The 132,041-nt window shown below is 46.3% G+C and overlaps 1 long non-coding RNA gene across 1 annotated transcript; it reads right to left on the bottom strand.

Annotated features, from left to right (window-relative positions):
* Positions 1-10,358: 10,358 nt before the first annotated feature.
* On the bottom strand, positions 10,359-116,481 carry LOC143976265 (uncharacterized). Its single transcript, XR_013272581.1, has 3 exons — positions 116,335-116,481; positions 30,812-30,900; positions 10,359-10,545 (listed from the first exon to the last, which is right to left on the bottom strand). It is a non-coding gene; the product is annotated as an uncharacterized LOC143976265 (long non-coding RNA).
* Positions 116,482-132,041: the final 15,560 nt, after the last annotated feature.

The raw sequence follows: 132,041 nt of genomic DNA, 5'->3' as shown, positions 1-132,041 counted from the left end.
GCGCATCTTATGACACTAGATAACTTCTCTCCTTAGCATTCGAAGCCCCACTGCCATATTCCCGTTCTATAAGTGAATCCAACTGTAGTTTGTAATCACTAGTGGGGTCAGACGGTGGTCTTTTGTAGGTAACGGAGTCCCGCAAAAGACCCACCAACTGATCATGATAGAAACCCCTATCTAAAATAACACCACCACCCCCTTTATCTGCTGGGCGTGTTATGATGTTCTTTTCCTCTTCCAAAGACTTTATCCCATCCTTAATATAATTTGGATTGACCTGTTTTTTCAAGGGCAATTGTTCCAAATAATTTAGTACTGAATTTTTAAATACCTCCACAAAATGATTGAGAGTTTTGAAGGTTAAACACAGACCTATTTTTCAATCCGCTATCTAGACGGGTCTCCGTCCTAGAGTTCGTAGGTCTTGGGATCACTGGATGACTTAAAAAATGCTTCTTAATGTTTAGAGTTCGGATAAATTTATGAACATCCAAATAAACATCAAATTTATTCATAGATTTTCTTGGAGCACATTTCAGGCCCATGTTCAGCATGTTCATCTCTTTATCATCCAACTCCACGTTACTTAGATTATAAATCCCATCACTTACGTGTCCCTCATTCTCTTTTTTGGATTGTTTACGTCGCCCTGCTCGACAACCCCTAGTTCTCTTTGATGGGGTGCCTGACGCTTGCCTATATTTTGTGGAGGCCCATTTTTTAACCCTCTATTTGTTGGCCGAAACTCTCCCCTTGGGGTTCCCCCACCCCTCCCTCCCCTCCCCCAGGAGGTGGGCCCTGGGGTTGATTGGCAAAACTATTATACTGTCTATTAGGATCATCCTCCATCAAAGGCGTGTACCTATTGTATACTGGAATAGGGCTTGATGGTAATAGCAGACAATGCCAACTCACTGTGGCAATATGCAGTGAAAGACACGACATAGTTGATATCCTCAGGGCAACTACAAGGGTATAAAGACGTAAACCTGAGGAAAGTCTTCCAGCCCGTCTTATAGGCTTTCAGCGTATTCCTGGATAAAGACCTATTGGCCAGATCTATCGCCTGAGTCCAGAATGTGTTTAATCCATGACTAATAGCGAGTAAAGGGGAACTGGCTTGCCCGTCCATTCTGCTACTGGATGCTGTAAGAAAAATTGAGGCATATTGAGATGGGATAAAGCATCAGCCGCACCGTTGAGATCCCCACTGATGAACTCACCCTGGAAAAGAAACGTATACGTCAAGCCCAGCCATGTCAACCTACGCATAAAAGACATGATCAGAAGGGACCCCGATCTACCTTTATTGACAATTTTGGCTGTGGCTAAATTATCCGTAAAGAAGATGACCGAATTGCCTGACCAAACTGGACCCCACGTGACTGCTGCTGCTAGAATCAGATAGATTTCGAACAAAGCTGAAGTAAGAGCAAACTTTGGCAGATGGAAAACCTCTGGGGGCCAATGGCTGGCCCGACCATTCATGGCCAAAAATGGCTGCGAAGCGGCGGCGGCTGAAAACATTCTGGGAGAACTATCTGTTGGCTGCGGGATAAACATAGAAATGCCATTCCAGTTACACAGGAACCGATCCCACATGATTAGATTGGCTTGGGCATCTGCTAGTAGCTTAACAGCCGAGACAGAATCCTGATATTGGGGAAGAAGGGCCAGCAATCTGGACACAAATGCCCTAGCCCGAGGGATGATTCTCATTGCGTGATTTAGCATCCCCAAAAGAGACTGCAATTCCTTCTTGGAACAGACTGGGGATCAGACAAACAGATGAATGGTCTAGCGCAGCCTTTCTCAACCTTTTCAACACAGAGGAACCCTTGAAATAGTTTGTCGGTCGCGGGGGAACCCCCTGCTAAAAATTAGAAATCTATAACTCATGATACAATTGTGTGATGGTCAGTGGGAAGAATGGTCCTTAGCCCCTGTACACACGGTAGGAAATTCAGACAGAAAATGTCTGTTCGGACCGTGTTGTCGGATAATCCGACCCTGTGTGGGCTCCATTGGACTTTTTCCGTCGGAATGTCCGACCAACAAAGTTTGAGAGCTGGATATAAAATTTTCCGACAACATGATCCGCGCTGACTTTTTCCGATCATTTGTAGAGAATTGCGATCGGTCAAAAGGGCCACGCATGCTCAGATCAAATTACGAGACCAAAGCTATTGGCTACTAGCCTGAATGTAGTCCCATCGTAACGAACGAACGTCATCACGTTCTGAACGATTGGATTTTCCGACAACTTTGTCCGACCGTGTGTATGCAACACCAGTTTCGGACAAAATCCGTGTGAAAAAATCCAACGGATTTTGGTGTCAGAATGTCCGACTGTGTACACAAGGGCTAACACTTGCGGTCATTGGGAAGAGTTACCTCTTTATAGATAGCTAAAAAGATCAATGTTGTCAGTGGGAACTTATCTGAGAGGCAGAAATTGCCCAATGCCCTAGCAACCTTTGGAGGAACCCTGGTTGAAAATCACTGGTCTAGCGTATCCTAACCAACTTCTCCAAGGACAGACTAGCAACCATGAGATCGGAATCAAGCGTGATCCCCAAAAAAATGTATGACTTTGGTCAGACCTTCCATCTTATGCGCAGCTAAAGGGACGTTTATCTCTGAAAACAGTCTCATAAGTGCATGCAGATCCCTGGGCGGGTCACCAGGGTCTTCCAAAAGTAAAAAAAAATCATCAAGATAATGAATTATCCTCTGCCCAGGTTCTTCATTGGATTTTGGGTAATTGTAGAGGTTTGTCAAAGGTGTCAAACAAGCAAGGACTGCTTTTTGACCCAAAAGTCCACCTAGTAGCGAAATAATACTGACCGTGCCATTTGATGCCGTGCCATTGACAGAGAGCAGGACTAATAGGAAGCAGCTTAAAAGCATCAGTAATATCAGCTTTGGACAGCCTAACGGTACAATATGCTGGATCGCCAAAGCCAATGATGAATACTTCAGTCGGAGTCAGTCTGACACACCGCTACCCAGATCCGATGGAGGCTCTTTACCACGTGATCAGCCGTGTCCAATCATGGCTGATCACAATGTAAACAGGAAGAGCCATTGATTGGCTTTTCCTCACTCGTGTCTGATAGACGCAAGTAGAGGAGAGCTGATCGGCTGCTCTCCTGACAGGGGGGGAGGCGTCTGTGCTGATTGTTTATCAGCCTAGCCCCCCCTCAGCTCCCCACCTAGGACCACCAGTATGCCGCCAGGACCACCTGGATGGTCATCCACACTGGACCACCAGGTATGCCCTACCTAGACCACCAGGGAAATGCAAATCTGTTCCCAGGCAGCTGCCAATCAGTGCCCACTCACAATGTCTACCACTGCCAGTGCCACCAGGGATGCCTATTAGTGCCACATATCAGTGCCATGTATCAATGCCCATCAGTGCCCAGCAACGCCACCTATCAGTGCCACCCATAAGTACCCATCTTTGCAGCCTTTCAGTGCCCATGAGTGCTCATCAGTGCCGCATATTGGTGCCCTTCAGTGCCCACTCATTGATGCCCGTCAGTGCCCACTCATTGATGCCACCTCATCGGTGCCGCCTGATCAGTGCCTGTCAGCGCTGCATTATCAGTGCCCATCAGTGAAGGAGAAACCTCACTTATTTACTTATTTACAAAATTTTATAACAGAAACAAAAGCAATTTTTTTTTTTTACAAAATGTTCGTGTATAGCAAAAAATAAAAACCCCAGAAGTGATCAAATACCACCAAAAGAAATCTCTATTTGTGGGAACAAAATGATAAAAATTCTGTTTGGGTACAGCGTAGCATGACCGCGCAACTGTCATTTAAACAGCGACAGCGCTGAAAGCTGAAAATTGGCCTGGGCGGGAAGGGGGGTAAGTGCCCGGTATTATTGAAGTGGTTAATGACGGTGAGCTGCCATGCTCCGAACCCCTACGATGGGTAGGTGAGTTGAAGGCGAACTCGTCGCTCTCCAACGCGTGTGACATAACGATATCTAAAGGAAAAAGACAATAAGAACAAAACAACCGTACTACCAAGAACGCCCCTACATGCCTTACTAAGCACCAATGTGTGTGAAATGGTGACAGACCAACAGCGCGTGGAATTAGACAAGTGGTAAATCCATGCCAAAGATGTATGGAAGGAGTGAGCCCGAGAAACCTGGCATGGCCAACCCCCTGCTACTGATATTTGGCATGCTGCACCGCAAACTATCTCCAACGCTGCCCCCTCTCCCTCATGCCTGTGATATGCCTAAACATGCCCCACGGACTGACCAGTGTGGCAAAAACACCCCCCCACCCCCTACAGGCCTACTCCCACAAGACAGCCCCCCTCATGCCTGTGATATGCCCAACGTGCCCCACGGACTGACCAGTGTGGCAGAAACACCCCCCCACCCCCTACAGGCCTACTCCCACAAGACAGCCCCCCCCCATGCCTGTGACATGCCTAATGTGCCCCACAGACTGACCAGTGTGGCAGAAACACCCCCCCCCCTGCAAGCCTACTCCTGCAAGACAGTCCCCCCCTTGCCCAGCTATACTCCTCTCCCCCGGCCATGGCAATACATAACAATACGTCCGTAAGCTTCCCCCCATCTGATCGAGGCTCATGAGGGCTCCCCCACAGTTACCTGGAGTACTGCAATAAGTGCCAACTCCCCCTCCCCCCCAGAAATACCTGAAACCAACGAGGCGAGCAGGAGAAGCGAAGCCTCCCGACAGGCGATTCTCCCTGCTGCACGAAAACCAGAAATGACTTTTGGTCGCACCGAAAATTACGCTCATCGGCCTTTGCCACCAAACCAGGAAGATGAGGGACCTGCAAGAAGAATAGGAGGGATATATACCCCCCTCCCCCCAGACTTCTCCTACAAACCCAGGCTGGCCACCCTTCTAACGTGCATGTAAAGGCAGGTGTCCCAATACTTTTGACAATATCGTGCATATTTTGAAAGCACTCTTACTTTACAGCATTCCTTCCCACCTGCCTAAAACTTGGGGGGTAGCATTCTTTACAACAGCATAATATTAGAAAAAGCAAATCAAAATATATACATACGATACAAAGCATAGCAGTCACCCCGTCGGGGTTTACATCTATTTAATGACTCTTCAGATTGTATGTAACGGTGGATCTGTGTGTGTGTGTTGACAGACCTGTGAAGGGTCCCGAGGACGTTCGATGTGGTTCCCCTTTAGGTGTGCGTCCTTCCAATATCTCGTGTCTGGATTTCTCTTCTCCCCCTCATCGCTTGTATGGTCAGGATACGGGTCCCATCTACCTTTGATCCAATATAGTAAATGATTAAGGGATCCGATTGTTGGCAGTGCCAGCTCATTGGTCACGCTGGGTGGTTTCATGAAAAAAAAAAAATAATATGCCCGCTCCCTGAGATAAGGAGGGAATATAAGAGAGCCTTGTAAAGTGAACCTCCTAAGATCCGAGAAAAGTGCAGGCTGCCGACCTCCTTCTAAAAATGCTTCATATCTGGCTGTTGCAACCTCACAATAAATGTTACAAATTAGTATCTATGCGCTGTGCCAAGTACACAGGGTAAGGAAAGCCAGGGAAGAGTTCTGACCCACCATATATGTTTCAGGCCTGCGACTCCCTAAGTCAGGGATGTGATGGACGCAGCAGCAAATGACCACCTCCCCCCCACGCTGTTGGTGGGGTCACCCGCACCCAACATGGTCGGTCATCCAGCCCTGCACTTACCTCATCTAGGCTGGCAGCTCTCCTACAGGTGGTGGCTTCCATTGCGTCTCCTCCTCCTCCTCCGCATCATGGTGGCTTCCGCCATGCGGCACCTCCCTCCTCCTCCTAGGTGTCCAATAGGATTGCCTGCCCTTTCAGCCAATTAGGTGACCGGTCTCGGGACTCGCTTCCTTGAATGGCCGGGAGGAGAATCAGTGTGACGGTCGCAAATATTATGTTTGCTATTGTCACACGACTGGGCACGGCTGTCTTTAACTGCTTGCCACCTGCCCACCATCAAATGATGGCGGGCCGGTGCGGCTCTCGTTCCGGGTGGATGGCGGGGTGGTGAGGCTCTCTTTCTGGGTGGATGTCAAATGACGGCGGGGCGGTGCAGCTCTCGTTCTGGGTGGACGTCAAATGACGGTGGGGCGGAGCGGCTCTCGTTCTGGGTGGACGTCAAATGCCGGCGAGGGAGGTGCGGCTCTTGTTCTGGGTGGACGTCAAATTCCAGTGGGGCATTGCGGCTCTCGTTTTGGATGGGTGTCAAATGACGGCGGGGCGGTGCGGCTCTCGTTCCGGGTGGATGTCAAATAACGGCGGCGCGGTGCGACTCTGGTTCTGGGTGGACGTCAAATGATGGCGGTTGGCTTTCGTTCTGGGTGGATGTCAAATGACGGTGGGGCAGTTCCACAGACCACAGACAGGAATGGTCACAGATTTACACTATAGCAGAACTCTTCTAGGGACGGTGATTTCTCTAGTTTGCATCGCACAAGCTGAACACTTTTCAAAATAAGGTTTAATAATGAAAAGGTCACAGTTGGGCGCACATTTAATGTTACAGGAAAAAAGGGGCGTCTGAAAGAAATAGACATAATACACCATCAGAGGAAGTACACTTGCCGCTGTCCTGGGTGTGATCAGAGTTCAGTCCATGAGCTGTTATCGGTTCTCAAACTTGACCGATGTTCCTGATTGGATGGTAAGATTAGAACTGTCCTGGTATCTCCCTTTTCTTCGGGATCAGGAGGGTGTGGACAGAGACCATCTGACCAATCTGACCAATCTGGTCTATGGGGTGGTTGCCGGGAGGTCACGAATAGAGCATTGTGAGCCAATCCTCAGATGACGTCCTCTTGTGACGAAACACTGCGTAGGTAGGCGCTCTGACGTCGTCACGTTTGCCTCGTTGGAGGTGTAGCTTTGCGGAGGACACCGAGCAAGGAGAGCGCTATTGGATACCGATAGTTTCATACTGCGCTTTATTGCGACTTTCTTGCAAGTGCAATTTATTTAAATGTATTCTTTTTTTTTTTAATTTAAATACTACACAATGGGAGTTTTCATTGTTTGCATTCTCTGAGTGTTACCGATCCAGGATCAGTATTTTATTTTCAGTCACTTCAAATATTTTCGGAATATATGTTGTTTATTTTATATACTGAATTTTTATGTGTAAATCTGGAATATTCGCGCTGGATTTGTGCCATCGATTGAACATATTTTTGTGGTTTAATTGCATGTCGTTATTTAATGTAAATTTACTTTTCATTAGGATTGTATCTCTTATGCCGCGTACACACGATTAAACAAGCGGGTGGAAAAGTCTGGCAAACTGAAGTCCGCCGGACAATCCCCCAGCGTGTAGCCTCCGGCATATTTTTTGACCCGAAGGTACGGCGGACTTAGAAAGTAGTTTTACACTCCAATCTTCCCGCCGGACTCGCATTTCGGCGGACAATCCGGCCGTGTGTGTGTGCCAGTCCGCCGTACTTTTGAAATGAGCGGACTTTTCCCGTCTGGAGAAAAGTCCGCTCATTTTGAGCGGGTCTCCAGGTAGGCGGGGCCCGCGAAGGAGACGTCGCTGGCCCCACCACCTGGTATGGACTTAAAGGAGAACCCCGACACCGGAAAAAATCGGCGTGGGGGTCCCCCCTGGTCCACATCAGACCCTTGTCCGAGCACGCTACCCGGCCGGCCAGGAAATGGGGGGACGACGTGGGTCTGATGTGGACCTGGGGGGAACCCCACGCCAATATTTTTCGGCGTTGGGGTTCCCCTTTAAGTCCATACCAGGTGGTGGGGCCAGCGACGTCTCCTACGAGGGCCCCGCCTACCTGGAGACCCGCTCGAAATGAGCGGACTTTCCTCCGCGTGCGCGGGCGAGTCTCCTCATTTTAAAAGTAGGGCAGATTGTCCGGTGGACTTAGTACGCTGTATTAGTCCGCTGAAAAAGTGCAGTGTGTGGGCAAGTAGCCCGTTCGGAAAGTCCGACGGACAGTCTGGCGGGAAGTCCGCTAGACTAAGTCCGTCGGATAGTCGGCTACGTGTGTACGCGGCATTAGCGCTCATTTGTATGTTTTGTTTTACTGATTTAGGGATTTGTGGATTCTAAACTCAAAGTGCTGGCTGCTCCATTGATTATTGTTCTTGGATATTCATATCCCTTCTCGAGCGCAGCGTTTGGCTGTTTTACTATTTGTGGTTCTCCAACTTGACCGATGTTCCTGATTGGATGGAAGGTGAGAACTGTCCTGGCACCTCCCTTTTCTTCAGGATCAGAAGGGTGTGGACAGAGACCATCTGACCAATCATCTGGTCTATGGGCTGGTTGCCGGGAGGTCACAAATAGAGATTTCTTTTGTTGGTATTTGATCACCTCTGCGCTTTTGATTTTTTGCTAAATAAATGAAAAAAGCCTGAAAATTTTGAAAAAATATGTATATTTTTTCATAGTTTGTTATAACATTTTGACTGCACTGATAGGCGACACTGGGCACTGAGAGGTGGCACTGATGGGCACTGGGAGGTGGCACTGATGAACACCGATAGGTTGCACTGATAGGTGACACTGATGGGCACTGAGAGGTGACATTGATGGGCACTTGGAGGTGGCACTGATGAACACTGATAGTTGGCACTGAACACTGATAGGTTACACTGATAGGCACTGAGAGGTGGCACTGATGGGTACTGGAAGGTTGCACTGATGAACACTGATAGACCACACTTATAGGCGATACTAATGGGCACTGAGAGGCGACATTGATGGGCACTCAGAGGTGACACTGATGAACGCTGATAGGTGGCACTGATAGACAACACTGATGGACTCTGAGAAGTGACATTAATGGGCACTTGGGGGTGGCACTGATGAACACTGATAGGTGGCACTGATGAACACTGATAGGCCTCACTGATGGGCACTGACAAACACTGATAGGCCGCACTGATGGGCACTGATAGGCAACACTGATAGGCCACACTGGGCACTGATAGGCCACACTGATGGGCACTGATAGGCAACACGGATGAACACTGATAGGCAACACTGATAGGCCACACCGATGGGCACTTTGTGGCGACATTGATGGGCACGGGGAGGTGGCACTGATGAACACTGATAGGCCGCATTGATAGCTGGCACTAAACACTGATAGGCTGCAGTGATAAGCACTGATAGGCAACACTGAACACTGATAGGTGGCACTGATGGGCACTGAGAGGCGGGACTGATGAACACTGATAGGTGGCACTGATTTTGGAAAGAGATGCCCTTAAAAGATTGTATGGGTAGGAGTGTAAGTAGGGGATGAATGCAAAGGTACCTTTGCATTTATTGCCTACTTACACTCCTACCCGTACAATCTTTTAAGGGCATTTCTTTCCAAAAGTGTTGTAATATGGGATGTGGTAGGAGTTCTTTGGGAATGAACTCTTAGGTGATTGCTCTTCAACTGTTTACAGTATCACTGACAGGGGGCACTGATGAACACTGATAGGTGGCACTGATGGGCACTGCTAAGTGGCAATGATGGGCACTGGCCGGCGGCAATGAATGATAGGTGATACTGATGAAGAGGCACTGATGGGCACTAATTGGCAGCACTGGTGGGCACTGTTGGGACTGCCCTGATAATCAGGACACTCAGCGTAGATGTCCCTTTCACAGAAGCTGGTTATCGTCTCTCTTCCTCACGCTGTCAGCATGAGGAAAGGAATGCTCCCGTTTACTTTGTGATCAGCTGTGATTGGATACAGCTGATCACATGGTAAAGAGCCGCTGATTGGCCCTTTACCTCAATCTGTGATCAGAAGCATCCGGAGAACATTGTGATCAGAGATCATGCCACCCGCCCCGACCGCGATCACAGGAAGATGTTACATGACGCCTATAGCACGGTTAACAAAGTGATTAAACTTCAATGTCAAATTTAGCAGCGTCAGCATGTCGGTTACTATAACGGTAACTTTTAGTCATTTACATACATATATTTAAGGTTTTTATTTGGTACAGTTTTATAAAACTCATATAGTTTTTATATATATAGGCTGACCAAGGCACAAAAATGTGAAAAAATACATTTTTACGTTTTTTATTTATTTTTTGATGAGTTTAATCTTTTTTTATTATTACTTTTAGAGGGGAATTAAACTTTGCTATTCTATTTTTCCTATTAAATATGTCCTCAGGTGCTGGTAGTCATAATTTTCCGGTATTCACCGTATATTGCATTTACGTATTTGAACCCTTCAGGTGGGATATTTTAAGACAACCATTCAACATTTTTTTTTTTTTTTTAATAATTCATCAAATTATATATCTTTAAAGTGAATGTTTATTTTCACCGTATATTAGCACATTATGGCAAGCTTAGAGGGGTGCCAAAAATCTCATCTGAGTTGCTCATGATGCCGATAGACCGGGAGAAGCTTTTATAACAGAGGAGACCGTTGGGTGCAACATCAGGTTCCCGGAGGAGAAAGGAATGAGGGTCTCTGGGTCCCCAATATCCTTTTGTACCATAGACTGAGGAAATCAGGAGTCTGTAAATAAGAAAAATAAATAAATTCATTGTAATTAAAAGTTACATCTGAATGTAGTACCCATTTTGTGACACCAGGTGGAGACCTTCATGCTATTTTAGACTCAGATTGGTGAGTTAACAGTCATTCTCTGAAATTACCACAAGATGTCACTGTTGCTGCAAGAATAGGTGTTTTCATCTCCCCATAGCGGAGAATAAGACCCCAAATGTGGGACATAGATACAGGATCATCTCTCTTCTGGGTGGACAGTCTTACTTTTTGTACATCGCTCTTTCCTCCAAAGCTCTTGATCTGATTTAAAACAGCAGAAACAAGTTCACATTGGTGGGATAACTAAAAAAAAAAAGTAAGAGGAAACTAAATGTATGCTTTGCTGTCCATATTGATGACTAGGGATGAGCTTCCAGTTTGACTCGAACATTGCCTGTTCAGCGAACAGTGAACAATTTGAGGTGTTCGCGGCAAATTCGAAAAGCTGCGGAACACCCTGTACAAGTCTATGGGAGAAATCTAAAGTGTTAATTTTAAAGGCTAATATGCAAGTTACTGTCATAAAAAGTGTTTGAGGACCCAAAGGATGAGCTGAACACCCCCCTGTTCGGTTCGCACCAGAACCTGCGAACAGACCTAAACTTCGTGTGAACTTTAGAACCCTATTAAAGTCTATGGGACTCGAACGTTCAAAATCTAAAGGCTAATATGCAAGTTACTGTCCTAAACAGTGTTTGGGGACAGTGGCGTAACTAGAAACCTCAGGGCCCCGGTGCAAGAAATCAGGAAGGGCCCCCCCCCCCAAAAAAAAGCATGATTTTGACCAGTGCGGCCAGTGTCCCCAGTGCGGTCAGTGTCCCCAGTGAGGCCTATGTCCCCAGTGCAGCCGGTCTCACCAATGCAGCCGGTCTCACCAATGCAGCCGGTCTGAGCACTGCAAGCTGTGTCCCCAGTGCGGCCAGTGTCCCCCAGTGCAAGCTGTGACCCCAGTGAGGCCTGTGTCCCCAGTGCAGCTGGTCTCACCACTGCAAGCTGTGTCCCCAGTGCGGCCGGTGTCCCCAGTGAGGCCGGTGTCACCAATTCAAGCTGTGTCCCCAATGCAGCCTGTTTCCCCAGTGCAGCCTGTGTCACCACTTCAAGCTGTGTCCCCAGTTCAGCCTGTGTCCCCAATGCAGTGGTGGTACTGGAGGGGGGTGGTGGCACAGTCTGGAGGGGGGGTGGTGGTAGCGGCACTTGAGGGGGGGTGGTGGTGGCACTAGAGGGGGGGTGGTGGTGGCACAGTCTGGAGGGGTGGTGGAGGCATTAGAGAAGGGGTGGTGGTGGCACTGGAGGGGTGATGGCACAGTCTGGGGGGGTGGTGGCACAGTCTGGAGGGGTGGTGGTGGCAGTCTGGAGAGGGGATGGTGGCATTGGAGGGAGGGGTGGCACTGGAGGGCGGGTGGTGGCAGTCTGGAGGGGTGGTGGTGGTGGCACAGGCTGGAGGGGTGGTGGTGATGGCACAGTCTGGAGGGGTGGTGGTGGTGGCACAGTCTGGAGGGGTGGTGGCACAGTCTGGAGGGGTGGTGGTGGCACTGGAGGGGGGTGGTGGCACAGTCTGCAGGGGTGGTGGTGGCACTGGAGGGGGGGTGGTGGGCACTGGCACAGTCCGGGGGGGTGGTGGCACAGTCTGGAGGGGTGGTGGTGGCAGTCTGGAGGGGGGGCGGTGGGCTGGTGGTACTGGAGGAGGGGTGGTGGCACTGGAGAGGAGATGGTGGCATTGGAGGGAGGGGTGGCACTGGAGGGCGGTGGTGGCAGTCTGGAGGGGGGGTGGTGGTGGCAGTCTGGAGGGGGGGTGGTGGTGGCACAGTCTGGGGGGGTGGTGGTGGCACAGTCTGGGGGGGGTGGTGGCATTGGAGGGAGGGGTGGCACTGGAGGGCGGGTGGTGGCAGTCTGGAGGGGGGTGGTGGTGGCACAGTCTGGAGGGGTGGTGGTGGCACAGTCTGGAGGGGTGGTGGTGGCACAGTCTGGAGGGGTGGGGGCACAGTCTGGAGGGGTGGTGGTGGCACTGGAGGGGGGGTGGTACGCTAGTGGCACTCGAGGGGTGGTGGTGGCACTAGAAAGGGCTGGTGGCACAGTCTGGAGGGGTGGTGAGGCACTAGAGGGGGGGTGGTGGTGGCACTGGAGGGGTGATGGCACAGTCCGGGGGTGGTGGCACAGTCTGGAGGGGTGGTGGTGGGCTGGTGGTACTGGAGGGGGGATGGTGGCACTGGAGGGGGGTGGTGGCATTGGAGGGAGGGGTGGCAGTCTGGAGAGGTGGTGGTGGCACAGTCTGGAGGGGTGGTGGTGGTGGCACAGTCTGGAGGGGTGGTGGTGGTGGCACAGTCTGGAGGGGTGGTGGTGGTGGCACAGTCTGGAGGAGTGGTGGTGGGCTGGTGGCACTGGAGGGCAGGTGGTGGCATTGGAGGGGTGGTGGCACTGGAGGGGGGTGGCGGTGGCACTGGAGGGGGGTGGTGGGCTAGTAGCACTCGAGGGATGGTGGTGGCACAGTCTGGAGGGGGGGGTGGTGGCACTGGAGGGAGGTGGGGGTAGCGGCACTGGAGGGGGATGGTGGTGGCACTGGAGGGGGATGGTGGTGGCACTGGAGGGGGGGTGGCACAGTCTGGAGGGGTGGTGGTGGCACAGGAGGGGGGTGGTGGGCTGGTGGCACTATGGTGGCACTGGAGGGGTGGTGGTGGCATTGGAGGGAGGGGTGGCACTGGAGGGGCGGTGGTGGCAGTCTGGAGGGGAAGTGGTGGAACAGTCCGGAGGGGGGGGGGGTGGAACAGTCTGGAGGGGTGGTGATGGCACTGGAGGATGGGTGGCACAGTCTGGACGGGTGGTAGTGGCACTGGAGAGGGGGTGGTGGGCTGGTGGCACTGGAGAGGGGGTGGTGGGCTGGTGGCACTGGAGAGGGGGTGGTGGCACTGGAGGGGTGGTGGTGGCACTGGAGGGAGGTGGTGGCACAGTCTGGAGGGGGATGGGGTGGAACAATCTGGGGGGGTGGGGTGGAACAGTCTGGGGGGGGGGTGGGGTGGAACAGTCTGGGGGGGGTGGGGTGGAACAGTCTGGAGGGGGATGGGGTGGTACAGTCTGGGGGGGGATGGTGGTGGCACTGGAGGGGGGGGTGGCGGGCTGCTGGCACTGGAGGGCAGGGGGTGGCACAGTCTAGAGGGGTGGTGGTGGCACTGGAGGGGCGATGGTGGCACTGGAGGGCAGGTGGTGGCACTGGAGGGCTGGCACAATCTGGAGAGGGGATGGCGACTTACCGCCAATCAATCGATGATGATCGAATCCCCCTCCTTAGAATCCTGCAGACTGCACAGTGAAGCAAAGTTCCTCCACGAAGCGTGCCTCCGCTCCTCCGGGAAAGCCTTGCTTCAGAGAGCTCCTCCCCCGCCTTCACTGAATTGGCTGGTTTTTTTTTGTGTCCGCCCCGCCTCCCTTACAGTCGCTCTGGATAGGCGGGGGCGGAGCCAACCGAGCACTTCTCTCACGCTGGCGAAGGAAGCCCCCCCCCCCTCACCACGGCATGACAAGCGACAGCGAATAACACTACACAAGCACACCCCCGGCCGGACAGTCAGGTGGGCCCCTCGGGCGGCGGGCGGAGGGCGGCGGGCGGGCTGCCAGTGGGCCCCCTGAAGTGGCAGAGAATTACAGGGCCCAGTCGCACTTGCGACTGTTGCGACCCTGATAATTCCGCCACTGTTTGGGGACCCGGGTCCTGCCCCAGGGGACACGTGGCAATGCAAAAAAAAAAAAAAAGTTTTAAAAACGTCCGTTTTTTTCTGGAGCAGTGATTTTAATAATGCTTAAAGTGAAACAATAAAAGTGTAATATTTCTTTAAATTTTGTAGCTGGGGGGGTATCTATAGTATGCCTGTGAAGGGGCGCATGTTTCCCGTACTTAGAACTGTCCCTGCACAAAGTGTCATTTCTGCAGGAAAAAAAGGTCATTTCAAATCACTTGCGGCTATAATGAATTGTCGGCTCCCCGTAATACAGAGAACACTCATTGAAAGTCATTGATTAAAATAAAAAAAAATAAAAAAAGCGTGGGGTTCCTTCAGGTCTGGTATGGATATTAAGGGGAACCCCGCGTCTTTTTTTTAAAAATGACATGGGGGTTCCCCCCAAATAGCCATGACTTTCAATGAGTGTTCTCTGTATTACGGGAGCCGACAATTCATTATAGCCGCAAGTGATTTTAAATGACTTTTTTTCCTGCAGAAATGACACTTTGTGCAGGGACAGTTCTAAGCACGGGAAACATGCACCCCTTTGGCTCATCCTTAATGCTGACCAGTCAGGTCATTTTAAATTAATCTTTTCTTTCTCTTCCCCCCATCTCTTTTCTCTCTTTCTTTCTCTCTCCCCAATCCCCCCCCTCTCTCTCTGTGTCTCCCCTCTCCTCTCCCCTCCATTGCCCCCCTCTCTCTCTCCCCCACCCCCTCTCTTGTATTTCTCCCTCCTCTCTCTCTCCCGCCCCCCTATGTCCCACCCCGCTCTTTCTTCCTCCCTTTCTCTCTCTTCCCCTCCCTCTCTCTCCCCATCTCACTCTCCTCCCTACCCCCTTCTATTTCTCCTATTCTCTCTCTGTCCCTCTCACTAATTCTCTATCTCTCCCCTTTTCTAGCTCTCTGTCTGTGTGTGTCTCTCTCTCCCCCTGCCCCCACTCTCACTCTCTCTGCCCCCTCCCTCTTTCTTTCTCTTGCCCTCTCCCTCTGTCCGTGTGTGTCTCTCTCCCTCCCCTGCCCCCCCTCTCTCCCTCCCCCTCTCCCCCCTCTCTCTCTCACCCCCTCTCCCCTGCACCCCCCTCTCTCTCTCACCCCCTCTCTCTGTCCCTCTCTAGCTCTATTTCTTTCCTCTCTCTCCCCCACCAGGGTCCACTAGTAATATCTGGTTCACTCAGTCTAGGGAGCGCCTATTTGAAATGTATTGCTTGCAGAAATTTGAACAGAAGAAGGGTTGGGACATGGGATACTCCAAAGAGCCGCACGGTACCAAAAGGGGAGAGAGGCGATCCTTCTCCAGGCAAGATCCCTTTATGGTGAGGTCCTACAGCCACCTCCTCGGAAAAATCACTTCAGGTAGACAGCCCTGAGACCTTAGAGAACAGCTGCACAGCCCACATCCTGCCTCAGGAACTGCGGAACCCTCCCTGCTGAGGAGAGAACAATCGATATTTATCATCTACCCAACCACCTTCTGGACACTCATTTTTTGGCTATGCCAAGATAAATATTCAGGCTGGCTATTTGAAACTCCTACCCTATGCTCTGGAAGTTTCCAGGACAGGGGGAAGCAATCAAACACCCAGCCTGTGAAACCCTGAACAGGCCAGAACAAACAATCGCTGCTCCTTTTGACTACAGAAGGAGCCACACGCTAAATTTGCTTATGTTAGGAGGGTGCCACATATGTAAGTATCTATCTGTTAAGTCAATTCTGACTCTTGGTGAGTGCAGACATTCTATGGCCAATAGACATGAGCCAATTTACCAGCCAGCATGTCTTAGTGGTTCTAAAGGCTCAAGGTTTTTTTTTTTACCTTCGTGTATTCTATGCAGCCAGCCTAATACTCACCTGACCCCGATCTTCCTCCAGCACGCTACACTCGAGCCTCAGCTCTCCGGAGACTCTCCTTCCTCATTGGCTGAGACATTGGCTCCCGCTGCTGTCACTCAGAGCCAAAGAGCAAATGAGGAGAGAGGGGGTGGGGGCCAAACGATGGCTCTGTGTGTGATTGCACACGCAGAGCAAGCTATTAGCTGTGGGGGCACTCAGAAGGAGGGAGGGACCAGGAGCGCCGGGGGGGCCCAAGAAGAGGAGGATCGGTGCTGCTCTGTGCAAAACCACTACACAGAGCAGGTATGTATAGCATGTTTATAATTTTATTGTAAAAAAAAAGTTTTAATATCACATATAAAGTGCATCCTGGAAATTATTATGTGCTTATTCTCTCTGTCTGACTTCGGCATTGGTACTATGGATAACGTTTAAAGTGTTACTAAACCCAGGAGCCTGCAGTCACTATATCTGGTCTTCCACAGTACACAGAACATGGAAATGCAATTATGTTAGTAATAATAAACCGACATATGCCTTTTCTCACCAGCAGTATATAGCAGTCTTATGACTTCTATCAGTGTCTGGTTAAAGCTTGTAGTGAGAGTTTTAATTCTGCTCTGACTGTCCTATGAGGCTGCAGGACCCCTGACCCTCCCAAGAAATAAGGGTGTAACTGAGTGTGACCATTAGATGTCACTGTTGTTACTTCACTTGAGTGCATAATTGAGTATGACCCCCAGATGTCACTGTTGATGCATGAGTTGAAGGTGTAACTGAGGATGTCCCTGTTGCTGTGTGACTTGAGGGTGTAACTGAGTATGGCCGCCAGATGTCATTGTTGCTACTTGACTTGAGGATATAACTAACTGAGTATGACCACTAGATGTCACTGTTGCTACTTGACTTGAGGGTGTAGCTGAGTATGACCATTAGATGTCACTGTTGCTTTGTGACATGAGGGTGTAATTGAGTATGGCCTCTAGATGTCACTGTTGCTGCATGACTTGAGGGTGTAACTTAGTATGACCACTAGATGTCACTGTTGCTGCATGATTGTAGGGTGTAATTGAGTATGACCATTAGATGTCAATGTTGTTACTTCAATTGAAGGCCTATTTGCGTATGACCACTAGATGTCACTGCTGCTGCATGACTTGAGGGTATAACTGAGTATGGCCTCTAGATGTCACTGTTGCATGAGTTGAGGGTGTAACTGACTATGACCGTTAGATATCACTGCTGCTGTATGACTTGAGGGTGTAACATAGTATGACCACTAGATGTCACTGTTGCGGCATGAATTTAGGGTGTAACTGTCACTGCATGACTTGAGGGTATAACTATGTGCCCCAGGATGACATCAGTCTCTGATGAAACGCGTAGGATGGATGATGTGCTGACGTCATTGTGACTTATGAGTGGCGAAAGCGCAGGTGCTCATTGTATGTTTTTACCGAGCAGTGTTTTACTATTCCTCCATGTGGGAGAGGTGTTTTTATACTAATAAACTGTTGGATTTACACGATGCAGAGTTTAATTTATTATTTTCGAGTGGGACATTCCTAACATCGGGAGAGAGCGAGATCGCCTGCAGGACTACAGGTCTTTGGTCGGATGATCGCCTGATCACCGATCCGAGCAAGGGGTCGATCCCGACCCCTTATCACGTGATCAGCTGTCAGCCAATGACAGCTGATCATGTGATATAACGGAGCCGGTAATTGGCTATTATTCCTCCTCGCGCTGACAGCGCGAGGAGAAAAAAAAGAGCCGATCACGGCCAGCCCTGCCAGTGCCCACCTGCCCCCTCATCACTAAGCATAATAAAAAAATAAGTGTCCGCCGTCAGTGCCACGCAGCAGTGCCCATAGTGCCACCCAGCAGTGCCCACAGTGCCACCCAGCAGTGCCCACAATCTGCCTCAACAAAGGTGCTGCACCCCAGTGCCACATATCCGTGCCCATCAGTGTCATCTACCAGTGCCCATCAGTGCCCAGCAGAGCCACCTATCAGTGCCCATCAGTCCCATCTATCAGTGGTACCTATCAGTGCCCCTTAGTGCCACCCATCCGTGCCATCTTATCTGTGCCTATTAGTGCCGCCTTAACTATGCCTATCAGTGCAGCCTATCAGTGCCCACCAGTGCAGCCTATCAGTGCCGCTTCATCAGCGCACTTCAACGAAGGAGAAAAATGACCTGTTTGCAAAATTTTATAACAAACTATTAAACATGATTTTTTTTTTTGCATCTTTTTTTGTTTGTTTAGCAAAAAATAAAACTCCGAGCTGTAATTAAATACCACCAAAAGAAAGCTCTATTTGTGGGGAAAAAATGATAAAAATTTCATTTGGGTACAGTGTTGTATGCCCGCGCAATTGTCATTCAAAGTGCATCAGCGCTGAAAGCTGAAAATTGGTCTGGGCAGGAGGGGGGTTTAAGTGCCCAGTAAGCAAGTGGTTAAAGCGGGATTCTGCTGCGGTTTTGTTTTTTTCTTACCTGTGTCACTGGTGGGCGATTCCTACAGTCTCTTAGCAGTCACAATCGGCGTGTTTTTGACCCCCGGCGTGACGATTTCATTGCAATGGGAAACTTTTAAAAAAGCAGTCCGGCGGTTTCCATTTTTACTGTGGCCGTCTGAAGCCCACGGGCATTTACTTCCTGTAAGCGATGACGCTGGGCTCCCAGCATCCACCGCTCCATCTCGTGCATGATCTCTGATAGCAGTGATCAGCGCTGTAAAAGTTTCTGGTTGCCATCACAACGGGCGCGGTAGTGTCATATTTTGCTGCATATCACAGAATGCTACGGAAGTGACGTTGCCGCCAGAAATTGCGTACTGCGCATGCGCAAAGCTCTCCAAACACTCGCGCCGTGCGTTCCAACATAGTTTCGGCAATACAGTTCAGCGAAACCATCACATAATGTTACGGAAGTGACGTTACAGACAACACAAACACTGGGCCGTGCGTTACAACACTAATACTTCCCTTGTTACCTCGTATCATTTTTTACCAACCATGCTGAGCTACGTGCCGTGTTAGGTTCTGCATTGCTGGGACTTGTAATGCCTATCCTGAGCTACATGCTTCAATGTTCAGTGTCCTCATCCCTATCCCCGGGCTTCAATGTTCAGTGTCCTCATCCCTATCCCTGAGCTTCAATGTTCAGTGTCCTCATCCCTATCCCCCTGCTTCGATGAGGACACTGAACATTGAAGCATGGGGATAGGGATGAGGACACTGAACATTGAAGCCCAGGGATAGGGATGAGGACACTGAACATTGAAGCACGGGGATAGGGATGAGGACACTGAACATTGAAACACGGGGATAGGGATGAGGACACTGAACATTGAAACACGGGGATAGGGATGAGGACATTGAACATTGAAACACGGGGATAGGGATGAGGACACTGAACATTGAAGCATGGGGATAAGGATGAGGACACTGAACATTGAAGCATGGGGATAGGGATGAGGACACTGAACATTGAAGCACGGGGATAGGGATGAGGACACTGAACATTGAAGCTCAGGGATAGGGATGAGGACACTGAACATTGAAGCTCAGGGATAGGGATGAGGACACTGAACATTGAAGCTCGGGGATAGGGATGAGGACACTGAACATTGAAGCTCGGGGATAGGGATGAGGACACTGAACATTGAAACACGGGGATAGGGATGAGGACACTGAACATTGAAACACGGGGATAGGGATGAGGACACTGAACATTGAAGCATGGGGATAAGGATGAGGACACTGAACATTGAAGCATGGGGATAAGGATGAGGACACTGAACATTGAAGCATGGGGATAGGGATGAGGACACTGAACATTGAAACACGGGGATAGGGATGAGGACATTGAACATTGAAACACAGGGATAGGGATGAGGACACTGAACATTGAAGCATGGGGATAAGGATGAGGACACTGAACATTGAAGCATGGGGATAGGGATGAGGACACTGAACATTGAAGCACGGGGATAGGGATGAGGACACTGAACATTGAAGCTCAGGGATAGGGATGAGGACACTGAACATTGAAGCTCAGGGATAGGGATGAGGACACTGAACATTGAAGCTCGGGGATAGGGATGAGGACAATGAACATTGAAGCTCAGGGATAGGGATGAGGACACTGAACATTGAAGCTCGGGGATAGGGATGAGGACACTGAACATTGAAACCCAGGGATAGGGATGAGGACACTGAACATTGAAGCCCGGGGATAAGGATGAGGACACTGAACATTGAAGCCCGGGGATAAGGATGAGGACACTGAACATTGAAGCACGGGGATAGGGATGAGGACACTGAACATTGAAGCACGGGGATAGGGATGAGGACACTGAACATTGAAGCCCGGGGATAGGGATGAGGACACTGAACATTGAAGCTCGGGGATAGGGATGAGGACACTGAACATTGAAGCATGTAGCTCAGGATAGGCACTACAAGTCCCAGCATTGCAGAACCTAACACCGCACGTAGCTCAGCATGGTTGGTAAAAAATGATACGAGGTAACAAGGGAAGTATTAGTGTTGTAACGCACGGCCCAGTGTTTGTGTTGTCTGTAACGTCACTTCCGTAACATTATGTGATGGTTTCGCTGAACTGTATTGCCGAAACTATGTTGGAACGCACGGCGCGAGTGTTTGGAGCGCTTTGCACATGCGCAGTACGCAATTTCTGGCGGCAACGTCACTTCCATAGCATTCTGTGATAGGCAGCAAAATATGACACTACAGCGGCGTCCCCGGAAGTTCCCGCCCTGTTGTCATGGCAACGAAACTAACACAGGAGAGAGAACACGTGACTGGCGTCCTCCTTCTGAAATCTCACGAGATTTCGGCATTACTATGTCCCCCATGGATTCTTAGGAAATAGCTAAGAAATTGCTGGGACTTGTAGTGCCTATCCTGAGCTACATGCTTCAGTGTTCAGTGTCCTCATCCCTATCCCCATGCTTCAATGTTCAGTGTCCTCATCCCTATCCCCGGGCTTCAATGTTCAGTGTCCTCATCCCTATCCCCGGGCTTCAATATTCAGTGTCCTCATCCCTATCCCCGAGCTTCAATGTTCAGTGTCCTCATCCCTATCCCCGGGCTTCAATGTTCAGTGTCCTCATCCCTATCCCCATGCTTCAATATTCAGTGTCCTCATCCCTATCCCCGTGCTTCAATGTTCAGTGTCCTCATCCCTATCCCTGTGCATCAATGTTCAGTGTCCTCATCCCTATCCCCGGGTTTCAATGTTCAGTGTCCTCATCCCTATCCCCGGGCTTCAATGTTCAGTGTCCTCATCCCTATCCCTGTGCTTCAATGTTCAGTGTCCTCATCCCTATCCCCGGGCTTCAATGTTCAGTATCCTTATCCCCGTGCTTCAATGTTCAGTGTCCTCATCCCTATCCCCGGGCTTCAATATTCAGTGTCCTCATCCCTATCCCCGAGCTTCAATGTTCAGTGTCCTCATCCCTATCCCCGGGCTTCAATGTTCAGTGTCCTCATCCCTATCCCCATGCTTCAATATTCAGTGTCCTCATCCCTATCCCCGTGCTTCAATGTTCAGTGTCCTCATCCCTATCCCCGTGCATCAATGTTCAGTGTCCTCATCCCTATCCCCGGGTTTCAATGTTCAGTGTCCTCATCCCTATCCCCGGGCTTCAATGTTCAGTGTCCTCATCCCTATCCCTGTGCTTCAATGTTCAGTGTCCTCATCCCTATCCCGAACTTCAATGTTCAGTGTCCTCATCCCTATCCCCGGGCTTCAATGTTCAGTGTCCTCATCCTTATCCCCGGGCTTCAATGTTCAGTGTCCTCATCCCTATCCCCCTGCTTTGATGAGGACACTGAACATTGAAGCTTCTTTCCGAAATCTCACGAGACTGATGTCCTGATCATGGCCGCCGGTGATCGGCTTTTTTTTTTCTGAGGGGCGCGCGCGGCGTGCTCTGTGATCGGCGAGTCTATGAGACTCGTCTGATCACTGATCCGTGCAAGGAGACGATCCCGACCCCTTATCACGTGATCAGCTGTCAGTCAATGACAGCTGATCATGTGATATAACGGAGCCGGTAATCGGCTATTATTCCTCCTCGCGCTGACAGCGCTCGTGCACGGGACGACGTCAATAGACGTAGTCCCAACAAAGGAGATCCGCGCTGTAGCCGTCATTCGGCTATAGCGCGGGTCTCAAGTGGTTAAACAAAGCACAGAATAAGCAGATGGCTATGGGAATGCTATCATTTTTCCTGGCAGGTACACAGTATCAAGGCAATAAATGGCAAATTAAAGATTTAGAAATCTGTGTTTACTTTTCTACACAAAGACAATTTCTTGCTTTTAAAGAAATGCATATTGAAATAAATGGCATTATCTGCATGTAAAAAATATGTGTTGTAGATAAAGTTGACATTTACTTTACAATCAGAAAATCCTTTGGTGAGTGAACAGGAGCTTTGTAATCTCTACTCCCACATCACGCTGTGCTTATACAGGATGTAAAGCTAACATTTCATACTCCTGATGTGTGTCTGCTGTATCATGTACTTGTATAAAATAATATCCTGTTTTCTCTGTACGGAATCCCTGGTGTTCCCGCCAGTCACTCTGCTTTCCTATTAAAAACTGACCATACTAAGCAGGAGGCGAACACTCCTCCAATGATCAGACTTGTCTTGACAACACAATTCTGTGATTTCCTCGCTGGGAAGATCATTGTGCTACGGTCTCCTATGCAGCCGAGAACAGATGGAATGTAAGCAAAAAAAAAACATTTATAATGGTTTCTTTATCTACATTATCTCACAAAAGTAAGTACACCCCTCACATTTTTGTAAATATTTTATTATATCTTTTCATGTGACAACACTGAAGAAATTACACTTTGCTACAATGTAAAGTAGTGAGTGTACAGCTTGTATTGTAAATTTGCGGTCCCTTCAAAATAACACAGCCATTAATGTCTAAACCGATGTCAACAAAAGTGAGTGCACCCCTAAGTGTAAATGTCAAAATTGGGCCCTAAGTGTCAATATTTTGTGTGGCCGCCATTATTTTCCAGCACTGACTTAACCCTCTTGGACATGGAGGTCAGCAGAGCTTCACAGGTTGTCACTGGAGTCCTCTTCCCCTCCTCCATGATGACATCACGGAGCTGGTGGATGTTGGAGACCTTCCCCTCCTCCACCTTCCGTTTGAGGATGTCCCACAGATGATCAATAGGGTTTAGGTCTGGAGACATGCTTGGCCATCACCTTTACCCTCAGATTCTTTATCAAGGCAGTGGTGATCTTGGAGGTGTGTTTGGGGTGGTTATCATGTTGGAATACTGCCCTGCGGCCCAGTCTCTGAAGGGAGGGGATCATGCTCTGCTTCAGTATGTCACAGTACATGTTGGCATTCATGGTCCCCTCAATGATCTGTAGCTCCCCAGTGCCAGCAGCACTAATGCAGCCCCAGACCATGACACTCCCACCACCATGCTTGACCGTAGATAAGACAATTGTTTTTGTACTCCTCACCTGGTTGCCCCCACACACGCTTCACACCATCTGAACCAAATAAGTTTATCTTGATCTCATCAGACCATAGGACATGGTTCCAGTAATCCATGACCTTAGTCTGCTTGTCTTCTGCAAACTGTTTGTGGGCTTTATTGTGCATCATCTTTAGAAGAGACTTCCTTCTGGGACAACAGCCATGCGGACCAATTAGATGCAATGTGCAGCGTATGGTCTGAGCACTGACAGGCTGACCACCACCACCCCTACAACCTCTGCAGCAATGCTGGCAGCACTCATACGTCTATTTCCCAAAGACAACCTCTGGATGTGACACTGAGCACGTGACCTCAACTTCTCTGGTGGACCATGGCGAGGTCTGTTCTGAGGGGAATCTGTCCTGTTATATCGCTGTATGGTCTTGGCCACCGTGCTCAGTTTCAGGGTCTTGGCAGACTTCCTATAGCCTAGGTCATGTTTATGTAGAGCAAAAATTCTTTTTTTTCAGATTCTCAGAGCGTTCTTTGCCATGAAGTGCCATGTTGAACTTCCAGTGACCAGTATGAGAGAGAGTGATAACGTGAAATTTAACACCCCTGCTCCCCATTCACACCTGAGACCTTGTCACACTAACAAATCACATGACACCAGAGAGGGAAAATGCTTAATTGGACCCAATTTGGACATTTTCACTCATGGGGGTACTCACTTTTGCTGCCAGTGGTTTAAACATTAATGGCTGTGTGTTGAGGCATTTTGAGGGGGACAGGAAATTTTACAATGTGAGGGAAAAGAGCCATGGTGAAGTCACTTCTGGCTGAGGTCGGAAGTTTATGTGTACTTCCTGTGTTTGCTGTTTGTTTCAACTACTAAAGTGTTTTATGAAGAATATTAAAAAGCATTTTAAAATACTACATCATGGAGCCCTCCCCTTATTCTTACATATCACTGAATGTGACCATCCTGGGATCTTGAGTGTTCCGGAACCAGGGATTGAGCAGCCAGTGTGGAGTATCTATGTGGGGCTCATTTATACGATCTATGAGGCGAGAGCCTGGGGGGGAACTATCACCCACACTGGACACAAGAAGCTTGCCACATTGCTGCACATGCACTTTATTATTGGATGGGACAGTCTGCATGTCTAATAATCATTTTGCACTATTGTTGTTTGCATGGTATTATTTGTTGGAGATCAGTATTTTGCACGGATTTGCAGTATTTGCTCCTAGATTATTTGCACATAATTTTTTTGTGTTATAATAAGACATTTTCTGCATCATTTTAGTTTAGTCAAGCGCCGTAGTTTTTATATACTACATTTATGCTGAGTGTGTGAGCACTTTTCTCTGTTAGCAGCTATTTAAGTCGTTTTTTTGGGATGATCACCACCTTTTGCTTTGTGTATTAGTAACCCCGGTATTTACATACATTTTACAGTTATACAAGTTGTACACTCAATGCTTTACATTGTAGCAAAGTGTAATTTCTTCAGTGTTGTCACATGAAAAGATATAATAAAATATATATAGAAATGTAAGGGGTGTACTCACTTTTGTGATACTCTGTATACACAAGTGTTTTGCCTTTCATTATTTTAAACTGAATAGATTGTAAACGATCACCTTAATTGCATCAAAATACAATCATTATGAAAAACATTCTCCACTCCAAGGAAAAATGAAATAAAAGTAAAACAAAATCAAGCAATTAAAAAGATTGAATCTTCAGTTACAATTGTTTACTTGTCTCTGTAGTCAATTCTTTATCTGATATAAAAGGGGAAAACACCATGCAAACCAAACAATATACAGTGCCTTGCGAAAGTATTCGGCCCCCTTGAACTTTTCAAACTTTTGCCACATTTCAGGCTTCAAACATAAAGATATAAAATGTTAATTTTTTGTGAAGAATCACCAACAAGTGGGACACAATTGTGAAGTGGAACGAAATCTATTGGATATTTTAAACTTTTTTAGCAAATAAAAAACTGAAAAGTGGTGCGTGCAAAATTATTCGGCCCCTTTACTTTCAGTGCAGCAAACTCACTCCAGAAGTTCAGCGAGGATCTCTGAATGATCCAATGTTGTCCTAAATGACTGATGGTGATAAATAGAATCCACCTGTGTGTAATCAAGTCTCTGTATAAATGCACCTGCTCTGTGATAGTCTCAGGGTTCTGTTGAAAGCGCAGAGAGCATCATGAAGACCAAGGAACACACCAGGCAGGTCCGTAATACTGTTGTGGAGAAGTTTAAAGCCGGATTTGGATACAAAAAGATTTCCCAAGCGTTAAACATCCCAAGGAGCACTGTGCAAGCGATCATTTTGAAATGGAAGGAGTATCAGACCACTGCAAATCTACCAAGACCTGGCCGTCCCTCTAAACTTTCAGCTCAGACAAGGAGAAGACTGATCAGAGATGCAGCCAAGAGGCCCATGATCACTCTGGATGAACTGCAGAGAACTACAGCTGAGGTGGGAGAGTCTGTCCATAGGACAACAATCAGTCGTACACTGCACAAATCTGCCCTTTATGGAAGAGTGGCAAGAAGAAAGCCATTTCTCAAAGATATCCATAAAAAGTCTTGTCTAAAGTTTGCCACAAGCCACCTGGGAGACACACCAAACATGTGGAAGAAGGTGCTCTGGTCAGATGAAACCAAAATCCAACTTTTTGCCCACAATGCAAAACGATATGTTTGGCGTAAAAGCAACACAGCTCATCACCCTCAGCACACCATCCCCACTGTCACACATGGTGGTGGCAGCATCATGGTTTGGGCCTGCTTTTCTTCAGCAGGGACAGGGAAGATGGTTAAAATTGAGGGGAAGATGGATGCAGCCAAATACAGGACCATTCTGGATGAAAACCTGTTGGGAGTCTGCAAAAGACCTGAAACTGGGACGGAGATTTATCTTCTAACAAGACAATGATCCCAAACATACAGCAAAATCTACAAAGGAATGGTTCACAAATAAACGTATCCAGGTGTTAGAATGGCCAAGTCAAAGTCCAGACCTGAATCCAATCGAGAATCTGTGGAAAGAGCTGAAAACGGCTGTTCAAACGCTCTCCATCCAACCTCACTGAGCTCCAGCTGTTTTGCAAGGAAGAATGGGCAAGAATTTCAGCCTCTCGATGTGCAAAACTGATAGAGACACCCCAAGCGACTTGCAGCTGTAATCGCAGCAAAAGGCGGCTCTACAAAGTATTAACGCAAGGGGGCCGAATAATTTTGCACGCCCCACTTTTCATTTTTTTATTAGTTAAAAAAGTTTCAAAAATCCAATAGATTTCGTTCCACTTCACAATTGTGTCCCACTTGTTGGTGATTCTTCACAAAAAATAAAAATTTTATATCTTTATGTTTGAAGCCTGAAATGTGGCAAAAGGTTGAAAAGTTCAAAGGGGCCGAATAATTTCGCAAAGCACTGCAAGTATAGGTTTCTTTAAAGTTCTTTATCTGAAACCATCCTCCCAGGGTATCGCAACTCACCTGGGAACATTCTGGCTCATCCTATTACAATCTACAGGATAGGATAATGTTTCAGCTGCCTGTGGTGGGTTTGCCTGCGATTTTGCATATTCTCCATCATTGGAGAAAGATTTAAGCAGTTCTAGAAGGCCTATTAATTGGTTAAGGTACCCTGAAGTGGGTCTCCTAAGGTATCAGCACCTAGCTGCACAGTAGTTAGTGCCTTAGGCCCCTTTCACACAGACGGATAGAGTGGCGCTTTTAGCTGCGGATTTTCTCGTTTTCTACCGCAGCTAAAAGCGCACAATGCTTTCCTATGGCCCCCATTCACACACAGCGTTTAGCTGCGATTTAGTTACGTGCGAATAGAAAAAATACAATTGGATGCGTCCAGGTGCGATGTAGTGCAGCTATATGCACATAACCGCAGGTAATCGCAGTCTTTTGTGTCAACTGCGGATAACAGCGTGAGAAGGGATTCAAGAGACCAAAAAAAAAAAAAAAGGGTTGCCATGGGAATGACTATATTAGGTAACTGCAGCTGAACGCAACTGCACAGAAACGCACGTAAACGCAGTTAATCACACTGTACAAATGCAGCTGATTGCTGTGCCTGGAGTCTTTAATTTCACAGAAAAAAATAAACATGCTAAACTGCAGCAGAACAGCCGTCCATGTGAAAAGGGGCCTTAAAATGAGCCTGTTGCCCAACCATATCTTCCCAAGATTAGATGCACTGTACATTGAACTTTTTGCACATTATCTACCTGTAAAAGCCTCCTTCCTTTGTATAGACACCCCAAAGCCCCAAGACTGCTGTTGGTAGCCACCATTGTGGATGTGTTGTCAGCAGACTCAGAGCTGTCAACAGACAGACAATCTATAGCTTTCCCTTTCTTTCTGCCCCTCAATCTCTTCCCCCCCCCCTCAATAGTCAGATAATTGTTTATTTTGGTCGTTAAAGAGGGTCAGAGATGCTGGGCCAGTTCAGAAAGTAATTAGACACTCCCAGAAAAAAAAGGGGAGGGAGGGAATGGCTCTTTTTGGAATAGCTACATTTTCTAGCAAGCTCAAAGACAGAATTGTGTGTAAAAAAACAAAAAACGAACAAAAAAAAAACAGCATTTAAAAAAGGATTTAAAATACTTAATTTTGTGGGACTTTTACCGGCAGTTTTTCTTTTTAAAATTGATCAGAAGTAAATGGTGGCAGCTTAACTCTGTGTTACCTAAACCTATAATGCACAGCTCCCAGGAACAATGCTGGGGATGACAGTGGACATGGGGGACACCACACCAGGAGCAATCTGTTTGTTACACACTTGTAACCTCTGAACTCTGTGCTTTACATACTCCCGCACTCTGTGCTTTAATCTCTCTTGACCCATAGACACAGAGTCAGGTTTTTTTTTTAGCCATATTTATTTAAGCCCTGCTTATTGTTACAGCAATCTGACCACACCCACAATTCAATGTGGTGCACTACATGCACTGCATCATTCCCCTTCAGATGGTGCGGTGTCTTTATGCCTTAATGTCTGCCTCTGGTTTCAAAATTGTGATCAACTGTTTCTGGTCATGTAAAAAACTGATTTTTTTGGCATGGCGAGTAGGGTGTTCGTGAATTTTATTTTGAAAATCTGGTAACCTTATGTCAGCAATATATAAAAAGGCAAATGAAAGCTGGCCCTGTAAAAAAAAGAAAAATACTTACCTCTCCTACAGGACCGCTTTACTGAATGTCCCTTAACCGGTTCCCGACAATGTACATCGACAGAATGGCACGGGCAGGCATATTGGCGTACATGTACGTCCAATATTCAATGCCACCCTGCCATCGGTGCGCTCCCGCGCTGGTCGGGACCCCCGTGAGTCCGGTCGCGGGACCCGCGGACTCAATCGCCGCGGGCATCCCCGCGATCGTCTCACGGGACAGCTGAATGGAGGAAATGCCGTGTAAACAGCATTTCTCCATTCTGCCTAGCAACTAGTGACACTGATCTCTGCTCCATGTGATTGGAGCAGAGATCAGTGTTCACTAAATGAAAGCCCAACCCCCCCACAGTTAGTAACACACCCCTAGGAACACTTAACCCCTACACTGCCACCACCCCCTGGTTAACCCCTTCACTGCCAGTGTCATTTACACAGGAATCACTGCATTTATATAGCAGTGATTACTGTATAAAATGACAATGGTCCCAAAAAGGTGTCAAAAATGTCCGATGGGTCCCCCACAATGTCGCAGTCACAATAAAAAAAAAAAAAAATCGCTGATTGCCGCCATTACTAGTAAAAAATAAAATAAAAAATTATTAATAAAAATGCTATAAAACTATCCCTATTTTGTAAAAGCTATAACTTTTGCGCAAACCAATCAATAATCGCTTATTGCGGTTTTTTTTTACCAAAAATATGTAGAAGAATACGTATCGGCCTAAACTGAGGAAAAAAAATGTTTTTATATATATTTTTGGGGGATATTTATTATAACAAAAAGTAAAAAATAATGCGTTTTTTTCAAAATTGTCGCTCTATTTTTGTTTATAGCGCAAAAAATAAAAACCGCAGGGGTGATCAAATATCACCAAAAGAAAGCTCTATTTGTGGGGGAAAAAAGGACGTCAATTTTGTTTGGGAGCCACGCCGCACAACCGTGCAATTGTCAGTTTAAACAATGCAGTGCCGAATCGCAAAAAGTGGTCTGGTCTTTGAACAGCAAAATGGTCCCGTGTGAAAGTGGTTAACAAAAATGAATTGCTGAAGTCTGAAGAAAACTGTTTCCTGGAGTGTATATCTACTGTGTCCCCTGTGATGCTTAATGATTCTCCCATCACTACAGGACATGGTAGGCCTGCATCGGAGCTTAAAGGTTACTTTGATTACCGGAAGGACAGGGTTGCTTTAAATGCCAACTTCATGAAGCTTTTACTGATTTCAAAGACCTGTTTTTGCCTTTCTATTCTATAGATATTGAACAGTGGCTCTTCCACACAAAAAATAAAATAAAGACTGATGTATAAAAAAAAAAAAAAAAAAAAAAAACAGAAATCAAAGAGCTTACATCCCAATACCTTTTAGCAATGTCACCCACCACCCCATGGTATCTTATTTCTACATTGACTAAGAGTATGTCCCGCAGATTAAACCTGGCATAAGCATTAAACAGATCTAACTGTGCTTTATGAAAACTATTTTGTCACACTGCGCGAGATTTTAGTTTTCTAGCAAAAGTGAATTTCCTATATTTCCATCAAAAGGATGTAAGGGCCAATTCACACTATATGCGGCGATAGATGTTTTAAATTCTAAAAGGTCTGTCACGGCAGAGAATCTAGAAACAATAGTTTCATATGTGTCCCATTCACACTGCAACAAAGCCTAGCACCAGCCCGAATCACACTGGAATGTTGGGCAGCGCGTTGTGGCACCCCACACTGCAGTGAAGTGTATGTTTTTGGTTTTTGTTTGCGTACAAAAGGAGCAGTGCAATGCAATTGATTGTGCAGCACAGCGGCAAGGAGCAGTGAATTGCTTAAGTTGTTCTACGATTTTACGAAGGGGCAGTGTGACTTGGCCCTAGAGGAATGATACAAGAGGTAAAATCCCCAACTGTTTTCAATGTACGTTGATGTACTGCTCCATGCATGAAGATGTTTAACACATATACACCATACTGAACTCATCTTACCTGCAGAAATAGCTAGACTTGTAGACAATATATAATTAATGCTTGCAATGAAGGCAGAGTCATGAAGCTGGGATGCCTGTGCCAAAAACCTAAATATAATAAAAAGGTTAATTTAGGTTTTTTAAAAAATACAAAACCTTCTTGCCACAGACAATAGATTCTACAACAGTGTAGAATTGCAAAGATCACATCCTAAAGTAGACTGGAGCTCAAAAGTAAAGATTTGCCATGTTAAAGGGATCATCTAGAAATATTAAGAGTACCCAAATCAGGACTACGTTTTGTCTTGTTGCTGTGGTGGCCAGGCAGTTCGTACAACTCCAGTACTCCTTTCCAGACTTAGGGTATATAGCACACTCAATCCTAGACCAAAAGAAAAAAAAAACATGGATGACAAGTTGCAAGTTGGTGTGGTAGCCAGGCAGTGCGTACAACCCCAGTACTCCTTTCCAGACTTAGGGTATATAGCACACTCAATCCTAGACCAAAAGAAAAAAAACATGGATGACAAGTTGCAAGTTGGTGTGGTGGCCAGGCAGTGCGTACAACCCCAAGTACTCCTTTCCGGACTCAGGGTATGTTAGCACACTCAAACCTAGACCAAAAGAAAAAAAAAATGGATGACAAATTGCAAGTTGGTGTGGTGGCCAGGCAGTGCGTACAACCCCAAGTACTCCTTTCCGGACTCAGGGTATGTTAGCACACTCAAACCTAGACCAAAAGAAAAAAAAAAAATGGATGACAAGTTGCAAGTTGGTGTGGTGGCCAGGCAGTGCGTACAACCCCAGTACTCCTTTCCAGACTTAGGGTATATAGCACACTGAAGCCTATACCAAAAGAAAAAAAAATGGATGACAAGTTGCAAGTTGGTGTGGTGGCCAGGCAGTGCGTACAACCCCAGTACTCCTTTCCAGACTTAGGGTATATAGCACACTCAATCCTAGATCAAAAGAAAAAAAAATGGATGACAAGTTGCAAGTTGGTGTGGTGGCCAGGCAGTGCGTACAACCCCAGTACTCCTTTCCGGACTTAGGGTATATAGCACACTCAATCCTAGACCAAAAGAAAAAAAAATGGATGACAAGTTGCAAGTTGGTGTGGTGGCCAGGCAGTGCGTACAACCCCAAGTACTCCTTTCCGGACTCAGGGTATGTTAGCACACTCAATCCTAGACCAAAAGAAAAAAAAAATGGATGACAAGTTGCAAGTTGGTGTGGTGGCCAGGCAGTGCATACAACCCCAGTACTCCTTTCCGGACTTAGGGTATATAGCACACTCAATCCTAGACCAAAAGAAAAAAAAAATGGATGACAAGTTGCAAGTTGGTGTGGTGGCCAGGCAGTGCATACAACCCCAGTACTCCTTTCCAGACTTAGGGTATATAGCACACTGAAGCCTATACCAAAAGAAAAAAAAAATGGATGACAAGTTGCAAGTTGGTGTGGTGGCCAGGCAGTGCGTACAACCCCAGTACTCCTTTCCAGACTTAGGGTATATAGCACACTCAATCCTAGATCAAAAGAAAAAAAAAATGGATGACAAGTTGCAAGTTGGTGTGGTGGCCAGGCAGTGCGTACAACCCCAGTACTCCTTTGCGGACTCAGGGTATATAGCACACTCAAACCTAGACCAAAAGAAAAAAAAAATGGATGACAAGTTGCAAGTTGGTGTGGTGGCCAGGCATTGAGTACAACCCCAGTACTCCTTTCCAGACTTAGGGTATATAGCACACTGAAGCCTAGACCAAAAGAAAAAAAAAAAATGGATGACAAGTTGCAAGTTGGTGTGGTGGCCAGGCAGTGCGTACAACCCCAAGTACTCCTTTCCGGACTTAGGGTATATAGCACACTGAAGCCTAGACCAAAAGAAAAAAAAAATGGATGACAAGTTGCAAGTTGGTGTGGTGGCCAGGCAGTGCGTACAACCCCAAGTACTCCTTTCTGGACTCAGGGTATGTTAGCACACTCAATCCTAGACCAAAAGAAAAAAAAAAAGTGTATGACAAGTTGCAAGTTGGTGTGGTGGCCAGGCAGTGCGTACAACCCCAAGTACTCCTTTCCGGACTCAGGGTATATAGCACACTCAATCCTAGACCAAAAGAAAAAAAAAATGGATGACAAGTTGCAAGTTGGTGTGGTGGCCAGGCAGTGTGTACAACCCCAGTAATACTTTCCGGACTTAGGGTATATAGCACACTCAATCCTAGACCAAAAGAAAAAAAAACAAATGGATGACAAGTTGCAAGCTGGTGTGGTGGCCAGGCAGTGCGTACAACCCTAAGTACTCCTTTCTGGACTCAGGGTATGTTAGCACACTCAATCCTAGACCAAAAGAAAAAAAAATGGATGACAAGTTGCAAGTTGGTGTGGTGGCCAGGCAGTGCGTACAACCCCAAGTACTCCTTTCCGGACTCAGGGTATATAGCACACTCAATGCTAGACAAAAAGAAAAAAAAAAAAATGGATGACAAGTTGCAAGTTGGTGTGGTGGCCAGGCAGTGCGTACAACCCCAAGTACTCCTTTCCGGACTCATGGTATGTTAGCACACTCAAACCTAGACCAAAAGAAAAAGAAAAAAAATGGATGACAAGTTGCAAGTTGGTGTGGTGGCCAGGAAGTGCATACAACCCCAGTACTCCTTTCCGGACTTAGGGTATATAGCACACTCAAACCTAGACCAAAAGAAAAAAAAATGGATGACAAGTTGCAAGTTGGTGTGGTGGCCAGGCAGTGCGTACAACCCCAAGTACTCCTTTCCGGACTCAGGGTATGTTAGCACACTCAATCCTAGACCAAAAGAAAAAAAAAAATGTATGACAAGTTGCAAGTTGGTGTGGTGGCCAGGCAGTGCGTACAACCCCAAGTACTCCTTTCCGGACTCATGGTATGTTAGCACACTCAAACCTAGACCAAAAGAAGAAAAAAAAATGGATGACAAGTTGCAAGTTGGTGTGGTGGCCAGGCAGTGCGTACAACCCCAAGTACTCCTTTCCGGACTCAGGGTATGTTAGCACACTCAATCCTAGACCAAAAGAAAAAAAAAAATGTATGACAAGTTGCAAGTTGGTGTGGTGGCCAGGCAGTGCGTACAACCCCAAGTACTCTTTTCCGGACTCAAGGTATGTTAGCACACTCAAACCTAGACCAAAAGAAAAAAAAAAAAAAAATGGATGACAAGTTGCAAGTTGGTGTGGTGGCAAGGCAGTGCATACAACCCCAGTACTCCTTTCCGGACTCAGGGTATGTTAGCACACTCAATCCTAGACCAAAAGAAAAAAAAAAAAATGGATGACAAGTTGCAAGTTGGTGTGGTGGCCAGGCAGTGCGTACAACCCCAAGTACTCCTTTCCGGACTCATGGTATGTTAGCACACTCAAACCTAGAGCAAAAGAAAAAAAAATGGATGACAAGTTGCAAGTTGGTGTTGTGGCCAGGCAGTGCGTACAACCCCAAGTACTCCTTTCCGGACTTAGGGTATGTTAGCACACTCAAACCTAGACCAAAAGAAAAAAAAAATGGATGACAAGTTGCAAGTTGGTGAGGTGGCCAGGCAGTGCGTACAACCCCAAGTACTCCTTTCCGGACTCAGGGTATGTTAGCACACTCAATCCTAAACCAAAAGAAAAAAAAAATGGATGACAAGTTGCAAGTTGGTGTGGTGGCCAGGCAGTGCGTACAACCCCAGTACTCCTTTCCGGACTTAGGGTATATAGCACACTCAAACCTAGACCAAAAGAAAAAAAAAAAAAGAAAAATGGATGACAAGTTGCAAGTTGGTGTGGTGGCCAGGCAGTGCGTACAACCCCAAGTACTCCTTTCCGGACTCAGGGTATGTTAGCACACTCAATCCTAGACCAACAGAAAAAAATAAAAAAAAATGGATGACAAGTTGCAAGTTGGTGTGGTGGCCAGGCAGTGCGTACAACCCCAGTACTCCTTTCCGGACTTAGGGTATATAGCACACTTAATCCTAGACCAAAAAAAAAAAATGGATGACAAGTTGCAAGTTGGTGTGGTGGCCAGGCAGTGCGTACAACCCCAAGTACTCCTTTCCGGACTCAGGGTATGTTAGCACACTCAAACCTAGACCAAAAAAAAAAAAAAAAAAATGGATGACAAGTTGCAAGTTGGTGTGGTGGCCAGGCAGTGCGTACAACCCCAAGTACTCCTTTCCGGACTTAGGGTATATAGCACACTCAATCCTAGACCAAAAGAAAAAAAAAATGGATGACAAGTTGCAAGTTGGTGTGGTGGCCAGGCAGTGCGTACAACCCCAAGTACTCCTTTCCGGACTCAGGGTATGTTAGCACACTCAAACCTAGACCAAAAGAAAAAAAAAAAAAATGGATGACAAGTTGCAAGTTGGTGTGGTGGCCAGGCAGTGCGTACAACTCCAAGTACTCCTTTCCGGACTCATGGTATGTTAGCACACTCAAACCTAGACCAAAAGAAAAAGAAAAAAATGGATGACAAGTTGCAAGTTGGTGTGGTGGCCAGGCAGTGCGTACAACCCGAAGTACTCCTTTCCGGACTTAGGGTATATAGCACACTCAATCCTAGACCAAAAGAAAAAAAAAAAAATGGATGACAAGTTGCAAGTTGGTGTGGTGGCCAGGCAGTGCGTACAACCCGAAGTACTCCTTTCCGGACTCAGGGTATGTTAGCACACTCAATCCTAGACCAAAAGAAAAAAAAAAATGGATGACAAGTTGCAAGTTGGTGTGGTGGCCAGGCAGTGCGTACAACCCCAAGTACTCTTTTCCGGACTCAGGGTATGTTAGCACACTCAAACCTAGACCAAAAGAAAAAAAAAAAATGGATGACAAGTTGCAAGTTGGTGTGGTGGCCAGGCAGTGCGTACAACCCCAGTACTCCTTTCCGGACTTAAGGTATATAGCACACTCAATCCTAGACCAAAAGAAAAAAAAAAAAAAAAGGATGACAAGTTGCAAGTTGGTGTGGTGGCCAGGCAGTGCGTACAACCCCAAGTACTCTTTTCCGGACTCAGGGTATGTTAGCACACTCAAACCTAGACCAAAAGAAAAAAAAAAATGGATGACAAGTTGCAAGTTGGTGTGGTGGCCAGGCAGTGCGTACAAACCCAAGTACTCCTTTCCGGACTCAGGGTATGTTAGCACACTCAAACCTAGACCAAAAGAAAAAAAAAAAATGGATGACAAGTTGCAAGTTGGTGTGGTGGCCAGGCAGTGCGTACAACCCCAAGTACTCCTTTCCGGACTTAGGGTATATAGCACACTCAATCCTAGACCAAAAGAAAAAAAAAAATGGATGACAAGTTGCAAGTTGGTGTGGTGGCCAGGCAGTGCGTACAACCCCAAGTACTCCTTTCCGGACTCAGGGTATGTTAGCACACTCAAACCTAGACCAAAAGAAAAAAAAAAAAATGGATGACAAGTTGCAAGTTGGTGTGGTGGCCAGGCAGTGCGTACAACCCCAAGTACTCCTTTCCGGACTTAGGGTATATAGCACACTCAATCCTAGACCAAAAGAAAAAAAAAATGGATGACAAGTTGCAAGTTGGTGTGGTGGCCAGGCAGTGCGTACAACCCCAAGTACTCCTTTCCGGACTCAGGGTATGTTAGCACACTCAAACCTAGACCAAAAGAAAAAAAAAATGGATGACAAGTTGCAAGTTGGTGTGGTGGCCAGGCAGTGCGTACAACCCCAAGTACTCCTTTCCGGACTCAGGGTATGTTAGCACACTCAAACCTAGACCAAAAGAAAAATAAAAAATGGATGACAAGTTGCAAGTTGGTGTGGTGGCCAGGCAGTGCGTACAACCCCAAGTACTCCTTTCCGGACTCAGGGTATGTTAGCACACTCAAACCTAGACCAAAAGAAAAAAAAAAAAAAATGGATGACAAGTTGCAAGTTGGTGTGGTGGCCAGGCAGTGCGTACAACCCCAAGTACTCCTTTCCGGACTCAGGGTATGTTAGCACACTCAAACCTAGACCAAAAGAAAAAAAAAAAATGGATGACAAGTTGCAAGTTGGTGTGGTGGCCAGGCAGTGCATACAACCCCAGTACTCCTTTCCGGACTTAGGGTATATAACACACTCAATCCTAGACCAAAAGAAAAAAAAAAAAATGGATGACAAGATGCAAGTTGGTGTGGTGGCCAGGCAGTGCGTACAACCCCAAGTACTCCTTTCCGGACTTAGGGTATATAGCACACTCAATCCTAGACCAAAAGAAAAAAAAAATGGATGACAAGTTGCAAGTTGGTGTGGTGGCCAGGCAGTGCGTACAACCCCAAGTACTCCTTTCCGGACTCAGGGTATGTTAGCACACTCAAACCTAGACCAAAAGAAAAAAAAAAATGGATGACAAGTTGCAAGTTGGTGTGGTGGCCAGGCAGTGCGTACAAACCCAAGTACTCCTTTCCGGACTCAGGGTATGTTAGCACACTCAAACCTAGACCAAAAGAAAAAAAAAAAAATGGATGACAAGTTGCAAGTTGGTGTGGTGGCCAGGCAGTGCGTACAACCCCAAGTACTCCTTTCCGGACTTAGGGTATATAGCACACTCAATCCTAGACCAAAAGAAAAAAAAAAATGGATGACAAGTTGCAAGTTGGTGTGGTGGCCAGGCAGTGCGTACAACCCCAAGTACTCCTTTCCGGACTCAGGGTATGTTAGCACACTCAAACCTAGACCAAAAGAAAAAAAAAAAAATGGATGACAAGTTGCAAGTTGGTGTGGTGGCCAGGCAGTGCGTACAACCCCAAGTACTCCTTTCCGGACTTAGGGTATATAGCACACTCAATCCTAGACCAAAAGAAAAAAAAAATGGATGACAAGTTGCAAGTTGGTGTGGTGGCCAGGCAGTGCGTACAACCCCAAGTACTCCTTTCCGGACTCAGGGTATGTTAGCACACTCAAACCTAGACCAAAAGAAAAAAAAAATGGATGACAAGTTGCAAGTTGGTGTGGTGGCCAGGCAGTGCGTACAACCCCAAGTACTCCTTTCCGGACTCAGGGTATGTTAGCACACTCAAACCTAGACCAAAATAAAAATAAAAAATGGATGACAAGTTGCAAGTTGGTGTGGTGGCCAGGCAGTGCGTACAACCCCAAGTACTCCTTTCCGGACTCAGGGTATGTTAGCACACTCAAACCTAGACCAAAAGAAAAAAAAAAAAAAAATGGATGACAAGTTGCAAGTTGGTGTGGTGGCCAGGCAGTGCGTACAACCCCAAGTACTCCTTTCCGGACTCAGGGTATGTTAGCACACTCAAACCTAGACCAAAAGAAAAAAAAAAAAATGGATGACAAGTTGCAAGTTGGTGTGGTGGCCAGGCAGTGCATACAACCCCAAGTACCCCTTTCCGGACTTAGGGTATATAGCACACTCAATCCTAGACCAAAAGAAAAAAAAATGGATGACAAGTTGCAAGTTGGTGTGGTGGCCAGGCAGTGCATACAACCCCAGTACTCCTTTCCGGACTTAGGGTATATAGCACTCTCAATCCTAGACCAAAAGAAAAAAAAATGGATGACAAGTTGCAAGTTGGTGTGGTGGCCAGGCAGTGCATACAACCCCAGTACTCCTTTCCGGACTTAGGGTATATAGCACTCTCAATCCTAGACCAAAAGAAAAAAAAAAGGATGACAAGTTGCAAGTTGGTTTGGTGGCCAGGCAGTGCGTACAACCCCAAGTACTCCTTTCCGGACTCAGGGTATGTTAGCACACTCAATCCTAGACCAAAAGAAAAAAAAAAATGGATGACAAGTTGCAAGTTGGTGTGGTGGCCAGGCAGTGCGTACAACCCCAAGTACTCCTTTCCGGACTCAGGGTATGTTAGCACACTCAAACCTAGACCAAAAGAAAAAAAAAAAAATGGATGACAAGTTGCAAGTTGGTGTGGTGGCCAGGCAGTGCGTACAACCCCAAGTACTCCTTTCCGGACTTAGGGTATATAGCACACTCAATCCTAGACCAAAAGAAAAAAAAATGGATGACAAGTTGCAAGTTGGTTTGGTGGCCAGGCAGTGCGTACAACCCCAAGTACTCCTTTCCGGACTCAGGGTATGTTAGCACACTCAATCCTAGACCAAAAGAAAAAAAATGGATGACAAGTTGCAAGTTGGTGTGGTGGTCAGGCAGTGCGTACAACCCCAAGTACTCCTTTCCGGACTCAGGGTATGTTAGCACACTCAAACCTAGACCAAAAGAAAAAGAAAAAAAATGGATGACAAGTTGCAAGTTGGTGTGGTGGCCAGGAAGTGCATACAACCCCAGTACTCCTTTCCGGACTTAGGGTATATAGCACACTCAAACCTAGACCAAAAGAAAAAAAAATGGATGACAAGTTGCAAGTTGGTGTGGTGGCCAGGCAGTGCGTACAACCCCAAGTACTCCTTTCCGGACTCAGGGTATGTTAGCACACTCAATCCTAGACCAAAAGAAAAAAAAAAATGTATGACAAGTTGCAAGTTGGTGTGGTGGCCAGGCAGTGCGTACAACCCCAAGTACTCCTTTCCGGACTCATGGTATGTTAGCACACTCAAACCTAGACCAAAAGAAGAAAAAAAAATGGATGACAAGTTGCAAGTTGGTGTGGTGGCCAGGCAGTGCGTACAACCCCAAGTACTCCTTTCCGGACTCAGGGTATGTTAGCACACTCAATCCTAGACCAAAAGAAAAAAAAAAATGTATGACAAGTTGCAAGTTGGTGTGGTGGCCAGGCAGTGCGTACAACCCCAAGTACTCCTTTCCGGACTCATGGTATGTTAGCACACTCAAACCTAGACCAAAAGAAAAAAAAAAAATGGATGACAAGTTGCAAGTTGGTGTGGTGGCAAGGCAGTGCATACAACCCCAGTACTCCTTTCCGGACTCAGGGTATGTTAGCACACTCAATCCTAGACCAAAAGAAAAAAAAAAAAATGGATGACAAGTTGCAAGTTGGTGTGGTGGCCAGGCAGTGCGTACAACCCCAAGTACTCCTTTCCGGACTCATGGTATGTTAGCACACTCAAACCTAGAGCAAAAGAAAAAAAAATGGATGACAAGTTGCAAGTTGGTGTTGTGGCCAGGCAGTGCGTACAACCCCAAGTACTCCTTTCCGGACTTAGGGTATGTTAGCACACTCAAACCTAGACCAAAAGAAAAAAAAAATGGATGACAAGTTGCAAGTTGGTGAGGTGGCCAGGCAGTGCGTACAACCCCAAGTACTCCTTTCCGGACTCAGGGTATGTTAGCACACTCAATCCTAAACCAAAAGAAAAAAAAAATGGATGACAAGTTGCAAGTTGGTGTGGTGGCCAGGCAGTGCGTACAACCCCAGTACTCCTTTCCGGACTTAGGGTATATAGCACACTCAAACCTAGACCAAAAGAAAAAAAAAAAAAGAAAAATGGATGACAAGTTGCAAGTTGGTGTGGTGGCCAGGCAGTGCGTACAACCCCAAGTACTCCTTTCCGGACTCAGGGTATGTTAGCACACTCAATCCTAGACCAACAGAAAAAAAAAAAAAAAAAATGGATGACAAGTTGCAAGTTGGTGTGGTGGCCAGGCAGTGCGTACAACCCCAGTACTCCTTTCCGGACTTAGGGTATATAGCACACTTAATCCTAGACCAAAAAAAAAAATGGATGACAAGTTGCAAGTTGGTGTGGTGGCCAGGCAGTGCGTACAACCCCAAGTACTCCTTTCCGGACTCAGGGTATGTTAGCACACTCAAACCTAGACCAAAAAAAAAAAAAAAAATGGATGACAAGTTGCAAGTTGGTGTGGTGGCCAGGCAGTGCGTACAACCCCAAGTACTCCTTTCCGGACTTAGGGTATATAGCACACTCAATCCTAGACCAAAAGAAAAAAAAAATGGATGACAAGTTGCAAGTTGGTGTGGTGGCCAGGCAGTGCGTACAACCCCAAGTACTCCTTTCCGGACTCAGGGTATGTTAGCACACTCAAACCTAGACCAAAAGAAAAAAAAAAAAAAATGGATGACAAGTTGCAAGTTGGTGTGGTGGCCAGGCAGTGCGTACAACTCCAAGTACTCCTTTCCGGACTCATGGTATGTTAGCACACTCAAACCTAGACCAAAAGAAAAAGAAAAAAATGGATGACAAGTTGCAAGTTGGTGTGGTGGCCAGGCAGTGCGTACAACCCGAAGTACTCCTTTCCGGACTTAGGGTATATAGCACACTCAATCCTAGACCAAAAGAAAAAAAAAAAATGGATGACAAGTTGCAAGTTGGTGTGGTGGCCAGGCAGTGCGTACAACCCCAAGTACTCTTTTCCGGACTCAGGGTATGTTAGCACACTCAAACCTAGACCAAAAGAAAAAAAAAAAATGGATGACAAGTTGCAAGTTGGTGTGGTGGCCAGGCAGTGCGTACAACCCCAGTACTCCTTTCCGGACTTAAGGTATATAGCACACTCAATCCTAGACCAAAAGAAAAAAAAAAAAAAAGGATGACAAGTTGCAAGTTGGTGTGGTGGCCAGGCAGTGCGTACAACCCCAAGTACTCCTTTCCGGACTCAGGGTATGTTAGCACACTCAAACCTAGACCAAAAGAAAAAAAAAAATGGATGACAAGTTGCAAGTTGGTGTGGTGGCCAGGCAGTGCGTACAAACCCAAGTACTCCTTTCCGGACTCAGGGTATGTTAGCACACTCAAACCTAGACCAAAAGAAAAAAAAAAAAATGGATGACAAGTTGCAAGTTGGTGTGGTGGCCAGGCAGTGCGTACAACCCCAAGTACTCCTTTCCGGACTTAGGGTATATAGCACACTCAATCCTAGACCAAAAGAAAAAAAAAATGGATGACAAGTTGCAAGTTGGTGTGGTGGCCAGGCAGTGCGTACAACCCCAAGTACTCCTTTCCGGACTCAGGGTATGTTAGCACACTCAAACCTAGACCAAAAGAAAAAAAAAAAAATGGATGACAAGTTGCAAGTTGGTGTGGTGGCCAGGCAGTGCGTACAACCCCAAGTACTCCTTTCCGGACTTAGGGTATATAGCACACTCAATCCTAGACCAAAAGAAAAAAAAAAATGGATGACAAGTTGCAAGTTGGTGTGGTGGCCAGGCAGTGCGTACAACCCCAAGTACTCCTTTCCGGACTCAGGGTATGTTAGCACACTCAAACCTAGACCAAAAGAAAAAAAAAATGGATGACAAGTTGCAAGTTGGTGTGGTGGCCAGGCAGTGCGTACAACCCCAAGTACTCCTTTCCGGACTCAGGGTATGTTAGCACACTCAAACCTAGACCAAAAGAAAAATAAAAAATGGATGACAAGTTGCAAGTTGGTGTGGTGGCCAGGCAGTGCGTACAACCCCAAGTACTCCTTTCCGGACTCAGGGTATGTTAGCACACTCAAACCTAGACCAAAAGAAAAAAAAAAAAAAAAAATGGATGACAAGTTGCAAGTTGGTGTGGTGGCCAGGCAGTGCGTACAACCCCAAGTACTCCTTTCCGGACTCAGGGTATGTTAGCACACTCAAACCTAGACCAAAAGAAAAAAAAAAAAATGGATGACAAGTTGCAAGTTGGTGTGGTGGCCAGGCAGTGCATACAACCCCAGTACTCCTTTCCGGACTTAGGGTATATAACACACTCAATCCTAGACCAAAAGAAAAAAAAAAAAATGGATGACAAGATGCAAGTTGGTGTGGTGGCCAGGCAGTGCGTACAACCCCAAGTACTCCTTTCCGGACTCAGGGTATGTTAGCACACTCAATCCTAAACCAAAAGAAAAAAAAAATGGATGACAAGTTGCAAGTTGGTGTGGTGGCCAGGCAGTGCGTACAACCCCAGTACTCCTTTCCGGACTCAGGGTATATAGCACACTCAAACCTAGACCAAAAGAAAAAAAAAAAAAGAAAAATGGATGACAAGTTGCAAGTTGGTGTGGTGGCCAGGCAGTGCGTACAACCCCAAGTACTCCTTTCCGGACTCAGGGTATGTTAGCACACTCAATCCTAGACCAACAGAAAAAAAAAAAAAAAAAATGGATGACAAGTTGCAAGTTGGTGTGGTGGCCAGGCAGTGCGTACAACCCCAGTACTCCTTTCCGGACTTAGGGTATATAGCACACTTAATCCTAGACCAAAAAAAAAAATGGATGACAAGTTGCAAGTTGGTGTGGTGGCCAGGCAGTGCGTACAACCCCAAGTACTCCTTTCCGGACTCAGGGTATGTTAGCACACTCAAACCTAGACCAAAAAAAAAAAAAAAAATGGATGACAAGTTGCAAGTTGGTGTGGTGGCCAGGCAGTGCGTACAACCCCAAGTACTCCTTTCCGGACTTAGGGTATATAGCACACTCAATCCTAGACCAAAAGAAAAAAAAAATGGATGACAAGTTGCAAGTTGGTGTGGTGGCCAGGCAGTGCGTACAACCCCAAGTACTCCTTTCCGGACTCAGGGTATGTTAGCACACTCAAACCTAGACCAAAAGAAAAAAAAAAAAATGGATGACAAGTTGCAAGTTGGTGTGGTGGCCAGGCAGTGCGTACAACTCCAAGTACTCCTTTCCGGACTCATGGTATGTTAGCACACTCAAACCTAGACCAAAAGAAAAAGAAAAAAATGGATGACAAGTTGCAAGTTGGTGTGGTGGCCAGGCAGTGCGTACAACCCGAAGTACTCCTTTCCGGACTTAGGGTATATAGCACACTCAATCCTAGACCAAAAGAAAAAAAAAAAAATGGATGACAAGTTGCAAGTTGGTGTGGTGGCCAGGCAGTGCGTACAACCCCAAGTACTCTTTTCCGGACTCAGGGTATGTTAGCACACTCAAACCTAGACCAAAAGAAAAAAAAAAAATGGATGACAAGTTGCAAGTTGGTGTGGTGGCCAGGCAGTGCGTACAACCCCATTACTCCTTTCCGGACTTAAGGTATATAGCACACTCAATCCTAGACCAAAAGAAAAAAAAAAAAAAGGATGACAAGTTGCAAGTTGGTGTGGTGGCCAGGCAGTGCGTACAACCCCAAGTACTCCTTTCCGGACTCAGGGTATGTTAGCACACTCAAACCTAGACCAAAAGAAAAAAAAAAATGGATGACAAGTTGCAAGTTGGTGTGGTGGCCAGGCAGTGCGTACAAACCCAAGTACTCCTTTCCGGACTCAGGGTATGTTAGCACACTCAAACCTAGACCAAAAGAAAAAAAAAAAAATGGATGACAAGTTGCAAGTTGGTGTGGTGGCCAGGCAGTGCGTACAACCCCAAGTACTCCTTTCCGGACTTAGGGTATATAGCACACTCAATCCTAGACCAAAAGAAAAAAAAAAATGGATGACAAGTTGCAAGTTGGTGTGGTGGCCAGGCAGTGCGTACAACCCCAAGTACTCCTTTCCGGACTCAGGGTATGTTAGCACACTCAAACCTAGACCAAAAGAAAAAAAAAAAAATGGATGACAAGTTGCAAGTTGGTGTGGTGGCCAGGCAGTGCGTACAACCCCAAGTACTCCTTTCCGGACTTAGGGTATATAGCACACTCAATCCTAGACCAAAAGAAAAAAAAAAATGGATGACAAGTTGCAAGTTGGTGTGGTGGCCAGGCAGTGCGTACAACCCCAAGTACTCCTTTCCGGACTCAGGGTATGTTAGCACACTCAAACCTAGACCAAAAGAAAAAAAAAATGGATGACAAGTTGCAAGTTGGTGTGGTGGCCAGGCAGTGCGTACAACCCCAAGTACTCCTTTCCGGACTCAGGGTATGTTAGCACACTCAAACCTAGACCAAAAGAAAAATAAAAAATGGATGACAAGTTGCAAGTTGGTGTGGTGGCCAGGCAGTGCGTACAACCCCAAGTACTCCTTTCCGGACTCAGGGTATGTTAGCACACTCAAACCTAGACCAAAAGAAAAAAATAAAAAAAAAATGGATGACAAGTTGCAAGTTGGTGTGGTGGCCAGGCAGTGCGTACAACCCCAAGTACTCCTTTCCGGACTCAGGGTATGTTAGCACACTCAAACCTAGACCAAAAGAAAAAAAAAAAAAATGGATGACAAGTTGCAAGTTGGTGTGGTGGCCAGGCAGTGCATACAACCCCAGTACTCCTTTCCGGACTTAGGGTATATAACACACTCAATCCTAGACCAAAAGAAAAAAAAAAAAAATGGATGACAAGATGCAAGTTGGTGTGGTGGCCAGGCAGTGCGTACAACCCCAAGTACTCCTTTCCGGACTTAGGGTATATAGCACACTCAATCCTAGACCAAAAAAAAAAAAAAAATAATGGATGACAAGTTGCAAGTTGGTGTGGTGGCCAGGCAGTGCGTACAACCCCAAGTACTCCTTTCCGGACTCAGGGTATGTTAGCACACTCAAACCTAGACCAAAAGAAAAAAAAAAAAATGGATGACAAGTTGCAAGTTGGTGTGGTGGCCAGGCAGTGCATACAACCCCAAGTACCCCTTTCCGGACTTAGGGTATATAGCACACTCAATCCTAGACCAAAAGAAAAAAAAAATGGATGACAAGTTGCAAGTTGGTGTGGTGGCCAGGCAGTGCATACAACCCCAGTACTCCTTTCCGGACTTAGGGTATATAGCACTCTCAATCCTAGACCAAAAGAAAAAAAAATGGATGACAAGTTGCAAGTTGGTGTGGTGGCCAGGCAGTGCATACAACCCCAGTACTCCTTTCCGGACTTAGGGTATATAGCACTCTCAATCCTAGACCAAAAGAAAAAAAAAGGATGACAAGTTGCAAGTTGGTTTGGTGGCCAGGCAGTGCGTACAACCCCAAGTACTCCTTTCCGGACTCAGGGTATGTTAGCACACTCAATCCTAGACCAAAAGAAAAAAAAAAAATGGATGACAAGTTGCAAGTTGGTGTGGTGGCCAGGCAGTGCGTACAACCCCAAGTACTCCTTTCCGGACTCAGGGTATGTTAGCACACTCAAACCTAGACCAAAAGAAAAAAAAAAATGGATGACAAGTTGCAAGTTGGTGTGGTGGCCAGGCAGTGCATACAACCCCAAGTACTCCTTTCCGGACTTAGGGTATATAGCACACTCAATCCTAGACCAAAAGAAAAAAAAATGGATGACAAGTTGCAAGTTGGTTTGGTGGCCAGGCAGTGCGTACAACCCCAAGTACTCCTTTCCGGACTCAGGGTATGTTAGCACACTCAATCCTAGACCAAAAGAAAAAAAATGGATGACAAGTTGCAAGTTGGTGTGGTGGTCAGGCAGTGCGTACAACCCCCAGTACTCCTTTCCGGACTCAGGGTATGTTAGCACACTCAAACCTAGACCAAAAGAAAAAAAAAATGGATGACAAGTTGCAAGTTGGTGTGGTGGCCAGGCAGTGCGTACAACCCCAAGTACTCCTTTCCGGACTCAGGGTATGTTAGCACACTCAAACCTAGACCAAAAGAAAAATAAAAAATGGATGACAAGTTGCAAGTTGGTGTGGTGGCCAGGCAGTGCGTACAACCCCAAGTACTCCTTTCCGGACTCAGGGTATGTTAGCACACTCAAACCTAGACCAAAAGAAAAAAAAAAAAAAAAATGGATGACAAGTTGCAAGTTGGTGTGGTGGCCAGGCAGTGCGTACAACCCCAAGTACTCCTTTCCAGACTCAGGGTATGTTAGCACACTCAAACCTAGACCAAAAGAAAAAAAAAAAAATGGATGACAAGATGCAAGTTGGTGTGGTGGCCAGGCAGTGCGTACAACCCCAAGTACTCCTTTCCGGACTCAGGGTATGTTAGCACACTCAATCCTAAACCAAAAGAAAAAAAAAAATGGATGACAAGTTGCAAGTTGGTGTGGTGGCCAGGCAGTGCGTACAACCCCAGTACTCCTTTCCGGACTTAGGGTATATAGCACACTCAAACCTAGACCAAAAGAAAAAAAAAAAAAGAAAAATGGATGACAAGTTGCAAGTTGGTGTGGTGGCCAGGCAGTGCGTACAACCCCAAGTACTCCTTTCCGGACTCAGGGTATGTTAGCACACTCAATCCTAGACCAACAGAAAAAAAAAAAAAAAAAATGGATGACAAGTTGCAAGTTGGTGTGGTGGCCAGGCAGTGCGTACAACCCCAGTACTCCTTTCCGGACTTAGGGTATATAGCACACTTAATCCTAGACCAAAAAAAAAAATGGATGACAAGTTGCAAGTTGGTGTGGTGGCCAGGCAGTGCGTACAACCCCAAGTACTCCTTTCCGGACTCAGGGTATGTTAGCACACTCAAACCTAGACCAAAAAAAAAAAAAAAAAATGGATGACAAGTTGCAAGTTGGTGTGGTGGCCAGGCAGTGCGTACAACCCCAAGTACTCCTTTCCGGACTTAGGGTATATAGCACACTCAATCCTAGACCAAAAGAAAAAAAAAATGGATGACAAGTTGCAAGTTGGTGTGGTGGCCAGGCAGTGCGTACAACCCCAAGTACTCCTTTCCGGACTCAGGGTATGTTAGCACACTCAAACCTAGACCAAAAGAAAAAAAAAAAAAATGGATGACAAGTTGCAAGTTGGTGTGGTGGCCAGGCAGTGCGTACAACTCCAAGTACTCCTTTCCGGACTCATGGTATGTTAGCACACTCAAACCTAGACCAAAAGAAAAAGAAAAAAATGGATGACAAGTTGCAAGTTGGTGTGGTGGCCAGGCAGTGCGTACAACCCGAAGTACTCCTTTCCGGACTTAGGGTATATAGCACACTCAATCCTAGATCAAAAGAAAAAAAAAAAAATGGATGACAAGTTGCAAGTTGGTGTGGTGGCCAGGCAGTGCGTACAACCCCAAGTACTCTTTTCCGGACTCAGGGTATGTTAGCACACTCAAACCTAGACCAAAAGAAAAAAAAAAAATGGATGACAAGTTGCAAGTTGGTGTGGTGGCCAGGCAGTGCGTACAACCCCATTACTCCTTTCCGGACTTAAGGTATATAGCACACTCAATCCTAGACCAAAAGAAAAAAAAAAAAAAAGGATGACAAGTTGCAAGTTGGTGTGGTGGCCAGGCAGTGCGTACAACCCCAAGTACTCCTTTCCGGACTCAGGGTATGTTAGCACACTCAAACCTAGACCAAAAGAAAAAAAAAATGGATGACAAGTTGCAAGTTGGTGTGGTGGCCAGGCAGTGCGTACAAACCCAAGTACTCCTTTCCGGACTCAGGGTATGTTAGCACACTCAAACCTAGACCAAAAGAAAAAAAAAAAAATGGATGACAAGTTGCAAGTTGGTGTGGTGGCCAGGCAGTGCGTACAACCCCAAGTACTCCTTTCCGGACTTAGGGTATATAGCACACTCAATCCTAGACCAAAAGAAAAAAAAAAATGGATGACAAGTTGCAAGTTGGTGTGGTGGCCAGGCAGTGCGTACAACCCCAAGTACTCCTTTCCGGACTCAGGGTATGTTAGCACACTCAAACCTAGACCAAAAGAAAAAAAAAAAAAATGGATGACAAGTTGCAAGTTGGTGTGGTGGCCAGGCAGTGCGTACAACCCCAAGTACTCCTTTCCGGACTTAGGGTATATAGCACACTCAATCCTAGACCAAAAGAAAAAAAAAATGGATGACAAGTTGCAAGTTGGTGTGGTGGCCAGGCAGTGCGTACAACCCCAAGTACTCCTTTCCGGACTCAGGGTATGTTAGCACACTCAAACCTAGACCAAAAGAAAAAAAAAATGGATGACAAGTTGCAAGTTGGTGTGGTGGCCAGGCAGTGCGTACAACCCCAAGTACTCCTTTCCGGACTCAGGGTATGTTAGCACACTCAAACCTAGACCAAAAGAAAAATAAAAAATGGATGACAAGTTGCAAGTTGGTGTGGTGGCCAGGCAGTGCGTACAACCCCAAGTACTCCTTTCCGGACTCAGGGTATGTTAGCACACTCAAACCTAGACCAAAAGAAAAAAATAAAAAAAAAATGGATGACAAGTTGCAAGTTGGTGTGGTGGCCAGGCAGTGCGTACAACCCCAAGTACTCCTTTCCGGACTCAGGGTATGTTAGCACACTCAAACCTAGACCAAAAGAAAAAAAAAAAAAATGGATGACAAGTTGCAAGTTGGTGTGGTGGCCAGGCAGTGCATACAACCCCAGTACTCCTTTCCGGACTTAGGGTATATAACACACTCAATCCTAGACCAAAAGAAAAAAAAAAAAAATGGATGACAAGATGCAAGTTGGTGTGGTGGCCAGGCAGTGCGTACAACCCCAAGTACTCCTTTCCGGACTTAGGGTATATAGCACACTCAATCCTAGACCAAAAGAAAAAAAAAATAATGGATGACAAGTTGCAAGTTGGTGTGGTGGCCAGGCAGTGCGTACAACCCCAAGTACTCCTTTCCGGACTCAGGGTATGTTAGCACACTCAAACCTAGACCAAAAGAAAAAAAAAAAAATGGATGACAAGTTGCAAGTTGGTGTGGTGGCCAGGCAGTGCATACAACCCCAAGTACCCCTTTCCGGACTTAGGGTATATAGCACACTCAATCCTAGACCAAAAGAAAAAAAAAATGGATGACAAGTTGCAAGTTGGTGTGGTGGCCAGGCAGTGCATACAACCCCAGTACTCCTTTCCGGACTTAGGGTATATAGCACTCTCAATCCTAGACCAAAAGAAAAAAAAATGGATGACAAGTTGCAAGTTGGTGTGGTGGCCAGGCAGTGCATACAACCCCAGTACTCCTTTCCGGACTTAGGGTATATAGCACTCTCAATCCTAGACCAAAAGAAAAAAAAAAGGATGACAAGTTGCAAGTTGGTTTGGTGGCCAGGCAGTGCGTACAACCCCAAGTACTCCTTTCCGGACTCAGGGTATGTTAGCACACTCAATCCTAGACCAAAAGAAAAAAAAAAAATGGATGACAAGTTGCAAGTTGGTGTGGTGGCCAGGCAGTGCGTACAACCCCAAGTACTCCTTTCCGGACTCAGGGTATGTTAGCACACTCAAACCTAGACCAAAAGAAAAAAAAAAAATGGATGACAAGTTGCAAGTTGGTGTGGTGGCCAGGCAGTGCATACAACCCCAAGTACTCCTTTCCGGACTTAGGGTATATAGCACACTCAATCCTAGACCAAAAGAAAAAAAAATGGATGACAAGTTGCAAGTTGGTTTGGTGGCCAGGCAGTGCGTACAACCCCAAGTACTCCTTTCCGGACTCAGGGTATGTTAGCACACTCAATCCTAGACCAAAAGAAAAAAAATGGATGACAAGTTGCAAGTTGGTGTGGTGGTCAGGCAGTGCGTACAACCCCCAGTACTCCTTTCCGGACTCAGGGTATGTTAGCACACTCAAACCTAGACCAAAAGAAAAAAAAAATGGATGACAAGTTGCAAGTTGGTGTGGTGGCCAGGCAGTGCGTACAACCCCAAGTACTCCTTTCCGGACTCAGGGTATGTTAGCACACTCAATCCTAGACCAAAAGAAAAAAAAAATAAGTGGATGACAAGTTGCAAGTTGGTGTGGTGGCCAGGCAGTGCGTACAACCCCAAGTACTCCTTTCGGGACTCAGGGTATGTTAGCACACTCAAACCTAGACCAAAAGAAAAAAAAAAAATGGATGACAATTGCAAGTTGGTGTGGTGGCCAGGCAGTGCGTACAACCCCAAGTACTCCTTTCCGGACTTAGGGTATGTTAGCACACTCAAACCTAGACCAAAAGAAAAAAATAAAAATGGATGAAAAGTTGCAAGTTGGTGTGGTGGCCAGGCAGTGCGTACAACTCCAAGTACTCCTTTCCGGACTCAGGGTATGTTAGCACACTCAAACCTAGACCAAAAGAAAAAAAAATGGATGACAAGTTGCAAGTTGGTGTGGTGGCCAGGCAGTGCGTACAACCCCAAGTACTCCTATCCGGACTTAGGGTATATAGCACACTCAATCCTAGACCAAAAGAAAAAAAAAATGGATGACAAGTTGCAAGTTGGTTTGGTGGCCAGGCAGTGTGTACAACCCCAAGTACTCCTTTCCGGACTCAGGGTATGTTAGCACACTCAATCCTAGACCAAAAAAAAAAAAATGGATAACAAGTTGCAAGTTGGTGTGGTGGCCAGGCAGTGCGTACAACCCCAAGTACTCCTTTCCGGACTTAGGGTATATAGCACACTCAATCCTAGACCAAAAGAAAAAAAAAATGGATGACAAGTTGCAAGTTGGTGTGGTGGCCAGGCAGTGCGTACAACCCCAAGTACTCCTTTCCAGACTCAGGGTATGTTAGCACACTCAAACCTAGACCAAAAGAAAAAAAAAAAAAAATGGATGACAAGTTGCAAGTTGGTGTGGTGGCCAGGCAGTGCGTACAACTCCAAGTACTCCTTTCCGGACTCATGGTATGTTAGCACACTCAAACCTAGACCAAAAGAAAAAGAAAAAAATGGATGACAAGTTGCAAGTTGGTGTGGTGGCCAGGCAGTGTGTACAACCCGAAGTACTCCTTTCCGGACTTAGGGTATATAGCACACTCAATTCTAGACCAAAAGAAAAAAAAAAATGGATGACAAGTTGCAAGTTGGTGTGGTGGCCAGGCAGTGCGTACAACCCGAAGTACTCCTTTCCGGACTCAGGGTATGTTAGCACACTCAATCCTAGACCAAAAGAAAAAAAAAATGGATGACAAGTTGCAAGTTGGTGTGGTGGCCAGGCAGTGCGTACAACCCCAAGTACTCTTTTCCGGACTCAGGGTATGTTAGCACACTCAAACCTAGACCAAAAGAAAAAAAAAAATGGATGACAAGTTGCAAGTTGGTGTGGTGGCCAGGCAGTGCGTACAACCCCAGTACTCCTTTCCGGACTTAAGGTATATAGCACACTCAATCCTAGACCAAAAGAAAAAAAAAAAAAAAAGGATGACAAGTTGCAAGTTGGTGTGGTGGCCAGGCAGTGCGTACAACCCCAAGTACTCCTTTCCGGACTCAGGGTATGTTAGCACACTCAAACCTAGACCAAAAGAAAAAAAAATGGATGACAAGTTGCAAGTTGGTGTGGTGGCCAGGCAGTGCGTACAACCCCAAGTACTCCTTTCCGGACTCAGGGTATGTTAGCACACTCAAACCTAGACCAAAAGAAAAAAAAAAAATGGATGACAAGTTGCAAGTTGGTGTGGTGGCCAGGCAGTGCGTACAACCCCAAGTACTCCTTTCCGGACTTAGGGTATATAGCACACTCAATCCTAGACCAAAAGAAAAAAAAAATGGATGACAAGTTGCAAGTTGGTGTGGTGGCCAGGCAGTGCGTACAACCCCAAGTACTCCTTTCCGGACTCAGGGTATGTTAGCACACTCAAACCTAGACCAAAAGAAAAAAAAAATGGATGACAAGTTGCAAGTTGGTGTGGTGGCCAGGCAGTGCGTACAACCCCAAGTACTCCTTTCCGGACTCAGGGTATGTTAGCACACTCAAACCTAGACCAAAAGAAAAAAAAAAATGGATGGCAAGTTGGTGTGGTGGCCAGGCAGTGCGTACAACCCCAAGTACTCCTTTCCGGACTTAGGGTATGTTAGCACACTAAAACCTAGACCAAAAGAAAAAAAAAAAAAAAAAAAAAATGGATGACAAGTTGCAAGTTGGTGTGGTGGCCAGGCAGTGCGTACAACCCCAAGTACTCCTTTCCGGACTCAGGGTATGTTAGCACACTCAAACCTAGACCAAAAGAAAAAAAAAAAAATGGATGACAAGTTGCAAGTTGGTGTGGTGGCCAGGCAGTGCATACAACCCCAGTACTCCTTTCCGGACTTAGGGTATATAACACACTCAATCCTAGACCAAAAGAAAAAAAAAAAATGGATGACAAGTTGCAAGTTGGTGTGGTGGCCAGGCAGTGCGTACAACCCCAAGTACTCCTTTCCGGACTTAGCGTATATAGCACACTCAATCCTAGACCAAAAGAAAAAAAAAATAATGGATGACAAGTTGCAAGTTGGTGTGGTGGCCAGGCAGTGCGTACAACCCCAGTACTCCTTTCCGGACTTAGGGTATATAACACACTCAATCCTAGACCAAAAGAAAAAAAAAAAATGGATGACAAGTTGCAAGTTGGTGGGGTGGCCAGGCAGTGCATACAACCCCAAGTACCCCTTTCCAGACTTAGGGTATATAGCACACTCAATCCTAGACCAAAAGAAAAAAAAAATGGATGACAAGTTGCAAGTTGGTGTGGTGGCCAGGCAGTGCATACAACCCCAGTACTCCTTTCCGGACTTAGGGTATATAGCACTCTCAATCCTAGACCAAAAGAAAAAAAAATGGATGACAAGTTGCAAGTTGGTGTGGTGGCCAGGCAGTGTGTACAACCCCAGTACTCCTTTCCGGACTTAGGGTATATAGCACACTCAATCCTAGACCAAAAGAAAAAAAATGGATGACAAGTTGCAAGTTGGTTTGGTGGCCAGGCAGTGCGTACAACCCCAAGTACTCCTTTCCGGACTCAGGGTATGTTAGCACACTCAATCCTAGACCAAAAGAAAAAAAAAATGGATGACAAGTTGCAAGTTGGTGTGGTGGCCAGGCAGTGCGTACAACCCCAAGTACTCCTTTCCGGACTCAGGGTATGTTAGCACACTCAAACCTAGACCAAAAGAAAAAAAAAAAATGGATGACAAGTTGCAAGTTGGTGTGGTGGCCAGGCAGTGCGTACAACCCCAAGTACTCCTTTCCGGACTCAGGGTATGTTAGCACACTCAAACCTAGACCAAAAGAAAAAAAAAAAATGGATGACAAGTTGCAAGTTGGTGTGGTGGCCAGGCAGTGCGTACGACCCCAAGTACTCCTTTCCGGACTCAGGGTATGTTAGCACACTCAATCCTAGACCAAAAGAAAAAAAAAAAATGGATGACAAGTTGCAAGTTGGTGTGGTGGCCAGGCAGTGCGTACAACCCCAAGTACTCCTTTCCGGACTCAGGGTATGTTAGCACACTCAAACCTAGACCAAAAGAAAAAAAAAAAAATGGATGACAAGTTGCAAGTTGGTGTGGTGGCCAGGCAGTGCGTACAACCCCAAGTACTCCTTTCCGGACTTAGGGTATATAGCACACTCAATCCTAGACCAAAAGAAAAAAAAATGGATGACAAGTTGCAAGTTGGTTTGGTGGCCAGGCAGTGCGTACAACCGCAAGTACTCCTTTCTGGACTCAGGGTATGTTAGCACACTCAATCCTAGACCAAAAGAAAAAAAATGGATGACAAGTTGCAAGTTGGTGTGGTGGTCAGGCAGTGCGTACAACCCCAAGTACTCCTTTCCGGACTCAGGGTATGTTAGCACACTCAAACCTAGACCAAAAGAAAAAAAAAATGGATGACAAGTTGCAAGTTGGTGTGGTGGCCAGGCAGTGCGTACAACCCCAAGTACTCCTTTCCGGACTCAGGGTATGTTAGCACACTCAATCCTAGACCAAAAGAAAAAAAAAATAAGTGGATGACAAGTTGCAAGTTGGTGTGGTGGCCAGGCAGTGCGTACAACCCCAAGTACTCCTTTCCGGACTCAGGGTATGTTAGCACACTCAAACCTAGACCAAAAGAAAAAAAAAAAATGGATGACAATTGCAAGTTGGTGTGGTGGCCAGGCAGTGCGTACAACCCCAAGTACTCCTTTCCGGACTTAGGGTATGTTAGCACACTCAAACCTAGACCAAAAGAAAAAAATAAAAATGGATGAAAAGTTGCAAGTTGGTGTGGTGGCCAGGCAGTGCGTACAACTCCAAGTACTCCTTTCCGGACTCAGGGTATGTTAGCACACTCAAACCTAGACCAAAAGAAAAAAAAATGGATGACAAGTTGCAAGTTGGTGTGGTGGCCAAGCAGTGCGTACAACCCCAAGTACTCCTATCCGGACTTAGGGTATATAGCACACTCAATCCTAGACCAAAAGAAAAAAAAAATGGATGACAAGTTGCAAGTTGGTTTGGTGGCCAGGCAGTGTGTACAACCCTAAGTACTCCTTTCCGGACTCAGGGTATGTTAGCACACTCAATCCTAGACCAAAAGAAAAAAAAATGGATGACAAGTTGCAAGTTGGTGTGGTGGCCAGGCAGTGCATACAACCCCAAGTACTCCTTTCCGGACTCAGGGTATATAGCACACTCAAACCTAGACCAAAAGAAAAAAAAAAAAAATGGATGACAAGTTGCAAGTTGGTGTGGTGGCCAGGCAGTGCGTACAACCCCAAGTACTCCTTTCCGGACTTAGGGTATATAGCACACTCAATCCTAGACCAAAAGAAAAAAAAAATGGATGACAAGTTGCAAGTTGGTGTGGTGGCCAGGCAGTGCGTACAACCCCAAGTACTCCTTTCCGGACTCAGGGTATGTTAGCACACTCAAACCTAGACCAAAAGAAAAAAAAAATGGATGACAAGTTGCAAGTTGGTGTGGTGGCCAGGCAGTGCGTACAACCCCAAGTACTCCTTTCCGGACTCAGGGTATGTTAGCACACTCAAACCTAGACCAAAATAAAAAAAATAAAAATGGATGAAAAGTTGCAAGTTGGTGTGGTGGCCAGGCAGTGCGTACAACTCCAAGTACTCCTTTCCGGACTCAGGGTATGTTAGCACACTCAAACCTAGACCAAAAGAAAAAAAAATGGATGACAAGTTGCAAGTTGGTGTGGTGGCCAGGCAGTGCATACAACCCCAGTACTCCTTTCCGGACTCAGGGTATATAGCACACTCAATCCTAGACCAAAAGAAAAAAAAAAAAATGGATGACAAGTTGCAAGTTGGTGAGGTGGCCAGGCAGTGCGTACAACCCCAAGTACTCCTTTCCGGACTCTGGGTATGTTAGCACACTCAAACCTAGACCAAAAGAAAAAAAAAAAAAATGGATGACAAGTTGCAAGTTGGTGTGGTGGCCAGGCAGTGCGTACAACCCCAAGTACTCCTTTCCGGACTTAGGGTATATAGCACACTCAATCCTAGACCAAAAGAAAAAAAAAATGGATGACAAGTTGCAAGTTGGTGTGGTGGCCAGGCAGTGCGTACAACCCCAAGTACTCCTTTCCGGACTCAGGGTATGTTAGCACACTCAAACCTAGACCAAAAGAAAAAAAACAATGGATGACAAGTTGCAAGTTGGTGTGGTGGCCAGGCAGTGCGTACAACCCCAAGTAATCCTTTCCGGACTCAGGGTATGTTAGCACACTCAAACCTAGACCAAAAGAAAAAAAAAAATGGATGACAAGTTGCAAGTTGGTGTGGTGGCCAGGCAGTGCGTACAACCCCAAGTACTCCTTTCCGGACTCAGGGTATGTTAGCACACTCAAACCTAGACCAAAAGAAAAAAAAAAAAAATGGATGACAAGTTGCAAGTTGGTGTGGTGGCCAGGCAGTGCGTACAACCCCAAGTACTCCTTTCCGGACTCAGGGTATGTTAGCACACTCAAACCTAGACCAAAAGAAAAAAAAAAAAAATGGATGACAAGTTGCAAGTTGGTGTGGTGGCCAGGCAGTGCATACAACCCCAGTACTCCTTTCCGGACTTAGGGTATATAACACACTCAATCCTAGACCAAAAGAAAAAAAAAAAAATGGATGACAAGTTGCAAGTTGGTGTGGTGGCCAGGCAGTGCGTACAATCCCAAGTACTCCTTTCCGGACTTAGGGTGTATAGCACACTCAATCCTAGACCAAAAGAAAAAAAAAATAATGGATGACAAGTTGCAAGTTGGTGTGGTGGCCAGGCAGTGCGTACAACCCCAAGTACTCCTTTCCGGACTCAGGGTATGTTAGCACACTCAAACCTAGACCAAAAGAAAAAAAAAATGGATGACAAGTTGCAAGTTGGTGTGGTGGCCAGGCAGTGCGTACAACCCCAAGTACTCCTTTCCGGACTCAGGGTATGTTAGCACACTCAAACCTAGACCAAAATAAAAAAAATAAAAATGGATGAAAAGTTGCAAGTTGGTGTGGTGGCCAGGCAGTGCGTACAACTCCAAGTACTCCTTTCCGGACTCAGGGTATGTTAGCACACTCAAACCTAGACCAAAAGAAAAAAAAATGGATGACAAGTTGCAAGTTGGTGTGGTGGCCAGGCAGTGCATACAACCCCAGTACTCCTTTCCGGACTCAGGGTATATAGCACACTCAATCCTAGACCAAAAGAAAAAAAAAAAAATGGATGACAAGTTGCAAGTTGGTGAGGTGGCCAGGCAGTGCGTACAACCCCAAGTACTCCTTTCCGGACTCTGGGTATGTTAGCACACTCAAACCTAGACCAAAAGAAAAAAAAAAAAAATGGATGACAAGTTGCAAGTTGGTGTGGTGGCCAGGCAGTGCGTACAACCCCAAGTACTCCTTTCCGGACTTAGGGTATATAGCACACTCAATACTAGACCAAAAGAAAAAAAAAATGGATGACAAGTTGCAAGTTGGTGTGGTGGCCAGGCAGTGCGTACAACCCCAAGTACTCCTTTCCGGACTCAGGGTATGTTAGCACACTCAAACCTAGACCAAAAGAAAAAAAACAATGGATGACAAGTTGCAAGTTGGTGTGGTGGCCAGGCAGTGCGTACAACCCCAAGTAATCCTTTCCGGACTCAGGGTATGTTAGCACACTCAAACCTAGACCAAAAGAAAAAAAAAAAATGGATGACAAGTTGCAAGTTGGTGTGGTGGCCAGGCAGTGCGTACAACCCCAAGTACTCCTTTCCGGACTCAGGGTATGTTAGCACACTCAAACCTAGACCAAAAGAAAAAAAAAAATGGATGACAAGTTGCAAGTTGGTGTGGTGGCCAGGCAGTGCGTACAACCCCAAGTACTCCTTTCCGGACTCAGGGTATGTTAGCACACTCAAACCTAGACCAAAAGAAAAAAAAAAAAAAATGGATGACAAGTTGCAAGTTGGTGTGGTGGCCAGGCAGTGCATACAACCCCAGTACTCCTTTCCGGACTTAGGGTATATAACACACTCAATCCTAGACCAAAAGAAAAAAAAAAAAAATGGATGACAAGTTGCAAGTTGGTGTGGTGGCCAGGCAGTGCGTACAACCCCAAGTACTCCTTTCCGGACTTAGGGTATATAGCACACTCAATCCTAGACCAAAAGAAAAAAAAAATAATGGATGACAAGTTGCAAGTTGGTGTGGTGGCCAGGCAGTGCGTACAACCCCAAGTACTCCTTTCCGGACTCAGGGTATGTTAGCACACTCAAACCTAGACCAAAAGAAAAAAAAAAATGGATGACAAGTTGCAAGTTGGTGTGGTGGCCAGGCAGTGCATACAACCCCAAGTACCCCTTTCATGACTTAGGGTATATAGCACACTCAATCCTAGACCAAAAGAAAAAAAAAATGGATGACAAGTTGCAAGTTGGTGTGGTGGCCAGGCAGTGCATACAACCCCAGTACTCCTTTCCGGACTTAGGGTATATAGCACTCTCAATCCTAGACCAAAAGAAAAAAAAATGGATGACAAGTTGCAAGTTGGTGTGGTGGCCAGGCAGTGCGTACAACCCCAAGTACTCCTTTCCGGACTCTGGGTATGTTAGCACACTCAAACCTAGACCAAAAGAAAAAAAAAAAAATGGATGACAAGTTGCAAGTTGGTGTGGTGGCCAGGCAGTGCGTACAACCCCAAGTACTCCTTTCCGGACTTAGGGTATATAGCACACTCAATCCTAGACCAAAAGAAAAAAAAAATGGATGACAAGTTGCAAGTTGGTGTGGTGGCCAGGCAGTGCGTACAACCCCAAGTACTCCTTTCCGGACTCAGGGTATGTTAGCACACTCAAACCTAGACCAAAAGAAAAAAAACAATGGATGACAAGTTGCAAGTTGGTGTGGTGGCCAGGCAGTGCGTACAACCCCAAGTAATCCTTTCCGGACTCAGGGTATGTTAGCACACTCAAACCTAGACCAAAAGAAAAAAAAAAAATGGATGACAAGTTGCAAGTTGGTGTGGTGGCCAGGCAGTGCGTACAACCCCAAGTACTCCTTTCCGGACTCAGGGTATGTTAGCACACTCAAACCTAGACCAAAAAAAAAAAAAAAAAAATGGATGACAAGTTGCAAGTTGGTGTGGTGGCCAGGCAGTGCGTACAACCCCAAGTACTCCTTTCCGGACTCAGGGTATGTTAGCACACTCAAACCTAGACCAAAAGAAAAAAAAAAAAAAATGGATGACAAGTTGCAAGTTGGTGTGGTGGCCAGGCAGTGCATACAACCCCAGTACTCCTTTCCGGACTTAGGGTATATAACACACTCAATCCTAGACCAAAAGAAAAAAAAAAAAAATGGATGACAAGTTGCAAGTTGGTGTGGTGGCCAGGCAGTGCGTACAACCCCAAGTACTCCTTTCCGGACTTAGGGTATATAGCACACTCAATCCTAGACCAAAAGAAAAAAAAAATAATGGATGACAAGTTGCAAGTTGGTGTGGTGGCCAGGCAGTGCGTACAACCCCAAGTACTCCTTTCCGGACTCAGGGTATGTTAGCACACTCAAACCTAGACCAAAAGAAAAAAAAAAATGGATGACAAGTTGCAAGTTGGTGTGGTGGCCAGGCAGTGCATACAACCCCAAGTACCCCTTTCATGACTTAGGGTATATAGCACACTCAATCCTAGACCAAAAGAAAAAAAAAATGGATGACAAGTTGCAAGTTGGTGTGGTGGCCAGGCAGTGCATACAACCCCAGTACTCCTTTCCGGACTTAGGGTATATAGCACTCTCAATCCTAGACCAAAAGAAAAAAAAATGGATGACAAGTTGCAAGTTGGTGTGGTGGCCAGGCAGTGTGTACAACCCCAGTACTCCTTTCCGGACTTAGGGTATATAGCACACTCAATCCTAGACCAAAAGAAAAAAAAATGGATGACAAGTTGCAAGTTGGTTTGGTGGCCAGGCAGTGCGTACAACCCCAAGTACTCCTTTCCGGACTCAGGGTATGTTAGCACACTCAATCCTAGACCAAAAGAAAAAAAAAAATGTATGACAAGTTGCAAGTTGGTGTGGTGGCCAGGCAGTGCGTACAACCCCAAGTACTCCTTTCCGGACTTAGGGTATGTTAGCACACTCAAACCTAGACCAAAAGAAAAAAAAAAAAAATGGATGACAAGTTGCAAGTTGGTGTGGTGGCCAGGCAGTGCGTACAACCCCAAGTACTCCTTTCCGGACTCAGGGTATGTTAGCACACTCAAACCTAGACCAAAAGAAAAAAAAAAATGGATGACAAGTTGCAAGTTGGTGTGGTGGCCAGGCAGTGCGTACGACCCCAAGTACTCCTTTCCGGACTCAGGGTATGTTAGCACACTCAATCCTAGACCAAAAGAAAAAAAAAAAAATGGATGACAAGTTGCAAGTTGGTGTGGTGGCCAGGCAGTGCGTACAACCCCAAGTACTCCTTTCCGGACTTAGGGTATATAGCACACTCAATCCTAGACCAAAAGAAAAAAAAAATAATGGATGACAAGTTGCAAGTTGGTGTGGTGGCCAGGCAGTGCGTACAACCCCAAGTACTCCTTTCCGGACTCAGGGTATGTTAGCACACTCAAACCTAGACCAAAAGAAAAAAAAAAATGGATGACAAGTTGCAAGTTGGTGTGGTGGCCAGGCAGTGCATACAACCCCAAGTACCCCTTTCCGGACTTAGGGTATATAGCACACTCAATCCTAGACCAAAAGAAAAAAAAAATGGATGACAAGTTGCAAGTTGGTGTGGTGGCCAGGCAGTGCATACAACCCCAGTACTCCTTTCCGGACTTAGGGTATATAGCACTCTCAATCCTAGACCAAAAGAAAAAAAAATGGATGACAAGTTGCAAGTTGGTGTGGTGGCCAGGCAGTGCATACAACCCCAGTACTCCTTTCCAGACTTAGGGTATATAGCACTCTCAATCCTAGACCAAAAGAAAAAAAAAAGGATGACAAGTTGCAAGTTGGTTTGGTGGCCAGGCAGTGCGTACAACCCCAAGTACTCCTTTCCGGACTCAGGGTATGTTAGCACACTCAATCCTAGACCAAAAGAAAAAAAAAAATGGATGACAAGTTGCAAGTTGGTGTGGTGGCCAGGCAGTGCGTACAACCCCAAGTACTCCTTTCCGGACTCAGGGTATGTTAGCACACTCAAACCTAGCCCAAAAGAAAAAAAAAAATGGATGACAAGTTGCAAGTTGGTGTGGTGGCCAGGCAGTGCGTACAACCCCAAGTACTCCTTTCCGGACTCAGGGTATGTTAGCACACTCAAACCTAGACCAAAAGAAAAAAAAAAATGGATGACAAGTTGCAAGTTGGTGTGGTGGCCAGGCAGTGCGTACGACCCCAAGTACTCCTTTCCGGACTCAGGGTATGTTAGCACACTCAATCCTAGACCAAAAGAAAAAAAAAAAATGGATGACAAGTTGCAAGTTGGTGTGGTGGCCAGGCAGTGCGTACAACCCCAAGTACTCCTTTCCGGACTTAGGGTATATAGCACACTCAATCCTAGACCAAAAGAAAAAAAAAATAATGGATGACAAGTTGCAAGTTGGTGTGGTGGCCAGGCAGTGCATACAACCCCAGTACTCCTTTCCGGACTTAGGGTATATAGCACTCTCAATCCTAGACCAAAAGAAAAAAAAATGGATGACAAGTTGCAAGTTGGTGTGGTGGCCTGGCAGTGCATACAACCCCAGTACTCCTTTCCGGACTTAGGGTATATAGCACTCTCAATCCTAGACCAAAAGAAAAAAAAGGATGACAAGTTGCAAGTTGGTTTGGTGGCCAGGCAGTGCGTACAACCCCAAGTACTCCTTTCCGGACTCAGGGTATGTTAGCACACTCAATCCTAGACCAAAAGAAAAAAAAAATGGATGACAAGTTGCAAGTTGGTGTGGTGGCCAGGCAGTGCGTACAACCCCAAGTACTCCTTTCCGGACTCAGGGTATGTTAGCACACTCAAACCTAGCCCAAAAGAAAAAAAAAAAAAAATGGATGACAAGTTGCAAGTTGGTGTGGTGGCCAGGCAGTGCGTACAACCCCAAGTACTCCTTTCCGGACTTAGGGTATATAGCACACTCAATCCTAGACCAAAAGAAAAAAAAATGGATGACAAGTTGCAAGTTGGTTTGGTGGCCAGGCAGTGCGTACAACCCCAAGTACTCCTTTCCGGACTCAGGGTATGTTAGCACACTCAATCCTAGACCAAAAGAAAAAAAATGGATGACAAGTTGCAAGTTGGTGTGGTGGTCAGGCAGTGCGTACAACCCCAAGTACTCCTTTCCGGACTCAGGGTATGTTAGCACACTCAAACCTAGACCAAAAGAAAAAAAAAATGGATGACAAGTTGCAAGTTGGTGTGGTGGCCAGGCAGTGCGTACAACCCCAAGTACTCCTTTCCGGACTCAGGGTATGTTAGCACACTCAATCCTAGACCAAAAGAAAAAAAAATAAGTGGATGACAAGTTGCAAGTTGGTGTGGTGGCCAGGCAGTGCGTACAACCCCAAGTACTCCTTTCGGGACTCAGGGTATGTTAGCACACTCAAACCTAGACCAAAAGAAAAAAAAAAATGGATGACAATTGCAAGTTGGTGTGGTGGCCAGGCAGTGCGTACAACCCCAAGTACTCCTTTCCGGACTTAGGGTATGTTAGCACACTCAAACCTAGACCAAAAGAAAAAAATAAAAATGGATGAAAAGTTGCAAGTTGGTGTGGTGGCCAGGCAGTGCGTACAACTCCAAGTACTCCTTTCCGGACTCAGGGTATGTTAGCACACTCAAACCTAGACCAAAAGAAAAAAAAATGGATGAGAAGTTGCAAGTTGGTGTGGTGGCCAGGCAGTGCGTACAACCCCAAGTACTCCTATCCGGACTTAGGGTATATAGCACACTCAATCCTAGACCAAAAGAAAAAAAAAATGGATGACAAGTTGCAAGTTGGTTTGGTGGCCAGGCAGTGTGTACAACCCCAAGTACTCCTTTCCGGACTCAGGGTATGTTAGCACACTCAATCCTAGACCAAAAAAAAAAAAAAATGGATAACAAGTTGCAAGTTGGTGTGGTGGCCAGGCAGTGCGTACAACCCCAAGTACTCCTTTCCGGACTTAGGGTATATAGCACACTCAATCCTAGACCAAAAGAAAAAAAAAATGGATGACAAGTTGCAAGTTGGTGTGGTGGCCAGGCAGTGCGTACAACTCCAAGTACTCCTTTCCGGACTCATGGTATGTTAGCACACTCAAACCTAGACCAAAAGAAAAAAAAAAAAATGGATGACAAGTTGCAAGTTGGTGTGGTGGCCAGGCAGTGCGTACAACTCCAAGTACTCCTTTCCGGACTCATGGTATGTTAGCACACTCAAACCTAGACCAAAAGAAAAAGAAAAAAATGGATGACAAGTTGCAAGTTGGTGTGGTGGCCAGGCAGTGCGTACAACCCCAGTACTCCTTTCCGGACTTAAGGTATATAGCACACTCAATCCTAGACCAAAAGAAAAAAAAAAAAAAAAGGATGACAAGTTGCAAGTTGGTGTGGTGGCCAGGCAGTGCGTACAACCCCAAGTACTCCTTTCCGGACTCAGGGTATGTTAGCACACTCAAACCTAGACCAAAAGAAAAAAAAAAATGGATGACAAGTTGCAAGTTGGTGTGGTGGCCAGGCAGTGCGTACAACCCCAAGTACTCCTTTCCGGACTCAGGGTATGTTAGCACACTCAAACCTAGACCAAAAGAAAAAAAAAAATGGATGACAAGTTGCAAGTTGGTGTGGTGGCCAGGCAGTGCGTACAACCCCAAGTACTCCTTTCCGGACTTAGGGTATATAGCACACTCAATCCTAGACCAAAAGAAAAATAAAAATGGATGACAAGTTGCAAGTTGGTGTGGTGGCCAGGCAGTGTGTACAACCCCAAGTACTCCTTTCCGGACTCAGGGTATGTTAGCACACTCAAACCTAGACCAAAAGAAAAAAAAAATGGATGACAAGTTGCAAGTTGGTGTGGTGGCCAGGCAGTGCGTACAACCCCAAGTACTCCTTTCCGGACTCAGGGTATGTTAGCACACTCAAACCTAGACCAAAAGAAAAAAAAAAAATGGATGACAAGTTGCAAGTTGGTGTGGTGGCCAGGCAGTGCGTACAACCCCAAGTACCCCTTTCCGGACTCAGGGTATGTTAGCACACTCAAACCTAGACCAAAAGAAAAAAAAAAAAAAATGGATGACAAGTTGCAAGTTGGTGTGGTGGCCAGGCAGTGCGTACAACCCCAAGTACTCCTTTCCGGACTCAGGGTATGTTAGCACACTCAAACCTAGACCAAAAGAAAAAAAAAAAAAATGGATGACAAGTTGCAAGTTGGTGTGGTGGCCAGGCAGTGCATACAACCCCAGTACTCCTTTCCGGACTTAGGGTATATAACACACTCAATCCTAGACCAAAAGAAAAAAAAAAAAAAATGGATGACAAGTTGCAAGTTGGTGTGGTGGCCAGGCAGTGCGTACAACCCCAAGTACTCCTTTCCGGACTTAGCGTATATAGCACACTCAATCCTAGACCAAAAGAAAAAAAAAAAATGGATGACAAGTTGCAAGTTGGTGTGGTGGCCAGGCAGTGCGTACAACCCCAAGTACTCTTTTCCGGACTCAGGGTATGTTAGCACACTCAAACCTAGACCAAAAGAAAAAAAAAAAATGGATGACAAGTTGCAAGTTGGTGTGGTGGCCAGGCAGTGCGTACAACCCCAGTACTCCTTTCCGGACTTAAGGTATATAGCACACTCAATCCTAGACCAAAAGAAAAAAAAAAAAAAAAGGATGACAAGTTGCAAGTTGGTGTGGTGGCCAGGCAGTGCGTACAACCCCAAGTACTCCTTTCCGGACTCAGGGTATGTTAGCACACTCAAACCTAGACCAAAAGAAAAAAAAAATGGATGACAAGTTGCAAGTTGGTGTGGTGGCCAGGCAGTGCGTACAACCCCAAGTACTCCTTTCCGGACTCAGGGTATGTTAGCACACTCAAACCTAGACCAAAAGAAAAAAAAAAAAAATGGATGACAAGTTGCAAGTTGGTGTGGTGGCCAGGCAGTGCGTACAACCCCAAGTACTCCTTTCCGGACTTAGGGTATATAGCACACTCAATCCTAGACCAAAAGAAAAAAAAAATGGATGACAAGTTGCAAGTTGGTGTGGTGGCCAGGCAGTGCGTACAACCCCAAGTACTCCTTTCCGGACTCAGGGTATGTTAGCACACTCAAACCTAGACCAAAAGAAAAAAAAAATGGATGACAAGTTGCAAGTTGGTGTGGTGGCCAGGCAGTGCGTACAACCCCAAGTACTCCTTTCCGGACTCAGGGTATGTTAGCACACTCAAACCTAGACCAAAAGAAAAAAAAAAATGGATGACAAGTTGCAAGTTGGTGTGGTGGCCAGGCAGTGCGTACAACCCCAAGTACCCCTTTCCGGACTCAGGGTATGTTAGCACACTCAAACCTAGACCAAAAGAAAAAAAAAAAAAAAATGGATGACAAGTTGCAAGTTGGTGTGGTGGCCAGGCAGTGCGTACAACCCCAAGTACTCCTTTCCGGACTCAGGGTATGTTAGCACACTCAAACCTAGACCAAAAGAAAAAAAAAAAAAATGGATGACAAGTTGCAAGTTGGTGTGGTGGCCAGGCAGTGCATACAACCCCAGTACTCCTTTCCGGACTTAGGGTATATAACACACTCAATCCTAGACCAAAAGAAAAAAAAAAAAAAATGGATGACAAGTTGCAAGTTGGTGTGGTGGCCAGGCAGTGCGTACAACCCCAAGTACTCCTTTCCGGACTTAGCGTATATAGCACACTCAATCCTAGACCAAAAGAAAAAAAAAATAATGGATGACAAGTTGCAAGTTGGTGTGGTGGCCAGGCAGTGCGTACAACCCCAAGTACTCCTTTCCGGACTCAGGGTATGTTAGCACACTCAAACCTAGACCAAAAGAAAAAAAAAAATGGATGACAAGTTGCAAGTTGGTGTGGTGGCCAGGCAGTGCATACAACCCCAAGTACCCCTTTCCGGACTTAGGGTATATAGCACACTCAATCCTAGACCAAAAGAAAAAAAAAATGGATGACAAGTTGCAAGTTGGTGTGGTGGCCAGGCAGTGCATACAACCCCAGTACTCCTTTCCGGACTTAGGGTATATAGCACACTCAATCCTAGACCAAAAGAAAAAAAAATGGATGACAAGTTGCAAGTTGGTTTGGTGGCCAGGCAGTGCGTACAACCCCAAGTACTCCTTTCCGGACTCAGGGTATGTTAGCACACTCAATCCTAGACCAAAAGAAAAAAAAAATGGATGACAAGTTGCAAGTTGGTGTGGTGGCCAGGCAGTGCGTACAACCCCAAGTACTCCTTTCCGGACTCAGGGTATGTTAGCACACTCAAACCTAGACCAAAAGAAAAAAAAAAAAATGGATGACAAGTTGCAAGTTGGAGTGGTGGCCAGGCAGTGCGTACAACCCCAAGTACTCCTTTCCGGACTCAGGGTATGTTAGCACACTCAAACCTAGACCAAAAGAAAAAAAAAAAATGGATGACAAGTTGCAAGTTGGTGTGGTGGCCAGGCAGTGCGTACGACCCCAAGTACTCCTTTCCGGACTCAGGGTATGTTAGCACACTCAATCCTAGACCAAAAGAAAAAAAAAAAATGGATGACAAGTTGCAAGTTGGTGTGGTGGCCAGGCAGTGCGTACAACCCCAAGTACTCCTTTCCGGACTCAGGGTATGTTAGCACACTCAAACCTAGACCAAAAGAAAAAAAAAAAATGGATGACAAGTTGCAAGTTGGTGTGGTGGCCAGGCAGTGCGTACAACCCCAAGTACTCCTTTCCGGACTTAGGGTATATAGCACACTCAATCCTAGACCAAAAGAAAAAAAAATGGATGACAAGTTGCAAGTTGGTTTGGTGGCCAGGCAGTGCGTACAACCCCAAGTACTCCTTTCCGGTCTCAGGGTATGTTAGCACACTCAATCCTAGACCAAAAGAAAAAAAATGGATGACAAGTTGCAAGTTGGTGTGGTGGTCAGGCAGTGCGTACAACCCCAAGTACTCCTTTCCGGACTCAGGGTATGTTAGCACACTCAAACCTAGACCAAAAGAAAAAAAAATGGATGACAAGTTGCAAGTTGGTGTGGTGGCCAGGCAGTGCGTACAACCCCAAGTACTCCTTTCCGGACTCAGGGTATGTTAGCACACTCAATCCTAGACCAAAAGAAAAAAAAAATAAGTGGATGACAAGTTGCAAGTTGGTGTGGTGGCCAGGCAGTGCGTACAACCCCAAGTACTCCTTTCCGGACTCAGGGTATGTTAGCACACTCAAACCTAGACCAAAAGAAAAAAAAAAAATGGATGACAATTGCAAGTTGGTGTGGTGGCCAGGCAGTGCGTACAACCCCAAGTACTCCTTTCCGGACTTAGGGTATGTTAGCACACTCAAACCTAGACCAAAAGAAAAAAATAAAAATGGATGAAAAGTTGCAAGTTGGTGTGGTGGCCAGGCAGTGCGTACAACTCCAAGTACTCCTTTCCGGACTCAGGGTATGTTAGCACACTCAAACCTAGACCAAAAGAAAAAAAAATGGATGACAAGTTGCAAGTTGGTGTGGTGGCCAGGCAGTGCGTACAACCCCAAGTACTCCTATCCGGACTTAGGGTATATAGCACACTCAATCCTAGACCAAAAGAAAAAAAAAATGGATGACAAGTTGCAAGTTGGTTTGGTGGCCAGGCAGTGTGTACAACCCCAAGTACTCCTTTCCGGACTCAGGGTATGTTAGCACACTCAATCCTAGACCAAAAGAAAAAAAAATGGATGACAAGTTGCAAGTTGGTGTGGTGGCCAGGCAGTGCGTACAACTCCAAGTACTTCTTTCCGGACTCAGGGTATGTTAGCACACTCAAACCTAGACCAAAAGAAAAAAAAAAAATGGATGACAAGTTGCAAGTTGGTGTGGTGGCCAGGCAGTGCATACAACCCCAAGTACCCCTTTCCGGACTTAGGGTATATAGCACACTCAATCCTAGACCAAAAGAAAAAAAAAATGGATGACAAGTTGCAAGTTGGTGTGGTGGCCAGGCAGTGCATACAACCCCAGTACTCCTTTCCGGACTTAGGGTATATAGCACACTCAATCCTAGACCAAAAGAAAAAAAAATGGATGACAAGTTGCAAGTTGGTTTGGTGGCCAGGCAGTGCGTACAACCCCAAGTACTCCTTTCCGGACTCAGGGTATGTTAGCACACTCAATCCTAGACCAAAAGAAAAAAAAAATGGATGACAAGTTGCAAGTTGGTGTGGTGGCCAGGCAGTGCGTACAACCCCAAGTACTCCTTTCCGGACTCAGGGTATGTTAGCACACTCAAACCTAGACCAAAAGAAAAAAAAAAATGGATGACAAGTTGCAAGTTGGTGTGGTGGCCAGGCAGTGCGTACAACCCCAAGTACTCCTTTCCGGACTCAGGGTATGTTAGCACACTCAAACCTAGACCAAAAGAAAAAAAAAATGGATGACAAGTTGCAAGTTGGTGTGGTGGCCAGGCAGTGCGTACGACCCCAAGTACTCCTTTCCGGACTCAGGGTATGTTAGCACACTCAATCCTAGACCAAAAGAAAAAAAAAAAATGGATGACAAGTTGCAAGTTGGTGTGGTGGCCAGGCAGTGCGTACAACCCCAAGTACTCCTTTCCGGACTCAGGGTATGTTAGCACACTCAAACCTAGACCAAAAGAAAAAAAAAAAAATGGATGACAAGTTGCAAGTTGGTGTGGTGGCCAGGCAGTGCGTACAACCCCAAGTACTCCTTTCCGGACTTAGGGTATATAGCACACTCAATCCTAGACCAAAAGAAAAAAAAATGGATGACAAGTTGCAAGTTGGTTTGGTGGCCAGGCAGTGCGTACAACCCCAAGTACTCCTTTCCGGACTCAGGGTATGTTAGCACACTCAATCCTAGACCAAAAGAAAAAAAATGGATGACAAGTTGCAAGTTGGTGTGGTGGTCAGGCAGTGCGTACAACCCCAAGTACTCCTTTCCGGACTCAGGGTATGTTAGCACACTCAAACCTAGACCAAAAGAAAAAAAAATGGATGACAAGTTGCAAGTTGGTGTGGTGGCCAGGCAGTGTGTACAACCCCAAGTACTCCTTTCCGGACTCAGGGTATGTTAGCACACTCAATCCTAGACCAAAAGAAAAAAAAAATAAGTGGATGACAAGTTGCAAGTTGGTGTGGTGGCCAGGCAGTGCGTACAACCCCAAGTACTCCTTTCCGGACTCAGGGTATGTTAGCACACTCAAACCTAGACCAAAAGAAAAAAAAAAAAATGGATGACAATTGCAAGTTGGTGTGGTGGCCAGGCAGTGCGTACAACCCCAAGTACTCCTTTCCGGACTTAGGGTATGTTAGCACACTCAAACCTAGACCAAAAGAAAAAAATAAAAATGGATGAAAAGTTGCAAGTTGGTGTGGTGGCCAGGCAGTGCGTACAACTCCAAGTACTCCTTTCCGGACTCAGGGTATGTTAGCACACTCAAACCTAGACCAAAAGAAAAAAAAATGGATGACAAGTTGCAAGTTGGTGTGGTGGCCAGGCAGTGCGTACAACCCCAAGTACTCCTATCCGGACTTAGGGTATATAGCACACTCAATCCTAGACCAAAAGAAAAAAAAAATGGATGACAAGTTGCAAGTTGGTTTGGTGGCCAGGCAGTGTGTACAACCCCAAGTACTCCTTTCCGGACTCAGGGTATGTTAGCACACTCAATCCTAGACCAAAAGAAAAAAAAATGGATGACAAGTTGCAAGTTGGTGTGGTGGCCAGGCAGTGCATACAACCCCAAGTACTCCTTTCCGGACTCAGGGTATATAGCACACTCAAACCTAGACCAAAAGAAAAAAAAAAAAATGGATGACAAGTTGCAAGTTGGTGTGGTGGCCAGGCAGTGCGTACAACCCCAAGTACTCCTTTCCGGACTTAGGGTATATAGCACACTCAATCCTAGACCAAAAGAAAAAAAAAATGGATGACAAGTTGCAAGTTGGTGTGGTGGCCAGGCAGTGCGTACAACCCCAAGTACTCCTTTCCGGACTCAGGGTATGTTAGCACACTCAAACCTAGACCAAAAGAAAAAAAAAAATGGATGACAAGTTGCAAGTTGGTGTGGTGGCCAGGCAGTGCGTACAACCCCAAGCACTCCTTTCCGGACTCAGGGTATGTTAGCACACTCAAACCTAGACCAAAATAAAAAAAATAAAAATGGATGAAAAGTTGCAAGTTGGTGTGGTGGCCAGGCAGTGCGTACAACTCCAAGTACTTCTTTCCGGACTCAGGGTATGTTAGCACACTCAAACCTAGACCAAAAGAAAAAAAAATGGATGACAAGTTGCAAGTTGGTGTGGTGGCCAGGCAGTGCATACAACCCCAGTACTCCTTTCCGGACTCAGGGTATATAGCACACTCAATCCTAGACCAAAAGAAAAAAAAAAAAAAATGGATGACAAGTTGCAAGTTGGTGAGGTGGCCAGGCAGTGCGTACAACCCCAAGTACTCCTTTCCGGACTCTGGGTATGTTAGCACACTCAAACCTAGACCAAAAGAAAAAAAAAAAAATGGATGACAAGTTGCAAGTTGGTGTGGTGGCCAGGCAGTGCGTACAACCCCAAGTACTCCTTTCCGGACTTAGGGTATATAGCACACTCAATCCTAGACCAAAAGAAAAAAAAAATGGATGACAAGTTGCAAGTTGGTGTGGTGGCCAGGCAGTGCGTACAACCCCAAGTACTCCTTTCCGGACTCAGGGTATGTTAGCACACTCAAACCTAGACCAAAAGAAAAAAAAAATGGATGACAAGTTGCAAGTTGGTGTGGTGGCCAGGCAGTGCGTACAACCCCAAGTACTCCTTTCCGGACTCAGGGTATGTTAGCACACTCAAACCTAGACCAAAAGAAAAAAAAAAAATGGATGACAAGTTGCAAGTTGGTGTGGTGGCCAGGCAGTGCATACAACCCCAAGTACCCCTTTCATGACTTAGGGTATATAGCACACTCAATCCTAGACCAAAAGAAAAAAAAAATGGATGACAAGTTGCAAGTTGGTGTGGTGGCCAGGCAGTGCATACAACCCCAGTACTCCTTTCCGGACTTAGGGTATATAGCACTCTCAATCCTAGACCAAAAGAAAAAAAAATGGATGACAAGTTGCAAGTTGGTGTGGTGGCCAGGCAGTGTGTACAACCCCAGTACTCCTTTCCGGACTTAGGGTATATAGCACACTCAATCCTAGACCAAAAGAAAAAAAAATGGATGACAAGTTGCAAGTTGGTTTGGTGGCCAGGCAGTGCGTACAACCCCAAGTACTCCTTTCCGGACTCAGGGTATGTTAGCACACTCAATCCTAGACCAAAAGAAAAAAAAAAATGTATGACAAGTTGCAAGTTGGTGTGGTGGCCAGGCAGTGCGTACAACCCCAAGTACTCCTTTCCGGACTCAGGGTATGTTAGCACACTCAAACCTAGACCAAAAGAAAAAAAAAAATGGATGACAAGTTGCAAGTTGGTGTGGTGGCCAGGCAGTGCGTACAACCCCAAGTACTCCTTTCCGGACTCAGGGTATGTTAGCACACTCAAACCTAGACCAAAAGAAAAAAAAAATGGATGACAAGTTGCAAGTTGGTGTGGTGGCCAGGCAGTGCGTACGACCCCAAGTACTCCTTTCCGGACTCAGGGTATGTTAGCACACTCAATCCTAGACCAAAAGAAAAAAAAAAAAATGGATGACAAGTTGCAAGTTGGTGTGGTGGCCAGGCAGTGCGTACAACCCCAAGTACTCCTTTCCGGACTCAGGGTATGTTAGCACACTCAAACCTAGACCAAAAGAAAAAAAAAAAAATGGATGACAAGTTGCAAGTTGGTGTGGTGGCCAGGCAGTGCGTACAACCCCAAGTACTCCTTTCCGGACTTAGGGTATATAGCACACTCAATCCTAGACCAAAAGAAAAAAAAATGGATGACAAGTTGCAAGTTGGTTTGGTGGCCAGGCAGTGCGTACAACCCCAAGTACTCCTTTCCGGACTCAGGGTATGTTAGCACACTCAATCCTAGACCAAAAGAAAAAAAATGGATGACAAGTTGCAAGTTGGTGTGGTGGTCAGGCAGTGCGTACAACCCCAAGTACTCCTTTCCGGACTCAGGGTATGTTAGCACACTCAAACCTAGACCAAAAGAAAAAAAAAATGGATGACAAGTTGCAAGTTGGTGTGGTGGCCAGGCAGTGCGTACAACCCCAAGTACTCCTTTCCGGACTCAGGGTATGTTAGCACACTCAATCCTAGACCAAAAGAAAAAAAAAATAAGTGGATGACAAGTTGCAAGTTGGTGTGGTGGCCAGGCAGTGCGTACAACCCCAAGTACTCCTTTCCGGACTCAGGGTATGTTAGCACACTCAAACCTAGACCAAAAGAAAAAAAAAAAATGGATGACAATTGCAAGTTGGTGTGGTGGCCAGGCAGTGCGTACAACCCCAAGTACTCCTTTCCGGACTTAGGGTATGTTAGCACACTCAAACCTAGACCAAAAGAAAAAAATAAAAATGGATGAAAAGTTGCAAGTTGGTGTGGTGGCCAGGCAGTGCGTACAACTCCAAGTACTCCTTTCCGGACTCAGGGTATGTTAGCACACTCAAACCTAGACCAAAAGAAAAAAAAATGGATGACAAGTTGCAAGTTGGTGTGGTGGCCAGGCAGTGCGTACAACCCCAAGTACTCCTATCCGGACTTAGGGTATATAGCACACTCAATCCTAGACCAAAAGAAAAAAAAATGGATGACAAGTTGCAAGTTGGTGTGGTGGCCAGGCAGTGCATACAACCCCAAGTACTCCTTTCCGGACTCAGGGTATATAGCACACTCAAACCTAGACCAAAAGAAAAAAAAAAAATGGATGACAAGTTGCAAGTTGGTGTGGTGGCCAGGCAGTGCGTACAACCCCAAGTACTCCTTTCCAGACTTAGGGTATATAGCACACTCAATCCTAGACCAAAAGAAAAAAAAAATGGATGACAAGTTGCAAGTTGGTGTGGTGGCCAGGCAGTGCGTACAACCCCAAGTACTCCTTTCCGGACTCAGGGTATGTTAGCACACTCAAACCTAGACCAAAAGAAAAAAAAAATGGATGACAAGTTGCAAGTTGGTGTGGTGGCCAGGCAGTGCGTACAACCCCAAGTACTCCTTTCCGGACTCAGGGTATGTTAGCACACTCAAACCTAGACCAAAATAAAAAAAATAAAAATGGATGAAAAGTTGCAAGTTGGTGTGGTGGCCAGGCAGTGCGTACAACTCCAAGTACTCCTTTCCGGACTCAGGGTATGTTAGCACACTCAAACCTAGACCAAAAGAAAAAAAAATGGATGACAAGTTGCAAGTTGGTGTGGTGGCCAGGCAGTGCATACAACCCCAGTACTCCTTTCCGGACTCAGGGTATATAGCACACTCAATCCTAGACCAAAAGAAAAAAAAAAAATGGATGACAAGTTGCAAGTTGGTGAGGTGGCCAGGCAGTGCGTACAACCCCAAGTACTCCTTTCCGGACTCTGGGTATGTTAGCACACTCAAACCTAGACCAAAAGAAAAAAAAAAAATGGATGACAAGTTGCAAGTTGGTGTGGTGGCCAGGCAGTGCGTACAACCCCAAGTACTCCTTTCCGGACTTAGGGTATATAGCACTCAATCCTAGACCAAAAGAAAAAAAAGAATGGATGACAAGTTGCAAGTTGGTGTGGTGGCCAGGCAGTGCGTACAACCCCAAGTACTCCTTTCCAGACTCAGGGTGTGTTAGCACACTCAAACCTAGACCAAAAGAAAAAATAAAAATGGATGACAAGTTGCAAGTTGGTGTGGTGGCCAGGCAGTGCGTACAACCCCAAGTACTCCTTTCCGGACTCAGGGTATATAGCACACTCAATCCTAGACCAAAAGAAAAAAAAAAATGGATGACAAGTTGCAAGTTGATGTGGTGGCCAGGCAGTGCGTACAACCCCAAGTACTCCTTTCCGGACTCAGGGTATGTTAGCACACTCAAACCTAGACCAAAAGAAAAAAAAAATGGATGACAAGTTGCAAGTTGGTGTGGTGGCCAGGCAGTGCGTACAACCCCAAGTACTCCTTTCCGGACTTAGGGTATATAGCACTCAATCCTAGACCAAAAGAAAAAAAAAAAATGGATGACAAGTTGCAAGTTGGTGTGGTGGCCAGGCAGTGCGTACAACCCCAAGTACTCCTTTCCGGACTTAGGGTATATAGCACACTCAATCCTAGACCAAAAGAAAAAAAAAAGTAGATGACAAGTTGCAAGTTGGTGTGGTGGCCAGGCAGTGCGTACAACCCCAAGTACTCCTTTCCGGACTCAGGGTATGTTAGCACACTCAAACCTAGACCAAAAGAAAAAAAAAATGGATGACAAGTTGCAAGTTGGTGAGGTGGCCAGGCAGTGCGTACAACCCCAAGTACTCCTTTCCGGACTCAGGGTATGTTAGCACACTCAATCCTAGACCAAAAGAAAAAAAAAAAAATGGATGACAAGTTGCAAGTTGGTGTGGTGGCCAGGCAGTGCATACAACCCCAGTACTCCTTTCCGGACTCAGGGTATATAGCACACTCAATCCTAGACCAAAAGAAAAAAAAAATGGATGACAAGTTGCAAGTTGGTGAGGTGGCCAGGCAGTGCGTACAACCCCAAGTACTCCTTTCCGGACTCAGGGTATGTTAGCACACTCAAACCTAGACCAAAAGAAAAAAAAATGGATGACAAGTTGCAAGTTGGTGTGGTGGCCAGGCAGTGCGTACAACCCCAAGTACTCCTTTCCGGACTCAGGGTATGTTAGCACACTCAAACCTAGACCAAAAGAAAAAAAAAAAATGGATGAAAAGTTGCAAGTTGGTGTGGTGGCCAGGCAGTGCGTACAACCCCAAGTACTCCTTTCCGGACTTAGGGTATATAGCACACTCAAACCTAGACCAAAAGAAAAAAAAATGGATGACAAGTTGCAAGTTGGTGTGGTGGCCAGGCAGTGCGTACAACCCCAAGTACTCCTTTCCGGACTCAGGGTATGTTAGCACACTCAAACCTAGACCAAAAGAAAAAAAAAATGGATGACAAGTTGCAAGTTGGTGTGGTGGCCAGGCAGTGCGTACAACCCCAAGTACTCCTTTCCGGACTCAGGGTATGTTAGCACACTCAAACCTAGACCAAAAGAAAAAAAAATGGATGACAAGTTGCAAGTTGGTGTGGTGGCCAGGCAGTGCATACAACCCCAGTACTCCTTTCCGGACTCAGGGTATATAGCACACTCAATCCTAGACCAAAAGAAAAATAAAAAATGGATGACAAGTTGCAAGTTGGTGAGGTGGCCAGGCAGTGCGTACAACCCCAAGTACTCCTTTCCGAACTCAGGGTATGTTAGCACACTCAATCCTAGACCAAATGAAAAAAAAAAATGGATGACAAGTTGCAAGTTGGTGTGGTGGCCAGGCAGTGCGTACAACCCCAAGTACCCCTTTCCGGACTCAGGGTATATAGCACACTCAATCCTAGACCAAAAGAAAAATAAAAAATGGATGACAAGTTGCAAGTTGGTGTGGTGGCCAGGCAGTGCGTACAACCCCAAGTACTCCTTTCCGGATTCAGGGTATGTTAGCACACTCAATCCTAGACCAAAAGAAAAAGAAAAAAAATAGATGACAAGTTGCAAGTTGGTGTGGTGGCCAGGCAGTGCATACAACCCCAGTACTCCTTTCCGGACTCAGGGTATATAGCACACTCAATCCTAGACCAAAAGAAAAAAAAAATGGATGACAAGTTGCAAGTTGGTGTGGTGGCCAGGCAGTGCGTACAACCCCAAGTACTCCTTTCCGGACTCAGGGTATGTTAGCACACTCAAACCTAGACCAAAAGAAAAAAAAAAAAAAATGGATGACAAGTTGCAAGTTGGTGTGGTGGCCAGGCAGTGCATACAACCCCAGTACTCCTTTCCGGACTCAGGGTATATAGCACACTCAATCCTAGACCAAAAGAAAAAAAAAAAATGGATGACAAGTTGCAAGTTGGTGTGGTGGCCAGGCAGTGCGTACAACCCCAAGTACTCCTTTCCGGATTCAGGGTATGTTAGCACACTCAATCCTAGACCAAAAGAAAAAGAAAAAAAATGGATGACAAGTTGCAAGTTGGTGTGGTGGCCAGGCAGTGCGTACAACCCCAAGTACTCCTTTCCGGACTTAGGGTATATAGCACACTCAATCCTAGACCAAAAGAAAAAAAAAAATGGATGACAAGTTGTAAGTTGTTGTGGTGGCCAGGCAGTGCATACAACCCCAAGTACTCCTTTCCGGACTCAGGGTATGTTAGCACACTCAAACCTAGACCAAAAGAAAAAAAAAAAAATGGATGACAAGTTGCAAGTTGGTGTGGTGGCCAGGCAGTGCGTACAACCCCCAGTACTCCTTTCCGGACTCAGGGTATATAGCACACTCAATCCTAGACCAAAAGAAAAAAAATAAATGGATGACAAGTTGCAAGTTGGTGTGGTGGCCAGGCAGTGCGTACAACCCCAAGTACTCCTTTCCGGATTCAGGGTATGTTAGCACACTCAATCCTAGACCAAAAGAAAAAGAAAAAAAATGGATGACAAGTTGCAAGTTGGTGTGGTGGCCAGGCAGTGCGTACAACCCCAAGTACTCCTTTCCGGACTTAGGGTATATAGCACACTCAATCCTAGACCAAAAGAAAAAAAAAAAATGGATGACAAGTTGTAAGTTGGTGTGGTGGCCAGGCAGTGCATACAACCCCAAGTACTCCTTTCCGGACTCAGGGTATGTTAGCACACTCAAACCTAGACCAAAAGAAAAAAAAAAAATGGATGACAAGTTGCAAGTTGGTGTGGTGGCCAGGCAGTGCGTACAACCCCCAGTACTCCTTTCCGGACTCAGGGTATATAGCACACTCAATCCTAGACCAAAAGAAAAAAAATAAATGGATGACAAGTTGCAAGTTGGTGTGGTGGCCAGGCAGTGCGTACAACCCCAAGTACTCCTTTCCGGACTCAGGGTATGTTAGCACACTCAAACCTAGACCAAAAGAAAAAAAAATGGATGACAAGTTGCAAGTTGGTGTGGTGGCCAGGCAGTGCATACAACCCCAGTACTCCTTTCCGGACTCAGGGTATATAGCACACTCAATCCTAGACCAAAAGAAAAAAAAAAAAATGGATGACAAGTTGCAAGTTGGTGAGGTGGCCAGGCAGTGCGTACAACCCCAAGTACTCCTTTCCGGACTCTGGGTATGTTAGCACACTCAAACCTAGACCAAAAGAAAAAAAAAAAAAAAATGGATGACAAGTTGCAAGTTGGTGTGGTGGCCAGGCAGTGCGTACAACCCCAAGTACTCCTTTCCGGACTTAGGGTATATAGCACACTCAATCCTAGACCAAAAGAAAAAAAAAATGGATGACAAGTTGCAAGTTGGTGTGGTGGCCAGGCAGTGCGTACAACCCCAAGTACTCCTTTCCGGACTCAGGGTATGTTAGCACACTCAAACCTAGACCAAAAGAAAAAAAAAATGGATGACAAGTTGCAAGTTGGTGTGGTGGCCAGGCAGTGCGTACAACCCCAAGTACTCCTTTCCGGACTCAGGGTATGTTAGCACACTCAAACCTAGACCAAAAGAAAAAAAAAATGGATGACAAGTTGCAAGTTGGTGTGGTGGCCAGGCAGTGCGTACAACCCCAAGTACTCCTTTCCGGACTCAGGGTATGTTAGCACACTCAAACCTAGACCAAAAGAAAAAAAAAAAAAAAATGGATGACAAGTTGCAAGTTGGTGTGGTGGCCAGGCAGTGCGTACAACCCCAAGTACTCCTTTCCGGACTCAGGGTATGTTAGCACACTCAAACCTAGACCAAAAGAAAAAAAAAAAAAAATGGATGACAAGTTGCAAGTTGGTGTGGTGGCCAGGCAGTGCATACAACCCCAGTACTCCTTTCCGGACTTAGGGTATATAACACACTCAATCCTAGACCAAAAGAAAAAAAAAAAAAATGGATGACAAGTTGCAAGTTGGTGTGGTGGCCAGGCAGTGCGTACAACCCCAAGTACTCCTTTCCGGACTCAGGGTATGTTAGCACACTCAAACCTAGACCAAAAGAAAAAAAAAAAATGGATGACAAGTTGCAAGTTGGTGTGGTGGCCAGGCAGTGCATACAACCCCAAGTACCCCTTTCATGACTTAGGGTATATAGCACACTCAATCCTAGACCAAAAGAAAAAAAAAATGGATGACAAGTTGCAAGTTGGTGTGGTGGCCAGGCAGTGCATACAACCCCAGTACTCCTTTCCGGACTTAGGGTATATAGCACTCTCAATCCTAGACCAAAAGAAAAAAAAATGGATGACAAGTGGCAAGTTGGTGTGGTGGCCAGGCAGTGTGTACAACCCCAGTACTCCTTTCCGGACTTAGGGTATATAGCACACTCAATCCTAGACCAAAAGAAAAAAAAATGGATGACAAGTTGCAAGTTGGTTTGGTGGCCAGGCAGTGCGTACAACCCCAAGTACTCCTTTCCGGACTCAGGGTATGTTAGCACACTCAATCCTAGACCAAAAGAAAAAATAAAATGTATGACAAGTTGCAAGTTGGTGTGGTGGCCAGGCAGTGCGTACAACCCCAAGTACTCCTTTCCGGACTCAGGGTATGTTAGCACACTCAAACCTAGACCAAAAGAAAAAAAAAATGGATGACAAGTTGCAAGTTGGTGTGGTGGCCAGGCAGTGCGTACAACCCCAAGTACTCCTTTCCGGACTCAGGGTATGTTAGCACACTCAAACCTAGACCAAAAGAAAAAAAAAATGGATGACAAGTTGCAAGTTGGTGTGGTGGCCAGGCAGTGCGTACGACCCCAAGTACTCCTTTCCGGACTCAGGGTATGTTAGCACACTCAATCCTAGACCAAAAGAAAAAAAAAAAATGGATGACAAGTTGCAAGTTGGTGTGGTGGCCAGGCAGTGCGTACAACCCCAAGTACTCCTTTCCGGACTCAGGGTATGTTAGCACACTCAAACCTAGACCAAAAGAAAAAAAAAAAATGGATGACAAGTTGCAAGTTGGTGTGGTGGCCAGGCAGTGCGTACAACCCCAAGTACTCCTTTCCGGACTTAGGGTATATAGCACACTCAATCCTAGACCAAAAGAAAAAAAAATGGATGACAAGTTGCAAGTTGGTTTGGTGGCCAGGCAGTGCGTACAACCCCAAGTACTCCTTTCCGGACTCAGGGTATGTTAGCACACTCAATCCTAGACCAAAAGAAAAAAAATGGATGACAAGTTGCAAGTTGGTGTGGTGGTCAGGCAGTGCGTACAACCCCAAGTACTCCTTTCCGGACTCAGGGTATGTTAGCACACTCAAACCTAGACCAAAAGAAAAAAAAAATGGATGACAAGTTGCAAGTTGGTGTGGTGGCCAGGCAGTGCGTACAACCCCAAGTACTCCTTTCCGGACTCAGGGTATGTTAGCACACTCAATCCTAGACCAAAAGAAAAAAAAAATAAGTGGATGACAAGTTGCAAGTTGGTGTGGTGGCCAGGCAGTGCGTACAACCCCAAGTACTCCTTTCCGGACTCAGGGTATGTTAGCACACTCAAACCTAGACCAAAAGAAAAAAAAAAAATGGATGACAATTGCAAGTTGGTGTGGTGGCCAGGCAGTGCGTACAACCCCAAGTACTCCTTTCCGGACTTAGGGTATGTTAGCACACTCAAACCTAGACCAAAAGAAAAAAATAAAAATGGATGAAAAGTTGCAAGTTGGTGTGGTGGCCAGGCAGTGCGTACAACTCCAAGTACTCCTTTCCGGACTCAGGGTATGTTAGCACACTCAAACCTAGACCAAAAGAAAAAAAAATGGATGACAAGTTGCAAGTTGGTGTGGTGGCCAGGCAGTGCGTACAACCCCAAGTACTCCTATCCGGACTTAGGGTATATAGCACACTCAATCCTAGACCAAAAGAAAAAAAAATGGATGACAAGTTGCAAGTTGGTGTGGTGGCCAGGCAGTGCATACAACCCCAAGTACTCCTTTCCGGACTCAGGGTATATAGCACACTCAAACCTAGACCAAAAGAAAAAAAAAAATGGATGACAAGTTGCAAGTTGGTGTGGTGGCCAGGCAGTGCGTACAACCCCAAGTACTCCTTTCCAGACTTAGGGTATATAGCACACTCAATCCTAGACCAAAAGAAAAAAAAAATGGATGACAAGTTGCAAGTTGGTGTGGTGGCCAGGCAGTGCGTACAACCCCAAGTACTCCTTTCCGGACTCAGGGTATGTTAGCACACTCAAACCTAGACCAAAATAAAAAAAATAAAAATGGATGAAAAGTTGCAAGTTGGTGTGGTGGCCAGGCAGTGCGTACAACTCCAAGTACTCCTTTCCGGACTCAGGGTATGTTAGCACACTCAAACCTAGACCAAAAGAAAAAAAAATGGATGACAAGTTGCAAGTTGGTGTGGTGGCCAGGCAGTGCATACAACCCCAGTACTCCTTTCCGGACTCAGGGTATATAGCACACTCAATCCTAGACCAAAAGAAAAAAAAAAAATGGATGACAAGTTGCAAGTTGGTGAGGTGGCCAGGCAGTGCGTACAACCCCAAGTACTCCTTTCCGGACTCTGGGTATGTTAGCACACTCAAACCTAGACCAAAAGAAAAAAAAAAAATGGATGACAAGTTGCAAGTTGGTGTGGTGGCCAGGCAGTGCGTACAACCCCAAGTACTCCTTTCCGGACTTAGGGTATATAGCACTCAATCCTAGACCAAAAGAAAAAAAAGAATGGATGACAAGTTGCAAGTTGGTGTGGTGGCCAGGCAGTGCGTACAACCCCAAGTACTCCTTTCCGGACTCAGGGTGTGTTAGCACACTCAAACCTAGACCAAAAGAAAAAATAAAAATGGATGACAAGTTGCAAGTTGGTGTGGTGGCCAGGCAGTGCGTACAACCCCAAGTACTCCTTTCCGGACTTAGGGTATATAGCACACTCAATCCTAGACCAAAAGAAAAAATAAATGGATGACAAGTTGCAAGTTGGTGAGGTGGCCAGGCAGTGCGTACAACCCCAAGTACTCCTTTCCGGACTCTGGGTATGTTAGCACACTCAAACCTAGACCAAAAGAAAAAAAAAAAATGGATGACAAGTTGCAAGTTGGTGTGGTGGCCAGGCAGTGCGTACAACCCCAAGTACTCCTTTCCGGACTTAGGGTATATAGCACTCAATCCTAGACCAAAAGAAAAAAAAGAATGGATGACAAGTTGCAAGTTGGTGTGGTGGCCAGGCAGTGCGTACAACCCCAAGTACTCCTTTCCGGACTCAGGGTGTGTTAGCACACTCAAACCTAGACCAAAAGAAAAAATAAAAATGGATGACAAGTTGCAAGTTGGTGTGGTGGCCAGGCAGTGCGTACAACCCCAAGTACTCCTTTCCGGACTCAGGGTATATAGCACACTCAATCCTAGACCAAAAGAAAAAAATAAATGGATGACAAGTTGCAAGTTGGTGTGGTGGCCAGGCAGTGCGTACAACCCCAAGTACTCCTTTCCGGACTTAGGGTATATAGCACACTCAATCCTAGACCAAAAGAAAAAAAAAAATGGATGACAAGTTGCAAGTTGATGTGGTGGCCAGGCAGTGCGTACAACCCCAAGTACTCCTTTCCGGACTCAGGGTATGTTAGCACACTCAAACCTAGACCAAAAGAAAAAAAAAATGGATGACAAGTTGCAAGTTGGTGTGGTGGCCAGGCAGTGCGTACAACCCCAAGTACTCCTTTCCGGACTTAGGGTATATAGCACTCAATCCTAGACCAAAAGAAAAAAAAAAATGGATGACAAGTTGCAAGTTGGTGTGGTGGCCAGGCAGTGCGTACAACCCCAAGTACTCCTTTCCGGACTTAGGGTATATAGCACACTCAATCCTAGACCAAAAGAAAAAAAAAAGTAGATGACAAGTTGCAAGTTGGTGTGGTGGCCAGGCAGTGCGTACAACCCCAAGTACTCCTTTCCGGACTCAGGGTATGTTAGCACACTCAAACCTAGACCAAAAGAAAAAAAAAATGGATGACAAGTTGCAAGTTGGTGAGGTGGCCAGGCAGTGCGTACAACCCCAAGTACTCCTTTCCGGACTCAGGGTATGTTAGCACACTCAATCCTAGACCAAAAGAAAAAAAAAAAAATGGATGACAAGTTGCAAGTTGGTGTGGTGGCCAGGCAGTGCATACAACCCCAGTACTCCTTTCCGGACTCAGGGTATATAGCACACTCAATCCTAGACCAAAAGAAAAAAAAAATGGATGACAAGTTGCAAGTTGGTGAGGTGGCCAGGCAGTGCGTACAACCCCAAGTACTCCTTTCCGGACTCAGGGTATGTTAGCACACTCAAACCTAGACCAAAAGAAAAAAAAAATGGATGACAAGTTGCAAGTTGGTGTGGTGGCCAGGCAGTGCGTACAACCCCAAGTACTCCTTTCCGGACTCAGGGTATGTTAGCACACTCAAACCTAGACCAAAAGAAAAAAAAAAATGGATGAAAAGTTGCAAGTTGGTGTGGTGGCCAGGCAGTGCGTACAACCCCAAGTACTCCTTTCCGGACTTAGGGTATATAGCACACTCAAACCTAGACCAAAAGAAAAAAAAATGGATGACAAGTTGCAAGTTGGTGTGGTGGCCAGGCAGTGCGTACAACCCCAAGTACTCCTTTCCGGACTCAGGGTATGTTAGCACACTCAAACCTAGACCAAAAGAAAAAAAAAAATGGATGACAAGTTGCAAGTTGGTGTGGTGGCCAGGCAGTGCGTACAACCCCAAGTACTCCTTTCCGGACTCAGGGTATGTTAGCACACTCAAACCTAGACCAAAAGAAAAAAAAATGGATGACAAGTTGCAAGTTGGTGTGGTGGCCAGGCAGTGCATACAACCCCAGTACTCCTTTCCGGACTCAGGGTATATAGCACACTCAATCCTAGACCAAAAGAAAAATAAAAAATGGATGACAAGTTGCAAGTTGGTGAGGTGGCCAGGCAGTGCGTACAACCCCAAGTACTCCTTTCCGAACTCAGGGTATGTTAGCACACTCAATCCTAGACCAAATGAAAAAAAAAAATGGATGACAAGTTGCAAGTTGGTGTGGTGGCCAGGCAGTGCGTACAACCCCAAGTACCCCTTTCCGGACTCAGGGTATATAGCACACTCAATCCTAGACCAAAAGAAAAATAAAAAATGGATGACAAGTTGCAAGTTGGTGTGGTGGCCAGGCAGTGCGTACAACCCCAAGTACTCCTTTCCGGATTCAGGGTATGTTAGCACACTCAATCCTAGACCAAAAGAAAAAGAAAAAAAATAGATGACAAGTTGCAAGTTGGTGTGGTGGCCAGGCAGTGCATACAACCCCAGTACTCCTTTCCGGACTCAGGGTATATAGCACACTCAATCCTAGACCAAAAGAAAAAAAAAATGGATGACAAGTTGCAAGTTGGTGTGGTGGCCAGGCAGTGCGTACAACCCCAAGTACTCCTTTCCGGACTCAGGGTATGTTAGCACACTCAAACCTAGACCAAAAGAAAAAAAAAAAAAATGGATGACAAGTTGCAAGTTGGTGTGGTGGCCAGGCAGTGCATACAACCCCAGTACTCCTTTCCGGACTCAGGGTATATAGCACACTCAATCCTAGACCAAAAGAAAAAAAAAAAAATGGATGACAAGTTGCAAGTTGGTGTGGTGGCCAGGCAGTGCGTACAACCCCAAGTACTCCTTTCCGGATTCAGGGTATGTTAGCACACTCAATCCTAGACCAAAAGAAAAAGAAAAAAAATGGATGACAAGTTGCAAGTTGGTGTGGTGGCCAGGCAGTGCGTACAACCCCAAGTACTCCTTTCCGGACTTAGGGTATATAGCACACTCAATCCTAGACCAAAAGAAAAAAAAAAATGGATGACAAGTTGTAAGTTGTTGTGGTGGCCAGGCAGTGCATACAACCCCAAGTACTCCTTTCCGGACTCAGGGTATGTTAGCACACTCAAACCTAGACCAAAAGAAAAAAAAAAAAATGGATGACAAGTTGCAAGTTGGTGTGGTGGCCAGGCAGTGCGTACAACCCCCAGTACTCCTTTCCGGACTCAGGGTATATAGCACACTCAATCCTAGACCAAAAGAAAAAAAATAAATGGATGACAAGTTGCAAGTTGGTGTGGTGGCCAGGCAGTGCGTACAACCCCAAGTACTCCTTTCCGGATTCAGGGTATGTTAGCACACTCAATCCTAGACCAAAAGAAAAAGAAAAAAAATGGATGACAAGTTGCAAGTTGGTGTGGTGGCCAGGCAGTGCGTACAACCCCAAGTACTCCTTTCCGGACTTAGGGTATATAGCACACTCAATCCTAGACCAAAAGAAAAAAAAAAATGGATGACAAGTTGTAAGTTGGTGTGGTGGCCAGGCAGTGCATACAACCCCAAGTACTCCTTTCCGGACTCAGGGTATGTTAGCACACTCAAACCTAGACCAAAAGAAAAAAAAAAATGGATGACAAGTTGCAAGTTGGTGTGGTGGCCAGGCAGTGCGTACAACCCCCAGTACTCCTTTCCGGACTCAGGGTATATAGCACACTCAATCCTAGACCAAAAGAAAAAAAATAAATGGATGACAAGTTGCAAGTTGGTGTGGTGGCCAGGCAGTGCGTACAACCCCAAGTACTCCTTTCCGGACTCAGGGTATGTTAGCACACTCAAACCTAGACCAAAAGAAAAAAAAATGGATGACAAGTTGCAAGTTGGTGTGGTGGCCAGGCAGTGCATACAACCCCAGTACTCCTTTCCGGACTCAGGGTATATAGCACACTCAATCCTAGACCAAAAGAAAAAAAAAAAAAATGGATGACAAGTTGCAAGTTGGTGAGGTGGCCAGGCAGTGCGTACAACCCCAAGTACTCCTTTCCGGACTCTGGGTATGTTAGCACACTCAAACCTAGACCAAAAGAAAAAAAAAAAAAATGGATGACAAGTTGCAAGTTGGTGTGGTGGCCAGGCAGTGCGTACAACCCCAAGTACTCCTTTCCGGACTTAGGGTATATAGCACACTCAATCCTAGACCAAAAGAAAAAAAAAATGGATGACAAGTTGCAAGTTGGTGTGGTGGCCAGGCAGTGCGTACAACCCCAAGTACTCCTTTCCGGACTCAGGGTATGTTAGCACACTCAAACCTAGACCAAAAGAAAAAAAAAATGGATGACAAGTTGCAAGTTGGTGTGGTGGCCAGGCAGTGCGTACAACCCCAAGTACTCCTTTCCGGACTCAGGGTATGTTAGCACACTCAAACCTAGACCAAAAGAAAAAAAAAATGGATGACAAGTTGCAAGTTGGTGTGGTGGCCAGGCAGTGCGTACAACCCCAAGTACTCCTTTCCGGACTCAGGGTATGTTAGCACACTCAAACCTAGACCAAAAGAAAAAAAAAAAAAAAAAATGGATGACAAGTTGCAAGTTGGTGTGGTGGCCAGGCAGTGCGTACAACCCCAAGTACTCCTTTCCGGACTCAGGGTATGTTAGCACACTCAAACCTAGACCAAAAGAAAAAAAAAAAAATGGATGACAAGTTGTAAGTTGGTGTGGTGGCCAGGCAGTGCATACAACCCCAGTACTCCTTTCCGGACTTAGGGTATATAACACACTCAATCCTAGACCAAAAGAAAAAAAAAAAAAATGGATGACAAGTTGCAAGTTGGTGTGGTGGCCAGGCAGTGCGTACAACCCCAAGTACTCCTTTCCGGACTCAGGGTATGTTAGCACACTCAAACCTAGACCAAAAGAAAAAAAAAAAATGGATGACAAGTTGCAAGTTGGTGTGGTGGCCAGGCAGTGCATACAACCCCAAGTACCCCTTTCATGACTTAGGGTATATAGCACACTCAATCCTAGACCAAAAGAAAAAAAAAATGGATGACAAGTTGCAAGTTGGTGTGGTGGCCAGGCAGTGCATACAACCCCAGTACTCCTTTCCGGACTTAGGGTATATAGCACTCTCAATCCTAGACCAAAAGAAAAAAAAATGGATGACAAGTGGCAAGTTGGTGTGGTGGCCAGGCAGTGTGTACAACCCCAGTACTCCTTTCCGGACTTAGGGTATATAGCACACTCAATCCTAGACCAAAAGAAAAAAAAATGGATGACAAGTTGCAAGTTGGTTTGGTGGCCAGGCAGTGCGTACAACCCCAAGTACTCCTTTCCGGACTCAGGGTATGTTAGCACACTCAATCCTAGACCAAAAGAAAAAAAAAAATGTATGACAAGTTGCAAGTTGGTGTGGTGGCCAGGCAGTGCGTACAACCCCAAGTACTCCTTTCCGGACTCAGGGTATGTTAGCACACTCAAACCTAGACCAAAAGAAAAAAAAAATGGATGACAAGTTGCAAGTTGGTGTGGTGGCCAGGCAGTGCGTACAACCCCAAGTACTCCTTTCCGGACTCAGGGTATGTTAGCACACTCAAACCTAGACCAAAAGAAAAAAAAAATGGATGACAAGTTGCAAGTTGGTGTGGTGGCCAGGCAGTGCGTACGACCCCAAGTACTCCTTTCCGGACTCAGGGTATGTTAGCACACTCAATCCTAGACCAAAAGAAAAAAAAAAAAATGGATGACAAGTTGCAAGTTGGTGTGGTGGCCAGGCAGTGCGTACAACCCCAAGTACTCCTTTCCGGACTCAGGGTATGTTAGCACACTCAAACCTAGACCAAAAGAAAAAAAAAAAAATGGATGACAAGTTGCAAGTTGGTGTGGTGGCCAGGCAGTGCGTACAACCCCAAGTACTCCTTTCCGGACTTAGGGTATATAGCACACTCAATCCTAGACCAAAAGAAAAAAAAATGGATGACAAGTTGCAAGTTGGTTTGGTGGCCAGGCAGTGCGTACAACCCCAAGTACTCCTTTCCGGACTCAGGGTATGTTAGCACACTCAATCCTAGACCAAAAGAAAAAAAATGGATGACAAGTTGCAAGTTGGTGTGGTGGTCAGGCAGTGCGTACAACCCCAAGTACTCCTTTCCGGACTCAGGGTATGTTAGCACACTCAAACCTAGACCAAAAGAAAAAAAAAATGGATGACAAGTTGCAAGTTGGTGTGGTGGCCAGGCAGTGCGTACAACCCCAAGTACTCCTTTCCGGACTCAGGGTATGTTAGCACACTCAATCCTAGACCAAAAGAAAAAAAAAATAAGTGGATGACAAGTTGCAAGTTGGTGTGGTGGCCAGGCAGTGCGTACAACCCCAAGTACTCCTTTCCGGACTCAGGGTATGTTAGCACACTCAAACCTAGACCAAAAGAAAAAAAAAAAATGGATGACAATTGCAAGTTGGTGTGGTGGCCAGGCAGTGCGTACAACCCCAAGTACTCCTTTCCGGACTTAGGGTATGTTAGCACACTCAAACCTAGACCAAAAGAAAAAAATAAAAATGGATGAAAAGTTGCAAGTTGGTGTGGTGGCCAGGCAGTGCGTACAACCCCAAGTACTCCTTTCCGGACTCAGGGTATGTTAGCACACTCAAACCTAGACCAAAAGAAAAAAAAAATGGATGACAAGTTGCAAGTTGGTGTGGTGGCCAGGCAGTGCGTACGACCCCAAGTACTCCTTTCCGGACTCAGGGTATGTTAGCACACTCAATCCTAGACCAAAAGAAAAAAAAAAAATGGATGACAAGTTGCAAGTTGGTGTGGTGGCCAGGCAGTGCGTACAACCCCAAGTACTCCTTTCCGGACTCAGGGTATGTTAGCACACTCAAACCTAGACCAAAAGAAAAAAAAAAAAATGGATGACAAGTTGCAAGTTGGTGTGGTGGCCAGGCAGTGCGTACAACCCCAAGTACTCCTTTCCGGACTTAGGGTATATAGCACACTCAATCCTAGACCAAAAGAAAAAAAAATGGATGACAAGTTGCAAGTTGGTTTGGTGGCCAGGCAGTGCGTACAACCCCAAGTACTCCTTTCCGGACTCAGGGTATGTTAGCACACTCAATCCTAGACCAAAAGAAAAAAAATGGATGACAAGTTGCAAGTTGGTGTGGTGGTCAGGCAGTGCGTACAACCCCAAGTACTCCTTTCCGGACTCAGGGTATGTTAGCACACTCAAACCTAGACCAAAAGAAAAAAAAAATGGATGACAAGTTGCAAGTTGGTGTGGTGGCCAGGCAGTGCGTACAACCCCAAGTACTCCTTTCCGGACTCAGGGTATGTTAGCACACTCAATCCTAGACCAAAAGAAAAAAAAAATAAGTGGATGACAAGTTGCAAGTTGGTGTGGTGGCCAGGCAGTGCGTACAACCCCAAGTACTCCTTTCCGGACTCAGGGTATGTTAGCACACTCAAACCTAGACCAAAAGAAAAAAAAAAAATGGATGACAATTGCAAGTTGGTGTGGTGGCCAGGCAGTGCGTACAACCCCAAGTACTCCTTTCCGGACTTAGGGTATGTTAGCACACTCAAACCTAGACCAAGAGAAAAAAATAAAAATGGATGAAAAGTTGCAAGTTGGTGTGGTGGCCAGGCAGTGCGTACAACTCCAAGTACTCCTTTCCGGACTCAGGGTATGTTAGCACACTCAAACCTAGACCAAAAGAAAAAAAAATGGATGACAAGTTGCAAGTTGGTGTGGTGGCCAGGCAGTGCGTACAACCCCAAGTACTCCTATCCGGACTTAGGGTATATAGCACACTCAATCCTAGACCAAAAGAAAAAAAAATGGATGACAAGTTGCAAGTTGGTGTGGTGGCCAGGCAGTGCATACAACCCCAAGTACTCCTTTCCGGACTCAGGGTATATAGCACACTCAAACCTAGACCAAAAGAAAAAAAAAAAATGGATGACAAGTTGCAAGTTGGTGTGGTGGCCAGGCAGTGCGTACAACCCCAAGTACTCCTTTCCAGACTTAGGGTATATAGCACACTCAATCCTAGACCAAAAGAAAAAAAAAATGGATGACAAGTTGCAAGTTGGTGTGGTGGCCAGGCAGTGCGTACAACCCCAAGTACTCCTTTCCGGACTCAGGGTATGTTAGCACACTCAAACCTAGACCAAAAGAAAAAAAAAATGGATGACAAGTTGCAAGTTGGTGTGGTGGCCAGGCAGTGCGTACAACCCCAAGTACTCCTTTCCGGACTCAGGGTATGTTAGCACACTCAAACCTAGACCAAAATAAAAAAAATAAAAATGGATGAAAAGTTGCAAGTTGGTGTGGTGGCCAGGCAGTGCGTACAACTCCAAGTACTCCTTTCCGGACTCAGGGTATGTTAGCACACTCAAACCTAGACCAAAAGAAAAAAAAATGGATGACAAGTTGCAAGTTGGTGTGGTGGCCAGGCAGTGCATACAACCCCAGTACTCCTTTCCGGACTCAGGGTATATAGCACACTCAATCCTAGACCAAAAGAAAAAAAAAAAATGGATGACAAGTTGCAAGTTGGTGAGGTGGCCAGGCAGTGCGTACAACCCCAAGTACTCCTTTCCGGACTCTGGGTATGTTAGCACACTCAAACCTAGACCAAAAGAAAAAAAAAAAAATGGATGACAAGTTGCAAGTTGGTGTGGTGGCCAGGCAGTGCGTACAACCCCAAGTACTCCTTTCCGGACTTAGGGTATATAGCACTCAATCCTAGACCAAAAGAAAAAAAAGAATGGATGACAAGTTGCAAGTTGGTGTGGTGGCCAGGCAGTGCGTACAACCCCAAGTACTCCTTTCCGGACTCAGGGTGTGTTAGCACACTCAAACCTAGACCAAAAGAAAAAATAAAAATGGATGACAAGTTGCAAGTTGGTGTGGTGGCCAGGCAGTGCGTACAACCCCAAGTACTCCTTTCCGGACTCAGGGTATATAGCACACTCAATCCTAGACCAAAAGAAAAAAATAAATGGATGACAAGTTGCAAGTTGGTGTGGTGGCCAGGCAGTGCGTACAACCCCAAGTACTCCTTTCCGGACTTAGGGTATATAGCACACTCAATCCTAGACCAAAAGAAAAAAAAAAAATGGATGACAAGTTGCAAGTTGATGTGGTGGCCAGGCAGTGCGTACAACCCCAAGTACTCCTTTCCGGACTCAGGGTATGTTAGCACACTCAAACCTAGACCAAAAGAAAAAAAAAATGGATGACAAGTTGCAAGTTGGTGTGGTGGCCAGGCAGTGCGTACAACCCCAAGTACTCCTTTCCGGACTTAGGGTATATAGCACTCAATCCTAGACCAAAAGAAAAAAAAAAATGGATGACAAGTTGCAAGTTGGTGTGGTGGCCAGGCAGTGCGTACAACCCCAAGTACTCCTTTCCGGACTTAGGGTATATAGCACACTCAATCCTAGACCAAAAGAAAAAAAAAAGTAGATGACAAGTTGCAAGTTGGTGTGGTGGCCAGGCAGTGCGTACAACCCCAAGTACTCCTTTCCGGACTCAGGGTATGTTAGCACACTCAAACCTAGACCAAAAGAAAAAAAAAATGGATGACAAGTTGCAAGTTGGTGAGGTGGCCAGGCAGTGCGTACAACCCCAAGTACTCCTTTCCGGACTCAGGGTATGTTAGCACACTCAATCCTAGACCAAAAGAAAAAAAAAAAAATGGATGACAAGTTGCAAGTTGGTGTGGTGGCCAGGCAGTGCATACAACCCCAGTACTCCTTTCCGGACTCAGGGTATATAGCACACTCAATCCTAGACCAAAAGAAAAAAAAAATGGATGACAAGTTGCAAGTTGGTGAGGTGGCCAGGCAGTGCGTACAACCCCAAGTACTCCTTTCCGGACTCAGGGTATGTTAGCACACTCAAACCTAGACCAAAAGAAAAAAAAAATGGATGACAAGTTGCAAGTTGGTGTGGTGGCCAGGCAGTGCGTACAACCCCAAGTACTCCTTTCCGGACTCAGGGTATGTTAGCACACTCAAACCTAGACCAAAAGAAAAAAAAAAATGGATGAAAAGTTGCAAGTTGGTGTGGTGGCCAGGCAGTGCGTACAACCCCAAGTACTCCTTTCCGGACTCAGGGTATATAGCACACTCAATCCTAGACCAAAATAAAAATAAAAAATGGATGACAAGTTGCAAGTTGGTGAGGTGGCCAGGCAGTGCGTACAACCCCAAGTACTCCTTTCCGGACTCAGGGTATGTTAGCACACTCAAACCTAGACCAAAAGAAAAAAAAATGGATGACAAGTTGCAAGTTGGTGTGGTGGCCAGGCAGTGCATACAACCCCAGTACTCCTTTCCGGACTCAGGGTATATAGCACACTCAATCCTAGACCAAAATAAAAATAAAAAATGGATGACAAGTTGCAAGTTGGTGAGGTGGCCAGGCAGTGCGTACAACCCCAAGTACTCCTTTCCGGACTCAGGGTATGTTAGCACACTCAATCCTAGACCAAATGAAAAAAAAAATGGATGACAAGTTGCAAGTTGGTGTGGTGGCCAGGCAGTGCGTACAACCCCAAGTACCCCTTTCCGGACTCAGGGTATATAGCACACTCAATCCTAGACCAAAAGAAAAATAAAAAATGGATGACAAGTTGCAAGTTGGTGTGGTGGCCAGGCAGTGCGTACAACCCCAAGTACTCCTTTCCGGATTCAGGGTATGTTAGCACACTCAATCCTAGACCAAAAGAAAAAGAAAAAAAATAGATGACAAGTTGCAAGTTGGTGTGGTGGCCAGGCAGTGCATACAACCCCAGTACTCCTTTCCGGACTCAGGGTATATAGCACACTCAATCCTAGACCAAAAGAAAAAAAAAATGGATGACAAGTTGCAAGTTGGTGTGGTGGCCAGGCAGTGCGTACAACCCCAAGTACTCCTTTCCGGACTCAGGGTATGTTAGCACACTCAAACCTAGACCAAAAGAAAAAAAAAAAAAATGGATGACAAGTTGCAAGTTGGTGTGGTGGCCAGGCAGTGCATACAACCCCAGTACTCCTTTCCGGACTCAGGGTATATAGCACACTCAATCCTAGACCAAAAGAAAAAAAAAAAATGGATGACAAGTTGCAAGTTGGTGTGGTGGCCAGGCAGTGCGTACAACCCCAAGTACTCCTTTCCGGATTCAGGGTATGTTAGCACACTCAATCCTAGACCAAAAGAAAAAGAAAAAAAATGGATGACAAGTTGCAAGTTGGTGTGGTGGCCAGGCAGTGCGTACAACCCCAAGTACTCCTTTCCGGACTTAGGGTATATAGCACACTCAATCCTAGACCAAAAGAAAAAAAAAAAATGGATGACAAGTTGTAAGTTGGTGTGGTGGCCAGGCAGTGCATACAACCCCAAGTACTCCTTTCCGGACTCAGGGTATGTTAGCACACTCAAACCTAGACCAAAAGAAAAAAAAAAAAATGGATGACAAGTTGCAAGTTGGTGTGGTGGCCAGGCAGTGCGTACAACCCCCAGTACTCCTTTCCGGACTCAGGGTATATAGCACACTCAATCCTAGACCAAAAGAAAAAAAATAAATGGATGACAAGTTGCAAGTTGGTGTGGTGGCCAGGCAGTGCGTACAACCCCAAGTACTCCTTTCCGGACTCAGGGTATGTTAGCACACTCAAACCTAGACCAAAAGAAAAAAAAAATGGATGACAAGTTGCAAGTTGGTGTGGTGGCCAGGCAGTGCGTACAACCCCAAGTACTCCTTTCCGGACTCAGGGTATGTTAGCACACTCAAACCTAGACCAAAAGAAAAAAAAATGGATGACAAGTTGCAAGTTGGTGTGGTGGCCAGGCAGTGCATACAACCCCAGTACTCCTTTCCGGACTCAGGGTATATAGCACACTCAATCCTAGACCAAAAGAAAAATAAAAAATGGATGACAAGTTGCAAGTTGGTGTGGTGGCCAGGCAGTGCGTACAACCCCCAGTACTCCTTTCCGGACTCAGGGTATATAGCACACTCAATCCTAGACCAAAAGAAAAAAAATAAATGGATGACAAGTTGCAAGTTGGTGTGGTGGCCAGGCAGTGCGTACAACCCCAAGTACTCCTTTCCGGACTCAGGGTATGTTAGCACACTCAAACCTAGACCAAAAGAAAAAAAAAATGGATGACAAGTTGCAAGTTGGTGTGGTGGCCAGGCAGTGCGTACAACCCCAAGTACTCCTTTCCGGACTCAGGGTATGTTAGCACACTCAAACCTAGACCAAAAGAAAAAAAAATGGATGACAAGTTGCAAGTTGGTGTGGTGGCCAGGCAGTGCATACAACCCCAGTACTCCTTTCCGGACTCAGGGTATATAGCACACTCAATACTAGACCAAAAGAAAAATAAAAAATGGATGACAAGTTGCAAGTTGGTGAGGTGGCCAGGCAGTGCGTACAACCCCAAGTACTCCTTTCCGGACTCAGGGTATGTTAGCACACTCAATCCTAGACCAAATGAAAAAAAAAAATGGATGACAAGTTGCAAGTTGGTGTGGTGGCCAGGCAGTGCGTACAACCCCAAGTACCCCTTTCCGGACTCAGGGTATATAGCACACTCAATCCTAGACCAAAAGAAAAATAAAAAATGGATGACAAGTTGCAAGTTGGTGTGGTGGCCAGGCAGTGCGTACAACCCCAAGTACTCCTTTCCGGATTCAGGGTATGTTAGCACACTCAATCCTAGACCAAAAGAAAAAGAAAAAAAATAGATGACAAGTTGCAAGTTGGTGTGGTGGCCAGGCAGTGCATACAACCCCAGTACTCCTTTCCGGACTCAGGGTATATAGCACACTCAATCCTAGACCAAAAGAAAAAAAAAATGGATGACAAGTTGCAAGTTGGTGTGGTGGCCAGGCAGTGCGTACAACCCCAAGTACTCCTTTCCGGACTCAGGGTATGTTAGCACACTCAAACCTAGACCAAAAGAAAAAAAAAAAAAATGGATGACAAGTTGCAAGTTGGTGTGGTGGCCAGGCAGTGCATACAACCCCAGTACTCCTTTCCGGACTCAGGGTATATAGCACACTCAATCCTAGACCAAAAGAAAAAAAAAAATGGATGACAAGTTGCAAGTTGGTGTGGTGGCCAGGCAGTGCGTACAACCCCAAGTACTCCTTTCCGGATTCAGGGTATGTTAGCACACTCAATCCTAGACCAAAAGAAAAAGAAAAAAAATGGATGACAAGTTGCAAGTTGGTGTGGTGGCCAGGCAGTGCGTACAACCCCAAGTACTCCTTTCCGGACTTAGGGTATATAGCACACTCAATCCTAGACCAAAAGAAAAAAAAAAAATGGATGACAAGTTGTAAGTTGGTGTGGTGGCCAGGCAGTGCATACAACCCCAAGTACTCCTTTCCGGACTCAGGGTATGTTAGCACACTCAAACCTAGACCAAAAGAAAAAAAAAAAATGGATGACAAGTTGCAAGTTGGTGTGGTGGCCAGGCAGTGCGTACAACCCCCAGTACTCCTTTCCGGACTCAGGGTATATAGCACACTCAATCCTAGACCAAAAGAAAAAAAATAAATGGATGACAAGTTGCAAGTTGGTGTGGTGGCCAGGCAGTGCGTACAACCCCAAGTACTCCTTTCCGGACTCAGGGTATGTTAGCACACTCAAACCTAGACCAAAAGAAAAAAAAATGGATGACAAGTTGCAAGTTGGTGTGGTGGCCAGGCAGTGCGTACAACCCCAAGTACTCCTTTCCGGACTCAGGGTATGTTAGCACACTCAAACCTAGACCAAAAGAAAAAAAAAAAAAAAAAACAATGGATGACAAGTTGCAAGTTGGTGTGGTGGCCAGGCAGTGCGTACAACCCCAAGTACTCCTTTCCGGACTTAGGGTATATAGCACACTCAATCCTAGACCAAAAGAAAAAAAAGTAGATGACAAGTTGCAAGTTGGTGTGGTGGCCAGGCAGTGCGTACAACCTCAAGTAATCCTTTCCGGACTCAGGGTATGTTAGCACACTCAATCCTAGACCAAAAGAAAAAAAAAAAAAAAAAAAAAAATGGATGACAAGTTGCAAGTTGGTGTGGTGGCCAGGCAGTGCATACAACCCCAGTACTCCTTTCCGGACTCAGGGTATATAGCACACTCAATCCTAGACCAAAATAAAAATAAAAAATGGATGACAAGTTGCAAGTTGGTGTGGTGGCCAGGCAGTGCGTACAACCCCAAGTACTCCTTTCCGGACTCAGGGTATGTTAGCACACTCAAACCTAGACCAAAAGAAAAAAAAAAAATGGATGACAAGTTGGTGTGGCGGCCAGGCAGTGCGTACAACCCCAAGTACTCCTTTCCGGACTCAGGGTATGTTAGCACACTCAAACCTAGACCAAAAGAAAAAAAAAAAAATGGATGACAAGTTGCAAGTTGGTGAGGTGGCCAGGCAGTGCGTACAACCCCAAGTACTCCTTTCCGGACTCAGGGTATATAGCACACTCAATCCTAGACCAAAAGAAAAAAAAAAATGGATGACAAGTTGGTGTGGCGGCCAGGCAGTGCGTACAACCCCAAGTACTCCTTTCCGGACTCAGGGTATGTTAGCACACTCAAACCTAGACCAAAAGAAAAAAAAAATTAAAATGGATGACAAGTTGCAAGTTGGTGAGGTGGCCAGGCAGTGCGTACAACCCCAAGTACTCCTTTCCGGACTCAGGGTATATAGCACACTCAATCCTAGACCAAAAGAAAAAAAAAAAAAAATGGATGACAAGTTGCAAGTTGGTGTGGTGGCCAGGCAGTGCATACAACCCCAGTACTCCTTTCCGGACTCAGGGTGTTAGCACACTCAATCCTAGACCAAAAGAAAAAAAAAAATGGATGACAAGTTGCACGTTGGTGTGGTGGCCAGGCAGTGCGTACAACCCCAAGTACTCCTTTCCGGACTCAGGGTATGTTAGCACACTCAATCCTAGACCAAAAGAAAAAAAAAATGGATGACAAGTTGCAAGTTGGTGTGGTGGCCAGGCAGTGCGTACAACCCCAAGTACTCCTTTCCGGACTCAGGGTATGTTAGCACACTCAAACCTAGACCAAAAGAAAAAAAAAAAATGGATGACAAGTTGCAAGTTGGTGTGGTGGCCAGGCAGTGCGTACAACCCCAAGTACTCCTTTCCGGACTCAGGGTATGTTAGCACACTCAAACCTAGACCAAAAGAAAAAAAAAATGGATGACAAGTTGCAAGTTGGTGTGGTGGCCAGGCAGTGCGTACAACCCCAAGTACTCCTTTCCGGACTCAGGGTATGTTAGCACACTCAAACCTAGACCAAAAGAAAAAAAAATGGATGACAAGTTGCAAGTTGGTGTGGTGGCCAGGCAGTGCGTACAACCCCAAGTACTCCTTTCCGGACTTAGGGTATATAGCACACTCAATCCTAGACCAAAAGAAAAAAAAAGTAGATGACAAGTTGCAAGTTGGTGTGGTGGCCAGGCAGTGCGTACAACCCCAAGTACTCCTTTCCGGACTCAGGGTATGTTAGCACACTCAAACCTAGACCAAAAAAAAAAAAAAAAATGGATGACAAGTTGCAAGTTGGTGTGGTGGCCAGGCAGTGCGTACAACCCCAGTACTCCTTTCCGGACTCAGGGTATGTTAGCACACTCAAACCTAGACCAAAAGAAAAAAAAAAAAAAATGGATGACAAGTTGCAAGTTGGTGTGGTGGCCAGGCAGTGCGTACAACCCCAAGTACTCCTTTCCGGACTCAGGGTATATAGCACACTCAATCCTAGACCAAAAGAAAAAAAAAAAAAAAAATGGATGACAAGTTGCAAGTTGGTGTGGTGGCCAGGCAGTGCGTACAACCCCAAGTACTCCTTTCCGGACTTAGGGTATATAGCACACTCAATCCTAGACCAAAAGAAAAAAAAAATGGATGACAAGTTGCAAGTTGGTGTGGTGGCCAGGCAGTGCGTACAACCCCAAGTACTCCTTTCCGGACTTAGGGTATGTTAGCACACTCAATCCTAGACCAAAATAAAAAAAAAAAAAAATGGATGACAAGTTGCAAGTTGGTGTGGTGGCCAGGCAGTGCGTACAACCCCAAGTACTCCTTTCCGGACTCAGGGTATGTTAGCACACTCAAACCTAGACCAAAAGAAAAAAAAAAAAAATGGATGACAAGTTGCAAGTTGGTGTGGTGGCCAGGCAGTGCGTACAACCCCAAGTACTCCTTTCCGGACTTAGGGTATATAGCACACTCAATCCTAGACCAAAAGAAAAAAAAAGTAGATGACAAGTTGCAAGTTGGTGTGGTGGCCAGGCAGTGCGTACAACCCCAGTACTCCTTTCCGGACTCAGGGTATGTTAGCACACTCAATCCTAGACCAAAAGAAAAAAAATAAAAAATAAAAAATGGATGACAAGTTGCAAGTTGGTGTGGTGGCCAGGCAGTGCGTACAACCCCAAGTACCCCTTTCCGGACTCAGGGTATATAGCACACTCAATCCTAGACCAAAAGAAAAAAAATAAATGGATGACAAGTTGGTGTGGCGGCCAGGCAGTGCGTACAACCCCAAGTACTCCTTTCCGGACTCAGGGTATGTTAGCACACTCAAACCTAGACCAAAATAAAAAAAAAAATAAAAATGGATGACAAGTTGCAAGTTGGTGAGGTGGCCAGGCAGTGCGTACAACCCCAAGTACTCCTTTCCGGACTCAGGGTATATAGCACACTCAATCCTAGACCAAAAGAAAAAAAAAAAATGGATGACAAGTTGCAAGTTGGTGTGGTGGCCAGGCAGTGCATACAACCCCAGTACTCCTTTCCGGACTCAGGGTGTTAGCACACTCAATCCTAGACCAAAAGAAAAAAAAAAATGGATGACAAGTTGCACGTTGGTGTGGTGGCCAGGCAGTGCGTACAACCCCAAGTACCCCTTTCCGGACTCAGGGTATATAGCACACTTAATCCTAGACCAAAATAAAAATAAAAAATGGATGACAAGTTGCAAGTTGGTGTGGTGGCCAGGCAGTGCGTACAACCCCAAGTACTCCTTTCCGGACTCAGGGTATGTTAGCACACTCAATCCTAGACCAAAAGAAAAAAAAAATGGATGACAAGTTGCAAGTTGGTGTGGTGGCCAGGCAGTGCGTACAACCCCAAGTACTCCTTTCCGGACTCAGGGTATGTTAGCACACTCAAACCTAGACCAAAAGAAAAAAAAAAAATGGATGACAAGTTGCAAGTTGGTGTGGTGGCCAGGCAGTGCGTACAACCCCAAGTACTCCTTTCCGGACTCAGGGTATGTTAGCACACTCAAACCTAGACCAAAAGAAAAAAAAAATGGATGACAAGTTGCAAGTTGGTGTGGTGGCCAGGCAGTGCGTACAACCCCAAGTACTCCTTTCCGGACTCAGGGTATGTTAGCACACTCAAACCTAGACCAAAAGAAAAAAAAATGGATGACAAGTTGCAAGTTGGTGTGGTGGCCAGGCAGTGCGTACAACCCCAAGTACTCCTTTCCGGACTTAGGGTATATAGCACACTCAATCCTAGACCAAAAGAAAAAAAAAGTAGATGACAAGTTGCAAGTTGGTGTGGTGGCCAGGCAGTGCGTACAACCCCAAGTACTCCTTTCCGGACTCAGGGTATGTTAGCACACTCAAACCTAGACCAAAAAAAAAAAAAAAAAATGGATGACAAGTTGCAAGTTGGTGTGGTGGCCAGGCAGTGCGTACAACCCCAGTACTCCTTTCCGGACTCAGGGTATGTTAGCACACTCAAACCTAGACCAAAAGAAAAAAAAAAAAAAATGGATGACAAGTTGCAAGTTGGTGTGGTGGCCAGGCAGTGCGTACAACCCCAAGTACTCCTTTCCGGACTCAGGGTATATAGCACACTCAATCCTAGACCAAAAGAAAAAAAAAAAAAAAAATGGATGACAAGTTGCAAGTTGGTGTGGTGGCCAGGCAGTGCGTACAACCCCAAGTACTCCTTTCCGGACTTAGGGTATATAGCACACTCAATCCTAGACCAAAAGAAAAAAAAAATGGATGACAAGTTGCAAGTTGGTGTGGTGGCCAGGCAGTGCGTACAACCCCAAGTACTCCTTTCCGGACTTAGGGTATGTTAGCACACTCAATCCTAGACCAAAATAAAAAAAAAAAAAAAATGGATGACAAGTTGCAAGTTGGTGTGGTGGCCAGGCAGTGCGTACAACCCCAAGTACTCCTTTCCGGACTCAGGGTATGTTAGCACACTCAAACCTAGACCAAAAGAAAAAAAAAAAATGGATGACAAGTTGCAAGTTGGTGTGGTGGCCAGGCAGTGCGTACAACCCCAAGTACTCCTTTCCGGACTTAGGGTATATAGCACACTCAATCCTAGACCAAAAGAAAAAAAAAGTAGATGACAAGTTGCAAGTTGGTGTGGTGGCCAGGCAGTGCGTACAACCCCAGTACTCCTTTCCGGACTCAGGGTATGTTAGCACACTCAATCCTAGACCAAAAGAAAAAAAATAAAAAATAAAAAATGGATGACAAGTTGCAAGTTGGTGTGGTGGCCAGGCAGTGCGTACAACCCCAAGTACCCCTTTCCGGACTCAGGGTATATAGCACACTCAATCCTAGACCAAAAGAAAAAAAATAAATGGATGACAAGTTGGTGTGGCGGCCAGGCAGTGCGTACAACCCCAAGTACTCCTTTCCGGACTCAGGGTATGTTAGCACACTCAAACCTAGACCAAAAGAAAAAAAAAATAAAAATGGATGACAAGTTGCAAGTTGGTGAGGTGGCCAGGCAGTGCGTACAACCCCAAGTACTCCTTTCCGGACTCAGGGTATATAGCACACTCAATCCTAGACCAAAAGAAAAAAAAAAAATGGATGACAAGTTGCAAGTTGGTGTGGTGGCCAGGCAGTGCATACAACCCCAGTACTCCTTTCCGGACTCAGGGTGTTAGCACACTCAATCCTAGACCAAAAGAAAAAAAAAAATGGATGACAAGTTGCACGTTGGTGTGGTGGCCAGGCAGTGCGTACAACCCCAAGTACCCCTTTCCGGACTCAGGGTATAAAGCACACTCAATCCTAGACCAAAAGAAAAAAAATAAATGGATGACAAGTTGGTGTGGCGGCCAGGCAGTGCGTACAACCCCAAGTACTCCTTTCCGGACTCAGGGTATGTTAGCACACTCAAACCTAGACCAAAATAAAAAAAAAATAAAAATGGATGACAAGTTGCAAGTTGGTGAGGTGGCCAGGCAGTGCGTACAACCCCAAGTACTCCTTTCCGGACTCAGGGTATATAGCACACTCAATCCTAGACCAAAAGAAAAAAAAAAAATGGATGACAAGTTGCAAGTTGGTGTGGTGGCCAGGCAGTGCATACAACCCCAGTACTCCTTTCCGGACTCAGGGTGTTAGCACACTCAATCCTAGACCAAAAGAAAAAAAAAATGGATGACAAGTTGCACGTTGGTGTGGTGGCCAGGCAGTGCGTACAACCCCAAGTACCCCTTTCCGGACTCAGGGTATATAGCACACTTAATCCTAGACCAAAATAAAAATAAAAAATGGATGACAAGTTGCAAGTTGGTGTGGTGGCCAGGCAGTGCGTACAACCCCAAGTACTCCTTTCCGGACTCAGGGTATGTTAGCACACTCAATCCTAGACCAAAAGAAAAAAAAAATGGATGACAAGTTGCAAGTTGGTGTGGTGGCCAGGCAGTGCGTACAACCCCAAGTACTCCTTTCCGGACTCAGGGTATGTTAGCACACTCAAACCTAGACCAAAAGAAAAAAAAAAAATGGATGACAAGTTGCAAGTTGGTGTGGTGGCCAGGCAGTGCGTACAACCCCAAGTACTCCTTTCCGGACTCAGGGTATGTTAGCACACTCAAACCTAGACCAAAAGAAAAAAAAAATGGATGACAAGTTGCAAGTTGGTGTGGTGGCCAGGCAGTGCGTACAACCCCAAGTACTCCTTTCCGGACTCAGGGTATGTTAGCACACTCAAACCTAGACCAAAAGAAAAAAAAATGGATGACAAGTTGCAAGTTGGTGTGGTGGCCAGGCAGTGCGTACAACCCCAAGTACTCCTTTCCGGACTTAGGGTATATAGCACACTCAATCCTAGACCAAAAGAAAAAAAAAGTAGATGACAAGTTGCAAGTTGGTGTGGTGGCCAGGCAGTGCGTACAACCCCAAGTACTCCTTTCCGGACTCAGGGTATGTTAGCACACTCAAACCTAGACCAAAAAAAAAAAAAAAAATGGATGACAAGTTGCAAGTTGGTGTGGTGGCCAGGCAGTGCGTACAACCCCAGTACTCCTTTCCGGACTCAGGGTATGTTAGCACACTCAAACCTAGACCAAAAGAAAAAAAAAAAAAAATGGATGACAAGTTGCAAGTTGGTGTGGTGGCCAGGCAGTGCGTACAACCCCAAGTACTCCTTTCCGGACTCAGGGTATATAGCACACTCAATCCTAGACCAAAAGAAAAAAAAAAAAAAAAATGGATGACAAGTTGCAAGTTGGTGTGGTGGCCAGGCAGTGCGTACAACCCCAAGTACTCCTTTCCGGACTTAGGGTATATAGCACACTCAATCCTAGACCAAAAGAAAAAAAAAATGGATGACAAGTTGCAAGTTGGTGTGGTGGCCAGGCAGTGCGTACAACCCCAAGTACTCCTTTCCGGACTTAGGGTATGTTAGCACACTCAATCCTAGACCAAAATAAAAAAAAAAAAAAATGGATGACAAGTTGCAAGTTGGTGTGGTGGCCAGGCAGTGCGTACAACCCCAAGTACTCCTTTCCGGACTCAGGGTATGTTAGCACACTCAAACCTAGACCAAAAGAAAAAAAAAAAAATGGATGACAAGTTGCAAGTTGGTGTGGTGGCCAGGCAGTGCGTACAACCCCAAGTACTCCTTTCCGGACTTAGGGTATATAGCACACTCAATCCTAGACCAAAAGAAAAAAAAAGTAGATGACAAGTTGCAAGTTGGTGTGGTGGCCAGGCAGTGCGTACAACCCCAGTACTCCTTTCCGGACTCAGGGTATGTTAGCACACTCAATCCTAGACCAAAAGAAAAAAAATAAAAAATAAAAAATGGATGACAAGTTGCAAGTTGGTGTGGTGGCCAGGCAGTGCGTACAACCCCAAGTACCCCTTTCCGGACTCAGGGTATATAGCACACTCAATCCTAGACCAAAAGAAAAAAAATAAATGGATGACAAGTTGGTGTGGCGGCCAGGCAGTGCGTACAACCCCAAGTACTCCTTTCCGGACTCAGGGTATGTTAGCACACTCAAACCTAGACCAAAAGAAAAAAAAAATAAAAATGGATGACAAGTTGCAAGTTGGTGAGGTGGCCAGGCAGTGCGTACAACCCCAAGTACTCCTTTCCGGACTCAGGGTATATAGCACACTCAATCCTAGACCAAAAGAAAAAAAAAAAATGGATGACAAGTTGCAAGTTGGTGTGGTGGCCAGGCAGTGCATACAACCCCAGTACTCCTTTCCGGACTCAGGGTGTTAGCACACTCAATCCTAGACCAAAAGAAAAAAAAAAATGGATGACAAGTTGCACGTTGGTGTGGTGGCCAGGCAGTGCGTACAACCCCAAGTACCCCTTTCCGGACTCAGGGTATATAGCACACTTAATCCTAGACCAAAATAAAAATAAAAAATGGATGACAAGTTGCAAGTTGGTGTGGTGGCCAGGCAGTGCGTACAACCCCAAGTACTCCTTTCCGGACTCAGGGTATGTTAGCACACTCAATCCTAGACCAAAAGAAAAAAAAAATGGATGACAAGTTGCAAGTTGGTGTGGTGGCCAGGCAGTGCGTACAACCCCAAGTACTCCTTTCCGGACTCAGGGTATGTTAGCACACTCAAACCTAGACCAAAAGAAAAAAAAAAATGGATGACAAGTTGCAAGTTGGTGTGGTGGCCAGGCAGTGCGTACAACCCCAAGTACTCCTTTCCGGACTCAGGGTATGTTAGCACACTCAAACCTAGACCAAAAGAAAAAAAAAATGGATGACAAGTTGCAAGTTGGTGTGGTGGCCAGGCAGTGCGTACAACCCCAAGTACTCCTTTCCGGACTCAGGGTATGTTAGCACACTCAAACCTAGACCAAAAGAAAAAAAAATGGATGACAAGTTGCAAGTTGGTGTGGTGGCCAGGCAGTGCGTACAACCCCAAGTACTCCTTTCCGGACTTAGGGTATATAGCACACTCAATCCTAGACCAAAAGAAAAAAAAAGTAGATGACAAGTTGCAAGTTGGTGTGGTGGCCAGGCAGTGCGTACAACCCCAAGTACTCCTTTCCGGACTCAGGGTATGTTAGCACACTCAAACCTAGACCAAAAAAAAAAAAAAAAAATGGATGACAAGTTGCAAGTTGGTGTGGTGGCCAGGCAGTGCGTACAACCCCAGTACTCCTTTCCGGACTCAGGGTATGTTAGCACACTCAAACCTAGACCAAAAGAAAAAAAAAAAAAATGGATGACAAGTTGCAAGTTGGTGTGGTGGCCAGGCAGTGCGTACAACCCCAAGTACTCCTTTCCGGACTCAGGGTATATAGCACACTCAATCCTAGACCAAAAGAAAAAAAAAAAAAAAAAAATGGATGACAAGTTGCAAGTTGGTGTGGTGGCCAGGCAGTGCGTACAACCCCAAGTACTCCTTTCCGGACTTAGGGTATATAGCACACTCAATCCTAGACCAAAAGAAAAAAAAAATGGATGACAAGTTGCAAGTTGGTGTGGTGGCCAGGCAGTGCGTACAACCCCAAGTACTCCTTTCCGGACTTAGGGTATGTTAGCACACTCAATCCTAGACCAAAATAAAAAATAAAAAAATGGATGACAAGTTGCAAGTTGGTGTGGTGGCCAGGCAGTGTGTACAACCCCAAGTACTCCTTTCCGGACTCAGGGTATGTTAGCACACTCAAACCTAGACCAAAAGAAAAAAAAAAAAATGGATGACAAGTTGCAAGTTGGTGTGGTGGCCAGGCAGTGCGTACAACCCCAAGTACTCCTTTCCGGACTTAGGGTATATAGCACACTCAATCCTAGACCAAAAGAAAAAAAAAGTAGATGACAAGTTGCAAGTTGGTGTGGTGGCCAGGCAGTGCGTACAACCCCAGTACTCCTTTCCGGACTCAGGGTATGTTAGCACACTCAATCCTAGACCAAAAGAAAAAAAATAAAAAATAAAAAATGGATGACAAGTTGCAAGTTGGTGTGGTGGCCAGGCAGTGCGTACAACCCCAAGTACCCCTTTCCGGACTCAGGGTATATAGCACACTCAATCCTAGACCAAAAGAAAAAAAATAAATGGATGACAAGTTGCAAGTTGGTGTGGTGGCCAGGCAGTGCGTACAACCCCAAGTACTCCTTTCCGGACTCAGGGTATGTTAGCACACTCAAACCTAGACCAAAAGAAGAAAAAAAAAAAAAAAATGGATGACAAGTTGGTGTGGTGGCCAGGCAGTGCGTACAACCCCAAGTACCCCTTTCCGGACTCAGGGTATATAGCACACTCAAACCTAGACCAAAAGAAAAAAAAAATGGATGACAAGTTGCAAGTTGGTGTGGTGGCCAGGCAGTGCATACAACCCCAGTACTCCTTTCCGGACTCAGGGTATGTTAGCACACTCAAACCTAGACCAAAAGAAAAAAAAAATGGATGACAAGTTGCAAGTTGGTGTGGTGGCCAGGCAGTGCGTACAACCCCAAGTACTCCTTTCCGGACTTAGGGTATATAGCACACTCAATCCTAGACCAAAAGAAAAAAAAAATGGATGACAAGTTGCAAGTTGGTGTGGTGGCCAGGCAGTGCATGCAACCCCAGTACTCCTTTCCGGACTCAGGGTATATAGCACACTCAAACCTAGACCAAAAGAAAAAAAAAATGGATGACAAGTTGCAAGTTGGTGTGGTGGCCAGGCAGTGCGTACAACCCCAAGTAATCCTTTCCGGACTCAGGGTATGTTAGCACACTCAAACCTAGACCAAAAGAAAAAAAAAATGGATGACAAGTTGCAAGTTGGTGTGGTGGCCAGGCAGTGCATACAACCCCAGTACTCCTTTCCGGACTCAGGGTATATAGCACACTCAAACCTAGACCAAAAGAAAAAAAAAAAAATGGATGACAAGTTGCAAGTTGGTGTGGTGGCCAGGCAGTGCGTACAACCCCAAGTACTCCTTTCCGGACTTAGGGTATATAGCACACTCAATCCTAGACCAAAAGAAAAAAAAAGTAGATGACAAGTTGCAAGTTGGTGTGGTGGCCAGGCAGTGCGTACAACCCCAGTACTCCTTTCCGGACTCAGGGTATGTTAGCACACTCAATCCTAGACCAAAAGAAAAAAAATAAAAAATAAAAAATGGATGACAAGTTGCAAGTTGGTGTGGTGGCCAGGCAGTGCGTACAACCCCAAGTACCCCTTTCCGGACTCAGGGTATATAGCACACTCAATCCTAGACCAAAAGAAAAAAAATAAATGGATGACAAGTTGGTGTGGCGGCCAGGCAGTGCGTACAACCCCAAGTACTCCTTTCCGGACTCAGGGTATGTTAGCACACTCAAACCTAGACCAAAAGAAAAAAAAAATAAAAATGGATGACAAGTTGCAAGTTGGTGAGGTGGCCAGGCAGTGCGTACAACCCCAAGTACTCCTTTCCGGACTCAGGGTATATAGCACACTCAATCCTAGACCAAAAGAAAAAAAAAAAATGGATGACAAGTTGCAAGTTGGTGTGGTGGCCAGGCAGTGCATACAACCCCAGTACTCCTTTCCGGACTCAGGGTGTTAGCACACTCAATCCTAGACCAAAAGAAAAAAAAAAATGGATGACAAGTTGCACGTTGGTGTGGTGGCCAGGCAGTGCGTACAACCCCAAGTACCCCTTTCCGGACTCAGGGTATATAGCACACTTAATCCTAGACCAAAATAAAAATAAAAAATGGATGACAAGTTGCAAGTTGGTGTGGTGGCCAGGCAGTGCGTACAACCCCAAGTACTCCTTTCCGGACTCAGGGTATGTTAGCACACTCAATCCTAGACCAAAAGAAAAAAAAAATGGATGACAAGTTGCAAGTTGGTGTGGTGGCCAGGCAGTGCGTACAACCCCAAGTACTCCTTTCCGGACTCAGGGTATGTTAGCACACTCAAACCTAGACCAAAAGAAAAAAAAAAATGGATGACAAGTTGCAAGTTGGTGTGGTGGCCAGGCAGTGCGTACAACCCCAAGTACTCCTTTCCGGACTCAGGGTATGTTAGCACACTCAAACCTAGACCAAAAGAAAAAAAAAATGGATGACAAGTTGCAAGTTGGTGTGGTGGCCAGGCAGTGCGTACAACCCCAAGTACTCCTTTCCGGACTCAGGGTATGTTAGCACACTCAAACCTAGACCAAAAGAAAAAAAAATGGATGACAAGTTGCAAGTTGGTGTGGTGGCCAGGCAGTGCGTACAACCCCAAGTACTCCTTTCCGGACTTAGGGTATATAGCACACTCAATCCTAGACCAAAAGAAAAAAAAAGTAGATGACAAGTTGCAAGTTGGTGTGGTGGCCAGGCAGTGCGTACAACCCCAAGTACTCCTTTCCGGACTCAGGGTATGTTAGCACACTCAAACCTAGACCAAAAAAAAAAAAAAAAAATGGATGACAAGTTGCAAGTTGGTGTGGTGGCCAGGCAGTGCGTACAACCCCAGTACTCCTTTCCGGACTCAGGGTATGTTAGCACACTCAAACCTAGACCAAAAGAAAAAAAAAAAAAATGGATGACAAGTTGCAAGTTGGTGTGGTGGCCAGGCAGTGCGTACAACCCCAAGTACTCCTTTCCGGACTCAGGGTATATAGCACACTCAATCCTAGACCAAAAGAAAAAAAAAAAAAAAAAAATGGATGACAAGTTGCAAGTTGGTGTGGTGGCCAGGCAGTGCGTACAACCCCAAGTACTCCTTTCCGGACTTAGGGTATATAGCACACTCAATCCTAGACCAAAAGAAAAAAAAAATGGATGACAAGTTGCAAGTTGGTGTGGTGGCCAGGCAGTGCGTACAACCCCAAGTACTCCTTTCCGGACTTAGGGTATGTTAGCACACTCAATCCTAGACCAAAATAAAAAATAAAAAAATGGATGACAAGTTGCAAGTTGGTGTGGTGGCCAGGCAGTGCGTACAACCCCAAGTACTCCTTTCCGGACTCAGGGTATGTTAGCACACTCAAACCTAGACCAAAAGAAAAAAAAAAAAATGGATGACAAGTTGCAAGTTGGTGTGGTGGCCAGGCAGTGCGTACAACCCCAAGTACTCCTTTCCGGACTTAGGGTATATAGCACACTCAATCCTAGACCAAAAGAAAAAAAAAGTAGATGACAAGTTGCAAGTTGGTGTGGTGGCCAGGCAGTGCGTACAACCCCAGTACTCCTTTCCGGACTCAGGGTATGTTAGCACACTCAATCCTAGACCAAAAGAAAAAAAATAAAAAATAAAAAATGGATGACAAGTTGCAAGTTGGTGTGGTGGCCAGGCAGTGCGTACAACCCCAAGTACCCCTTTCCGGACTCAGGGTATATAGCACACTCAATCCTAGACCAAAAGAAAAAAAATAAATGGATGACAAGTTGCAAGTTGGTGTGGTGGCCAGGCAGTGCGTACAACCCCAAGTACTCCTTTCCGGACTCAGGGTATGTTAGCACACTCAAACCTAGACCAAAAGAAGAAAAAAAAAAAAAAAATGGATGACAAGTTGGTGTGGTGGCCAGGCAGTGCGTACAACCCCAAGTACCCCTTTCCGGACTCAGGGTATATAGCACACTCAAACCTAGACCAAAAGAAAAAAAAAATGGATGACAAGTTGCAAGTTGGTGTGGTGGCCAGGCAGTGCATACAACCCCAGTACTCCTTTCCGGACTCAGGGTATGTTAGCACACTCAAACCTAGACCAAAAGAAAAAAAAAATGGATGACAAGTTGCAAGTTGGTGTGGTGGCCAGGCAGTGCGTACAACCCCAAGTACTCCTTTCCGGACTTAGGGTATATAGCACACTCAATCCTAGACCAAAAGAAAAAAAAAATGGATGACAAGTTGCAAGTTGGTGTGGTGGCCAGGCAGTGCATGCAACCCCAGTACTCCTTTCCGGACTCAGGGTATATAGCACACTCAAACCTAGACCAAAAGAAAAAAAAAATGGATGACAAGTTGCAAGTTGGTGTGGTGGCCAGGCAGTGCGTACAACCCCAAGTAATCCTTTCCGGACTCAGGGTATGTTAGCACACTCAAACCTAGACCAAAAGAAAAAAAAAATGGATGACAAGTTGCAAGTTGGTGTGGTGGCCAGGCAGTGCATACAACCCCAGTACTCCTTTCCGGACTCAGGGTATATAGCACACTCAATCCTAGACCAAAAGAAAAAAAAAAATGGATGACAAGTTGCAAGTTGGTGAGGTGGCCAGGCAGTGCGTACAACCCCAAGTACTCCTTTCCGGACTCAGGGTATGTTAGCACACTCAATCCTAGACCAAAAGAAAAAAAAAATGTATGACAAGTTGCAAGTTGGTGTGGTGGCCAGGCAGTGCGTACAACCCCAAATACCCCTTTCCGGACTCAGGGTATATAGCACACTCAATCCTAGACCAAAAGAAAAAAAATAAATGGATGACAAGTTGCAAGTTGGTGTGGTGGCCAGGCAGTGCGTACAACCCCAAGTACTCCTTTCCGGACTCAGGGTATGTTAGCACACTCAAACCTAGACCAAAAGAAAAAAAAAAAAAAAATGGATGACAAGTTGGTGTGGTGGCCAGGCAGTGCGTACAACCCCAAGTACCCCTTTCCGGACTCAGGGTATATAGCACACTCAAACCTAGACCAAAAGAAAAAAAAAAAAAGGATGACAAGTTGCAAGTTGGTGTGGTGGCCAGGCAGTGCATACAACCCCAGTACTCCTTTCCGGACTCAGGGTATGTTAGCACACTCAAACCTAGACCAAAAGAAAAAAAAAAAAATGGATGACAAGTTGCAAGTTGGTGTGGTGGCCAGGCAGTGCGTACAACCCCAAGTACTCCTTTCCGGACTTAGGGTATATAGCACACTCAATCCTAGACCAAAAGAAAAAAAAAATGGATGACAAGTTGCAAGTTGGTGTGGTGGCCAGGCAGTGCGTACAACCCCAAGTACTCCTTTCCGGACTCAGGGTATGTTAGCACACTCAAACCTAGACCAAAAGAAAAAAAAATGGATGACAAGTTGGTGTGGTGGCCAGGCAGTGCGTACAACCCCAAGTACCCCATTCCGGACTCAGGGTATATAGCACACTCAATCCTAGACCAAAAGAAAAAAAAAAAAAATGGATGACAAGTTGCAAGTTGGTGTGGTGGCCAGGCAGTGCGTACAACCCCAAGTACTCCTTTCCGGACTTAGGGTATATAGCACACTCAATCCTAGACCAAAAGAAAAAAAAAATGGATGACAAGTTGCAAGTTGGTGTGGTGGCCAGGCAGTGCGTACAACCCCAAGTACTCCTTTCCGGACTTAGGGTATGTTAGCACACTCAATCCTAGACCAAAATAAAAAAAAAAAAAAATGGATGACAAGTTGCAAGTTGGTGTGGTGGCCAGGCAGTGCGTACAACCCCAAGTACTCCTTTCCGGACTCAGGGTATGTTAGCACACTCAAACCTAGACCAAAAGAAAAAAAAAAAATGGATGACAAGTTGCAAGTTGGTGTGGTGGCCAGGCAGTGCGTACAACCCCAAGTACTCCTTTCCGGACTTAGGGTATATAGCACACTCAATCCTAGACCAAAAGAAAAAAAAAGTAGATGACAAGTTGCAAGTTGGTGTGGTGGCCAGGCAGTGCGTACAACCCCAGTACTCCTTTCCGGACTCAGGGTATGTTAGCACACTCAATCCTAGACCAAAAGAAAAAAAATAAAAAATAAAAAATGGATGACAAGTTGCAAGTTGGTGTGGTGGCCAGGCAGTGCGTACAACCCCAAGTACCCCTTTCCGGACTCAGGGTATATAGCACACTCAATCCTAGACCAAAAGAAAAAAAATAAATGGATGACAAGTTGCAAGTTGGTGTGGTGGCCAGGCAGTGCGTACAACCCCAAGTACTCCTTTCCGGACTCAGGGTATGTTAGCACACTCAAACCTAGACCAAAAGAAGAAAAAAAAAAAAAAAATGGATGACAAGTTGGTGTGGTGGCCAGGCAGTGCGTACAACCCCAAGTACCCCTTTCCGGACTCAGGGTATATAGCACACTCAAACCTAGACCAAAAGAAAAAAAAAAAAATGGATGACAAGTTGCAAGTTGGTGTGGTGGCCAGGCAGTGCATACAACCCCAGTACTCCTTTCCGGACTCAGGGTATGTTAGCACACTCAAACCTAGACCAAAAGAAAAAAAAAATGGATGACAAGTTGCAAGTTGGTGTGGTGGCCAGGCAGTGCGTACAACCCCAAGTACTCCTTTCCGGACTTAGGGTATATAGCACACTCAATCCTAGACCAAAAGAAAAAAAAATGGATGACAAGTTGCAAGTTGGTGTGGTGGCCAGGCAGTGCATGCAACCCCAGTACTCCTTTCCGGACTCAGGGTATATAGCACACTCAAACCTAGACCAAAAGAAAAAAAAAATGGATGACAAGTTGCAAGTTGGTGTGGTGGCCAGGCAGTGCGTACAACCCCAAGTAATCCTTTCCGGACTCAGGGTATGTTAGCACACTCAAACCTAGACCAAAAGAAAAAAAAAATGGATGACAAGTTGCAAGTTGGTGTGGTGGCCAGGCAGTGCATACAACCCCAGTACTCCTTTCCGGACTCAGGGTATATAGCACACTCAATCCTAGACCAAAAGAAAAAAAAAAATGGATGACAAGTTGCAAGTTGGTGAGGTGGCCAGGCAGTGCGTACAACCCCAAGTACTCCTTTCCGGACTCAGGGTATGTTAGCACACTCAATCCTAGACCAAAAGAAAAAAAAATGTATGACAAGTTGCAAGTTGGTGTGGTGGCCAGGCAGTGCGTACAACCCCAAGTACCCCTTTCCGGACTCAGGGTATATAGCACACTCAATCCTAGACCAAAAGAAAAAAAATAAATGGATGACAAGTTGCAAGTTGGTGTGGTGGCCAGGCAGTGCGTACAACCCCAAGTACTCCTTTCCGGACTCAGGGTATGTTAGCACACTCAAACCTAGACCAAAAGAAAAAAAAAAAAAAAATGGATGACAAGTTGGTGTGGTGGCCAGGCAGTGCGTACAACCCCAAGTACCCCTTTCCGGACTCAGGGTATATAGCACACTCAAACCTAGACCAAAAGAAAAAAAAAATGGATGACAAGTTGCAAGTTGGTGTGGTGGCCAGGCAGTGCATACAACCCCAGTACTCCTTTCCGGACTCAGGGTATATAGCACACTCAAACCTAGACCAAAAGAAAAAAAAAATGGATGACAAGTTGCAAGTTGGTGTGGTGGCCAGGCAGTGCGTACAACCCCAAGTAATCCTTTCCGGACTCAGGGTATGTTAGCACACTCAAACCTAGACCAAAAGAAAAAAAAATGGATGACAAGTTGCAAGTTGGTGTGGTGGCCAGGCAGTGCATACAACCCCAGTACTCCTTTCCGGACTCAGGGTATATAGCACACTCAATCCTAGACCAAAAGAAAAAAAAAAATGGATGACAAGTTGCAAGTTGGTGAGGTGGCCAGGCAGTGCGTACAACCCCAAGTACTCCTTTCCGGACTCAGGGTATGTTAGCACACTCAATCCTAGACCAAAAGAAAAAAAAAATGTATGACAAGTTGCAAGTTGGTGTGGTGGCCAGGCAGTGCGTACAACCCCAAGTACCCCTTTCCGGACTCAGGGTATATAGCACACTCAATCCTAGACCAAAAGAAAAAAAATAAATGGATGACAAGTTGCAAGTTGGTGTGGTGGCCAGGCAGTGCGTACAACCCCAAGTACTCCTTTCCGGACTCAGGGTATGTTAGCACACTCAAACCTAGACCAAAAGAAAAAAAAAAAAAAAATGGATGACAAGTTGGTGTGGTGGCCAGGCAGTGCGTACAACCCCAAGTACCCCTTTCCGGACTCAGGGTATATAGCACACTCAAACCTAGACCAAAAGAAAAAAAAAATGGATGACAAGTTGCAAGTTGGTGTGGTGGCCAGGCAGTGCATACAACCCCAGTACTCCTTTCCGGACTCAGGGTATGTTAGCACACTCAAACCTAGACCAAAAGAAAAAAAAAAAAAAATGGATGACAAGTTGCAAGTTGGTGTGGTGGCCAGGCAGTGCGTACAACCCCAAGTACTCCTTTCCGGACTTAGGGTATATAGCACACTCAATCCTAGACCAAAAGAAAAAAAAAATGGATGACAAGTTGCAAGTTGGTGTGGTGGCCAGGCAGTGCGTACAACCCCAAGTACTCCTTTCCGGACTCAGGGTATGTTAGCACACTCAAACCTAGACCAAAAGAAAAAAAAATGGATGACAAGTTGGTGTGGTGGCCAGGCAGTGCGTACAACCCCAAGTACCCCATTCCGGACTCAGGGTATATAGCACACTCAATCCTAGACCAAAATAAAAATAAAAAATGGATGACAAGTTGCAAGTTGGTGTGGTGGCCAGGCAGTGCGTACAACCCCAAGTACTCCTTTCCGGACTCAGGGTATATAGCACACTCAATCCTAGACCAAAAGAAAAAAAAAAAATGGATGACAAGTTGCAAGTTGGTGTGGTGGCCAGGCAGTGCGTACAACCCCAAGTACTCCTTTCCGGACTCAGGGTATGTTAGCACACTCAAACCTAGACCAAAAGAAAAAAAAAATGGATGACAAGTTGCAAGTTGGTGTGGTGGCCAGGCAGTGCGTACAACCCCAAGTGCTCCTTTCCGGACTTAGGGTATATAGCACACTCAATCCTAGACCAAAAGAAAAAAAAAAGTAGATGACAAGTTGCAAGTTGGTGTGGTGGCCAGGCAGTGCGTACAACCCCAAGTACTCCTTTCCGGACTCAGGGTATGTTAGCACACTCAAACCTAGACCAAAAAAAAAAAAAATGGATGACAAGTTGGTGTGGTGGCCAGGCAGTGCGTACAACCCCAAGTACCCCTTTCCGGACTCAGGGTATATAGCACACTCAATCCTAGACCAAAATAAAAATAAAAAATGGATGACAAGTTGCAAGTTGGTGTGGTGGCCAGGCAGTGCGTACAACCCCAAGTACTCCTTTCCGGACTCAGGGTATGTTAGCACACGCAAACCTAGACCAAAAGAAAAAAAAAATGGATGACAAGTTGCAAGTTGGTGTGGTGGCCAGGCAGTGCATACAACCCCAGTACTCCTTTCCGGACTCAGGGTATGTTAGCACACTCAAACCTAGACCAAAAGAAAAAAAAAAATGGATGACAAGTTGCAAGTTGGTGTGGTGGCCAGGCAGTGCGTACAACCCCAAGTACCCCTTTCCGGACTCAGGGTATATAGCACACTCAATCCTAAACCAAAAGAAAAAAATAAATGGATGACAAGTTGCAAGTTGGTGTGGTGGCCAGGCAGTGCGTACAACCCCAAGTACTCCTTTCCGGACTCAGGGTATGTTAGCACACTCAAACCTAGACCAAAAAAAAAAAAAAATGGATGACAAGTTGCAAGTTGGTGTGGTGGCCAGGCAGTGCGTACAACCCCAAGTGCTCCTTTCCGGACTTAGGGTATATAGCACACTCAATCCTAGACCAAAAGAAAAAAAAAAGTAGATGACAAGTTGCAAGTTGGTGTGGTGGCCAGGCAGTGCGTACAACCCCAAGTACTCCTTTCCGGACTCAGGGTATGTTAGCACACTCAAACCTAGACCAAAAGAAAAAAAAAAAAAAAATGGATGACAAGTTGGTGTGGTGGCCAGGCAGTGCGTACAACCCCAAGTACCCCTTTCCGGACTCAGGGTATATAGCACACTCAATCCTAGACCAAAATAAAAATAAAAAATGGATGACAAGTTGCAAGTTGGTGTGGTGGCCAGGCAGTGCGTACAACCCCAAGTACTCCTTTCCGGACTAAGGGTATGTTAGCACACGCAAACCTAGACCAAAAGAAAAAAAAAATGGATGACAAGTTGCAAGTTGGTGTGGTGGCCAGGCAGTGCATACAACCCCAGTACTCCTTTCCGGACTCAGGGTATGTTAGCACACTCAAACATAGACCAAAAGAAAAAAAAAAAAAAAAATGGATGACAAGTTGCAAGTTGGTGTGGTGGCCAGGCAGTGCGTACAACCCCAAGTACCCCTTTCCGGACTCAGGGTATATAGCACACTCAATCCTAAACCAAAAGAAAAAAAATAAATGGATGACAAGTTGCAAGTTGGTGTGGTGGCCAGGCAGTGCGTACAACCCCAAGTACTCCTTTCCGGACTCAGGGTATGTTAGCACACTCAAACCTAGACCAAAAAAAAAAAAAAATGGATGACAAGTTGCAAGTTGGTGTGGTGGCCAGGCAGTGCGTACAACCCCAAGTGCTCCTTTCCGGACTTAGGGTATATAGCACACTCAATCCTAGACCAAAAGAAAAAAAAAAGTAGATGACAAGTTGCAAGTTGGTGTGGTGGCCAGGCAGTGCGTACAACCCCAAGTACTCCTTTCCGGACTCAGGGTATGTTAGCACACTCAAACCTAGACCAAAAGAAAAAAAAAAAAAAAAAAAAATGGATGACAAGTTGGTGTGGTGGCCAGGCAGTGCGTACAACCCCAAGTACCCCTTTCCGGACTCAGGGTATATAGCACACTCAATCCTAGACCAAAATAAAAATAAAAAATGGATGACAAGTTGCAAGTTGGTGTGGTGGCCAGGCAGTGCGTACAACCCCAAGTACTCCTTTCCGGACTCAGGGTATGTTAGCACACGCAAACCTAGACCAAAAGAAAAAAAAAAATGGATGACAAGTTGCAAGTTGGTGTGGTGGCCAGGCAGTGCATACAACCCCAGTACTCCTTTCCGGACTCAGGGTATGTTAGCACACTCAAACCTAGACCAAAAGAAAAAAAAAAAAAAAAAATGGATGACAAGTTGCAAGTTGGTGTGGTGGCCAGGCAGTGCGTACAACCCCAAGTACCCCTTTCCGGACTCAGGGTATATAGCACACTCAATCCTAAACCAAAAGAAAAAAAATAAATGGATGACAAGTTGCAAGTTGGTGTGGTGGCCAGGCAGTGCGTACAACCCCAAGTACTCCTTTCCGGACTCAGGGTATGTTAGCACACTCAAACCTAGACCAAAAGAAAAAAAAATTGGATGACAAGTTGCAAGTTGGTGTGGTGGCCAGGCAGTGCGTACAACCCCAAGTGCTCCTTTCCGGACTTAGGGTATATAGCACACTCAATCCTAGACCAAAAGAAAAAAAAAAGTAGATGACAAGTTGCAAGTTGGTGTGGTGGCCAGGCAGTGCGTACAATCCCAAGTACTCCTTTCCGGACTCAGGGTATGTTAGCACACTCAAACCTAGACCAAAAGAAAAAAAAAATGGATGACAAGTTGCAAGTTGGTGTGGTGGCCAGGCAGTGCGTACAACCCCAAGTACTCCTTTCCGGACTCAGGGTATGTTAGCACACTCAAACCTAGACCAAAAGAAAAAAAAAAATGGATGACAAGTTGCAAGTTGGTGTGGTGGCCAGGCAGTGCATACAACCCCAGTACTCCTTTCCGGACTCAGGGTATGTTAGCACACTCAATCCTAGACCAAAAGAAAAAAAAAAAAAAAAATGGATGACAAGTTGCAAGTTGGTGTGGTGGCCAGGCAGTGCGTACAACCCCAAGTACTCCTTTCCGGACTCAGGGTATGTTGCACACTCAATCCTGGAGTAAGAATGATTTCTGCTCCCCCAGTCAGTGACATCTCCAGGTCGCACACACTGAGGGAACACATATTTAACCCCTTCCCTGCCAGGAACAAGTACACAGTAATTAGTGCATATTCATAGCACTGATCGCTGTATAAATGTCACTGGTCCAAAAAAAGTGTTAAAAGTGTCTTATCTGTGCGTCACAATACCGAAAAAAAAACAAAAAAAAAAAACAAAAAAAAAAAAAAAAAACAGCCCACACGCAGATCACCGCCATTGATATAAAAAAATGTATATGAATTATAAAAACGCCATAAATCTTTCCCATAGTTTGTAGGCGCTATAACTTTTGCGCAAACCAATCAATATATACACTTACTGCATCTGTTTACCAAAAATATGTAGACTATATATTGGCCTAAACTGATGAAGAAATTTGTTTTTGTTTTTAAAAAAAACATTTTTTGGGCATATAGAAAAACAAACAAACACGCACAATATTTATTTTTAAGTGTCGCTTTTTGTTTACAGCACAAAAAAATACATATATTAATTTTTATTATTAATTTATTAAGTAATTATTTAATTAAATATATATATTAATTTTTATTAATTAATTAAATATTTAAATATGGAATTAATTAAATTAAATATATATATTAATTTTTATTAATTAATTTATTAATTATTATAATTTAAATATATATTAATTTTTGGTGGGGAAAAAAAAAAATTTAGTTTGGGTACAGGCAGTGCCGTATCGCAAAAAAAATAGCCTGGTCATTAAGGGGGGTAAAATCTCTCGGGACTGAAGTAGTCAATGTAAAGACCTTCAAACACTCACGGTCAGGAAGCTCCTTGTAGGTGACAGTGATATAGAAGCAATCGGCATGCTATCCGATGTGGCCGGGTACTCCAGGCAAACACGTCCGCACTCTTCCCCCGCAGCAGAGCAACTGCCGCTCTGCCAGCCAGTGTTGAGTATTTATATTCCGTTCAACCAATCACAGAACAGCCAAATCCCTATAACGTCCCTGGTTGCCATAGTAACAGCTGCAGGTCTCGTTAACAAGTCACGTGACGCGACTCAACGGCTGATTGCTTGTGGGGACAAGGCAGGCTGCTCAAGGCTGCCTATCACAGGATGCTGCGGAAGTGACGTTTCCGCCAGAAATTGCGTACTGCGCATGCGCCGTGCGTTCCAAACGCTAGCGCCGTGCGTTCCAACGTATGTTCGGCAATACAGTTAAGCAAAAGCATCACAGAATGTTACGGAAGTGACTGTGCAGACAACACAAACACTGGGTGTTACAACACCAATACTTCCCTTGTTACCTCGTATCAGTTTTTAAATAACCATGCTGAGCTACGTGCGGTCTTAGGTTATGGAGTGCTGGGACTTGTAGTGCCTATGCTGAGCTACGTGCGGTCTTCGGTTATGGAGTGCTGGGACTTGTAGTGCCTATGCTGAGCTACGTGCGGTCTTAGGTTCTGCATTGCTGGGACTTGTAGTGCCTATGCTGAGCTACGTGCGGTCTTAGGTTATGGAGTGCTGGGACTTGTAGTGCCTATCCTGAGCTACATGCTTCAATGTTCAGTGTTGTAACGAACGGCCCAGTGTTTGTGTTGTGTGTAACATCACTTCCGTAACATTATGTGATGGTTCCGCTGAACTGTATTGCCGAAACTATGTTGGAACGCACGGCGCGAGTGTTTGGAACGCATCGCGCATGCGCAATACGCAATTTCTGGCGGCAACGTCACTTCTGCAGCATCCTGTGATAGGCAGAAAAATGTGACACTACACCGCACGTAGCTCAGCATAGGCACTACAAGTCCCAGCAATCCAGAAGTCCCAGCACTCCATAACCGAAGACCGCACGTAGCTCAGCATAGGCACTACAAGTCCCAGCAATCCAGAACCTAAAACTGCACGTAGCTCAGCATAGGCACTACAAGTCCCAGCACTCCATAACCGAAGACCGCACGTAGCTCAGCATAGGCACTACAAGTCCCAGCAATCCAGAACGTAAAACTGCACGTAGCTCAGCATAGGCACTACAAGTCCCAGCACTCCATAACCGAAGACCGCACGTAGCTCAGCATAGGCACTACAAGTCCCAGCACTCCATAACCGAAGACCGCACGTAGCTCAGCATAGGCACTACAAGTCCCAGCAATCCAGAACCTAACAGCACACGTAGCTCAGCATAGGCACTACAAGTCCCAGCACTCCATAACCTAACAGCACACGTAGCTCAGCATGGTTATTTAAAAACTGATACGAGGTAACAAGGGAAGTATTGGTGTTGTAACGCCCAGTGTTTGTGTTGTCTGCACAGTCACTTCCGTAACATTATGTGATGCTTTTGCTTAACTGTATTGCCGAACATGTGTTGGAACGCACGGCGCTAGCGTTTGGAACGCACGGCGCATGCGCAGTACGCAATTTCTGGCGGAAACGTCACGTCCGCAGCATCCTGTGATAGGCAGCATAATGTGACACTACACCCGCGACAGTCCCCTATCTTTTCCGCGGCAGCCTGGCTGCCAGGCCAGCTCAGGCTCAGCCATGGGCACCAGGGGTACAGATACATGAAGGGGGAGGGGCTAGAGGAGAGACCCAGGGGTACAGATACATGAAGGGGGAGGGGCTAGAGGAGAGACCCAGGGGTAGTGATACATGAAGGGGGAGGGGCTAGAGGAGAGACCTCTCCGCCTTTGGGGCCTGGGGGCGTGGCCACGAAGGGGAGGAGCCTGATGCACCCCGGTGTCCTATCACTTAGTGTCCCCCATCACAGAGCGTCCGCCCTCAACTGCGCATGTGCAGCGCATGCGCACTACGCATCACAACCCATCACCTACCACTCTCCGGAAATTGCCGAAACTAAACAGCTGATCATTCACGCATGCGCACTTCTCATTAACTCGCCTCACAACCACCCGCACGTTCACGAGGCTCGTACAATTAACAAAAGGGGTGTGATTTTGGGCGCTTATGCACTCGCTCCAATATGTAATGCACAGTGTGTAGGGCGGTGAAGAGGGCGGATACGAAATGCTTATTAACACTTATAAGGGCCAGTGTGTGGGACGTGAGAAACAAACGTGATGCATGCGCACTGCGCAACGGACACATTCTGATAGCCATACAGTGTGGTCGGTCATAAGGGCACATGACGCATGCGCACTTACATACGGACACTTTCTTAAAGCCATACAGTGTGGGCGGTGATAAGGGCACATGACGCATGCGCACTTACATACGGACACTTTCTGATAGCCATACAGTGTGGGTGGTGATAAGGGCACATGACGCATGCGCACTTACATACGGACACTTTCTGATAGCCATACAGTGTGGGCGGTGATAAGGGCACATGACGCATGCGCACTTACATACGGACACTTTCTTAAAGCCATACAGTGTGGGCGGTGATAAGGGCACATGACGCATGCGCACTTACATACGGACACTTTCTGATAGCCATACAGTGTGGGTGGTGATAAGGGCACATGACGCATGCGCACTTACATACCGACACTTTCTGATAGCCATACAATGTGGGTGGTGATAAGGGCACATGACGCATGCGCACTTCGCAACGGACACTTTCTGATAGCCATACAGTGTGGTCGGTCATAAGAGCACATGACGCATGCGCACTTACATACGGACACTTTCTTAAAGCCATACAGTGTGGTCGGTGATAAGGGCACATGACGCATGCGCACTTACATACGGACACTTTCTGATAGCCATACAGTGTGGTCGGTCATAAGAGCACATGACGCATGCGCACTTACATACGGACACTTTCTTAAAGCCATACAGTGTGGGCGGTGATAAGGGCACATGACGCATGCGCACTTCGCAACGGACACTTTCTGATAGCCATACAGTGTGGGTGGTGATAAGGGCACATGACGCATGCGCACTTACATACGGACACTTTCTGATAGCCATACAGTGTGGGCGGTGATAAGGGCACATGACGCATGCGCACTTACATACGGACACTTTCTTAAAGCCATACAGTGTGGGCGGTGATAAGGGCACATGACGCATGCGCACTTCGCAACGGACACTTTCTGATAGCCATACAGTGTGGGCGGTCATAAGAGCACATGACGCATGCGCACTTACATACCGACACTTTCTGATAGCCATACAGTGTGGGCGGTGATAAGGGCACATGACGCATGCGCACTTACATACGGACACTTTCTGATAGCCATACAGTGTGGTCGGTGATAAGGGCACATGACGCATGCGCACTTACATACGGACACTTTCTGATAGCCATACAGTGTGGTCGGTGATAAGGGCACATGACGCATGCGCACTTACATACGGACACTTTCTGATAGCCATACAGTGTGGGCGGTGATAAGGGCACATGACGCATGCGCACTTCGCAACGGACACTTTCTGATAGCCATACAGTGTGGGTGGTGATAAGGGCACATGACGCATGCGCACTTACATACCGACACTTTCTGATAGCCATACAGTGTGGTCGGTGATAAGGGCACATGACGCATGCGCACTTACATACGGACACTTTCTGATAGCCATACAGTGTGGTCGGTCATAAGAGCACATGACGCATGCGCACTTACATACGGACACTTTCTTAAAGCCATACAGTGTGGTCGGTGATAAGGGCACATGACGCATGCGCACTTACATACGGACACTTTCTGATAGCCATACAGTGTGGTCGGTGATAAGGGCACATGACGCATGCGCACTTACATACGGACACTTTCTGATAGCCATACAGTGTGGGTGGTGATAAGGGCACATGACGCATGCGCAGTTACATACGGACACTTTCTTAAAGCCATACAGTGTGGTCGGTCATAAGGGCACATGACGCATGCGCACTTACATACGGACACTTTCTGATAGCCATACAGTGTGGTCGGTGATAAGGGCACATGACGCATGCGCACTTCGCAACGGACATTTTCTGAAAGCCATACAGTGTGGGCGGTCATAAGGGCACATGACGCATGCGCACTTACATACGGACACTTTCTGTTAGCCATACAGTGTGGGCGGTCATAAGGGCACATGACGCATGCGCACTTACATACGGACACTTTCTGATAGCCATACAGTGTGGGCAGTGATAAGGGCACATGACGCATGCGCACTTACATACCGACACTTTCTGATAGCCATACAGTGTGGGCGGTCATAAGGGCACATGACGCATGCGCAGTTACATACCGACACTTTCTTAAAGCCATACAGTGTGGGTGGTGATAAGGGCACATGACGCATGCGCACTTACATACCGACACTTTCTTATAGCCATACAGTGTGGGCGGTGATAAGGGCACATGACGCATGCGCACTTCGCAATGGACACTTTCTGATAGCCATACAGTGAGGGCGGTGATAAGAGCACATGACGCATGCGCACTTACATACGGACACTTTCTGATAGCCATACAGTGTGGTCGGTGATAAGGGCACATGACGCATGCGCACTTACATACGGACACTTTCTGATAGCCATACAGTGTGGGCGGTGATAAGGGCACATGACGCATGCGCACTTACATACGGACACTTTCTTATAGCCATACAGTGTGGGCGGTGATAAGGGCACATGACGCATGCGCACTTCGCAACGGACACTTTCTGATAGCCATACAGTGTGGTCGGTCATAAGGGCACATGACGCATGCGCACTTACATACGGACACTTTCTGATAGCCATACAGTGAGGGCGGTGATAAGAGCACATGACGCATGCGCACTTACATACGGACACTTTCTGATAGCCATACAGTGTGGGTGGTGTTAAGGGCACATGACGCATGCGCACTTACATACGGACACTTTCTGATAGCCATACAGTGTGGTCGGTGATAAGGGCACATGACGCATGCGCAGTTACATACGGACACTTTCTGATAGCCATACAGTGTGGGTGGTGATAAGGGCACATGACGCATGCGCACTTACATACCGACACTTTCTGATAGCCATACAGTGTGGTCGGTCATAAGGGCACATGACGCATGCGCACTTACATACGGACACTTTCTAATAGCCATACAGTGTGGGTGGTGATAAGGGCACATGACGCATGCGCACTTCGCAACGGACACTTTCTGATAGCCATACAGTGTGGGCGGTGATAAGGGCACATGACGCATGCGCACTTACATACGGACACTTTCTTATAGCCATACAGTGTGGGCGGTGATAAGCGGACATGACGCATGCGCACTTACATACGGACACTTTCTGATAGCCATACAGTGTGGGTGGTGATAAGGGCACATGACGCATGCGCAGTTACATACGGACACTTTCTGATAGCCATACAGTGTGGGCGGTGATAAGGGCACATGACGCATGCGCACTTACATACGGACACTTTCTGATAGCCATACAGTGTGGGTGGTGATAAGGGCACATGACGCATGCGCACTTACATACGTACACTTTCTGATAGCCATACCGTGTCGTCGATGATAAGGGCACATGACGCATGCGCAGTTACATACGGACACTTTCTTATAGCCATACAGTGTGGGCGATGATAAGGGCACATGACGCATGCGCACTTACATACAGACACTTTCTGATAGCCATACAGTGTGGGTGGTGTTAAGGGCACATGACGCATGCGCACTTACATACGGACACTTTCTGATAGCCATACAGTGTGGGTGGTGATAAGGGCACATGACGCATGCGCACTTACATACGGACACTTTCTGATAGCCATACAGTGTGGGCAGTGATAAGGGCACATGACGCATGCGCACTTACATACGGACACTTTCTTATAGCCATACAGTGTGGGCGGTGATAAGGGCACATGACGCATGCGCACTTACATACGGACACTTTCTGATAGCCATACAGTGTGGGCGGTCATAAGGGCACATGACGCATGCGCACTTACATACGGACACTTTCTGATAGCCATACAGTGTGGTCGGTGATAAGGGCACATGAAGCATGCACACTTACATACGGACACTTTCTGATAGCCATACAGTGTGGGCAGTGATAAGGGCACATGACGCATGCGCACTTACATACGGACACTTTCTGATAGCCATACAGTGTGGGCGGTCATAAGGGCACATGACGCATGCGCACTTACATACGGACACTTTCTGATAGCCATACAGTGTGGTCGGTGATAAGGGCACATGACGCATGCACACTTACATACGGACACTTTCTGATAGCCATACAGTGTGGGCAGTGATAAGGGCACATGACGCATGCGCACTTACATACGGACACTTTCTGATAGCCATACAGTGTGGGCGGTCATAAGGGCACATGACGCATGCGCACTTACATACGGACACTTTCTGATAGCCATACAGTGTGGGCGGTGATTAGGGAACATGACGCATGCGCACTTACATACGGACACTTTCTTAAAGCCATACAGTGTGGTCGGTCATAAGGGCACATGACGCATGCGCACTTCGCAACGGACATTTTCTGAAAGCCATACAGTGTGGTCGGTCATAAGGGCACATGACGCATGCGCACTTATATACGGACACTTTCTGATAGCCATAGAATGTGGTCGGTCATAAGGGCACATGACGCATGCGCACTTACATACGGACACTTTCTGTTAGCCATACAGTGTGGGCGGTGATAAGGGCACATGACGCATGCGCACTTACATACGGACACTTTCTGATAGCCATACAGTGTGGGTGGTGATAAGGGCACATGACGCATGCGCACTTACATACGGACACTTTCTGATAGCCATACAGTGTGGGCAGTGATAAGGGCACATGACGCATGCGCACTTACATACGGACACTTTCTGATAGCCATACAGTGTGGGCGGTCATAAGGGCACATGACGCATGCGCAGTTACATACCGACACTTTCTGATAGCCATACAGTGTGGGTGGTGATAAGGGCACATGACGCATGCGCACTTACATACGGACACTTTCTGATAGCCATACAGTGTGGGCAGTGATAAGGGCACATGACGCATGCGCACTTACATACGGACACTTTCTGATAGCCATACAGTGTGGGCGGTCATAAGGGCACATGACGCATGCGCACTTACATACCGACACTTTCTGATAGCCATACAGTGTGGGCGGTCATAAGGGCACATGACGCATGCGCACTTACATACGGACACTTTCTGATAGCCATACAGTGTGGGCGGTGATAAGGGCACATGACGCATGCGCACTTACATACCGACACTTTCTTATAGCCATAGAATGTGGTCGGTCATAAGGGCACATGACGCATGCGCACTTACATACGGACACTTTCTGTTAGCCATACAGTGTGGGCGGTTATAAGGGCACATGACGCATGCGCACTTACATACGGACACTTTCTGATAGCCATACAGTGTGGGCAGTGATAAGGGCACATGACGCATGCGCACTTACATACGGACACTTTCTGATAGCCATACAGTGTGGGCGGTCATAAGGGCACATGGCGCATGCGCACTTACATACGGACACTTTCTGATAGCCATACACTGTGGTCGGTGATAAGGGCACATGACGCATGCGCACTTACATACCGACACTTTCTTATAGCCATACAGTGTGGGCGGTGATAAGGGCACATGACGCATGCGCACTTCGCAATGGACACTTTCTGATAGCCATACAGTGTGGGCGGTCATAAGGGCAAATGACGCATGCGCAGTTACATACCGACACTTTCTTAAAGCCATACAGTGTGGGTGGTGATAAGGGCAGATGACGCATGCGCACTTCGCAATGGACACTTTCTGATAGCCATACAGTGTGGGTGGTGTTAAGGGCACATGACGCATGCGCACTTACATACGGACACTTTCTGATAGCCATACAGTGTGGTCGGTGATAAGGGCACATGACGCATGCGCACTTACATACGGACACTTTCTGATAGCCATACAGTGTGGGTGGTGATAAGGGCACATGACGCATGCGCACTTACATACCGACACTTTCTGATAGCCATATAGTGTGGTCGGTGATAAGGGCACATGACGCATGCGCACTTACATACCGACACTTTCTGATAGCCATACAGTGTGGTCGGTGATAAGGGCACATGACGCATGCGCACTTCGCAACGGACACTTTCTGATAGCCATACAGTGTGGTCGTTCATAAGGGCACATGACGCATGCGCACTTACACACGGACACTTTCTTATAGCCATACAGTGTGGGCGGTGATAAGCGCACATGACGCATGCGCACTTACATACGGACACTTTCTGATAGCCATACAGTGTGGGTGGTGATAAGGGCACATGACGCATGCGCAGTTACATACGGACACTTTCTGATAGCCATACAGTGTGGGCGGTGATAAGGGCACATGACGCATGCGCACTTATATACGGACACTTTCTGATAGCCATACAGTGTGGGCAGTGATAAGAGCATATGACGCATGCGCACTTATATACGGACACTTTCTGATAGCCATACAGTGTGGGCAGTGATAAGAGCATATGACGCATGCGCACTTATACACGGACACTTTATGATAGCCATACAGTGTGGGTGGTGATAAGGGCACATGACGCATGCGCACTTACATACGGACACTTTCTGATAGCCATACAGTGTGGGTGGTGATAAGGGCACATGACGCATGCGCACTTACATACCGACACTTTCTGATAGCCATACAGTGTGGGTGGTGATAAGGGCACATGACGCATGCGCACTTCGCAACGGACACTTTCTGATAGCCATACAGTGTGGGCGGTGATAAGGGCACATGACGCATGCGCACTTATATACGGACACTTTCTTATAGCCATACAGTGTGGGCGGTGATAAGGGCACATGACGCATGCGCACTTACATACCGACACTTTCTTATAGCCATACAGTGTGGGCGGTGATAAGGGCACATGACGCATGCGCACTTACATACCGACACTTTCTTATAGCCATACAGTGTGGGCGGTGATAAGGGCACATGACGCATGCGCACTTATATACGGACACTTTCTGATAGCCATACAGTGTGGGCGGTGATAAGGGCACATGACGCATGCGCACTTACATACCGACACTTTCTGATAGCCATACAGTGTGGTCGGTGATAAGGGCACATGACGCATGCGCACTTACATACCGACACTTTCTTATAGCCATACAGTGTGGGCAGTGATAAGGGCACATGACGCATGCGCACTTACATACGGACACTTTCTGATAGCCATACAGTGTGGGCAGTGATAAGGGCACATGACGCATGCGCACTTACATACGGACACTTTCTGATAGCCATACAGTGTGGGCAGTGATAAGGGCACATGACGCATGCGCACTTACATACGGACACTTTCTGATAGCCATACAGTGTGGTCGGTCATAAGGGCACATGACGCATGCGCACTTCGCAATGGACACTTTCTGATAGCCATACAGTGTGGACGGTGATAAGGGCACATGACGCATGCGCACTTCGCAACGGACACTTTCTGATAGCCATACAGTGTGGTCGGTCATAAGGGCACATGACGCATGCGCACTTACATACGGACACTTTCTGATAGCCATACAGTGTGGTCGGTCATAAGGGCACATGACGCATGCGCACTTCGCAACGGACACTTTCTGATAGCCATACAGTGTGGTCGGTGATAAGGGCACATGACGTATGCGCACTTATATACGGACACTTTCTGATAGCCATACAGTGTGGGTGGTGATAAGGGCACATGACGCATGCGCACTTACATACCGACACTTTCTGATAGCCATACAGTGTGGTCGGTGATAAGGGCACATGACGCATGCGCACTTACATACGGACACTTTCTGATAGCCATACAGTGTGGGCGGTGATAAGGGCACGTGACGCATGCGCACTTATATACGGACACTTTCTGATAGCCATACAGTGTGGGCGGTGATAAGGGCACATGACGCATGCGCACTTCGCAACGGACACTTTCTGATAGCCATACAGTGTGGTCGGTCATAAGGGCACATGACGCATGCGCACTTACATACGGACACTTTCTGATAGCCATACAGTGTGGTCGGTCATAAGGGCACATGACGCATGCGCACTTCGCAACGGACACTTTCTGATAGCCATACAGTGTGGGTGGTGTTAAGGGCACATGACGTATGCGCACTTACATACGGACACTTTCTGATAGCCATACAGTGTGGTCGGTCATAAGGGCACATGACGCATGCGCACTTCGCAACGGACACTTTCTGATAGCCATACAGTGTGGTCGGTGATAAGGGCACATGACGCATGCGCACTTACATACGGACACTTTCTGATAGCCATACAGTGTGGTCGGTGATAAGGGCACATGACGCATGCGCACTTACATACGGACACTTTCTTAAAGCCATACAGTGTGGGCGGTGATAAGGGCACATGACGCATGCGCACTTCGCAACGGACACTTTCTGATAGCCATACAGTGTGGGCGGTGATAAGGGCACATGACGCATGCGCACTTACATACCGACACTTTCTGATAGCCATACAGTGTGGGCGGTGATAAGGGCACATGACGCATGCGCACTTACATACGGACACTTTCTGATAGCCATACAGTGTGGTCGGTCATAAGGGCACATGACGCATGCGCACTTACATACGGACACTTTCTGATATCCATACAGTGTGGTCGGTCATAAGGGCACATAACGCATGCGCACTTACATACGGACACTTTCTTAAAGCCATACAGTGTGGTCGGTCATAAGGGCACATGACGCATGCGCACTTACATACCGACACTTTCTGATAGCCATACAGTGTGGGCGGTGATAAGGGCACATGACGCATGCGCACTTACATACGGACACTTTCTGATAGCCATACAGTGTGGTCGGTCATAAGGGCACATGACGCATGCGCACTTACATACCGACACTTTCTGATAGCCATACAGTGTGGGTGGTGGAAAGGGCAGATGACGCATGCGCACTTACATACGGACACTTTCTGATAGCCATACAGTGTGGTCGGTGATAAGGGCACATGACGCATGCGCACTTACATACGGACACTTTCTGATAGCCATACAGTGTGGTCGGTCATAAGGGCACATGACGCATGCGCAGTTACATACGGACACTTTCTTAAAGCCATACAGTGTGGTCGGTCATAAGGGCACATGACGCATGCGCACTTACATACGGACACTTTCTGATAGCCATACAGTGTGGTCGGTGATAAGGGCACATGACGCATGCGCACTTACATACGGACACTTTCTGATAGCCATACCGTGTCGTCGATGATAAGGGCACATGACGCATGCGCAGTTAAATACGGACACTTTCTGATAGCCATACAGTGTGGTCGGTGATAAGGGCACATGACGCATGCGCACTTACATACGGACACTTTCTTATAGCCATACAGTGTGGTCGGTGATAAGGGCACATGACGCATGCGCACTTATATACGGACACTTTCTGATAGCCATACAATGTGGTCGGTCATAAGGGCACATGACGCATGCGCACTTATATACGGACACTTTCTGATAGCCATACAATGTGGTCGGTCATAAGGGCACATGACGCATGCGCACTTATATACGGACACTTTCTGATAGCCATACAGTGTGGGTGGTGATAAGGGCACATGACGCATGCGCACTTACATACGGACACTTTCTGATAGCCATGCAGTGTGGTCGGTGATAAGGGCACATGACGCATGCGCACTTATATACGGACACTTTCTGATAGCCATACAGTGTGGGTGGTGATAAGGGCACATGACGCATGCGCACTTACATACGGACACTTTCTGATAGCCATGCAGTGTGGTCGGTGATAAGGGCACATGACGCATGCGCACTTCGCAATGGACACTTTCTGATAGCCATACAGTGTGGTCGGTCATAAGGGCACATGACGCATGCGCACTTACATACGGACACTTTCTGATAGCCATACAGTGTGGGTGGTGATAAGGGCACATGACGCATGCGCACTTATATACGGACACTTTCTGATAGCCATACAGTGTGGGTGGTGATAAGGGCACATGACGCATGCGCACTTACATACCGACACTTTCTGATAGCCATACAGTGTGGGCGGTGAAAAGAGCACATGACGCATGCGCACTTACATACGGACACTTTCTGATAGCCATACAGTGTGGGCGGTGATATGGGCACATGACGCATGCGCACTTACATACCGACACTTTCTGATAGCCATACAGTGTGGGCGGTGATAAGGGCACATGACGCATGCGCACTTATATACAGACACTTTCTGATAGCCATACAGTGTGGGTGGTGATAAGGGCACATGACGCATGCGCACTTATATACGGACACTTTCTGATAGCCATACAGTGTGGGTGGTGATAAGGGCACATGACGCATGCGCACTTACATACGGACACTTTCTGATAGCCATACAGTGTGGGTGGTGATAAGGGCACATGACGCATGCGCACTTACATACGGACACTTTCTGATAGCCATACAGTGTGGGTGGTGATAAGGGCACATGACGCATGCGCACTTACATACGGACACTTTCTGATAGCCATACAGTGTGGGTGGTGATAAGGGCACATGACGCATGCGCACTTACATACGGACACTTTCTGATAGCCATACAGTGTGGGCGGTGATAAGGGCACATGACGCATGCGCACTTACATACCGACACTTTCTGATAGCCATACAGTGTGGGTGGTGATAAGGGCACATGACGCATGCGCACTTCGCAATGGACACTTTCTGATAGCCATACAGTGTGGGCGGTGATAAGGGCACATGACGCATGCGCACTTACATACGGACACTTTCTGATAGCCATACAGTGTGGGTGGTGATAAGGGCACATGACGCATGCGCACTTCGCAACGGACACTTTCTGATAGCCATACAGTGTGGGCGGTGATAAGGGCACATGACGCATGCGCACTTACATACGGACACTTTCTGATAGCCATACAGTGTGGGTGGTGATAAGGGCACATGACGCATGCGCACTTCGCAATGGACACTTTCTGATAGCCATACAGTGTGGTCGGTGATAAGGGCACATGACGCATGCGCACTTACATACCGACACTTTCTTATAGCCATACAGTGTGGGTGGTGATAAGGGCACATGACGCATGCGCACTTATATACGGACACTTTCTGATAGCCATACAGTGTGGGCAGTGATAAGAGCATATGACGCATGCGCACTTATACACGGACACTTTATGATAGCCATACAGTGTGGGTGGTGATAAGGGCACATGACGCATGCGCACTTACATACGGACACTTTCTGATAGCCATACAGTGTGGGTGGTGATAAGGGCACATGACGCATGCGCACTTACATACCGACACTTTCTGATAGCCATACAGTGTGGGTGGTGATAAGGGCACATGACGCATGCGCACTTCGCAACGGACACTTTCTGATAGCCATACAGTGTGGGCGGTGATAAGGGCACATGACGCATGCGCACTTATATACGGACACTTTCTTATAGCCATACAGTGTGGGCGGTGATAAGGGCACATGACGCATGCGCACTTACATACCGACACTTTCTTATAGCCATACAGTGTGGGCGGTGATAAGGGCACATGACGCATGCGCACTTATATACGGACACTTTCTGATAGCCATACAGTGTGGGCGGTGATAAGGGCACATGACGCATGCGCACTTACATACCGACACTTTCTGATAGCCATACAGTGTGGTCGGTGATAAGGGCACATGACGCATGCGCACTTACATACCGACACTTTCTTATAGCCATACAGTGTGGGCAGTGATAAGGGCACATGACGCATGCGCACTTACATACGGACACTTTCTGATAGCCATACACTGTGGTCGGTGATAAGGGCACATGACGCATGCGCACTTACATACGGACACTTTCTGATAGCCATACAGTGTGGGCAGTGATAAGGGCACATGACGCATGCGCACTTACATACGGACACTTTCTGATAGCCATACAGTGTGGTCGGTCATAAGGGCACATGACGCATGCGCACTTCGCAATGGACACTTTCTGATAGCCATACAGTGTGGACGGTGATAAGGGCACATGACGCATGCGCACTTCGCAACGGACACTTTCTGATAGCCATACAGTGTGGTCGGTCATAAGGGCACATGACGCATGCGCACTTACATACGGACACTTTCTGATAGCCATACAGTGTGGTCGGTCATAAGGGCACATGACGCATGCGCACTTCGCAACGGACACTTTCTGATAGCCATACAGTGTGGGTGGTGTTAAGGGCACATGACGTATGCGCACTTATATACCGACACTTTCTGATAGCCATACAGTGTGGGTGGTGATAAGGGCACATGACGCATGCGCACTTACATACCGACACTTTCTGATAGCCATACAGTGTGGGTGGTGATAAGGGCACATGACGCATGCGCACTTACATACGGACACTTTCTGATAGCCATACAGTGTGGGCGGTCATAAGGGCACATGACGCATGCGCACTTACATACCGACACTTTCTGATAGCCATACAGTGTGGTCGGTGATAAGGGCACATGACGCATGCGCACTTACATACGGACACTTTCTGATAGCCATACAGTGTGGGCGGTGATAAGGGCACGTGACGCATGCGCACTTATATACGGACACTTTCTGATAGCCATACAGTGTGGGCGGTGATAAGGGCACATGACGCATGCGCACTTCGCAACGGACACTTTCTGATAGCCATACAGTGTGGTCGGTCATAAGGGCACATGACGCATGCGCACTTACATACGGACACTTTCTGATAGCCATACAGTGTGGTCGGTCATAAGGGCACATGACGCATGCGCACTTCGCAACGGACACTTTCTGATAGCCATACAGTGTGGGTGGTGATAAGGGCACATGACGCATGCGCACTTCGCAACGGACACTTTCTGATAGCCATACAGTGTGGGCGGTGATAAGGGCACATGACGCATGCGCACTTACATACCGACACTTTCTGATAGCCATACAGTGTGGGCGGTGATAAGGGCACATGACGCATGCGCACTTACATACGGACACTTTCTGATAGCCATACAGTGTGGTCGGTCATAAGGGCACATGACGCATGCGCACTTACATACGGACACTTTCTGATAGCCATACAGTGTGGTCGGTCATAAGGGCACATGACGCATGCGCACTTACATACCGACACTTTCTGATAGCCATACAGTGTGGGTGGTGGAAAGGGCAGATGACGCATGCGCACTTACATACGGACACTTTCTGATAGCCATACAGTGTGGTCGGTGATAAGGGCACATGACGCATGCGCACTTACATACGGACACTTTCTGATAGCCATACAGTGTGGTCGGTCATAAGGGCACATGACGCATGCGCAGTTACATACGGACACTTTCTTAAAGCCATACAGTGTGGGCGGTCATAAGGACACATGACGCATGCGCAGTTACATACGGACACTTTCTTAAAGCCATACAGTGTGGGCGGTCATAAGGGCACATGACGCATGCGCAGTTACATACGGACACTTTCTTAAAGCCATACAG

Source organism: Lithobates pipiens, unplaced genomic scaffold (assembly GCF_037356315.1).
Source record: "Lithobates pipiens isolate NorthernLeopardFrog02 unplaced genomic scaffold, aLitPip1_a1.2 Scaffold_13, whole genome shotgun sequence".
In the NCBI taxonomy this organism is placed as follows: domain Eukaryota; kingdom Metazoa; phylum Chordata; class Amphibia; order Anura; family Ranidae; genus Lithobates; species Lithobates pipiens.
The sequence above is the reverse complement of the archived record's forward strand: the minus strand, read 5'-3'. Positions and strand labels throughout refer to the sequence as shown.